At 38.7% G+C, this 142700-nt stretch overlaps 1 protein-coding gene across 1 annotated transcript; it reads right to left on the bottom strand.

Annotated features, from left to right (window-relative positions):
• Window positions 1-26386: 26386 nt before the first annotated feature.
• Window positions 26387-122743, bottom strand: SPHKAP (SPHK1 interactor, AKAP domain containing). The gene is made up of 11 exons (XM_019923411.3): window positions 122585-122743; window positions 103408-103515; window positions 67508-67567; window positions 65400-65534; window positions 61044-61299; window positions 55332-59100; window positions 40680-40865; window positions 38780-38866; window positions 36492-36544; window positions 36220-36404; window positions 26387-27315 (listed from the first exon to the last, which is right to left on the bottom strand). The coding sequence occupies exons 1-11, from the start codon at window positions 122741-122743 to the stop codon at window positions 27172-27174; spliced, it is 5142 nt and encodes a 1713-aa protein (XP_019778970.1). The 3' UTR covers window positions 26387-27171.
• Window positions 122744-142700: the final 19957 nt, after the last annotated feature.

The following is a 142700-nucleotide window of genomic DNA, read 5'->3' as shown; positions in this document are numbered from 1 at the left end:
GAAATTAGAAAAGCTCTCAAAAATTTTCTCATGAAAATTTATGGCTTGATGTTTCATGATTTTGGTTTGGTTACACGAGGGTAGTCTATGTTTGGGAATGCCACTTTTAGGATTTCCCTACTCTTTTAGGGTAAATCCAGTGGAATTTCACAGGCCTCTGAGGTCAAGTCATCATAACATCTGGAAGGCTCCACCAGGGAGCTGGTATAACTTTGAGTCTTTTACCCCTTTTTATTCCCCTCCCACACCTTCTTCTCCTTCCCTCTTAAACACCCTGGTTTTTATAAGAAATCCCCAGGATGGATACTGGCTTAGAACATGGAGGGGACATGATTAAGTTGTGTGTGTTTGTGTGTGCGTATGCATGTCGGGGGCTCCTTAAATTCTGCAAGGCAAGGCAAAACCATCAGTTTCTCTCTATTCCTAAATTTCCTCTGGAGTTTGGAGTTTTAGGCTGTATTACCTAGAACTGAAAAATGAGCTTATCTGCAGTATGCAAGAGATGGAAATCCTAGAAAAGTTATATGGAAGCTGTAAATACAATGAGGACAGACTTATCTATTCTACCTTTTAGGAAATGTTGGATGAATCTCTGAACAAAAGTTGCCTTTACTACTATTTTCTTGGGACTGTGAGATCTAATCAAGTAATCACCACAACAAGTCAGATGACCTTGTATTTTACTGAGAAATGAAGAACACACTTTCTACTGCTCTCACTAGTGAAAAGTAGGAAATGCTGAGTTTTAAAAGTGTATAAGCTTACACACTTGTATTCTCTTATCTCAGCAGGTGGCAGTGTTTATCTTTTGGCAAATAAGTTCTTTTAGCTGCAAATGAAGAGTGTAAAAAGTAAACTTTTTATTCTTTGTTCTTTACAGATCAGGTTACTTGGGGCTATGTAACAATGCTCAGAGTGTGGTGTGGCTTAAAGCTTAGGACCATGTTGGCATATCTGAGGCAAGTGACATGGCTCATCGATCCTGATGCAGCGTAGGGACAGTTTTCCATATATTTATGAGAACACCAACCAGTAATAATAAATAAAAGATAGTTCTATTTTTCTCTATAGATCCCTCTATTGGAAACCAAGTTATAATTATTTATTTTATAATGACACAATCTATCAAGGAATCCAACATTCAATTATGTCTTTTGATAGTAATACTTGATCTATTGTTTTAGGTTTGAATAAAGTTGATTGTAATTTCAGTGGGTTAAGAGGCTAAGGATTGTGAATACTTTGAATTTTATTATTTTAATGTAATTGTAAATCAAAAGGGTCAAACTGGTTTGGTAATCAAAGACAAAAAAGTCTGAGACTAAATTAACAGGCTAATTATTAATGACGGGAAACCATCTGCTGTCACTTTCATTTCAGAAGGAGTTCCAAGTTTCAAAGGAGAGTCAGTTTCACAGAGTAGAAAGATGAAATACTGAGATAGTCTCTGGTTGACAAGTGCTCCATTAAGGTGGCAGCTTTGGAAATGGGGTGACTGTCTAATTGGCCTTCAGGTATATCTGGCAGCCCTTGGTTAGCTGCAAAGGGGACAAGAAAGCGGTCTGGGGACATGTCCAAAGAAAGAAGGATTACTCAGTGTTGCGGGTGGAGGGTTTTCTGTGGTGGCCACTTCCTGGAAGATGTTGGGGGAGCAGGTGCTTTGTTGCCATTACACTGTCATAAAGGTTCTTATTTGGTGGGGTGAGTGGCTGCCATTAGAGCCAGTTTCTCATGAGTGACAGTATTTTGGTGATTAAAAACATAGACTGCAATCAAAATGCTTGTTTTAATATCCTGCTTAACTACTTGGATGTGGGACCTTGAGAATTCAAACGCTCCTTGACTCAGTTTTCTCATCTAGAAAATGGGACTAATAATAGTGTGTGGGGAGTTTGTGAGGATTAAATAAGTTAATAGACACATAAAGAACCTGATACCTCATGAACATGTAATTAATGGGTAGCTAACATTATCTGTAGACACTGCTTCAGTGACTTGGATTTAAAGGACTTAAGAAAGAATTTGCATATTCAAGGCAAATTTTCTCATAAATTTATTATGGTTTGGGGCATCTCTGCAATAGATATAAAAATCTTCCAATTTACCTTCTCCTAGGAAACTGATGGGGAGTAGAATAAATGCAGCAAATATTTTGAGTGTTCATCTCTCATAAATTCTTACGGATTCAGGAATGAGAATAAAGTTTTAGTTCAGCTTGATAAACATGTATTGGTCATGGCTCTGAATTAGCCCAGTTTTTCAGTATTTTTCCCTCTTTGCAAAGCTGTAAACTTCTAAGTGAAGTTTCATCCAGCATTCACAGCCATAGGAGTCACTGTTGAGGAGGAAGAAGAAGCAAATGCCATTAATTAAGTGGAATTTCTAAATTCTTCTTGAAACTCTCCTCTCAGTATTTGGGAAGATAAGATGTTTGTATTAGAAAAATTAGAGGAAATTTATTAAATACTTCTTTCTTAAAAATATCTTAAAAGTGGAAATATTCCCCCAGGGTGTTCGGACGTGCTTATTAAAATTTCAGTGATTCATACATATTGGAGGAGTTGACAGATGACCCTAAATTTGAATTTTAATTACTCATAGTGTCGATCAAAGAAGCCAGCGCCCCTTCATTAAAGGTGATCACAGACACACTTCCCACCGGCACCTCCAGTGCGTTGACCTGTAATATTTTGGGTGTGGGTTTATGCTGCACGTGCAATGATTCCCTTGGAATCTTTTGTGGTGTGGTTCCTGCTCTAGTACTTTTTTTCATCTTATACACCTTGTTATTTGCAAATATTTCTAGGACACACTCTCATCCTTAATTATGGAAATAGCAATTCAAGGGGGAATGCCTGAAGTTCTGTTCAGTGAAGATGTGGTTTTTTCCCTGTTTTCCCAGAGAAGTGCGTATTCCTGGAGTGGAGGAAGACACTGGGTGTTTTCCCCCAGGCAAGAGGAGACTTGTTTTCTAGGTGTGTCTGGAGCAAAAGAACATGTAAAAGAAGAAAATAACAATTCTTCCCTAGGCTAGAAAATCTCCAACATTAAGTAGAGTAGTGGTTATAGTTATTACCTCTTGGGTTATTACCATGAATAAACAATTAGTTTGAACCATATGAAATTTTGACAACTTTTGATTTACAAAAAGTAATTTCATATGGTTCAACCTAATAAATTGCTGTGTATGTGCAGGTTGAGAGATTTTTTTTTGTCCAGGTGTGTCTTCAAACAGATCCTTGAGAGTGGCGCACAACCATTATCGCATCCTGGGGTCCTCCTGCAGAGGGCAGGTGGTGGGCTTCAAACAAAGGCTGATGATACCTTAACCTACATGGTCGTGGTAGAGAAAACCCACTTAACATGGTGTGTGGCAAAGAGAGTGGACTTTGGAATAAGACAGTGTTCAACTTGTTATTCTCTTCTTATGAGCAAGTCATTTTACCTTTCTGAGTTTGTTTCCTCATCTATAAAATGGAAAGAAAATAATAGAATGAAATGAGATAATGCACATGGAGAAAAACTAGCCCAGGGCTTGTGGTATAGTTGGCAGTTAATAAGTGTCCTTGACCTTCCACTTCTCCTTTGAGAGATGGAATCAGTGCTGCCTTGTGTGATGGAAAAAGTGATCTTGCATGAGTTGTCCTTGGTGAGAGCAAGGGCAGCCTCTCTGCCTTTGTGAAGGCCCTTTGCCCACATTGCAGCACAGAGATTTCCCTTCTAAATGTGCTTCTCTCAGCCACTCACTCAGGTTTTACTGACTCCTTTGGGAAAGGCAGTTGGCCTATATTTAGAATAGCCTCAGCTGCTTTCTTAAGCATTTGAGCTAATGCTTACTTACAAGTATTAATCAAAAACATTTTTAAGCATTGGCTATACATCCACATTTTGTTTCAAACAATCTTTTAAATATCTCTAGGGTCTTTTTACATTTGGTTTGAAGGAGGAGGATATAAATAGAAGTATATGAATCTATATGTCTGAAAACAAGCCTCTTTATAGGGAATTCAGTTGCTACAAAATATACCTTATAATATATAGAAATAATTATTAGTAAATGAGTCATATTAGTGGGTTTCGCCTTCAACTTTGAACAGTCCAGTGAGGTAAGGATATCAGGTCAGGCATTCATATAGTTCACTGAGTAAAAATTGGAAGTTCCAATTTCTTGTTCTTATGTTCCAAGGCATCTGTGAGTTGGCCTTAACCTACATTTCTGGCCTTAATCTTCCCTGCTCCCCTATTCCCCAGGTGTTATGGGCTGTGTCCTCCCAAAATTTGTATGTTGAAGTCCTAATCCACTTCAGAATGTAATTGTATTTGGAGATAAAGCCTTTAAAGAGGTGATGAAGTTAAGGTTTTTAGGATTGTCCCTAATCCAATCTGACTGGTGTCCAAAGAGGAAATTTGGACACACAAAGAGATACCAGCGCAGCTCGTGCACAGAGAAAAGACCATGTGAGGACACAACAAGAAGATGGTTATATGCATGCTAATCTTGGACTTCCAGCCTCCAGAACTGTTGAGAAATAATTCTCTGTTGTTTAAAACACCCAGTCTGTGATGTTTTGTTGTGGTAGCCTGAGCAGACTGATACAGCGGATAACTAGACTACTCATCAGGTCTCATAGACGTGCCAGACTTTCCTTTCCCTGTGATTTTCCTTTCACCTACTGTCTTAGCCCATTTGGTCTGCTGTAAGAGAATGCCATAGATTAGGTGGCTTATAAACAACAGAAATTTATTTTTTTAACAGTTTTAGAGTCTGGGAAGTCCAAGTTCAAGGCTCAGCAGATAAGGTATCTGGTGAGAACCTGCTTCTTGGTTCACAGATGGCTGTTCTCTTGCTGTGTCCTCACAGGGCAGAAGGGGCAAGGGACCTCTGTGGGTTTGCTTTTATAGGGGCACTAATCTCATTAATAAGGGTTCTACCTTCATGATCTAATTACCTCTTGAAGGACTTACTTCCTAATACCAATCACATTGGGGGTTAGTTTTCAATACACGAATTTTGGGGAGACACAAACGTTCAACTTACAGAACCTACCTACCCTAAACTTCCTCTTCCTGTATCTCTAGCTTGGAAATCCTCCCTCCAATGCTTCATATATACCCCAGATATTTTCTTTTTTCTTGAATTATTCTTCCTACCCACCTTCACTCCTCCAAGGTAGAAAAGATCTTCCTCCCAATTCGATTCATGCATGTTTATTTTATAATTTTAAGTCATTATTCTTGAAAATAAAGACCAGAGTTTCCAGAACATGTGCTGGAGATGAAAAAGATGAAGGGGCCATGGGATCATTGGAGGTAACTGTGGCTTGCTTTTAGGATGAAGGAGGCTTATGCATGATTTTAGACTGGGGAAATGATTCTAGCGGAGAAAGAAAGGTTGAAAAATTAGAAGAAAATTTGCTGGAACCAGGTATCAAAGGAGACAGAAGAGGTGGTCAAAGAACAGACAGGGAAGTGTTGACAGTGAAAGGAGAACCAGCTCCTGTTCTGAGACTGGAGGAGAGGATGTGGGAAAGAGGATGGTTTTGCTAACTTTGTAGTTTGTCATTTCTAAAATCCTTGAGAGTATGAGCTCCTGAGCCGGACTCCTGAATTCCTCCTGAATTCCTTACCCATTATGCTGGATCTATGACCTGGATGGCTTTTAAATTTCATTCAGTCTTAGTGTTTTCATGTCTACAGTGGGTAAAATCATCAGTCATCAAAGAATTAAAGGGATCACACGTGTAAAGCACATGTTAGCACAGAAACTAACAAAAGTGATAATAACAGTAAATCTTATTACTGTTGTCAATGACAAAGACCAGCAAGGATATGCCTGTATTTGAACAATTTGGGGTGATTGTTCCTTGGAGAGAGAAGGCACTCCCGTGGGGAAACATGGAGTGTTTCAGGAAAAGAATGTTAGAAAGGATTTATTATAAAATTTGGCCTGTGTTAGGTTCTTTTGGGAAGTGTTAAGGGACTTTTCTCTAGATTGGATGCTGTCAGGAAGTGGGGTAATTCTATGATTGGATATCTTCATAAATTTTATGCAAGGCTAAAGTTGTAATTGGTAAAGGAGCAGCTGTCATTCACATAACCTAGGAGAAGGGGACATTTGGTTTTTACCACATTTTTGTGGGTTGAACAATGCTCATATTTTTTCTGTGTTCAGACAAAACAGAGTAGTTTTGTTTTTTTTCATGATCCACCCTGAACACAGAGTGGCCTTTTCCGATGTCGATGTTCTGTGAAGTTGTTTATGAGAACAACAAGGCCTGGCTGTGAGTGTCAGGCAGTAGCAACACAAAGACCTAGCTGATTAATGCCTAATGATCTTGGTTCCTGTAGGGCATCTGCTGAAAATGAGGTGCTTAGAGATGGATGTTGACAATTTTTTTTTTTTTTGGATAATCAATGAAGAGACTCACAAAGGGCTGGTGGGCAACACTGAAAGCCGAGGTCGGAGACGGTGGATTTGTTGTAACCATTTGCATTGTGATTGTGTGATTCTCACCCTTGGTGCTTGGCCACACAGCACAGGTATGCAGAAGGCACATCCTAAACTGGTCCTGGCCTGGGGTTTGCAGAGAGACCAGGACACAAGAACAGGAGTTCAAACTCAAGAATGCAAGCGAAAATAATTGTGTTGGTTTGCTGTGAGGTATGGGCAATGCAATGAATAAAGACAGACGATGAAGAAATTAACCACCAAGAGAAGAGAAAACTGAAAGTCTTTTAGAGGACTTTCTTAGTAGAAGACCTTCTGGGTAGTGAGAAGATCTTTGGCTGGAAAGAGTCCAGGGTGTTGGAAATGAAGGGGTTGGGAAAAAAAGCGGAAAGCCTGCACTTCAAAATAGACCAAGCAAAGTAGACTTTAAAGTCTCCTTGGGCCATTTTGGATTTGTCAGACTTTCTGCCTCTTTCAAGACAGGATGCAGGCAAGGTAACAAGTACTCCTGCCACCATGACCCTCACCTTTCTCTCATCTGATAGATGACATTCTCGTATATCCCATTTTTAGAATCTGTTCCACTTCACGTGAAGATGCTAATTCTCGTATATCCCATTTTTAGAATCTGTTCCACTTCACGTGAAGATGCTAACTTTTGGCACTGCCTCTGTGTTGCAGTTTGCAGCGTGGGCTATGAAGCAGCTTTGCCATTGCCCCAGTGTTTTAGATATTTCTGTGACGGAGCACTTTATTTTTGCCTCCTCTCCCCAGGGCTCTGGTACAAGTTCAAGGAGGAGAAAAATCTAGTAAGCACAGAGCCACAGTTTTTACAAAACTCTGTCTCTATCAGAGACAGATTGTTTTTGGAATAAACCTCAAAGTCCTTGGAAGGCTGCCTCTTAGGACCTTAGTCATGCCTGGAAAGATCTCAAGCTGTTTCCACCACCAGAAGACAGGTCTGTGTTCAACTCTGAGAATCTTGAGAGTTTCAAGGCAGGGCTTTGGGGTTGGTACATTCAAGGGGGTGGTAAGAGGAAAAATTGAGGGCTCCCTCATGGTTAAGTTTGTGCATCCAATTCAGTAGAATAATAGCCAGTAGCCCATGTTTGTTGAGCACATGCTAAAGGCCAAGCCCTGTTGAAAGCACTTTACATCCACTAATGCAGGAAGTAGGCGTGAACTGCCTTTTTGTATTTGCTTTAATTTCCCCTGAGTACACTTTACTGCTTGAAACTTGATTTTGTCTAGACTTTCCCTCTTTGGTCTTTTTTTCTTTTTAATTTACATTATGAACTTTGCTTTGTCTGCCAGTCCCTTAAATATCAATTTCTACCAAAGCGTGGTCTACCACTAATTCTAATTCTACTTATACTCCCTGGACAACCTCATCCAATATCATAACTTCGATTCTTAATCATACGATGGTATCTCTGTATCTCTAGACTGGAATTGCATTTAAAGCATAGGAAAAGAGGCAGAATGTCAACAACGATGCACTTGGCGAAAAAGGGCGTATGCGTTTTTTCCTGAATATATTCAGGAAAAAACGCATACGCCCTTTTTGGCCAACCAAGCAAGCTTGCAAAGGAAATCTGCACTGCTTCTCCAGAATGTGGTGTAGTAGAGTGCTCTAAACAGTTAATGACTGATTGATCATTGACTGATTAATAGAGTGAATGAAGACCGATATGGCCAATTACTTTAACACTGATTTTCAGATGATGTTTGTGGAACATTAGTCGTTCTTTAGAGGTTCCTTAAAGGCATCCATGCCAGTGAGCAAGGAGCTGGGCACACAAAACCCTGTCTTCCACATCTTTCTGTAACCAGTCTGTTTTTTCATTAAAAAACAGACTCACATAGAGAACAGACTTGTGGTTGCCAAGGGGGAAGTAGGTGGGGGAGGGATGGACGTGGAGTTTGGGATTAGCAGATGCAAACTGTTATATATAGGATGGCTAAACAACGAGGTCCTACTGTATAGCACAGGGAACTATATTTAATATCCTGTAATAAACCATAATGGAAAATAATTTTAAAAACCACTGTTTTTCTTCCTGATTTTAGCCTACAAGTAAAGTGCATTTGGAGAAAGGTTTTCTAATCTTTAAGGGAGAGAGAGAGATCATCAGCTGAAAGAATAAAGTTCTGCATTTAATCATGGAAATCTTGTCATGATCTATTTTTCAAAGCTCATGTTCATCTGTTGCTTACATGAATTCTTTGTCTAGTCCAGCTCATCCAATGTATCTGAATATGCCATTTCCAGTCTTTATACTTTTGCTGCCCCGATCTCCAACCTTCAAAATCAGCTCATTGCACATCTTCCCTGATCTCCATGGCGGGATGTTCCTGCTCGTTGGGCAGAATTCCACAGCCTTTATTATGCTTCATGGTCCACTCTTTATGTTGCCTGCTTTATTTCTCCAACCATATTGTTCATTCATTCAACAAGTGTTCATTGGTGCCTGTTATGCAGGCATAACATAATTGGCGAATCACCAATGCAGTTCCCTAGTCAGATAAATACCACTGGCCAGCCCTCTCCCGAGCAGGTCCCAGATCTGCATAGCCCTGAAGAATGGAGGCTACCTGGGAAAGGGAAGATAGCCCTGAGGTCAGGGCCTGTCTAGGATCTTACCAGTGACCTGCAAGCTTCTGCAGGTCTCAAACCCAGCTGTGTGAGGTGTCATTTAATAGTATGTTTTCCCTTCAAGATAAACTCTTTTTCCTTTGAAACTACCCATCCTATATGGAAATGCTCGTGCTGTAGATGTTTGTATACTCAACCGAGTATCTGTTATCAAACATTTTTCCTAAGCCTACATTAATAATTCCCATTATAAAAAAGCATTCTTCTTCATTAATTGAGGGCATTTTGAGAGGGTAACTTGAAAAATGTATTTTTCAGTATTTAAGGTGTATTCTAATTCTAATTCTATTTCCAGGGATGCCGGCCAAGCACCACATGTGGTATTGCAGACGTAAATTAAAGCACTATTGTTCTAGGAAGATTTGTTTTGTGAATTATGTTTTCACCAGTGATTATTAATAAATATGTCTGAACTGGTTAGAGTGGGAATATAGGAGAAAATTATATTCATATTTTGTCATTTGTGTCATCTCTAAACAATAAAACTTTTTGATCAATTATGAATTGATCAAAAAGAATCAGAGAATTACCTACTTTGAGGATATGGAAGGATTATCTTTTCCGTTGGTTATTAAATAAGAAAAAAAATTATTAGTTAATTATCCCAAGTCTGTTTATGTCAACGTTGGAATGGTGTGACCAAGTAAGTCACTGCTCCCAGCCTGGTGCATCAGTTTTCTAAAAATGGAGTGAAGAGAAGAAAGAGAACTTACATTTCCAATTGCTTTGAATTCTCATGCAATAGAGTTGTCGATTTTCTGAGCAACTCTTGTCCAAATATTCCAGATCGTCTATCATCACAATCCTAATTGGATTGTGATTGGGATTCAGCTATATTTTTAAGTTACTGGTAATAAGGGAAGGAAAAAAATAAAGATATTTAAAATTGTTATTAAATATCTAATATGTGGCAAGTAATTTGTAAAGGTTGTTGCTTTTAGTCTTTACAGACTCCCTGGAATTTATGAAGCTAAATAACTGGCCCAAAATGACCCTGCTAGTAATGACAGAACAGGGATTTGAACACAGAAAGGCCTGCTTGGGCTTCCCTGGTGGTGCAGTGGTTGAGAGTCCGCCTGCCGATGCAGGGGACACGGGTTCGTGCCCCGGTCCGGGAGGATCCCACATGCCGCGGAGGCCCGCGTACCGCCAAAAAAAAAAAAAAAAAAAAAAGGCTTTCTTAACAATCTTGTATACTTTCCATTACACCATACTACCCCCATTAGTTAAGAATTACCCCTCATTTTGAAATTTTATATATATGGCCTCTAGATGCTAAAAAAGGTTTCAGATAGATAGATATAGAAATAGAGATATCTCAAAAACCTCAGTGTTAATAGTAATTGCTCAAATTCCACTGCATTTTTAAAAATCTTATATAGAGCTTGCATTTATTATTTATTTATTTATTGGCCACACTGTGCAGCATGTGGGGTCTTATCTCCCCAACCAGGGATCGAACCCGCACCCCCTGCAGTGGAAGCGCGAAGTCTTAACGTCTGGACCGCCCGGGAAGTCCCTCCACTGCAGTTTTAATCTTCATTTGAATCTTGAGTGACCTCCATTTAAAAGTTATCCTAATTATTTCTAGGAGTCCCTGGAAGTGTTTCTTGCCAGCTGAATTTACTCATGGTGTTCTGTTCTGGACTGCCTTGAATATGTCCTTGAACTTGAGGGGAGCCATCCACTCCGCAAATCTGCCTACTTGGTACCAATTAGTGAGGACAGGTCACAGGTTGGTTTCCCAGAGCTTCCAAAGCTGCGAGGCCTGATAATGACAAATGGCCTTCTGCTTATATCCCCACGCCTCACATAGTTCCCTGTGGAAACAGTTCCTTCAACTTTAATCTGCAGACTCACCCTCCACAGGCTTCGACATCTGATTGTGGGGCTTAGTGTGCGGACAGATATCATACTACTCTCTGTTCTCTTTCTCAGACCAACTCATAAACCTCTTACTTCTTGCAGATCATTTTTACTGAAATCAGAGTACTGCTGAGAGGACTACTGCATCAGGTGCTGTTGAACATGCCCCAATTTCTCCAGTACCTGTATAGCTAATATATTATAAAGGAAAGGTTCAAATATGTTTGATTTTGGCAGCTTCTTGTTTAAAGAATACATTTGGAATGTTCAGTTATGAGTTTTAATCTTCCCAACTCCCACTCAATATTCCTATCCAGCTTTACGCATGTTATGTAACTTTTTTCTGTTCAAATTTTAGCATCTCCATCATCTGGAAACTTGTTAAAATGTAGAATTCTGGTCCTTACCCTAGGCCTACTGAACCAGAATCTGCATTCCTGTTGAAAATCCCACCACTTAACAGGGTACCAGATGAGTTGTATGTGTCTTAACGTTTGAGAATTCTGACCTCTCTTAGTCTACCATCCCCTGAATTTATGATTTAGGTAATGGTGAGCTGGGTAGTTTGAACAAAACCACCACTGAAATAAATAAAAAGAAATGGATAAGATACAAAGTGAACTTAAGGCAGGCTGGACTGAAAGACTTAGAAGTCTGACAGAGCAAGAAACAAATGCTTAGTGAACAAGCTAGAAAAATGGAAAAATAAAAGCAAATAAGCCCATTTATCCTGATACATCTAGAGTAGTTAGACCTTAATAGTCAATCAACCCTTGATTAACTGTCTAGGCTCAGTTGTATTTCAACCCCTAACTCAACCACTGGTGCCAATGAAATAGAAAGCAGTGATTGGTTTAGCCTAGGTCATATGCCAACCCCTGGAGGCTGGGCAGGTATTAGTTTCCCTTTAAACAAGCAGATACAAGGAAGGAAATTGGGAGTCAATGGCATGGGAAAAATAGAGGCTAGAAGATCCACTATCAAGAATTCATGATGGGAGAATGTATGTTCCAAACAGAGAAAACAGCTGGTGTAAGCTTCTCTAAGATCATGGATCACTTGTGGGGTAATGGAAAGGAACTGTTATGGCTGGAGTAAATAGTGTCTAAAAATTCGTGCCCACAAAACCACAGGAACCAGACCACAGCTGTGTCACACTGAAGGATGATTACATAACTGCTTCATTATCAACTTTCTTTCAAAATAAAACAGAAACCTGTATTTTCATGGAGCTGAGATATGAGACTTGGAAAATATAGGGAATAGGAGAGTATAAATGCAGAAATGTTACATAAAAGTTTTATTAAAAAAACTTGGAGACTTATGCTCTCCAAGATCTTAGCAACCGTACTTCAAGCTAAAGTTGACTACCCTCAATTACGGGTTCTATTCATGGGCCCATGGACTTGACAGTTGAAAGCTTCCCCTGAGAATCACCTGTCAAAGTATACTTTGCCCAGCTGAAAACTAGATTTATAAATACTTTAGCCTGTTTTAACTCTGTCTCAGCAGACTTCTATGTCATTTTCAAGCAGGCATCAATTGGTGCGACCTTTGCGAAATAGAATCAAGGATTCAGGAATTACATTGACACTGTACCTTGGATAGAGCCTTGCTGCTTACAAAGCGTGTTTGCGAGTGTTGTCAAATTGAATATTTACAACAACCTTGTGGTGAGTGTATATTGATGCTCATTTTATAGACAAATAAACTGAGGCTCAGAAAGGTTAGTGATTTTCCCAAAGATACACAGATGATCAGTGACAAATGAGTCTCAAGTCTAGACTCCCTTATTCCAAATCCAGCAGTCCTTCGGCTGTTGCCCTTTCCTATCATGAATAAAGCAGGCATTACCAGAAGCTTGTCATTTATTAAAGTATGACTTGAATCACAGAATCCATATCTTGCTTTAAGCAACTGGAATTTCAGCAATAATTTGCCTATAATCAGAATACTAGGATAATAGAAAATACAGGTAACCTACTTTCAGAACAAATGCACATAAAACACCACCTTGCTTCAATGGATCCTACATCTTAGTTGTACATTCAAGACCTTCCAACTTTTGGCTCCAACCACTTCCAAATCATAAGTACTCCATTCACCCATCTCTGTGTCCTATATTGTCTTGACTTTGAGACCCCATCCCATTGCCTACTCTCTTCCTTTTGCTTAAAATTATTTTCCCAACACCACTTCCATTTCTGCTTTTCCAAATCTGATCTGGGATTTAAGGCACAGGCCACATGGAACCTCAAAGTCATTATTCTCCAGCTGAACCCTCAAGCTATCTCACTGTAACTCTATGCCTATCCAATGCTATCTCTCTTTCTCAAAATGTGTGTGTCAGTGTGATGATAGAAAGGCAGATGGGAGCATCAAAGTTCTCTGAAGTTGTATTAGTCAGCTTGGGCTGTTGTAACAGAATACCATAGCCTGTGGGGCTTAAACAACAAATATTTGTTTCTCAAATTCTGGAGGCTGGAAGTCTGATATCAAGGCACCAGCAGGTCTGATGTCTGGTGAGGGGATGCTCCCTGGTTGGCAGATGGCCATCTTCTTGTTATATCTTCACATGGTTGAGTGCAGAGAGAGAGAGATTATCTCTCTCACGTCTCCATTATAGAGACACTAATCCCATTCATGAAGGATTCATCCTCATGATCCAATTAGCTACCAAAGGCCCTGCTTCCAAGTAGCATCACATTGGGGATTTAGGCTTCAACATATGAATTTTGGGAGGACAAATATTCAATCTGTAGCATTTTGCCTGTAGCGTCCCCAAATTTATGTCCTTTTCTCATGAAAAAAGATATCCATTCCATCCCAATAGACCCAGAAGTCTTAACTCATTTCAGCATCAACTTTAAAGTCAAAAGACTAATATCTCATCTAAATATCATCTAAATCAGATATGAATGAGACTTGAGGTAAGATTCATCCTGAGGCAAAATTCCTCTCCAGCTGTGAACCTGTGAGACCAGACAAGTTGTATGGTTCTAAAACACAACGTTGGGACCTGTATAGTATAGACATTTCTGTTCCGAAAGGGGGAAATAAAACAGAAGGAAGGCGTGATGGGTCCCAAGCAAGGTCAACACTTAACAAGGCAAACCCCATGAGATACTAAGGCTCAAGGATGGTCCTCTTTGGCCTAATGCTCTGGCTCTGGATGCACTGGATCATGTAACCTGGGCAGTCACACAGGCCTCACACTTAGAAAGGACTTGCACTTGGTTTAAGGCTCTGCTGTTGCAATCTTGAAATTTTTAACGATTTTTGAACAAGGTGCCCTGCATTTTCAGTTTGCACTGAGGCTTGCAAATTATGTAGCTCGTCCTGCTTCTTTGGTTTTAATTATTCCAACAAGTTGGTGGAAGGGAGGGAGAAGGAAAGGAACAGTCATCTCCTGCTTAACTGGCCAATTTTGAAATCCTGTCTCTAGAAATGAGAAAAATTGATCTCTAGAAATGAGAAGAACATGGCTTCAGAGCTGTATTCCTCAAGCCACTTCAGCTACCCCCGCTCTGTTCTTGGCTGCATGACTAATGGGTCATCAGCCTGTGCTTTTTTCGATGTCCCACTTGTGTGGGGGGGGGTATTTTTCCTTCCCTTTCCTTGAAATCACAGGAGGGGGCAGCAAGACTAACCAAGATCACCCTGTAAGGAAGGGATTCTGATTTACTTACTTTTGAATGGCTGCCTGTTTGGAAAGCTGATTAGATGATTTTACCCAAAGCACATCTGAATGAAGAAGAAAATTCCAGAAAAGATTCAGCTTAGATGAGAGAGGAAGAGGAACAGCTTCGGTGCAGATAAGGTTCTTACTGTTCGGCATGATGAGTTCGCCTAAGTTTATTGCAGACATAGTGGTAGGTGACTGTGCTTGAGCTGTTTTGATGGTACCCTACCCATGGGGTTGTCTATTGGGTAAGAGGTATTGGGAACCAAGAGCAAGAGGCTTTGATGGGGGCTGGGAAGAGAGAGGGAGAGGGAGAGAGAGAGAGAGAGAGAGAGACAGACCACATGGGGGAAGGCCACTGACTGCAGGGAGAAAAGGTAAAGCTGAAATTATAGTTGTGTCTTCTATTCAGAGGCATATTCACAGTGACCCCACAGGGCTCTCCAAAACACTCACATATGTATCCCATGGGGAGAGGAGATGTTTGTGTTCCTGCCCCAAAAAGGGTATTATCAATAGGGTGATATTAACTAGAGAAACAATCATAGTCAAAAGAGCGTTGCAGTTGAACTCCAGATAAAGAGAGAAACATTTGCCCTGCTTCCTTTCCATCCCCCAGTGCCCAGCATTGGCAAAGACAGAACCAGAAAAAGTAGGGGAGGAAGAACAAAAAAATAGCAGACACTGTCTGTTTTCTAAATTCAAGCTCCTCAGGCCAAAGCCTAGCTGGGGCTTAGCAGAAGGGAATAAGAGCTTTAAATCACACACAAGAGCCAGGCTACAAATTGGATTAGACTGGCTGGAGATTTTAGTAATGAAAGAGAACAGAGACTGTGGGATCTGCCCTAGATTTGTAATAGGATGGCAAAAAGATATTTGACAAAACACAGTTGGCCTAGTAGTTGAAGAAACTTAAAAATGCATCATGTTTTTGTTTGTCTCATGTAATTCAGATTGTTTAATAAACCATTCACATCAGCAAGTTGGCTGCCAGAAGCAGCCAGGGAAATGCTTTCCTGTTCAGTTTTTCTTGGGAGCTGGAGAAAGGTAGAGAGAGACAGAGAGAGAGAGAGAGAAAGAGAACCCTCTATACAATTGCTTCCCTTCAGTTTAGGCAATTTAGATCCCAGATCTACCCTTGAACTGATAAGGATTCTAATAAGGGAAGGCTGGCCCCAATGGACTGTCAGGCTTGCATTCATCCAAGCCCTGGGGTGGAATGTGGAGGAACATGAATTCCTGCATATGGTCAGGTAAGAAGGAGAGGAAGGCTGCTGACTAGGCCACCAAAACTCTCCACTACATTGGGGCCACCATATGTGATAATCATCTCCTTCCATTTGGCGATGACCCAGGTTGCCCTGGGCGGTGTGGACAAGTTTTCTCTGGGCTGCTGCATGCCAAGGATCTCCCCCATTCCTCACAGTCAGTGGAAGTTGCTCATGCCCAGATAAGGAAAGGACAGGTGTCACTTCCGGCATGTAATTGGTGACCAGTAGGACTGTATGCTGTGGTCACTCAATCATGCCTACCCTTCTCCTCACGGCCTGCGTTAAGAGAGGTTCCTCTAACCCCCAGACCCATCATGAGTCAGCCTTGGCATCTGTTTCTTTGAAAACACTCTTATTTTTTTTCTTGCCATCTTCTGGAGTCAAGCTCTAAAAACAGAATTAAAAATTCATCTCCCAGTGTGTCTCTGTGATGTTCATTCTATCCATGCTGAAAATGTGGCTGGCACGCAATTCCTCTGGGCTCCATTGAACAATTCTGCTCGTTAGCTCACTAACTTTTATTTTGAACAGATGAATCGTATGGCATTATTGGTTGAGAATGTTTAATATAACATTTTAAAAAGTTAGCTATAACATAACATTTAAAAAATGCTTCTGAAAGCGCTGTGAGAGAAGCCAAACACTTTTTGTTTTTCTTTTTGGTGGTTGAAGAGAAAATTTTATTGCCACTTTAAACTTTTGGAAAACATCTTATAACCTGGTGTTTATCCAGATTGAGGACATCTTTACATTTTGCAGTTACGTGACGTCTTTACCTGGAGGAAGCTTGTGTGAATGATCTAGAAGTACAGTCTCCTTGCATGGGGTACTCTAAATAGTTAACCCAGATTCTTGAATAGTCATCAACTCCACTTTCCCAGCCTTAATTTCTGTCAATGTCAAGTAAGTAACACGGAGTTTTGTTCGTTTGTTCTCTCTTTATTTGGGGGGCATAATGGTAGCTGAGAAAATATATGATTGAACCGACAAAGGATGACTAGTGGTTTGTGACTCTGCTTCTTTTTCCCTCTGCCTTGTCCGTCTTTTGACCTTTCTCACTTCTCATGCCTGCAATTTATGCCAATTTAAAACCTTGCAGCAGAAGTTGAGTGCAGGCTCTGGAGTTAATCTGACTGGGATGAATCCTGTTTCTAGTTCTGTGACATTAAACAAGCTAATTCTTCTTTCCATGTTCCAGATTCTTCAATAACGAAATGATAATAACAATACCTACTTCATACGGCTGTTGAGGAGCTTAAATAAGTTAATATACGTAGAGCACTTAATGTGTGTCTGGCACATGGAGCAAATGCTATTTTTCTTATTATTCTTTGATACCTTGATTAGGTCCCCTCACACCTCTGAATCTCAGTTTTCTCACCTGCAAAATTAGGGCCATAATTTTTTTCCATGCGCAAATGATTTACATGGACCTGAACAAGAAAGAGAGAGGGAGTAGTCATTAGTAAAATGTTGGTGAATTAGCACCGGGGAGCTTAATGCCAAGGCTGCCCTCTGTTTCGAGAATCATAAGTTGAGGCTCAGACTTCAGTCAGATGCTAGTGGACGTCTATCCTCCAACTTAAGCGCTTACCCAGACCTCCAATGTTGAGTCTGGAAAATTTATTTTCTCCCAAGGATAAATTCATTTATTTTTAAATGTTATATATTCATTAGTCAGGGAGTTCTGAGGATGACGGGATTGCCCTTGACATTCTAAAAGAGGAGGCTCCATGCCTCAGGCAACAGTGTGCTCATGAGTCATCCACCCATGGGCTCCTGAAGGGCAAGTAAATACAACATGCCGGGATGGGGGTGGGCGCAGCAAGAGCTGGACACAGGTCAGAAAACGCCAGGGTGGAATGTACTGAGATCTTAGTTGAAAGTGGAAAAATCGTAGTCTGAGAAACATGGGGGTGAGAGGAAAAACTCCCCAAAGAATAGGGATATATTGGCTCCTGTCAGACTTCTCCTCTTTTTCAGAAAAAAATTTTATTTTTAAAATTTTTGTTGAAATAGAGTTGATTTACCATGTGTTAGATTCAGGCATACAGCAAAGTGATTCAGTTATACATATATATGTATATATATATTCTTTTTAATTCTTCTTATTTTTTTAAATTTAATTTTATTAAAAAAATTTTTTTTTGGCTGTACCACCTGGCTGGTGGGATTTTAGTTCCCCAACCAGGGATCGAACCTGGGCCCTCAGCACTCAGCAGTGAGAACGCAGAGTCCTAACCACTGGACCTCCAGGGAATTCCCTATATATTCTTTTTCATTATAGGTTATTGCAAGATATTGAGGATAGTTCCCTGTGCTATACAGTAGATCCTTGTTGGTCATCTATTTTATATATGGTAGTGGTATATGTTAATCCCAAACTCCTAATTTATCTCTCCTCCCCTCTCACCACCATGCTATCCCCTTTGGTAACCATAAGTTTGTTTTCTGTGTCTGCGAGTCTGTTTCTGTTTTGTAAATAATTCTACTCTTTGGAGTAAAGTTAACTCTTCAACCCTGTTCTCACCGTCACCCAGTAGAGGCATTTGTCAACGTTGTGATGGTGACAGGTTAGCTCAGTATCTCTCAGTTGCTGAAGTGTAGACAACAGCTGACTTTGTCACAACCTCCTTACTTAGTACAAAAATTATGTGTTTATATTGACCAGTGAGTAAATAAATGGTGAGGAAACATTTCAAGTGATAATATTCAACTTCTTTAAAAACTTGCAAATTTACCTAAAGAGGAACTTGGAACCTCTGGGGTTAGGCATGCTCTAAACGGATACTTTCCATCACTCTTTAACTCTCACTCTGCTTTTTAATTATGTTTTTCTGGCACTTTTCACTGATGTTATATGCTCAATTAAATTTATTTTATATACTTATTTTTTTTAATTTTTTTCTTTTTCTTTTTTTTTTTTTGCGGTACGTGGGCCTCTCACTCTTGTGGCCTCTCCCGTTGTGGAGCACAGGCTCCGGATGCGCAGGCTCAGTGGCCATGGCTCCCGGGCCCAGCCGCTCCGCGGCATGTGGGATCTTCCCGGACCGGGGCACGAATCCGTGTCCCCTGCATTGGCAGGCGGACTCTCAACCACTGCGCCCCCAGGCAAGCCCTCTTTTTAAGAAAATTTTTGGCTGCTTTGGGTCTTTGTTGCTGTGTGCCGGCTTTCTCTAGTTGTGGCGAGCGGGAGCTACTCTTTGTTGCGGTGTGCGGGCTTCTGATTGCGGTGGCTTCTCTTGTTGCAGAGCACGGGCTCTAGGGCGCACGGGCTTCAGTAGCTGTGGTGCGTGAGGGCTCAGTAGTTGTGGCGCACAGGCTTAGTTGCTCCGCAGCATGTGGGATCTTCCCGTACCAGGGATCGAACCCGTGTCCCCTGCATTGACAGGGGGATCCTTAACCACTGCGCCACCAGGGAAGTCCCAATATATACTGTATTTTTATTATGGCTTGTCATCTGTAATCCTTGCTAGAATGGAAATTCTAAAATGCCAAGGAACTAGTCTTTCTCTGTTGCATTTCCTTGTGTCATGTCTAGTCCCAAATAAATATTCGTGGAATGAACACCTATCAGAATGCCAGACATTCTGCTGGATTTCTTTTTCTTGGCTTTCTTTTCTGTGAGTTGGATACTGGGCCTAGAAAGGCCTATGATGGAATGTCAAGAAATGCTTAGTTCGATACTAAGAGGCTGTTACGGGCATAAGAAGTTACAGCTTATTATTTTTTCAGAGCTATGAATAGGAGTTCTGTTGTAACTGATGCATTTTTTGAATGGTTTTTTTATTATGGTAAAAAATATTAAATTTACTATCTTAACAATTGTAATTGGTGCATTTTTAATGAAAAGTAATACATTACATCTGCTTTGAGTGGCAGGTGGTTAAAACTGTGATCACTGTTTTCAGCAAATCTACATGAAGGAAGAACAAATTCACATGATTTGATTAGGGGATTAACATCAGGCAATCATCCCGTAGGAGCCGAGGAGAAACTAGAAGCTCTTGGAGTTGAATGGACACCTCTTTAGGAGCCATGAATGGGGCCCAGGGTTTTCGCTGAAGCGTTAAACAGCCAGTGTGAACATTTATCTTGTTGTGTATTAGCCATGACATATGTTATGTGAACTCAACTCTGTACTTCTGCTGGATTTAGAATTTTACTACTTTAAAAGTAGTAGATTTCTTAAAGAGTTATATAGATTTTTAAATTCATTTTCTCTCCTTTCCTTCCCCTTCTTTTCCCCTTCCTTCTTCCTTCCTCCCTTCCTTCCTTCCCTCCCTTCCTCTTTTTCTTTCTTTCTTTCCTTAACGTGCACATATTCCATACAAAAAATGTCTTTAAATAACATTTTCTGAGGTTAGAATCTGAGTCTTTTATGGGTTTTTTCTCAAAATACATGAGTTCCTAGAGGATGGGGTTTCTTTAAATGAACGTGTATTAAGGATTGCTTAGACACCATGATAGATTAGGCACCAGAGGGAGGGTCTAGAAGCTGACAGCAAATGGAGAAGACATGAGCTCTACTTTCTAGACATGTGGAGTCTACAGCAGGATTATGAAAACTGCATCCCCCCAAACTGTACAGGTCGTTCATGCATTGTGTATGTACACTTTTCCTCAGATTTTCAGAGAAGCCTGTACCACAAAAATGTTAAGAATAGGGCTTCCCTGGTGGCGCAGTGGTTGAGAGTCCGCCTGCCGATGCAGGGGACACAGGTTCGTGCCCCGGTCTGGGAGGATCCCACATGCCGCGGAGCGGCTGGGCCCGTGAGCCATGGCCACTGAGCCTGCGCGTCCGGAGCCTGTGCTCCGCAGCGGGAGAGGCCACAACAGGGAGAGGCCTGTGTACCGCAAAAGAAAGAAAGAAAAAATTTTAAAAGGAGATGCTGATGTCAAAAATTAAGAAAGAAGGAAATAAGTGAACTAATTTGGTGAAGCTTTATTAGACATCTCTGTGGGTGTCACGAAAGGTCAATATGTGGTCTACTGCCTTTTTCACTAAAAATGTTGCTAGGTTTAAATTAATTGTCCCGTTGTTTGAAAGAGTAGGCGAGAGTAACCTTCACAAATGGCATACGTGACCATGGAGAAGAATCCAGTGCACTGAAAACTAGAGGCCCTCCTGGTACCATCCATCTTTATTCTATCTCAACAAATGGTGATTTGATTCATTCTGCTTTCCTCTGTAAGAAGGAAAACAGAATGTATGCTCCTACGTTATCTGTGCCACATGCTACTGTTTGTGATGTGACAGAGAAGGAAGGGTTGTGTGTGTATAAGGATTTGGGCCAGGGGTTCAGCTCAGACACAACACAATCTGCTGTGAAACAATCTTTGCACCTGGGTTTTGTGGCGCTCAGAGCATCATGGTAGAATCTGGAGTTCCTGCAGCATTCTGTACCAGAAACAGGCAGAGCAGGGAGTAAAGCAGAAAACGGGACAGAGTTCAACAAAGCAGTGGGAACCTTCCAAAGGCAAACAAATAATTGTTGATACATATTAAATGAAAAGCCATTCTGAAGGACAGAAGGGGAAGAAATAAGAAGGAGATATGAAAACTGAAAAGAAGTGAAACTGGGTATGAGGCTTTGAAGGGGCATTTCTGAGGGGATTATTTCAGAAAATGAAAAATTTAAGTGGTCAAAGGATTCTTGCAACAATAACAGTGGATTAGCACTTTTTTTTTGTTTGAGCACAGACAGTATTTCTTGATAGGAAGGGAGGTCCAAAGATTCTTCCTCCTGTGCATTTTGTTCAGATCTGTCTGCACTCAATTGGCCTTCAAGTCTTGCTGATAATGTCCTGGATATCACTTAAATTCATCCCCAAACCACAGAAGGAAAACATTCTCCTTTCTCTGATCAAATGTTCTAATGCAACTAAAATAAAAGGCAAGTATTTTTAGAAAGTTTCACTTGCATGAGTCCAAAAGTAATTTTATAAAAAGTCTTGAGACTCTTAATAAACCAGGTCTCTGGAAAACTAAGGAGAACATTAAAGTAAAATTGTATTTCTTGAACTAATGGTTGAACATCACTAGATGTAAACCAAAGCCTCAGTTACCCAAGGCCCATTAGCTTTATCAGTTCAATTAGACATCTGCCTTGGACAAGGCATTGTGATAGAGACTCTGACCAAATCCACAGGTGAGTTAAAGATGGCTCCATCCTCAAAGAGCATACAGTCATCTATGGAGACACAAGTATTCAGCTTACCATGCTAGAAGGCAGATGGCGATGTGCTAGTACAGGGAATGGTTAACCTGGGAGGCCTGGGTGCTCACACCCTGCACACCTCTTCCTAAAAGAGGTCTGTTTTCAGGTCTTGCCTTTGACTGGCTCCTAGGAGTTGAGCTCTGAGCCTTGGACTCATGGACGCCCCCTTTGTTCACAAAGACCCTCCAAATTTCCATTCTTTGTCTCATAAATGATTAGCTGAAATATTTGCACCCACTGGTCAACTAGAGCAAAACGCTTGTTAACCAAACTTTAGTTAAGTTTCTCCCCTTTCTCCAGGCTGCTGAAATTTAACCCATCCTCAGCTCGGTCCAGCATACAGCCTCTCCTTAAAGAGCCCCTTTGGGAATAGGCTGAGCCCAGGATAACATGTTCTCTGATCTACTGTCCCATCGTGCCCGCCACCTGCACTGGTTCACCTTGTTCATCTCACTTTCCACACCTGGTTCTCTCTAGTCCTTTACTCTGCTCTGTGAAAGAAAACCGCTTTTTTGCCAACCCCCGAGACACTCTTAGATCTCCCAGCTGGAGCTTATCTTTACAATAGACACCAGTCCTCCTTCCTTCCTGCTGCAACAGTCCCTTTCCCCTTCTTGTAATAATGCTTTCCAATAAAGTCTCTCCTTATTAATGTCCAGAGTTTGTTTATTTCTTTTTATTTATTATTATTTCTGGCTGTGCCAATGCGGCTTCCCCGACCAGGGATCAAACCACTGAACCACCAGGGAATTCCCAGAGTCTTATTTTTATTTGACATTGTCCTCTGGCTGACTGGAGAATCCTTTACCTAAGCATATCCAAGCCTTCGTATTAGTGAATAAAATAAAGTGCTCAGGAATCTCAATACTTTCTATAAAATCTAATACTTTTTGAGATTGAATATGTTTTTATTTATGTGGGCTGGTGTTTATAATGAGTGTTTCTGTTTGCAAGCATAATTATCCTATAGAAAAAAGAAAATATATTTGTTTTATTGTCTAAGTTTCTGAATATCAGTACACACACATGCTTATAGTCTCATACATAAATTAATCTCAATAAAATAATTTTGATTTTAAGAGATGCATTGTGATTTTTACCGGATATGACTTTGTACTTGGAAAACATCAGATTGTAATTAAAATATTGACACAATCGTTCAGCTATGTCTACGCTATCGTCCAGTTTTCATATAGATATTAGGAAAACAGACTCCACTTTTGCCACTCATTGTTTTAAGCATTGTAGGGATGATTTAGGTTCTCTGTATTTTAGTTCTCCCTTTTGGAAAATCACCATAAAAATGGCAATTAATGAAACTGTTAAGAATAGTAGATGTGTTATTATCCTTACTGTTAATTACCTGAATGATATTCCTTTTTTTCTTTTTTTGCTATACAATATATCCTTGTCGTAATAAATTCTATTGAGTTCAAAGAGCACTGGTCCATTTACTTCTAAGACTGAAAATTTACCTCTAGTTTACTTGCATCTAGATTGGTTTACCCCGGGTCTGTAGACTCCTTTTTGTCTTGTGACTCGTTCTCCTGTTGTTAAGACTTACTGTAAAGGCCACAGACCATCAGTCTTGGGAGGGTAGGGGGAGAATGCCTGGTTCTCATGTTCCTACTGGGGTTCTCCACACTAGGGGCTACAGAGACCTCGTCCTTTACCTTAACTCCTCCTAGAGCCTCAGGCTCTGCCTCTTCAAGGCATTATTTACACTAAAGGTCCTCAACCTGTGGTGATTTTGCCCCACAGGAAATGCTATATTAGGAGAATTTTAGAGACCCGTGAGGGGGAGTTACTAAACATCCTACAATGCTCAGGACAGATCCCCACAGCAAAGAATTATCCAGCCCCACATGCCAGTAGTGCTAAGATTGAGAAATGCTGATTTACATAAATATTACTGATCCTAACTAACTTGGTCAAAGAATATTTTCTTTTTTCATTTGTTAGTTCACTTTATTATTCATTCAACAAATATTTATTGAGTACTATGTGCCAAACACTCTTCCAAATGCTTGGGATACACGTTATTTACACAATGGACAAAATTAAATTTCTTCACCCACTATGCCTAGGTGGTAGCATGCCTCAATACAGTGGGGTGAAATATTCTGCTAAGTGGTGTTCCTGCTATCAGTTTTGCACAAGATAACCCAATGCCCACAGAGCAGAAAAAGTAAGTTTTAAAAGTCAAATTTAAAAAATATTAGTCCTTTGCTACCTTCAACTGTAACTTAGCCATCTACAAAGCTCCCAATAATTTGGCCCTTCTTAGCTCTTAGCCTTACTCTTTTTTTTTTTTAACATCTTTATTGGAGTATAATTGCTTTACAATGGTGTGTTACTTTCTGCTTTATAACAAAGTGAATCAGCTATACATATACATATATCCCCATATCTCCTCCCTCTTGCGTCTCCCTCCCACCCTCCCTATCCCACCCCTCTAGGTGGTCACAAAGCATGGAGCTGATCTTCCTGTGCTATGCAGCTGCTACCCACTAGCTATCTATTTTACATTTGGTAGTGTATATATGTCCATGCCACTGTCTCACTTTGTCCCAGCTTACCCTTCCCCCTCCCCATGTCCTCAAGTCCATTCTCTGCATCTGTGTCTTTATTCTTGTCCCGCCCCTAGGTTCTTCAGAACCATTTTTTTGTTTGTTTTAGATTCCATATATAGGTGTTAGCGTACGGTATTTGTTTTTCTCCTTCTGACTTACTTCACTCTGTATGACAGACTCTAGGTCCATCCACCTCACTACAAATGACTCAATTTCATTTATTTTTATGGCTGAGTAATATCCCATTGTATATATGTGCCACATCTTCTTTATCCATTCATCTGTCAATGGACACTTAGGTTGCTTCCATGTCCTGGCTATTGTAAATAGAGCCACAATGACGACTGTGGTACATGACTCTTTTTGAATTATGGTTTTCTCAACGTATATGCCTGATAGTGGGATTTCTGGGTTGTATGGTAGTTCTATTTTTAGTTTTTTAAGGAACCTCCATACTGTTCTCCATAGTGGCTGTATCAATTTACATTCCCACCAACAGTGCAAGAGGGTTCCCGTTTCTCCACACCCTCTCCAGCATTATTGTTTGTAGATTTTTTGATGATGGCCATTCAAAGAATATTTTCTTATTCAAAAATTGAAAGTGGAACTGTAACACTTGTCTAAGGGATAAATCTACCTTCACCCAATTTCACTGTGACTATTTTTTTCTCTGAGGCGCTTAAGCTCTTGGAGAAAAAATGATCAACCATTTGGCAACAAAAATTTATTGATTAGTTTGCAACTTTAGGTACAACAAATATAATTTCATCACATGATTACAATTCAGTATTTGTGCTTTGTAGGATAAGTAAACATTCATTTGAGCACAACAAAAATCTACACAGAATATTCTGGGGTTGTGTAAAAAATAAACATATCCTTTTCCATTTAATACCATGAAGAACTTTCAGTTTGAGATGGTGGATAAATGTTAAGATTTGACATTTGTTTAATGTGTCAAATTAAACATACAATCTAAATTTGGACTATTTTTAATAATAAATGCCTAAAGAGTCCTGGAAAGGATTCCTGGCGTGGGTGGTAGGGAGGAAATAGAGTTTCCAATGAAGCTTTCTTGACATTTCAAGAAATGTCAATTTCTTGTCAATGTGGATGACACACAAGGCCAGCATTGATGGGGTGGGGTCTTGTTCACATTTAAAATTACTTCACAATCTTAAAAATAGTGTAAGAGCATAGTATCTCAGGAAATCTTTAATAAACACTTTCTTTGATCAAGAAGATAAAAGCCAGTCTAGCTCATTTAGTTGAAGGGAAAGAAGACTTACTGGGGAGAAGTTAGATACCTTTATTTTTCAAAAGAGTAAATCCCTGTTTTTAAAATACTTAAATGTGATAATATTTTCTTTCTCTCAAATTAAATGCTAGTATCCTTAAATCAGGAAGTCTATGATCCTAACTGGTTATGTCGAATCCTGCATCCATCATTATAAATGTCATAAGACTAGCAAGTCTGCCATACGGGTACTTTTATAATGAAACCACAGAGCTCAAGAGTCAATATATGACTTAAGACAATAATCTCTTCATATTTTATGAACCTCTTAAGGTTAGCTCAATATATTATTTAAGATAACAATCTCTTCATAATTTACAATAAAAATAAAATGAAAGTTTAGATTTTATATAATTTAATATACAAGCAGATTTAATCTCAAAAGATGCTCTTTTGTAAGAAAGCTTCTTCCCTTTGGGTAAGAGTTCTGTAATCATTTTACTCATGTAATATATAGAAGGAAACAAGACAATCTTTGATCTTTCTCTCTCTCAGCTGAACACCAATCGTTTTCTGATTAGCTAGGAACCCAGATATTATTGGGAGATGTGGAATATTTATCAGTGGGCTGTAGTGGATAAATGAAATCACCTTGGTAGAGGACACTGATAATACTCTTGCATTTCTGTTAATAACCACTGATAATGGTCTGAAGCTGGAAAGCTTTTATATCAAAGTTTTGGAAATGTCTTGCCCATATCTTAAGTATTTACCTGGGCTGACAGACCCCTTAATCTGCTCAAAAGAGTAAAATAAACATTACAGCAGAGTTTATAAAATGATTTTGACCAGTGACTTTGTTTCCAGTCGATTCACATAATTGGAGACATTACATAACATTTTATATTATTAAAAATATGTAAGTGCAACTTTCCTGGAGTTTGGGCCTAGTTATAAGTTTTTCATTTGGGCCCATTAAAATTCTGTTTTTTTCCAGCCATTCTAATACAAGCTCCTTTGAACTCACCCACCGGTTGTATTGATTTGTACAGACTGGTATTTTGCTTTTCCTCAGATTTATTTGCTGTGCAGCAGACCTGAACAGCAGGTTTTTTCATAGCTCTGTTAATGTGATGTGATGTTTTGAGAAAATTTAGAGCAAACCACTGTGATCTAAGCTGGAATGAAGGAAGGGGTACCCTAAAGGCAGAGCCGCCTTATCCCAGTTCCAAGAGCCAGTCAAAGAGACTCGGGGTCCCATCCTTCTGCTCCTCACGCATTTTGTAGTACTGAACAACTGCATGAAAGATATCTCCCACTTTCCAGGCCTTCTGATGAACCAGCTGCACAACATCTAGAAACTAAAGTAAAGCACAGGGTTAGGCTCACATATCACAGAGGGTCCTCAAAGTTATATCGTTCAAACGCTCTTCCAAAGCCAGTGGCTCTCCAGGTTATTTTTTAATATCTCTAGTGACAGCACACTATATTCTAGGACAGTCTATTTTCTTTTTAGACAGTTCAGATAATTAGCGAGTTCTTTCAACTGAACTGAAGTGTTCCTCACAGCAGTTGCCATCTTTCGATTTTGGGAGACTACATGGAATTCTTCTTGCCACGGTCTATCTTTTAGATATTTGAAGAGTTTCCTCAGATCTGCTTTCCTCGGGGTTGGACTCTCTCTAACAGGACTGTAGAGCATGGTTCCCAGTCCCTTCTGTCGGTGTCACAGATAAGTTCTCATTGGATGTATACATTTAGGCCAAATAAACTGTGTTACACTTTTGGGTAGGGTTATTTACCGGTTCCTCAGTCCATCTTGAACATTGCCCTCCCTCTTCATCAAGTTTCGAGAGACACTGGCTTTCCATGGAACAGGAAAAGCACAGATTGAGGAAACATCTTAGATTCGTCACCTGGTGAATGGTACCAGCTTCAGCTGGCCACAACGTAGAAAGTTTATGACTACAGGTGCATTGTGAGTTGGGGGTGGGAAGGTGGGAAAAGCATTATAGATGGTTCCCTTCGTGAAACCGTGGGATGAAGCCCAGAATGAAGGCTTCTCAAACTCCTTAGTCAGATACGTATAAAGCAAACTAATGATTATAAGAGCCCAAACCTGCAGGAAGTATCTACTTTCATGCATGTTATCTCATTTAATTCGGTCAACAACCCTGTAAAGCAGGCATTTAAAGATGAAAAACTGTGGGTTTGTGAGATGAAAAGTTGGCAGTAGGATGCACAGTCTTCTAACACTCCAGCCCAAGCTCTTTCTACTATTGCACCACATGCATTTTGGTCGTAAGAGAATAAGCCATTGATATTTATTTGGAACACTGGGAGAAAGGATAAGCTGGGAATCCGGTATCGTTTAATGAGGAAGAAAAACCTATTTGTTAAAAAAGATGAGGGCTGTAGTTTAGTTACTATTTCTTCAATGTTTCCTTCTAGAATGTCTTTCCTCTGCTCATTTCGCATTTGTTCAGACTCTCAAGATCAGCCGGAAAGTGGAATGCTAACTTTTTTCTGGTCTTTTCCTCCCCGCTCTTCAGTTTGCATTTGCTAATTCATTTCCATTGCTGAGACGTTGTCTTATAGAGAGCTACTACTAAATTACGTGTCTTCTCCCAGCTGTGGCGGCACCAACTACTGCACAGTTACAGAAATCAGTGCTTTATTGTACTCACTCGCCTTGTGTTGGCTTAATCAGAACAAAGCAATTCTCTAGGCTGGAAAATAAAACGCTTAACTTTTAATACATGGAAACATAAACATCATCTAAAAGATGATGTAAAAAAGGAGACCAATGGGAAGCCGATGGCAACTGTATTACAGAGAGTAAATGTCCCAGGAAAGGACATCGTCTTAGCCACCTCTTTATGTCTAGTGTCTGCACCTAATAGGGGCTCAATAAATATTTGCAGAATGACAAAAGGGATGAACAACCAAATGTGAGTCAATTGCATCAAATGCATTCAAAAAGATCAAGAAGGCTATTTGAAATATGGAGTGACATCCAGAATCATTGAAGACGAACCTTGTCTAAATATTCATTCTTGAGTTTTATATAATGTATTTGCACATATATAGTTAAAAATTAGCATGCACATCTTGGGGCTTCTTACTCAATAATTTTCTACTGATAGGATGCTCCAAAAAGATGACTGGGGGGCCATGGATCTAGGCAAAGGCTGGGCAGAGCCTAGTCTGGTGCAATGGTAGTAGGCAAGGAGGAGAGTCAAAGCTGGTCATGCGACAGGTGTCTCATCACACTGTGCCTGGGAGTGGGCATGTATATTGTGGGGGTAAGGTGCCTAGGACCTCTCTTCACTGGTCACTGTGACAGCCATGGAAGGTTAGTGCCAATCAGCTCCATCAGTCTCAGTGATAGAATTTCAGAGACTATTAGTTGTCTGGTTTCCCTCAAAATTCTGCCTAGCTTTCTGTCTGTTAGATCTGAAATTTTAGACAGCTTAATCCTTTAGGTTAAGGCTTTGCTCAAAACACAAATACCCTCAGAAAGGGGAACATTACAGGTGATTACTAGTAATTTACGGAGAGGCGTAAAAATAATTTTGTGAGCTGTTACTTGTTTCTTGGTGTGTATGAAAGATCCCAGGCATGTTTTCTATTGGACAAAGTGGTAAAAACGTAAGTCCTCAGGGAAAGGGGAAGAAAGGCTAGGATGTCTTTGCATGATTTGGTTAATCAGACTTTCCCAGCTCTTACTGGAAGTCTAGAAATTAGATGCTCCTAGTGGAGAGGACTTGAACATCAAGTTTCTGAGGTCTCACTGAGAGAGGCTCATAATTCATTGGCTTCAAGATTTCCCTCCAGGGTCATAAGTGGTCTTAGGCTAGACTCATCCCTTGAGGGTATTTGCTCTTCCTTAACATGTCTTATAAAAGAAACAGTCAATATAAAGTAAACAGAAATAGAAAATTAGCCTTAGCTCTTTTCTTTTTTCTTTCTATACACACTGGTTCACTGGGCTACCATCTTATTCCCAACTTTTATCTCTCAGGTGTTGCTCTGAGAAAGAATCAAAATTCTAGAGCCGATGCCAATACTGGCTAAACCTTTCCCAGAAGGCTGTCTGCTTCAGACCTTTCTGGAAGCCCAAGATTAGCTACTTTCCATCTATTTGGGGCTTGCTGAAGCAGGGTCTCCCACTGTGGTGATGACCATAACATGTTGTTGACTGGCCAAAGTCGTCAAAGTGCCCCATCACCTAGGTCGAATGGTCACACGCTAGACTCTGTCTCATGATTTCTAAATCCAGGCCAATATCCCAATAAAGCAATTTTCAAAAATGATCTGGCCCCACTAAATATAGCATGCTTTTAGGCCGTGATGACTTCATCTCAGACATCGAGACCTTGAACCATCTGTGGGGCTGATGAGCAGGGAAGGTCTTACACTTTCTTTTCTTCCTTCATTTAAAAAAAATTCTAGACAAAAACGAAGCTAAGATTGTGAAGAAATCAGAAAAGGACATTTCCAGCTCATTACTACAGCCTTGAAAAACTGCATTCTATTTAGCAGCTGGTTCTAGATCTTTCACTGTATCTGTCCATGTTTTTGACTTGGGAATTTCCTAATCAGCTTTAGTGTGTCAGAGATCTGAGTTTTTCTTTCCAATTTCCAATTTTCATTTCCTGCTATTTCACAATCAATAATAATTATGTTCCCTTCCTGTGTATCATAGTTGGCATTCCCATGAACAAATGTTTCGTCTTAGGTAACTAGAAGAATTTGTATCCTGTGATGGTATATCACTGGTAGACTCATTTGAAGAAAAGTATCACATGGTAGATGCCTTGTATATTCTCAGGTGCATTTACTAAATTAGATTAATTGTTTACCAAATCATATGGTGGAATCTATGGGAGTTGTTGCAAGTCGTATGGATTTTTGAAAACATTCAACTTAGATTTCTGAAAGCAGACACCTTCTTTTGCTCCAAGGTGAATTCCACTTGATTAAGCACGAGTGAGCTGGTCTTTATATTGCTCCTGCAATTATGGCCTGTAGAGTCGTGATTCTCAGCCTTGGTTGTACCCTAGAACCCCCAGGGACCTCGAGAAAACCCCAAAGCCTGGGTTTCATCCTGAGAGGAGAGACTGATTTAATTGGCTCACCCGCTGGGGTCTATAAAAGCTCCCCAGGTGATTCTCGCACACACTGAATTTGAGAACAATGACAAAATATTCAGTTCAAGGCAGACAGTTTCTTACATTCACAAACGAAGAGACAATATCTGTTATGGACTGAATGTTTGTGTCCTCCCCCCTTCCCCACTCCCATTCATAGATTGAAGTCCTAAGACACAAATATGATGGCATTAAGAGGTGGGGGCCTTTGGGAGATAATTAGATTTAGATAAGGTCATGGGGATGGAGCTCCCATGGTGGGATTTATGCCCTTATAAGAAGAGGAAGAGATGCCAGAGCTCTCTCTCTGCCACATGAGGGCACAGAGAGGAGGAAGCCCATCACCAGGAAATGCATCTGCTGGCACCTTGATCTCAGACTTCCTAGCCTTCAGAACTGTGAGAAATAAAATGGCTGCTGTTCAAGCCACTCTCTATGGTGTTTTGTTAGAGCAGCCTGAGCTAAGACAGTATCTAATTCTTCCTTATTTTTCCTTCCTTTGTCATGTATTTTTTTTCAAAACTGAGACTTAAAGTGTAGTATTTTGGGGAAAGTTAGGTTAACAGTAAATGCCATCAATGTTTTCTCTCTCATTCTCTTCCCACTGCTTTGCATATGGAAAAGAATAAGAAATTAAAGGCGAGGCCACTCCTCTCCTGACTCCCACTTTCTTAGGAAGGTAAGTTTACATCTGTTTCCTCTTTGCACATTCTGTTCTATGCACTGCCTTCAAGAAAAGGAAGTAATTCTCAAAATGAGCTTAAAGATGAGAAAGGCACCTGATTTACTGCAAGGCCAGTCATCAGCCCATTCTAGCTCACAGAAGCTCATTGAATTTAAACAGAAGTAAAAGAGCTAGAGAAAATAATGCTTTGGCTTCAAAAGAGCAGAACAGGGCTTCCCTGGTGGCGCAGTGGTTGGGAGTCCGCCTGCCGATGCAGGGGACACGGGTTCGTGCCCCGGTCTGGGAAGATCCCACATGCCGCGGAGCGGCTGGGCCCGTGAGCCATGGCTGCTGAGCCTGCGCGTCCGGAGCTTGTGCTCCGCAACGGGAGAGGCCACAGCAGTGAGAGGCCCGCGTACCACACACACAAAAAAAAAGCAGAGCAATTAGCTAGTTGATATCTGTTTTTAAAAACAATTGCTCTCAAGATTCCCCCCATCCCTGCTTTGAATTAAGTAGATTAAATTTAATTGATGTCAAGGTCCTTGTGAATTAAATTCACAAACTGTTTTAGATTTCAAGGTGTTGGAATTCTCAGCAGTCTTTCCTCTGGAATTTAGCATACTTTAAAGCCTCCTCAAATTCTGCCACTCCTTCAAGATATTTCTTATGGAAGGGAGTCTCAAATTTAGGTGTTCATTAGCATCATTGTACTTGAGCAAAGTTGTTAAAAATGCATATCTCTGGGCCCCACTCTTAGAAAGTGAGTTCCAAGAAGGGGTCTAGGAATATGAATTGTAAATAAGGGTCCCAGGTGACTCTGTGCGTTTGGCTCATGGTCACAGGGTGAGAAGTACCGTTTCAGTGTGCTTCTCGTTTTCCTTGTCCAGAATAAGCTCCCATCACTTTCACATTTGGTCTTTACAACCTGAGCCTCTTGGTTTATGTTCTCCCTACCTTGGGTCCTTCCTAGACTGGAATGTGAACTCCAAAAGGGTAGGATATTTTGTCTCTCTTGTTCCCTGTGTCCCCAGAGCCTAGAACAGTGGCTGGAATATTGTACATATTCGATAAACTTTTCATGAATGTTCCGAATGTACGACATTCAAGTGGACTTGGAATTTTAATGATTAGACAGAACACTAAAAGAGAAAGCTTGAAAAGGTGTCATTTATTGGAGAGGAGTGACAGTACAGTGGGCACCCAGAATGTTTGGAATTTGCCTTTTGAATAGAAATAAGGCTGGAAGTAGTTATAAGCTGACATTAAGTGCCCTTCAACTCCAAGGCTAAGTTCACCGGCAGTGGTGGGAAGGATGAGCTGCTTCAGTATTCATTCATGATATCCTGTCATTTTAGTTCATGCTTGAGACCACCATCAAGGGAGGTGTGTTGGCTAAATCAGTTTATCCAAAAAATTCAGAATTTACACAGATAGGGACTCAGGGTATGTATCTGTGAACGGTGTTTCATACTCTAGTGACAGTGGGGGAATGTCATTGCTGAACTTAACAGAGACATTTCTTTAATCTTCTCCAAGCCAATGAGGAGCTAATGAGACACTGCTGCTCTCAAGTGACACAGCCTCCTCGGTAGGAAGCCACAATCTCTCTTCCACACCACTTGAAAATGGCCACTTAACTTCCTGGCTAATTTAAAAACAATCAGAATGAGGTCTTCAAATGCGTTATCAGTAAAAGAAAGGATGTCAAAATTTTACATAACGGTTTGCTTTGTTTCACCAGTTCTGTCATAGAACTGGGCACAGGCAAGTGCCCTTTTACGGAGAAGCCACTATGTGTAGAGAACCCTAACTGACTCAGAAAAAAACTGTTAGAAGATTCAGTCCATAAAATTACATTACTTGGAAATAACCTCCTTGAACTGATGCTAAACAGGAGTGAAACATCATTAATGTTTATCTTGATGACACTAGTGGAACATTTATATTCTCAGAAAAATAGTTATGAGCAAAGACAGGCATCCTCTTCGAGAACTGAAAATCAGTGGGGATAAATAAATATTGTGTCAAAACATCATGTACATAATTAAGGTGTTAATGACATACTCCTTGTCCTTTCATCTAAGGGGAATTTATGAGACATATATTCACATAGAGTGTTACGTTGTTTCTTCAAAATGGTGGATTGTATAAAAATCTACTCCATTAAGAGACCACCTGAAAATGCACCAGGTAATGCTTTTATTCAGCGAGAGGCTTGAGATGAATTTGGAAACCAAACTGCCTTTCATTTTTCCAGGAAACTGAGAATGTACTCTGGCTGAGAATGTTCTTGTTCTCCTCCCCATGGCAGAGGGTCTTGGGATTGTGTATGGCAGGAGGGAGGGGTCAAAAGTGAAGTGCTCTTTCACCGCATCCTTTGCACTAGGCAGGCTGGATGGTAAGGTGGAAGGAGAATTTATTAAATAGCAAACCACTCATCACCTTGCAAATAAAGGTATGCCAAGCATAGGATCGTATCTAGAACCAGAGAGCGTAGAGCTGTAGGCAGTTCTAGGCCTGAAGAGAAATATGAATTACTGGCTAGAGAGAGAGGCTGAAGTGGAAGAGGGCATGGAAAATAAACTAGGTCTCCTTCTCGATTTTTTTCAGTAGCCAATCCCATTGGCTGGGGATGCAGACATAGATACGCTGTTCTAATTACCATGTACCTGAGCAGAAGGGTAGAGGACCTTTAATTTCAGGCTGTAGGATTCTGGCAGTGAGGGTTAAAATGCAGTTACACATTTTAAAAATCTAGATTGTAACTCAAAGGCAATCTAACTTGAGAGAGACGCACTACTGACAGGTATCTGTGGAGAAAGTGGGGTTCTACCACTAAGCTCAAATATCACTATCTGAGGACTCTCTCATGGACTAGCTTTTGAGTACTGAGTTGCTCATCAGTAAAAAAGGGACAATAATATCCATTCTGCTCTTTTCACAGCGTTGTTGACAAACAAGTATAATGAGTATGTGGAAGTGACTATAAGACATTAAAAAAGGCACAGTGGCAGAGATAGGCAGTATCCTGAAGCAGCTTCCAAGATTTTCTGCCCTTATCCTCAGTACCATGAATAGAATGAGATAATTATGCCCTTATTATGTTATCTTAAATGGGAAAAGGGACTCTTCAGTTAATTTTGAGTCAATCAAAAGGGAGGCTATCTGGTGAACCTAATCTAAATGAATCCATTAAAAGCAGAGAGTTTTCTCTGGCTAGTGGCAGAAGAAGTAAGAGAGACTGACAGCATGAGAGCATGAAGGGACTGTGTGACAAGAAATTGGGCAGCTTCTAGAAGCTGAGAGTGGACCTCAGCCAATAGTCAGCAAGGAAATGGGGACTTAAGTCCTACAACCACAGGAACTCAGTTAGGACAACAACCCTAACAAACGCGGAAGCTCATTTCTCTCTACAGTTTCCAGATAAGTGCCCAGACAGGCTGACATGTTGATTTCTGCCTTGTAAGTCCCTCAGTAGAGAGCGTGGAAGTCGCCCAAACTTCTGACAACAGAGCTGGGTATTGTTGTTTTAAGTTAGTAAATTTGTGACAGTTTGTTACACAGAAATAGAAAACCAATATAGCAACATTATTATTAATTTGAATTTTTTAAAAACATACTTTTAAATTATGGAAAATTGAGCTTGAAGACATTGGTAGATGGATTCTTGCTTTAATCTTAATAACTGAGATTCTACAAGAGTAAAGGTCTGGTCTTAGAGAAAGGGAGTTAGAGTGAGAGTTGCTATTAATTTAGATGTTGGCTAGGGATCTATTTCTTAGCTTTATATTTCTAGGTGGAGAAAATAATGAGAAAGCCCATCCAATGCAAATCTGTCCCATAGGGAATTAAAAATGCCTTCTCTTTGACGCCATGCCATAGTTTAATTATCAGGATGGCCTCACATTGCTGATTATTGGCTGAGGTCCACTCTCAGCTTCTAGAAGCTGCCCAATTTCTTGTCATGCGGTCCCTTCATGCTCTCATGCTGTCAGTCTCTCTTACTTCTGCCACTAGCCAGAGAAAACTCTCTGCTTTTAATGGGTTCATTCAATTAGATTAGGTTCACCAGATAGCCTCCCTTTTGATTGACTTAAAATTAACTGAAGAATCCTTTTTGCCTTTCCTTCTCTACTTTTTATTTAAATGAATGTTATGAAGAGGTTGTTTCCAGAGTGAGGAAACACACACAAAAATAAGACTCTTAGAAAACTATCCTGTCTCCTCAATTTACTTTTTCATCATCACCAACTAGCTAAGACAAACTGACGGTCAAAGAATTATCATGATTATATTTATGCAGGTGGAAGGTTTCAAAGTTCTAATCACAATTTTAAGGTGAAAAGTCAAGGAAAAAATTTAAATGGATTAACTGGGCATTTACTGAGTTTTAAGCAGGGATAAAACACAAAGCCTTAATGATATACAAACGGGGAACACGGTACCTTTTCGATTCTGTTTTCTTGAGATTTCTTAAAGTAGATAGTGGGGATCCCGAGTTCAGAGGCAGCTATCCACTGCAGAGTGGCTCGAAGCTCAGTGTCAGGACATTCTGGCTCCAGGTCAAAGTTGATCACCAGCAGGCTCCCCTGGCGGCTGGCCTTTCCCACTGGCATTCCAGAGGCACGTTCTGAATACAGACACAACTGCCTTACTATACTTTCCATACGAAGATCACAGGCAAATTGTGTCTCAAAATTATGGGAACGTGGCTTACCCTCTATGTTTTCTGACTGTCCTTTAAGAATCTCGTTTTCTTCTACTAATTCACTTTGGGAGGAAACAACAATATATAGTTGGTAATGTTTAGGAAGAGCAAGCTGTAAGTGCTAGATGAGGTGATGGGTCTTATTGATCTAAAAGCTTCTGAAGTTTCATATATTTATTGTTTTTGTGGAATAAACTGAACCAATACTAGGGAAATACCAACGTGGCTATTACGTAGGACTACTGGGTCTGCAATGAATAACACTACCCCTAAAATAAAGGCTAGATAAACTGCATGGTTTTAGTTGGGATAATTGGTGTGGGAGACTCTGAGAGATGCAATCTTTTCTTCTTCTTGACCTCCTTTCCATAAACCTTCACAGGTTTGAACAGTCAAGGAAGGATTTTGTAGGTATCTAGATCAGATTTGAGGACTTATCCTTCTTCTGTATTTGCTTGTCATTTACAGAACCATATATTTCCATCTTGAGACAATGATATTTTTCTATACCATGATAGCAACATAAAATTGCATTTTCATTTAGGAAAATATTTTTCTACCTATACTTGGTTCTTTGACCTGAAATAAGGGAAAAGACAATCACAAACTTTAGAACTTAAGAAGGGTGACAAAATATCTCAATTAGTTGAAAATTTTCTTTTTCTTTCTTTTTACTGGGAAGATGTAGTAGGCTGGGGGTGGTTTAGAACTAGATACTCATAATGGAAGTGAGGATTTCATTAAATATAGTCATGTTCAACATCTGAAGTGCTTTCACATAGTGAGTACTTATTAGGGAGATTTGTAAATAGTGGGAGGACTCAGTTAATGCTTTTAAAATAAGAGTATATGACCCAACAGCTGAAAGGAAGTGACCATCTTGGGAAGCCCATGGTTGTTCTGTATTTTTGTCTGGTCTAGAAATTAAACTGCAGGTGCTCTTAAAAATGTGTCTCTATGCGAGAGGATTCTCCCTTATATTCTCTGTTACTGCTAAGATCTGGCTAATCCCATTGTATTCCTGATGTCGAGAGAAAGTGTAATTGTTCTTTCATGAACACCTAATTATTTGTAGAAGAATGGCCAATTTCCCAAGGGTCTAGATTTTCTGCTAGATCTCTATCCAAGTGACATAAGTGAAATGACATATGGTAGGTACAATTTCTACTACTATGGAGCTGCAGAATGCTGATATGCGTAGAGGTGGTCTTGGTTTTCTCTATCTGTAGTCTGTGGGGTCCTAGGCTCATACTGGGGAGAAAGATGGACAAAATACCTAAACAAATGTTTCCTGTAGGAGAAAAATAAATTTACCCCAAAGTGTTTTTGTTTGTTTTGCCTCCTTTAAAAAACAAATCAAACCCAAGATAATGTTTATGTTCATCTCTACCTGTGAATGATGGCTGTGTGGAACAATAAAGAATGCACTGCAACCTTTAATCACTGAGAAATATTCCCGCAGGCAGGATACCTGATTAAATAGTGAAATAAATATGATTTAGCTATAGATAATAATTGAAAAAATAGATCAGGGAGCAACTTTAGTCCTATACTTCATTTTCACTTTTCTGAAATTTCAGCAATCTCCAAATAATAAGTCATAATGGTCAAAAATAGGTTTCAATTCATTTAATTTTCCAGGACAATCACAAACTCTAGATATAGTCCTGACCTCATGTTGCCCTCCCTTTATGCACCATATTTTAGGACACACATATTGTACTTTTTTCCCTTGGTCTTTTAGAAGGTCCTCATATTGTGGGGAGCATATATAAAAATGACACGTTCCACCACGGTGCCATTTGGTATTAGACTCATTAGTGGCAATAATCCCAGGTGTCTACAAGTAAAGGAAAAGCCATTCACACTATATTCTATTGAACAATAGTCTTTGCTGGTTGGCATAGTACAATTTAAATGGATTTTTGTTTCTCTGTGACCAACTAGGTAAAATGACATTATATGGATATATGTCCATATAATGGACATATCTGATTATATGGATAAGCTTTATCCAAAATGATTATATTATATTATATATACGTTTATATATATATATATTAACGATTATATTATAGGAGGCAGAATTGAAATCCAGAAGGCAGGTGGTGGGAAGGGTGAGACTACTGCAGACCTGAGTTCTTACTCCAGTGACATGAAACCATACATGTCTGGGAACCTCAGCAGGACAGACATGATGAAACCAGTGGTCGGGAACAACTTGAATGATCAAAATGGATGGCCAGATGGAATCGGAGTAGTGGTCTCACAATCACTGCATCTCAGTGGCTACTTACTTAATCATGGGAGAAGATGGCATGCTTTCCTGATAAATGTCCAGGTCCATAATGCCAAGACTGCTAGTGGCACTACTGTTGCCATTGCTGACAAAGCAAAAGTTTACACATTAATGCCGGTGTCCACCACCTGGCCACACTGCTGACACTGCTGCTCCACCATTCTAAGAGGTTCTTCCTTTGGTCCCCAGAAGAATACTGCTTAGTGTCTAGGACTCCTGAATTGATCTTTATTTCTGACCAAATCAGGGGAAAACACAACAAAAGACATTTTTGGCTCAAGCCAATCATCATCATCATCATCATCATCATCAACGTTTCGTAATTTCTGCAGTGGTCATACCTGGTGGACCACACCTAGTGGGTGACAATCAGCATGACTCCTTTCTTCCCCATCCTAGTGACAGTAAGCATGTCTATCCATCAGCAAGAGACACCTTGAGTATACCTCCAGAGACTAAGATACTTCTGAGAATGCTGGCTGAGGGGGAAGATACGGGAATGCTTATCTGCCTGCTTCTTGGCTTTTGACAGAAACCAGCGATGCATGTTCTCTTTTCCCTTTGCCATTCGGGGGATTTTTGTCAGGGATATTCCATAGGACATGCATTTGTCTCATTTTTTTTCCTGAGGGACTACAGAATTTACAAGTACAAAGTTGGGCAATGCCAGAGTTTTATAACTCTATCTTAAAATCTTTGAGAAGTAGCAACACCTGATGCTTTGTGTGTTGTAGAGAAGGAGGGATCACATATTGCAACATTTTTGTAGGATGCACAGTCAACATATGGTCTAGTTACTAGCCTGGAATTTGTTTACTGAAACACAGAAGAGTTGAGCCCATTTTTAGGTTCTTGCAAAATGGAATGCATCCAATTTCACCAAACTCACTATATTTTCTCATACCTTCTCTATTTTCCAATGACGTCTCTTCAAGTAAGGTTTTCAAAGAGTGAGTGCTGGGATATCGTGTAATGGGACAGTCTTCCGTCAGGAGTTCCATGAATAAGCAACTAAATCCCCTCATTTCAAATTCCTGTCTTGGTTTTCGTGTGGGGTACTGAATGTCTTCACTGATTGAAATCTGATGACTCAAACATTGCTCTGGAGGTAATGAACTGTATAAACTTATGCTAAGTCCAGAGATTCAAATTCTCTTTGCTTTCTATCTCTATAGGATAACATTTCCCACCAGTTTTTGAAATTTTAGATAAATCGCTTAACATTGTGAAATTTTCCTAAGTCTAAACAGACTGAACTGTCAGAAGTAACATTTTCAAGGAGCCATACAGCCAGATGCATCGGAAACCCACTTTCCAACTGGCCTTTCTGGAAAGTCTGTGGACTTGTTGGCCCAGTATCAAATAAGATTTTGGGTAGAAACATGAAGATTCTTTTCATTCTCACCTCACAAAGGACTAGTTTTTAGTTTATGTCTCCTGATTGGCTCAGGTCCTCCCAAATCTGATCTCTCTTTAGCACCTCTCTAGCTTTTCTAGAGCAACAATACAGAGGGGAGGAACAGTCAGGTCAAACAACACAACACAGTATGGAAACGCCTCATGTAAACCCAGCCTGTCTTGCATCTGAAATACAAATGAACCAGAAAGAAAGTATCACACACACCAGGTGTAATAGCAGCTCTTCTTTAAAAACTCACAGTTGTCATCATTGAATGCACTAGCTGGAGCTTGCAGAGAAGGGAACACAGATGACTCTCAACCTTGGCCAAGCTAGTTGAAACCATAACTGGATATTAAGATAGCTCTCAGCACAAATTATGACGGGCAGTCTTTCCTTTTTGCTCTATTAGGGACCCTTTGCAGAGAATGCTTAAAATGCATTTCTGGAATCTGTGTTGAGACCTGTTTCCCTGGTAAGTCATTTAAAGAGCAGGTACCTCATGGATCGCTCACTGAGCTGCAGGAAGCTGCTGGTGTCATCTGGGTTTTCTTCCTCATTGGCGAGCTGGGACCAGCTGTCCGTGCTCTCTCCACTGCTGCCGGGAGGGCTGGAGAACTCATCGGGGGCTCTGCCTTCTGTTGAGACTTCAGCCTCTGGTACATCTCTGGCATCAGGGCTGTCACTGTAGAGGGTAAGATATTACTAAGAGTGCAGGCACAAGACTGACCCTTTCAGGGGAACCTCACTGCATGCTCTGTTGAGCATGGATCTCTGCCATAGTCAGCAGGATGTCCTAGGACATAGATGGAAACTTTCTTTTAGGCTAATCCTCTGCCGATGCCCTAGGTCCCACTTTGCCTTTTCAGGATTACTCTCTATCAGCTTTCTTATTTCTTCATTTGATCTCTTTCTACTGACTCCCTCCATTCATTTAAAAAACATGTTGAAGCAACCTGGCCTGCATACATAAGAATTATTGAAGGGCAGTGGTGTTTAAAATAAATATACCCAGAGCATCCTTCCCCTGAGATTACGATTCAGGGGTTCTGCAGGAAGGCCCAGAAACCTGCATTTTAACCAACCACCCCAGGTGATTCTAATGCAAGTTCCATATGGACGATGTTGGGAGAACAACACCCAGCCCAGTTCTAGTGGTTTACAAAACCATTTTGCCTGTAAATGCCTCTATACGTATTTTGTACTTGCAGCCGCCTTTTTTTTTTTTTTTTAAACCCCATCCTCTCCCTCTGAAACCTCTGATTTATGTCAGCATCACTTTTCTGGATGAGCACCTTTTTATATCAAGCATTTAACCTTTGATCTGACAAGCTTTTTTCTTTGAAACCTTTCCTTGTTGGCTTCCCATGAATTTCTGCCTTTCTGGACACTCCATGCCTGGAACCTGGTTCTCTCTTTGTCCTTTAAACATAGTATAGCCAGCTCTGATTGATTCACTGCCCTCCTTTCCAGTCTGTCCCTATGCAGTCTCATCTATTCTGCCTGTGAAAATAGCTTCCAAATCTGAGCTCCAGGCAGGGCCCCTCTTCCTGATTCTGGGGCTCTTTTCCTCAGTTGGTCTTCGGAACATCTCCAATCTGTCTCACTAACATCTCAGAATCGACCTATGTAAAACAAATTCTAATTGCCCTCCCATCCTCTTCCTGTATTTCTTATTTCATTGACTTTTCTGAGTGTCCGGGCTTAAAATCTTGCAGAAAACTTCTGATTTTTCCTTGACCTTTACATTCAATCATTTGCTATGTTTTCAGTCCCATCTCTAAAGTTTCTCTCACATACTTATCTCTGTCTCTGTGCTCAGGTAGTTATGTTAATTGAGGTCTTTCTAAATTTCTAGAATTTCGATTTGGAAGGAACCTCACAGATTTCCTGTAGATTAGGATGCCAAAGCCCAGTGAGGTGGAATGATTTACCTGAAGTTACAACAGGAGTTGGTACCAGACATCGGATCTCAAGTTTTGAGACTCCTGGGCACTGAACCTTGACTTCTTGCCTGGACTATATTGTGTCAGCCTCCTAACAGTTCAGCCATGACTATTCTTCCTCTTTCAAAACCTTCTTCACACATATGCCAGGTTAATGTTAATTAACGTTCTCAAGGCATATCTTTGGCCTTTCTTGTCAAAAACCTTCAAGAACTTCCTAAAGCTAAACTCTTTCCTTCACGGTCTTGCCTTGCCTATCCAGTTTTATCTGTCTGACTCTAGTTCATTACTGAGTAAAAGCAGACTCTCTGCTTCTCCTCAAATGTGCCATACATTTCCTGCCTCTTGACCTTTGCCCCGTTGCTTCCTCTGACCAAATGCTGGAGACCAGGGTGCTTTGAGCACTGTTCCTGCAGTCCAGTGCTGTAGCTTCCACTTCTACCACGTGTCGTCTATTCAACTTGGACAAGTTAATAAAACTTTCCAAGAAAAATAAGAATACTAACCTCATAATGGTTTTTGGAAGAAATAAGCTAGAAAATAAAATCATTTAATGCATTTATCTTAGTGCTTGGTATGTAAGTATATATTATTCTTTATTAGTAAATTATATAATTCATTAAGAATCATATGTCTAATAACATTCTTTCCTGATCCTTGTTTCTTACTATTCCTTAGCCAAGATGCTCTCACCTCCCTGAAGTCGTCCTTAATCTCTCTCACTAGGGCCATCTCTCTCTTGAATGATCAAAGCAATTAGTCTGTCTTTCTTTCTTTTTGGTAGCACTTAATGCTTCCTAGTTTGCAGTCTAGTGTATATACCATACATTATTAAGAGCTTTTTTACTTTTTTATGTATTTGGAGTAGGGCTGTGAACACATTAAATATTTTTTAGATGAATATGTTATTGTTAAAATTGCCTAGCTTCATAAGTACAACCATATTCAAATTTAGATAGCCCTACCTGTTAAGTCTTATGTGGAAAGATATGAGAAAGATCTTTCTTACACGCTAACGGCATTCTGAATAACTACGGTATTGAGGTGTGGCAGTTTCTATCACACTCTACTGCTAACATTTGGTGAAAGCAGGTTTTTAATAAGCTTGACTTTCCATTTGTTTGCTCTGGATTAGAGATCAGACCACTTCTTTTCTCACAGAGCAGCTTGCATTCATTCTCTGTGCCCCAATTCCTTACTGCACACTGCACCTGTAGTGAGGTTTGCACCACAGGAGAGGAACCTCAAAATTATCATGCCTGGACACATCTGCCTCTCTTTTTCTCCAGGGAGAGAAGGGAAAGAGAGAGACATGATGGAGGAGAGAGCACTTTGCTCTAGATTAGAAACACATTCAAATCTTTTCTGTGGAGAGGAGGAGATGTCACTACCCTGGAATATAATTAAACAGCTCCAGGGAAATGCATCACTGTATCTCTTTAGAAGCCTCTATCTTCAGGGTTAGTATTTGATCAACCTTCAGTCCAGGTGCCAGTGCTCTTTGCTCAGAAAGCCAAATGTACAGAAATGTGAACAGATTCATGGAGACTTTTCTCCATAAGCTCATCAAAAACTAATAGCATAAAGAGAAGGACATTAATGTTTGCAAACAAAAAGCAAGAGTGTATTTCTCAGTTGACAATGAAAAATATGGTAACTCGGTGAGTGGAGACTGGAATGCTTTTCTTGGCCCTTGTGCACTGGCTGTAGAAAGTAAGGGCAGCTGCCAGTCCACACTGAGAGCTGTCCTCAGATTGGGAATTGCCTTGCCAGGGTTATACCCTATCCCAGTGAGCACCCCAATGACCAGCTGACACAGAGATATAAAAGTCCACCCTTGCCTCAATTTGCACTAAACATGACAGACCATCCCAGCTTCAGGGTTTCCTATAGGATGCACTGTGCCCTCAGGTGCAAACATATTTGGGGGGGACCATCTCCCTCTGTCCACTCTTGTCTTTCCTTCCTTCTTACCCATGTATGTACACTTTTCTCTGGCGAGCACTCCTTAACAAATTATATATATTTGCCTGAACTCTCCTTCTCAAGGTCTGTTCCCAGGAAATACAACTTAAGACACTTGATCACTTTTATGCAAAACACTTGATCGGTTACAGAAAGATCTACATAATTTTCCTCAATCTTAGAATTAGTGCTGTTATCCTTTCTCCAAAAATGGTTGTACTTTTTACAATATTTGCTAAAATGAGTTCTAGTATAGAGTGTAGAGTTTCAAATGTATAATTTTTTTGGTATGATTAAATATCCCCTTGATATGTGAATGAATTACATAGGTAATAGCACACCAAATATTGTCCCTAAGATTCCTTCTCAAAGTATCTGTACAGGTGTCGTTTTGAGGTGTGGCTGTTTCTAGTGTGATCTGTTGCTAACATTTGGTGAAAAGAGATCCTTAATAAGCTTGATTTTTCTTTCAAAAATGTTGAGATTTTTCTAAATTGAGCAGATAGAAAGGGGAAGAATGGATGTAGCCAAAGGAACATTCACTGAATTTAACTAAATTCAAATGAAAGATAAGTTAGTTCACTGATGACAAATAGAAACAATATACATATTCCCCAAAGTGGAAATGAGGCAAATACTCAGCACAAAGGGGAGGGCTCCTAAACCATTTGTTTACTTGGTTAAAAAATAATTTCCTGGACTAATTCCTTACTGAATTAGGACCTTATGTTATTAAAAAAAATCATTATAGGATATTTCTTACTAAATCAAAGTTAAATCTCAGTGATTGACATTAAACATCCAGCTTAAAAATGAATCTGTCAGTATATTTTATTTTGTCTCAATTTCCCACTCTATTTACAGTAAATCTCATACAGCATGTCACATAACTAGGGATTCAGAATGAATAGTGATTATATCTAAAACACTAGTTTCCATTTTCTTCTGAGAGAAATTTATAGGTTTGCTCATTTTTCCCAGACTGAACCAGGAGGAAACAGAAAATAAAAACAGACCACTCACAAGCACTGAATTTGAGGCTGTGATTAAAAATCTTCCAACAAATAAAAGCCCAGGACCAGATGGCTTCACAGGAGAATTCTATCAAACATTTAGAGAAGAGCTAATACCTATCCTTCTCAAATTCTTCCAAAATATAGCAGAGGGAGGAATACTCCCAAACTCATTCTATGAGGCCAACATCACCCTGAATCCAAAACCAGACAAAGATGTCACAAAGAAAGAAAACTACAGGCCAATATCACTGATGAACATAGATGCAAAAATCCTCAACAAAATCCTAGCAAACAGAATCCAACAGCACATTAAAAGGATCATACACCATGATCAAGTGGGATTTATCACAGGAATGCAAGGATTCTTCAATATACGAAAATCAATCAATGTGATAAACCATATTAACAAATTGAAGGAGAAAAACCATATGATCATCTCAATAGATGCAGAAAAAGCTTTCCACAAAATTCAACACCCATTTATGATAAAAACCCTCCAGAAAGCAGGCATAGAGAGAACTTACCTCAACAAAATAAAGGCCATATATGAAAAAACCACAGCCAAGATTGTTCTCAATGGTGAAAAACTGAAACCATTTCCACTAAGATCAGGAACAAGACAAGGTTGTCCACTCTCACCACTATTATTCAACATAGCTTTGGAAATTTTAGCCACAACAATCAGAGAAGAAAAAGAAATAAAAGGAATCCAAATCAGAAAAGAAGTAAAGCTGTCCCTATTTTCAGATGACATGATGCTATACATAGAGAATCCTAAAGATGTTACTAGAAAACTAGTAGAGTTAATCAATGAACTTGGTAAAGTAGCAGGATACAAACTTAATGCACAGAAATCTCTTGAATTCCTATACACTAATGATGAAAAATCTGAAAGACAAATTAAGGAAACACTCTCATTTACCATTGTAACAGAAAGAATAAAATACCTAGGAAAAAACCTACCTAAGGAGACAGAAGACCTGTATGCAGAAAACTATAGACACTGATGAAAGAAATTAAAGACGGTACAAACAGATGGAGAGATATACCATGTTCTTGGATTGGAAGAATCAACATTGTGAAAATGACTATACTACCCAAAGCAATCAACAGATTCAATGCAATCCCTATCAAACTACCAATGGCATTTTTCACAGAACTAGAACAAAAAAATTCACAATTTGTATGGAAACACAAAAGACCCCAAATAGCCAAAGCAATTTTGAGAAAGAAAAATGGAGCTGGAGGAATCAGGCTCCCTGACTTCAACTATACTACAAAGCTGCAGTAATCAACACAGTAGAGTGCTGGCACAAAAACAGAAATATAGGTCAATGGAACAGTATAGAATGCCCAGAGATAAACCCACACACATATGGTCATCTTATCTTTGATTAAGGAGGCAAGAATATACAATGGAGAAAAGATAATCTCTTCAATAAGTGGTGATGGGAAAACTGGACTGCTACATGTAAAAGAATGAAATTAGAACACTCCCTAACACCATACAAAAAAATAAACTCAAAATGGATTAAAGACTTAATGTAAGGCCAAACACTATCAAACTCTTAGAGGAAAACATAGGCAGAACACTCTATGACATAAATCATAGCAAGATCCTTTTGACCCACCTCCTAGAACAATGGAAATAAAAACAAAAATAAACAAATGGGACCGAATGAAACTTAAAAGCTTTTGCACAGCAAAGGAAACCATAACAAGATGAAAAGACAACCCTCAGAATGGGAGAAAATATTTGCAAATGAAGCAACTGACAAAGGCTTAATCTCCAGAATTTACAAGCAGCTCATGCAGCTCAATATCAAAAAAACAAACAACCCAATACAAAAATGGGCAGAAGAACTAAATAGACATTTCTCCAAAGAAGATATAAGATTGCCAACAAGCACATGAAGGAATGCTCAACATCACTAATCATTAGAGAAATGCAAATCAAAACTACAATGAGGTGTCACCTCACACAGGTCAGAATGGCCATCATCAAAAAATTGACAAACAATAAATGCTGGAGAGGGTGTGCAGAAAAGGGAACCCTCTTACACTGTTGGTGGGAATGTAAATCGATACAGCCACTATGGAGAACAGTTTGGACGTTCCTTAAAAAACTAAAAATAGAACTACCATATGACCCAGCAATCCCACTACTGAGCATATACCCTGAGAAAACCATAATTCAAAGAGAGTCACGTTCCACAATGTTCATTGCAGCACTATTTACAATAGCCAGGACGTGGAAGCAACCTAAGTGTCCATAGACAGATGAATGGATAAAGAAGATGTGGCACATATATACAGTGGAATATTACTCAGCCTTAAAAATAAACGAAATTGACTTATTTGTAGTGAGGTGGATGGACCTAGAGTCTGTCATACACAATGAAGTAAGTCAGAAGAGAAAAACAAATATCGTACGCTAACACATATATATGGAATCTAAAAAAAAAAGTTCTGAAGAACGTAGAGACAGGACAGGAATAAAGTTACAGACATAGAAAATAGACTTGAGGACATGGAGAGGGGGAAGGATAAGCTGGGATGAAGTGAGAGAGTGGCATAAGCTTATGTATACTACCAAATGTAAAATAGATAGCTAGTGGGAAGCAGCCACATAGCACAGGGAGATCAGCTCAGTGCTTTGTGACCACCTCGAAGGAGGGTGGGAGGGAGATGCAAGAGGAAGGGGATATGGGGATATATGTATACATATAGCTGATTCACTTTGTTGTACAGCAGAAACTAACACACCCATTGTAAAGCAATGATACACCAATAAAGATGTTAAACAAATAAAAAATAATAAAAAATAAAGGTAAATTTCTTTCCTAAGCACTTTGGCTGTATACATAAATTTTTATATGGTATGTTTTCCTTTTCATTCAATTAAAAATTGATTTTAATTTCCCTTGTGACATTCTTTGACCAACTTATAATTTAGAAAATTTTCAAATTTTTTGGGTGTGTGGATTTCCCAGGCACCTTTTTGTTATTGATTTTTATTTTAATTCCATGTGGTCAGACAACATATTCTATATGAGTTTAATTCTTTTTAAATTTATTAAGACTTGTTTTATGGCCTAATGGTCCATCTTGGTGAATGTTTCAAGTGTACTTGAAAAAAAATGTATATTTTGCCATTTGGTGGCGTCCTTAATACATGTTAATTAGGTCAAGTTGATGGAGAATGTTACTCAAGTCTTGTAGTGTATCCTTATTGACTTTCTGTCTACTATTCTATCCGTTACTGAGAGAAGAGTGTGAAATTTCCAACTGTAACTGTGGATTTGTCTATTTCTCCTTCCAGCTCGATCAGATTTTGTTTCATGTAGTTTGGAGTTCTATTATTTAGGTGATTACATATATACATTTTCCATGTGTTCATGATGAATTGGCCCCTCTATCATTATAAAATATCCCTCTTTACTCCTGATAAAATTCCCCTGACAAAATTCCTTATCCTGAAGTTGATTCTATCTGATATTAATATAGCTACTCCATCATTCTTATGATATTTCTTTTTCCATTCATTTACTTTTAACCTATCGGTTATTTTATATTGGAAACACATTTCTTATAGATGGTTTATGGTAGGGTTTTGCCTTTTTATTCAGCCTGACAATCTCTGCTTCTTATTGGAGTGTTTTGATCATTAAAAAATTAATATAATTATCAATATACCTGGGTTTAAATTATTATCTATTGGTCCCATTTATTCTTTGTTACTTTTTCGCTCTTTTCCTGCATTTCTCTGGATTAACTAAGTAATTTCTACCATTCCATTTTATCTCCAGTATTGACTTATTGGCTTTTTGTTTTACTTTTTTAGTAGTTATCTCAGGGTTTACAGTATGCATCGTCAATTTGTTACAGTCAATTTTCAGATTACATTATACAAATTCACTTAGACAGGAAGACTTTTACACTTCCATTTCCTCTTCCTATCCTTTGTGCCATAATTGACATGTATTTCAGTCCCACATGTCATAAAGCAATATTTTTTGTTTTAAATAATTATCTCTTAAAGAAATTTTAAAACTAACAAAATATTTTGTATTTACTATTTGTGGGATTCTTTGTTTCTTTGTGTACATCCAAGTTCCAATCAGCATTATTTTCCTTCAGCCTAAGAACTTCCGCTAACACTTCTTATTGTGCAAATCTCCTATTGGCATATTCTCTAAAATTCTGTTGCATAAAAATTACTAGTTAGCTTTATGTTTTAAAATAGGCTTTATTTTTTTTCAAGCAGTTTTAGGTTAACAGTAAAGTTAAGCAGGAAGAACAGAGAGTTTCCATGTCCCCTGCCCACACGTGTACATAATAGCCTCCCCCACTATTAACATCCTGTACCAGGTGCATTTGTCACAACTCATAAACCGAAATCAATGCACCATTTTCACCCAAAGTCCACCATTTACATTAGGGTTCACTTTGGTGTTGTACCTTTTATGGATTTGGACAAATGTATAATGACACGTATCCACCATTATAGTATCATACAGAATAGATTCACTGCCTTAAAAATCCTCTGTGCTCTACCTATTCATCCTTTCCTCCCTCCTAAACCCCTCGCAGCCACTGATCTTTTCACTGGCTCCACAGTTTTGCCTTTTCCCAGAACATCATATAGTTGGAATCATATAGTAGGTAGCTTTTTCAGATTGGATTCTTTCACTTAATAATGTGTATTTAAGTTTCCCCTATGTCTTTTCATGGCTTAATAGCTTATTTATTTTTAGTGCTGGCTAACATTCCACTGTCTGGATGTTCCAGAGCTTATTCATCTATTGAACTACTCAAGGAGGTCTTGGTTGTTCCCAAGTTTTGGCAATTATGAATAAACCTGCTATGAAATCTTGTGTGCAGGTGTTTTGTGTGGGCATATGTTTTCAACTCATTTGGGTAAATACCAAGAATCATGATTGCTGGATCATATAGTAAGAGTATGTTTATTTTTGTAAGAAACAGCCAGGCTGTAATTCACAGTAGTGGTACCATTTTTGCATTCCCACCAGCAATGACTGTGAGTCCCTGTTACTTCACATACTCACCAGCATTTTGTGCTGTCAGCGTTTTGGATTTTGGCCATTCTCATAGATGTGTAGCTGTATCTTATTTTTGTTTTAATTTGCAATTGCCTAATGACATATGATATTGAGCATCTTTTCATATGCTTATTTGCCATCTGTATATCTTCTTTGATGGGGATTCTGTTCAAGTCTTGCCACTGTAAATTTTGGATGACAGTCCTTTGTCAGAGATGGTCTTGGGGAACATTTTCTCCCAGTCCACAGCTTGTCTTCTGGTCTCCTTGACAGTGTCTTTCACCGACAAGAAGTTTCTAATTTTAATGAAGTCCAGTTTATCAATTATTTCTATAGGTCATATCTTTGGCGTTGTATCTAAAAAGTCATTGCCAAAAGCAAGGTAACCTAAATTTTCTCTTACGTTCCTTTCTAGGAGTTGTATAGTTTTGCCTTTTACATGTAGGTCTATGATCTATTTTGAGTTAATTTTTGCTAATGGTGTTAGAGTTGTGTCTAGATTCATTCTTTGCATGTGGATGTCCAGTTGTTCCAGCACTGTTTGTTGAAAAAACTATCTATTTTCTGTTGTATTGCCTTTGATCTTTTATCAAAGATCGGTTGGCTATATTTGTGTGGGTCTATCTCTGAGCTCTGTATTCTGTTCCACTGACCTATTTATTTACCCTTTTACCAGTATCACAGTCTCGATTACTGTAAGCTTTGTAGTAAGTCTTGATGTCAGGTAGTGTCAGCCTGATTTTGTTTTTCTCCTTTAATATTCTGGTTATGCTGGGTCTTCTGCCTCTCTGCATAAACTTTAGAATCATTTTATCAACATCCACAAAATAAGTTGCTGGGATTTTGAAAGGGACTGCATTGAATCTATAGTTCAGATTAAAAAGAATTGGCATCTTGACAATATTGAGTCTTCCTATTCATGAATAGCCTTTATTTTTTACTAGGTAAAAAGCACTAGGTTGGGAGTTTTTTTTTTCCTTCAGCACAGTAAAAATGTCATTGTTTGTCTTTTAGTTTATATTTTTTGCGGTAGAAAGCTGCAACTTTTATTTTTGTTCTCCAGTATGTAAGGTTTCTTCTTCCTTAGGCTGCTTTTAAGACTATTCCTTTATCACTGGTTTTTAATAATTTGATTGTGATGTACACTGATGTGGTTTTCTTTTTGTCTGTTCTGCTTAGAGTTTGCTGTACTTCCTGATTTATAAGTTTATCATTTTCATCAACTTTCATAATCATGTGTACTTTAAAATTTGAAGCATATTTATAATAGTTATTTAAAGTCTTTGTTGGTTAATTTCATCATCTCTGTAATTTCTAGGTATATTTATATTGAATAATTATTGTCTCAGTTATGGATGACATTTTTCTGCTTCTTTGAATGTGTAAAATCTTTCAGCTTAACTGGACGTTAAGCTGAAAATTTATATTGTTGAGTGCTGAATTTTGTTGTCTTTCTTTAAAGACTATTGGACTCATTCTAGGTTAAATTAGCTTCAGTTCAGCCTGATTTTTCAATGTTTCTCTTCAAGTTTTGTTAAGGCAAGTTCAGATCAGTTTTTATTTTTCAGGGATAGTTTAGCCCTAATTCTACGGTATGATTTCTTTCAGGGTCTCTGCTAAATCCTGCATATGTTTAACATGGTTTCTCCACTGTGGCTGGTTGGAACTAAACTTTTCCTAGTCCTGTGTGAGCCTGTGGCATTGTTAGCTTACAGCTTTCTAGCTTCATGGGGTTTCACCTATACATGCATGGCTTAGGGTTCAGTAACAGACTCGAGGGGAGCCCTCTACAGACTTCTGGAGTTCTTTCTCTGATAGCGCCCTCCAATCTCTCAATCTTCAGCTGAGTGACCACTGAGTTCTGCTCAGATTTGTCCTCTTTGTACTTCTGTCTGAAAAGGGAATCCAGGGGCTTCCCTGGTGGCGCAGGGGTTGAGAGTCCGCCTGCCGATGCAGGGGACGTGGGTTCGTGCCCCGGTCTGGGAAGATCCCACATGCCGCGGAGCGGCTGCGCCTATGAGCCATGGCCGCTGAGCCTGCGCGTCCGGAGCCTGTGCTCCGCAACGGGAGAGGCCACAACAGTGAGAGGCCCGCGTACCGAAAAAAAAAAAAAAAAAAAAAAAAAAAAAGGGAATCCAGGCAGAAAGTTGGACTATTATAAAGCTCACCATGTTTGTTTTCCTTATCTCAGAATGCTGCTTGTTGTGAAATGTCTGACAACAGTTGTTTCATATATTTTGTCCACTTTTCTAGTTATTTACAGAGGGAGAACAAGTTCAGCTTCAATTACTCCATCATGGGTGGAAACAGTAGTCCTTTCACATTTATCTTTTGTTATAGTTTTCCCTGCAGATATGCCATTAAAGTTTTGATTCCAATAATCTAATTTTAAATAATTATGTTCATATCTAGCAATGTTTAATTTCAATGATTATACTTATCTCTTGTAGTAATTAACTGACTTTTAACTCTACCTCATTCTATTTTTTTTTTTTTTTTTTTTTTTTTTTGCGGTACACGGGCCTCTCACTGTTGTGGCCTCTCCCGTTGTGGAGCACAGGCTCCGGACGCGGAGGCTCAGCGGCCATGGCTCACGGGCCCAGCCGCTCCACGGCATGTGGGATCTTCCCGGACCGGGGCACAAAGCCGTGTCCCCTGCATCGGCAGGCGGACTCTCAACCACTGCGCCACCAGGGAAGCCCAACTCTACCTCATTCTATTTTGATTGCAGTTTTTCCCACTCCTGTTTTGTATACCTTAATTTTTCAAATATTTAAAATATGTTATATTCTGTATCTGAGCATCCCCACGTCTGCAATCTTTGCTAGCGATAATTCTACTTTGATATTTGTGAGTCTTTCTTATAGTGCCTTGATTCCTGTGTATCTTGACATTTGAAGTTCTGAGCCTATATTTGACAGGCATTATCTATCGAAATCCTTTGAGACTTGGGATTAAATATCAAGAGATTTATTTTTGCCTCTGCCAAGGTCTCACAGTGTTGTTAACCTAAGATTGCTTTAAGGTAATTTACCAGTTTGTGGTTTCCTATATCACACAGATGGTGCAAATTAGAACCCCAAACATGCATTAAGGCAAGCTGTGTTTATAAATGCTCGGGGGAATTTCTCTTCTACTCTGAGCTCTGCTCAGAAAGATATGTTTTCTTATCATGTCCTTTTTCTGGTGGGTGGACTAGTTTCTAGCTAGAACACCACAATGCTAGAGATACAAGTCCTTCAGTTCAATTCTTCATTTCGTTGGCACCCTTTGTCTCTTCCTTTAGGTGTCGTCTCAAATGCCAACATCCTGTCTTAAGTGGCCACTTCCCCCAAAAGGTAACTCTCTACCACATTACTCTTTTTATTCTCCTCTCATCACACACTTTTTCCAAAGGGTTTTTCCATGCATCTTGTCTGTCTCTCGCACTGGTGTGCAGGAGCCATGGAAACAGACACTAAATCTCTATTTTCTTCTGTGCTTGCAGCCCCAAGGGCAGTGCGTATCACAGGTGAGCATGCAAATATTTGTTGGATGAATAATTATTTTTCTTGAAGCAAATATAAATGAATACATGACATAAAATATATTTCTAAAAAAATTATGTTAGGTCTGTGAGTGCAACATGGGAATGCTCAAAATTCTCAGTCTGGTGTTTATTACCTTGTGGTCTCAAATTATCAAAAAGTTAGGTAAGTGCTTTTCAAAAATCTCAGAGAAGGTGGCTGAGTTAAGAACACATCGCTGCTCACCAGTAGGATAATATTTTCCCCCAAATCAAGAACTGGGTTATCCTAAATCACCCTTAAGCTCTTTATAATTGATATAATTTGGTACCTGGACAAATGTGCTAGCCTAAAATATAATAGGTATTTTTATTTGGGCCTGCCATGAGGAATTCTGAATTCTGTTTCAAATAACAAAAAAGTAAGAATGTGATTTTTATTTCATCATGTTGAGATTTTATGAAGTTTTTAGTAAGAATTATGAAAATGTCCCTCAGAGAATAGCCTAAAAATATCTTCAGGACATGACACCTCCCCACTTCCAAATAATCAAGAGTGCCTGTATCATTTCCCTCTCTCTTGTGTATAAGAGGGTACGAAGTCTTTCACAGGGAATTGAGTTCCATGTTTAGCTATATTGATGTGTCAAATCCCCTGATAACAACTCTGAGCTTAGAAAATGTGATCTAAATATAACTAATTTCCCCTTTTGCAAATCCTGAGAATTCTGTAGTTTTAATAAAATTCTCACGGCGTTCATAACAGGTTTCTCTTGGGAAAAAGATCTCCTGGAATAAAGGCAACCATATACCTTAACCCCAAACAACAACAACCATAAAGTAAACATTTATTGAGTGTTTATAATGGCCTAGGCACTGAGGTAAGGGCTTGTGTACATTTCTTTATTTAAACCTTAAGAATCTTCTTATGATGTAATTATTACTATTATTCCCCCCAACAGGTGAGTAAACTGAGGCAGAGATCAGCAAAATTACTTAGAGTGATGGTTTCAAGGTTATTTAGTGGAGATCATGTTTCATAACAATTCTTTATATTGCTCCACAAAGAAAAATATATTCAATACTTAGTCCTTATGTTTTGGAAAAAGATTCAGCTCTCAAATTTCTAAGGCTGATGATGTTGTTTTGCACTTATGCTACCATGGTATACCATGCATCTAAAGGGCCAGCACTCTGGGACATGGTGTCCTTGCAAAGACCTTTAGAATAAGACAAAAAAGAAAAACTTGAGAGACCCTGGAGAAAAATGATACCAAAATATTTAATGTCAGATTCCAATATTAAAATTTATTTACATTTAACTGTTTTTAAATGGACAAGTTGATGGAATTTTCTTATTTTGCTTGAAAACTGCCATGAATTAATTTCAGAAGGTAGCATTCTATGGGAGATTAATTGTAATGGGGAGAATGATACATTTCTTCTGTTATATATATAAATCAAATTTGTTTTAGAGATTATTTAAAAAACCTTCCATCTTTCTATTATAAGTGCATAGTAACCCAGGGAGGTCAATTACTATCTCAGAAATTCAGTTCTTGTGTCAGTAAGCCCCTAAGATTTAGAATAAATACTAATTAAGATGCAAACTCCAGTCCCATGCACCCTACCTCGTCTAAGAGGTCATTGACTCACCTAGGGTTTTGGCAGGAATTCACAGTAGTGTCTCCACCCCTCGCCACATGTGGGACCTTTTCTTCTTTCAAACACTCTTCTGCTTCCTCTAGGGGGCTGCGTTTGGAAAGGACGTGTTCAGGTTCTCCAACACATTCTTCTCTCTGATCTATTTCAATCTGAATTAAAGGCACTTCCCTTGAGCAAAGTGATCGCCTGGTGTGGCTTAGAAGGACAGCATCCTGGCACGAGGAAGTTTCCTTTCTAGAATCTAAACTGTTGTGATTTGCAAGAGGCGCAGCTTTGCTTGGAGACGACAGTGGGGGATGTTTGCTTTCAGTAATGGAGTTTTTCCTCGGGTAATCAACAGGTTCCCGAACAAGCAGAGCTGGCCCACTTTGCACTCTACTCGAAGCCAATCTGCTTGCACACTTCTCCACCTGCAAGGAAGAGTCACCGGAAGCAGGCTCAGCATCAGCTGCCCGGGCGTCGTCCACTATAATTTTGTTCTTCCGCATGAGGGCTTCGATTGAGTTTGCCCACGTCTCGTGAATTAACATGTCTGTGATCTGGTCGGCCCCACCTCTCCGATACAAGCAAGAGTCAGATTTGCAGAGACCCAATGAGGAAGAGCTACTGACCTGCTGTACGCTGAGGAAATCTTGCTGGCTGTTTTGAGCAAAGCCGTCTAAGGAGTTGGCTTTGATGGGCACGTTCACCGTCAGCCTGGCGCCCAGGGATCTGCTGTTGGGCATGGATGACTGTCTGTAACACACCGGGGATCGCAGAGAAGGCGACAGCAAGCCAGTCGTCCAGTCCTGGCTGCTTCGTCCGGAGGAGGCACCGTCTTTGTTCTCTCGTTCAATGTCCCTCAACATGTACCTGTAGAACTCCTCGGTGATGCTCTCGGTGCTGGACTGCTTTGAGGGACAGCTTGGCCTCACACTGAGGTGGTCATTTTTCCGGCAGGCCTGTTGCATAGCTGAGTTCAGGATACTGCTGGCATTCTTGCCTGCGTAGTAATCCAGCAGTAACTCAAACCCTCTTCCTTCATTTTCCATCTGGTTCACCATGAACCTGGAAAACTCATCGGTGATGCTCTCACAGCTCGACTGCTTGGAGACAGAGCTGGCCCTGCTAACCGGCTGGCTTAGGGTACTCATTAAACCCAGGCTATTCACATACGCCCCGGCGTTAGAGTCCTCCTCTGGAATGCTCTCACAGCTGGAGGCCTTCAGCCGGTTCCACCTGTCTCCACTGAGTAACCGACTCCGAGGATAGCTCTGGGCTTGCCAGACACCGTCCACCATACAGAACTCTGTGAGGTTCACGATCTTGGCTGCCACTTCGTCTGCAAAAGTGTTTACAGAATCTGGGACGTCCTCAAGGTTCATCGACTCGTCCACAACCCTGTTCATCAGCTTCTCTTTAAGTTCCGGGTACTCATCTGTTTTCCTCTTGATCTCGCTGAGTCGTGGTGGCTTGTGTTTCCTCACAGTGGCCCCACCGGCCTGGCTCTCTTTCTTCCTCTTCAAGGATCGGCAGGATACGTTGGGGGTAACCAGAAACTCATTCCCTCTTTTCCATGCACAGAACCAGGGTTGTTTTCCATTGGAGTTGTCAAGGCAAATCGCTGCTATTTCAGTTGCCATGGAAACAATGGTCTCTGCTAATTCTTCTGCAAAGTCTGCAATGCAGTATATGTCTGGGTGTTTTGCCGGTAGCAGGGATTGAGCAGGAAGCAGCAAATCGTTCCCTAACAAAGACAGGTTACCTTGAACTTCATTGTTTAGAGGTGAGGCACAACTGTACTTTTCTGGAGCATTTGGATTGATGCTGTCCTCAACGTCCTGGGAACTGATGTACTTGCTGACGCTCGGTGTCATTTCTCCCTCTGAAGGGGCTCTGCATTCATTCTCATTGTGACTGGATTGTTGATGAGGGATTTTTGTATCCTCTTCCACCACTCCCTTCAGATATATCTCCTTGGGGGATGTTTTAACAGACTCTCTGGGAATACAGGACAATTCAGGTTGCAGTGTGGGGTTCTGGAAGAGGCCTGGCTTCTCTGGGCTCTTGCTTTCTTGCTTTGGACGCTCATCATCTACAAGATCATTGATAACAAGACTGGTGCTCTGCAGGTTGCTAAGTGGATGGCTGCTGGCGTAGTCAGTGGCCTTTGTCCATGCTTGACAAGTGGCCTGATCAGTTGGCTGAGAGTCTAGTTCGGTTTCCCTCCCTCTGACGGTCTCCTTAGAAAGGATGGTGGGACATTCACCAAGCTGTACAAGGCGGCTCATCTTCTTGAAAGTGACGCATATCACATTGAAGAGCAGCTGATTTGTACTTTCCATTAAGGCGTCCAGGGTTTCAGATGAGTGCCTGCCATTGCTGGGGTCGATTATTTTATTCTTCTGGTGAACTTCATCAATGGAATGCTTCAGGATAACATTAGACAGGGTCTGTGCCAGTTCATTCCCAAGGACATTTTCTGAGCACAAGGTCTGAGGCTTTGAAACAGTTTCTGTGATTCTCCTATGCATTGATTGCATGAGGTCTCCAATGCTGCTGTAGGCATCAGGTCTTGTTAAGACCAGAGTGGCCTCCTTGAGCAATGCCTCTGCAATGGCTTCATTCCCCAGCTCTATGCTCTTCCCGGTCACTGAACCACAAAGTGGGGGGACTGCTGCAGACACCTCAGCTGCAGACAAGAAGCCACTTGAAGCCATAGGGCACTTCGCCTCTCCTGCTTCACCCAGGCCACAGACAGCAACAGCACTTACCACCTGAGTCATGCCACACAGAGCAGATGGGAAGGAATATTTGCTGATGGAGTGTTCCTTGAATACTTGAGATGACTGAGTTTGCACCGGTTCATTTCCTCCCAGTGGATGGTTTGAAACCAGGGATTCTTGCTCCATTTTGAATCTTTCTGTGGCCTGTGGACTGGAGATGGTTCCAATCACAGTGGCCGCACAAGCTAATGCTACTTCTAGAGCACTCTGGGGGTGTTTGCTGGAGTTCTCTCCAGAGAGGATGCCTGAAGTTTCAAGTGAGACTTGTGTCTTGGGCCCTGAGGAGATACCTGGCTCAGGGCCAGCAACGCTGCCTTCTGAACTCTGAACAATGACAATTTTGGGGAGTTCATTCCATGACCGAGGGACCACGATATCTTCTGTGGAGCAACCACTGGGGAGCAGTGCACTTCCTAGAGAAACACTGACTGCAGAGTCCTGGGGTAGCGCAGGCTGAGACTGAGATAATCGAATAAAAGCATCTTGCAGCACAGATTCTGCTAAATTCGTAGCATACTCGCCGGTTGTGGCTTCTCCATCTTTTATGGGAAGAATAGAGTTTGTCCCGTCTTCATGGTCTCCTGGGTCTAAACTGCTGTCATGCTCAGAGAAAGTACCACATGCAGAAGGTCCATCTCTCTTAACCATCCTTGAGAAATAAGCATTGCCTGGAATACATAGTGCCTGTGATTCTCCCTCTTGACCTTTAAAATTTTCTGAATAATAATCATTTGTGGTTGGCTTATCATTCCCCACAACTTCACCTTTCCACTCTGATGGCTTGGTTGAGGGATCTAGACTCTGCAAACTTGTATCTTCTGCCACTTTTCCCAGAGATCCTTCTGTTGTAATCAATGGTGTATGATATTTGCTAACATATTTATCTTCCAAAGCATGAAGTAACTTTTCCTTTTTGTAATTCCATTCCTCCTGAGTGGCTTCCTTTGGCTTTTTATTTTCCAAAGCATTGTCTGAGACATTTATATTTTCATAACCTAGTGAAGAGAAAATGAGGGCCACTATTACTTTTTATTTATTTTCTTTTTTAAGACTTCATTTTTTAAGAGCAGTTTTAGGTTAAAATTGAGGCAATATACAGAGATTTCTCATATATCGCCTGCCTCCACACGTGTGTAGATTTCTCTATTATGAGCTCCTCCCGCAAGAGTGGTACATTTGTTACAATTGAAAAACCCATAATAACACATCAGAATCACCCAGAGTCCACAGTTACCTTAGGGTTCATTCTTGCTGCTGTACATTCTATGGGTTTAGACATGTATAATGTCATATATCCATCATTACGGTGTTGTACTGGTTTCACTGGCCAAAAAATCCTCTGTGCTCCACCGATTCATCCCTTCGACTACCATCTGCACCCTTGCCAAACTCCTGGCAACCACTGATCTTTTTTACTGTATCCATAGTTTTGCTTTATCTAGAATACAGGCTTTTCAGATTGGCTTATTTCATTTACTAATATGCATTTAATTTTCCTTCCTATCTTTTCATGAATAGCTTGTTTCTTTTAAGTGCTGTATAATATACCTGCTATTACATTTTAGATAGCAGGTTTCCATGAGTCTAAAATAACATTTAATTCCTAAAGATGCTTTACAGAATCAGGTATCTTTATTTTTTTTTAAATAGCATTTTGAATGTTTCTTTAAGAAAAATGAATCCGAAAAGTCTTTTGAGTTTCATTGTGGACTGCCACTCAACAAAGTGGCTTTCAATGCGGGGTACAAATGCAAGTGCTACCTAGAGTGCGGGAGGGCATTTGGGAGCTGAGGGCTGGTCACCATGTTTCAGGGAGAAAGTAACACAGACAATTGTGTCTTGAAGCTTCCCAGTGGGTACAGGAGGAGAAGGGAGGACGTTCAGGTCACCTAAATCATGGCCTTGTTGAAAGAGTTATTCTAAAGTTGGCACAGGATTTGCCCCAAGGACAGTGGCAACAGCATATGGGGTATCTCTTCCTCTGTGGGAAGAGGAACCCATTGTTCACTGAGCTACAGACATAGACGTAGAGAATGGACCTGTGGACACGGAGGGGAAGGGGAGGGTAGGACGAATTGAGAGATTAGGATTGACATATTACACTACCATGTGTAAAATAGATAGCTAGTGGGAACATGCTATAAAGCACAGGGAGCTCAGCTTGGTGCTCTGTGACCACCTAAATGAGTGGGATGGGGTGGGTGGGAGGGAGGTCCAAAAAGGAGGGTACACGTGTATACATATAGCTGATTCATTTCATTGTACAGCAGAAACTAATACAACATTGTAAAGCAATTATACTCTAATTAAAAAAAAAGAATGAATAAATGAAAGCTAAGCACCTTCCTGGGTTATTTCCTTCTGTACTGACAACAATAATAGTTAAATATAATAAATATGTATGGTTAAATGATATATATATATATAACAAACATATGGTTAAATATAATAGTGCTAAGAGCACTGCTATACTCCCAAATTGTGGACAAGGAAACAGGGGCTCAAAAAGACTGGATAACTGGCCCCAGGTTTCACAGCCTCAAAGAGGCAGTGCTAGGATTCAGGTCAATCTAACTCAGTTTCAACTAATACATGGTTTTAATGGAAAATTTAGGGACGTTAACTTTCCTCCAAGTGATAGTCTCCATCTCTTGGCAGGCAGGAGGATTTTGTTTTAAAACACATAGATTTCCTTCAGCATCCCTAAGGCATCTTTAGGGAGAATGGGGCCATCTAACCATTAAATCTGTTAAAGTGCCTCTGTCAGCATCCCCACTAGTGTTTTCTTACTCTCTCTCCCTCTTTACACTCCTTAAGTGAAGGTTGTGATGTGTCAGCCAAACTGATGTGGCCTGAAACTTTTCTGAAATTTAACCCAGACATTTTTATAGGGTGACTAATTTCAGGATGCACATTCGTTTTATTGGAAATTTCTCACCGTTCCTATATTCTTCCACATCACTTTCCTCCTCCAAGTGCTCGGATGCGGTAAGAAAGTCTTCTTCAATTGAAGACAAGGAACAGTTTGTGTCATCCTCCACTTTTAAGATGTTTGTTTCCAGGTGGAGCTGCCGCTCCTGCACCAGTTCCAGACCAATCAAAAATTTGTTGATTTCAAAGATGATGCAATTGGTACTGTTTGGTCTGTTCCCTCTTGCACACTGGACCAAACAGATATCTGACAACCAAGGACACTGAAAGCAGAGAGAGAAAAAGGCATTTGTTAAAAGAGAAAATATAAAACCATTCCCTCTGACCTTTCTTCTTCTATCAGTCTCTCCTGTTAGAAGGAATGGGGACCTTTAAAATATTTGGAATATTTTCTGGGCTTTTATTGATGAACTGCTTGAAAAAAATTCAAGTGGTGCTTGGGGAACACAGGGTACCCAGGAGAAAGTTTGACTTAGTGGAAAATAGACTAATTATATCACATATTTTTGTTCTCTCCTGTCAAAGCAAAAATTGCCCTGGGCAACATTTACCAGGCACTGAAGACCTTACTCAAAGTTATTAAAATAGGAGAGAGAGGCCAGAACAGAGTTGGACCACAACTCCACTGAAACAAAAGGCAATTGGGTTTTTAAGAGCTGGCATAGGAAGATTGACATCCATCTGTGTTTGGTAAGGAAAAGTAAACTTTCTTGTATCTTCATGCTGAAAGTAGTCTTGCAAATTGGAGCAAAGTGCCCACAGAAGTCAGGCTCCCACCCTTCCACAGAGACAGGGACACTAGCTTTGCTGATGGTTACATTTCAAAGAGATGGGTCCTAGGTCCTTCAGAAAGACATTCTTGGGTTGTAAAACTGGCAAAAGGCTTTTAAAACAATTTACATCTCAATGGGGCAGAGAACTAATTTATAACGATGTTTTCTAAAGTAAATGTTCTGAGAAAAGGGAGGTTTAGGGCCTGGAGTCAGGAGGAAGGCTGTCTAAAGTTTAACCAAGCTGAGGGGAAAGTTCAGGCTGTCTTGGGCACCCCTCTTGATTAAATTGAATCCCAGGTTCTCAGATCAATATCTTTTTCTGCCTTGGTGATAGTCAATACAACTTCTGCCAGTATTTCAGACGGGTAGCAAGTATTTTCTCAATTACAGTTAAACTTTATAATTTGTATTGTTCATTTGAAGAAGTAGCCAAAATGAGATTTAAAGAAATCCCCTGGAAGTGAACGAATTCTGTCTAAAGGATGGGCATATGGGGACAGCAGTGAAGGAGGTCAAATCATTGGCTGGTGTCCCACCGAGACCTGTTAATTCTGTTCAGTTCCAGGGTTACAGACCCTCTCCCTATTCTCTGCGACACATTTTCACTCTTCATAGTGTTATTCATTAGAATAGCAGTAAAAAAAAGTTTCGATTGCCCACGCACAGATTACTAGTAAATCACAGACATGTCTTGTGCATTACAAAAATGAAAACATTCCTGTAAGAGGAACAATATGCTTATCTATAGTAATTTTTAAGAGAAAATTATCTGAATGGAAACAACAGTTAGTGGACAAAGGGAAGCGAAATAAACTTATCTCAAATGGAATTCAAAATGTTTGGAAATATTTTATGTCCTAAACGGGATTATTTAAAACATGCTGACTGTGGTTGGAGTTACTTAGGTCTCATCCTGGTTAACTTGACATTTTAGAATCCTTGAGTCTGAATGTGTGTGTGTGTGTGAGTGGTGAGGATGTGTATATGCAGAGGAACACATACACATAGACATTTATACTGTATTTCTGGAGTTTATCTTTTTCTGACATAAATATCATTTATCAATCTCTTTGATTGCATATTATAATTAGAGTAATTCTAGGACAGATGATTATAAAATGAAAAATTCAGTAATTCTGTAAGGGTCCAGGGATCCCTAGGGGGCTCAGAAATAGAACTTATCTCTGTGCTTATGTGCTTAGGTCTGTTCTCAAGGAAGGTGGTCCATAATCTTGCCTTTCAAAGTGTGGGTAGTGTACTAGCAGCCTCAGCATCACGTGGGAACTTGTTACAAATGTATAATCTCAGACTCCACCCCAGACCTACTAAATCAGAATCTGCATTTTCAAGGAATCTTTTGGTGATTCCAACATGCATTAACATTTGAGAAGTATTGGTCTATATCTTTTATGAAATTCACGAAGGATCTGTGCTCCCCTAAATGGTGAGGACCCACTGCTATAGAGTAATGAGAGCTGGCTTGATTAATTTTCTTTCCACTGAATTCAGACATAATATACTAAAGTGAAATTTGATAGATACTGTCTGAGTGCCTATTATATGCAAGGTATGCTGGGAGGTACAAACATGAATCAAATAATTACTCTAGGGGTTGGAGCATAACATACTCCCAGTAGATCAGACATGAATAAAAATAAAGTTGAACCGTAAGAAGTTGTCAGATTTGCAGGTCAAGATTATTGCATATTGTCATTTCCTATCATTTAGCCTAAATATAAATAACAAAGTGAAATGGGGTAGGAATCAAAAGAAATGTTAAGAAAGCAATATGAGCAGTTAAATAATACTTCAAGATAGGCTTAGGGAAAGGAGGTTGTTATTAAACATTCAATGTTACACCGCTGTGGTACCCTTAGGAAGAAAATGTATTTTCTTTACAATCTTCTTGAAAGTAAATAACCATCCTGAGAGTCTTAGGTAAATGATGGCAAACAATGGAGCCTGTAAAATAATGGCGGATATTATTATATAATTTTTATGATAGTCTACTAGGTGTCTGCATACCTTATGACCTTTAATGCGAACAATTTTCTATGAGGTGTCTGTTGCTACTGCTCTGTTACAGATGAGAAATCAGAAGCACAGAAAGGCTGACCGATCCTTTCAAAGTCACAGAAATATAACGTGGAAGAGCCAGCAATGCAATCCAGGTCTGCTGGACTCCAATTCCTGTGTTCTTTCCAACTCTCCTCACGGAGAGTTTAATTAGAAATCGTTACTGACAGGCCTGGTGCCGAAACCACTCTTAAAACTAAGCTTTGAAAATTGCTTTTGGTTATCATGGTTTTGCCTAGTACAAAGAGAGGATACTTAGAGCTGTTTATTCTCTTTTCCAACAATTCATTTTTCTCACTAAGGAAATGTGTCATTAGATTGACGAGGAAGAATTTTGTTCTAGGCTTGATGAGCAAATTGTAACAGGCTGTGTGTAGATTTTCATTAAGTATCTGGAGTACGGCAAGAAATAGTGGATGGACCTCTGAATTTTTTGATATTTTGAAGGATTAAAGAATAAAAGAAGATTTAAAAACGTTCCAGCAAAACTAAAACACAAGGAAGAGAAATTTGTTAGAGGAAAACACATGCTCATTATTTTAAACTGGAGCTATCACTATCAACATACCTTATTTGAGAAAATTTGCGATCTTTTATACAGTATGTCTTTAGAAATCTTTCATGTGTTTTTCTGTAAATTGGTTAACCAATTTAAAATTTTAAAGTTTTCTTCAGTGTTATAATGATATATCTAATAATGAACATTAGTAGATTGAGTGATAATAATAGTATTTTAAATTCTACTTTATTTTCAGTAATCTTCTTTTATTCTGGGAACTTCATTTCTGGGCCTAGGAAACTCCATTTCCATCTTTGGGGCTGCTATTTTTTTTTTTTTTTTTTTTTTTTTTGCGGTACGCGGGCCTCTCACTGTTGTGGCCTCTCCCGTTGCGGGGCACAGGCTCCGGACGCACAGGCTCAGCGGCCATGGCTCACGGGCCCAGCCGCTCCGCGGCATGTGGGATCCTCCCGGACAGGGGCATGAACCTGCATCCCCTGCATCGGCAGGCGGACTCTCAACCACTGCGCCACCAGGGAAGCCCTATCCTATATTTATTAGCTTGGCTGGTATGATATATCCTAAGAAATAAATAGTATCTGGAAAGAAGAAATTGTGCGATTCTAGGACCACAAGGTATGAATTAGAATTTGGCTATTGTTCCTGAAACAGAAGACAATTCTGTTTTTGATTATCCGGTAGATTTGTAGAAAACCAAGCTAACCAACCAATGCCTAGTGTGTCTGCTTTAGTTTAAGTGCAACTCAGCACCATAAACTTGAGAAGATAACACATGTCAGGAGTTGATGTAAGGAAAACTCTGTCAAGCTATGAGGGGCAATATTTAAGAGAAATACAAGTAAAGCCTATTCTTGAATACAAGGACATTTTTGATTCTTATGCTATGAGAGTCTATGTATAGCATCTATTTGGGCCTTGTACTGATTTGTGTCAAGAGCTGACCACAGATAACTTATTACTAGTGAATAGGTTATCAAGAGCTTATATTTCTTACCTGCGAAACTTCAAAATCTGCCTGGAGATTTCCAGATGTTAACCCACTTAGGAGGACAATTTCATTTTCTTTTGGCTTTTGGACGTTCATGGAGCTGATAAGTTTTGGAAGATCTGGTGAGACATTGACCAATTTCTGTAGAACAAGAATCTTTATTAGCTTAGATGTTTTATTTTCACTTCCAAAATACTACCCCAAAATTATTTTACTTGCAAAAATAATATACTCAGTAACAATGCATAATATAGATTACTTAATCTATTAAGATTATTACTAGAAGAGATTGTATAAAATTGAAGCATAAGGTTTAGACGGGAATAGAAAATTTCCTAAACATAAAGATTTAAACATTTTTACTTCTAAGTTTTCCGAAGTAAACACTTAATGATTATTGTGACACCACAGTTATACATGATAGTTTGGGAACTTTTTCCTTTAAATCCTTGAATAAGAAACCCGTTAACTAATAATGATGTGTTCTAATAAAGTCAACAATAATATTAATAATAAAATAATTACTAACATTGATTTTTCTGTATGTATTGATTACAAGGCACCATTAAGGACTGTACATATGTTACATTACTATCTTCAATCACTGCAACACCCCTATATGGATTGTACCACTATTACTTTCCTTTCACTCATAAGTAGCCTCAGATCCAGAGAAGATGAGATGAGTTCCTTGAACACCTTTATGTAGCTTATTCAGTTTATGTATACCCTTAGGCATAGCAGAAGGTGGTCTCAAATCACACCTAAGTGCGTTAAATACAATGTTCTTTTTATTTCTTTTTGCTTTAGTCTTTTATTGTGGTAGACATATATACTTAATTTTCTTTTACATATCAAACAAAAGAATATCAAAACCTGAGAACACAAGCAGGGAATACTAAGAGATTCATACACAGCACAGATTAATTAGAAATACACATCTACACATGCATTTTATAGATTCTAAAAATGTGATTTCCATAATATTACCAAATTTCCATTTCACATATATTTAAAAATTAATATCTGTAATCTATTTGCATATTTAAATACTGTAATAGCTGTCCCAAAGATCACTGCTGAAACAGTTTTGTTTTCATGAAGATCACATTAATCAGAGAAATGAGTAGGAAAAAATGTTGTTAAGTTATAATGCGTCTTTTCTATGTCATAAAGTTTGATGGAAACACAGTTCTTAAGATGTCAATTGCTTTGGTCCTTCCTGCTCTCTCTTTGATGTACTCTGCACCATAATTCCATCAAATGAAATTATATGTACAATTTCTTTTGACGATCTCTCCAGTACTACACTGATGAGTGCTATTTTGGAGCTCAGTGGAAGTCAATAATAAATAATCTGTATGGGCAATTGAGCTGGAGAACTTCAGGTGCAACATCATCAAGAAGAGAACATTGCGGGAGTAACTGAGTAACTGCAGGTCTACCATAGTGTGATAATCAAGTGGCAAATGGTGTGCTTTTATTCATTAAAGAGTGTTACACCAAATAGTGAAATCAAACCATCTTCATCTTTGGGAATGAATCCTTCCCACTGTAACCACAGGCTCTAGTTCCGAAGGATTGAGTGGGCCTTCAAGTTGTTGCATGCTGTCAAGGATTTACATCAGGATCTTACAACCTTGGATGAGCTTGGAACATTTAGCTGCTGCAGAGTGCAAAAAGTTTGAGTCCTAGATGAGTGTAGGGCTAGGAAACTGAGGTTAGATATAAAACATTTGATGAAAGCAGCAGGAAGGACAAAGCAGAGGGAAGAGCTAGCTGGTATCAAGCGGGTTTTGCAAAAACCTTGGAAAAGCCATCACAGACAGAGTGTTTGAGAGTGGAGAAGGGAAGAGTAGAAAAGCCACTCCTAGGCACTGGCAGGCAGGAGAAAGCATCTGTCTACTGGGGAAAGCAAGTTTCACAAATATAAGGAGGGCAAGCTGTGTAGGAAAGTGACAGGAAAGGGGTCAGGGAGATGGGCTGTGATGAAACCACCTAATTAAAGAGTCTCCTACAAAGTGAGCATCATTTAAGTGGAGTCATGTTAGTTCTCTCATCAGTACAGCCAGTCCTTGAAGTGAGTTCCCAGAGAGCCCAGTTCCCAGTGCTACCTGCTGCAGGTGCTCTGTACTGCATGCATCCTTGTTCACGTCCAGGTTCACAAAGCAGACCTGGGAAAGAGGGCAAATATTGTCAATTAAGTGAAAAACATGACAGTCATTTTTTTTTTTTAAAAGATGTTGGGGGTAGGAGTTTATTAATTAATTAATTAATTTTTGCTGTGCTGCATCTTCGTTTCTGTGTGAGAGCTCTCTCTAGTTGTGGCAAGCTGAGGCCGCTCTTCATCGCGGTGCGCGGGCCTCTCACTATGGCGGCCTCTCCTGTTGTGGAGCACAGGCTCCAGACGCGCAGGCTCAGTAGTTGTGGCTCACGAGCTTAGTTGCTCCGCAGCATGTGGGATCCTCCCAGACCAGAGCTCGAACCCGTGTCCCCTGCATTAGCAGGCAGATTCTCAACCACTGCGCCACCAGGGAAGCCCCATGACAGTCATTTTTGAAGAAAGCAGGAATTAGTTTGGGGCAAATGATTAGAGAGTCGTACATATCTTGTGTAGTTGATCTGGCCTAGAGACAGCCATCTTACCTTTGGGCGTCTGCACCCAATTCCTACTCATAGTTCCAACTGATCCCACCAAATGCCCTCCGTCTTTCATGGCCCGACAAACAAAACAAAGTCCCTTTGTATGGAACCAGTGTAACAGTCCCAAGAAAATCTTCAGGTTTATAAAGTGTTGTCAAATCTCATGAAATAGGAAAAAGATTTGTAATACTCTCAACCTCTGTTTATAATTGCAACAAACACTTCTTGCTGTTTCCCTCTTTCCTCTTATTTCCTGCTCCCTTTCTCCACCACTGTTCATATCATGTACGATCAATGGATTTCTCTGTCTCATTGTTTTAGTTAATTTTAATGTATTTCATCTTGTTGTAGAGTTTACCTCTTCTGTAGCTATCTTAAATAAGTGTTTGAATACGTAAGAGTATGAAAACAACAGCTACAAGATTAAATAATAATTCAGAGCAACAGTAAAAGAATTGTACAATTTAAACACATCACATAGATTAAACAAACCACCATGGGCATTCAGATGGGAACGGTGAGAAGAAAATTTTAAGAAAATTTGCAAAGAGACGAGATACGTTATTGAGAGATGAATAGGATTTTGGTGGGTAAGGAAAGAGGCTGACGTCCCTGGGAGGTCAGATAGTATGAGTAATATTTGGAGGTAGGAAAGAGCAATGCCCTGTAAAGAAGCAGGGAGGGAGTCTGGTTGCAGCAAAGTCCTGGATAAGAAAAGTGTTAGAAATAAGGTCTTGGAAGGTTCATGTTAAATGAGGTCATGCAAATGAAGTTTTAAAATATTTTACTAAAAATCATTCAAAGGTTTTTATTCCTAACATGTCGATTTGATCATACAAAACTGGATGAGAACATTAATTATCTGGGTATTTAGTCAGACGTTTGGACTTAAGTAGATGCCTGCAAGCATATGGGGGTTTCTGATTTCAGTTAGTCGTTTGAGGTCATGGTTTCTTAGAGTCCATTCTTTTTCTTTTTGAGGGAAAAAGAACTATAATTGAAAGATTTTGGGAAAGGCCTTAAAAACTAAAATGGTTATATACTGCTGAAGTGTAAAGATCTCTACTGTCTTTATCCCAAGTATTGGGAGATTTCTTCAAGTTTCCTGGGCTCAAAATATCTTCGCAGTGCATCCTACAGTATTTCTTCTTAAGAATAACTCAATGGGCATTTGGGGCAAGGAAGGGCATGAAATGCCACCCTCACTCTCATTCAGAGGTTCTCTTCTTTTGGGTTAATAAGATGGGTAAACAGGGAAGATTCAGGCCTGAGTCCTTTTGCAGACAATGCAAATGGAAGCATAAATAGTAGGTGATGCTTGGAAGGGGTTCATGATCTAGAGGAGTTTGAGAATATTCATATAATGATAGTTACTTTGCCCTTGGAAAACTGGTTCAATATCCATTAGTACTCAGGGACTTTTCTTCACATGCAGCTGGGATGACAGTTATTGAATTGATTAGACAATTTTCCATTCACCTTAAAGAAAGTTGCATTACCTGGCCCCTGGGCATCACAAAGCTCTATTATCTTATTTCCCAGTGGGAGAGGGCAAAGCAGAGAGACCAAAGAAAAGCATCTATAATAACCACTTATCTGCCCTCCAATATTGTCTTTAGTTTCTGAAGATGAACAATTTTTTCATTAATTTTCTGCTACAATGTGAAACTCTACCTATATTCGGAGGAAACCGTCCATACTTGCTAGCTGGGCCAAGACCAAAACAAAGCAAGACATAAACCAACCACTTGCTTTTATTTAGTTTGTATATATTTCTGCAGCTTGGTGGTAGGGGAGGTTTTTAGGGCCTGATGTACATCCAATTTTAGGAGACCTTCTTTTAGAAAAAGAATGATGAAATTCAAAATTCTAAATTAGATGTGAACGTGAATATTTATTTATTTAGAAGGAGAAAAGAAATCACAAAAAAATCTCAAATTTAAAAAGACTGACAATAGAAAGCCCAGAGATAAACCCACACACATATGGTCACCTTATCTTTGATAAAGGAGGCAAGAATATACAATGGAGAAAAGATAACCTCTTCAATAAGTGGTGCTGGGAAAACTGGACAGTTACATGTAAAAGAATGAAATTAGAACACTCCCTAACACCATACACAAAAATAAACTCAAAATGGATTAAAGACCTAAATGTAAGGCCAGACACTATCAAACTCTTAGAGGAAAACATAGGCAGAACACTCTATGACATAAATCACAGCAAGATCCTTTTGGATCCACCCCCTAAAGTAATGGAAACAAAAACAAAAATAAACAAATGGGACCTAATGAAACTTAAAAGTTTTGCGCAGCAAAGGAAACCATAAACAAGACCAAAAGACAACCCTCAAAATGGGAGAAAATATTTGACAATGAAGCAACTGACAAAGGCTTAATCTCCAAAATTTATAAGCAGCTCATGCAGCTCAATATCAAAAAAACAAACAACCCAATCCAAAAATGGGCAGAAGACCTAAATAGACATTTCTCCAAAGAAGATATACAGATTGCCAACAAACACATGAAAGGATGCTCAACATCATTAATCATGAGAGAAACGCAAATCAAAACTACAATGTGATGTCACCTCATACCTCACAGAATGGCCATCATCAAAAAATCTACAAACAATAAATGCTGGAGAGGGTGTGGAGAAAAGGGAACCCTCTTGCACTGTTGGTGGGAATGTAAATCGATACAGCCACTGTGGAGAACAGTTTGGAGGTTACTTAAAAAACTAAAAATAGAACTACCATATGACCCAGGAATCCCACTACTGGGCATATACCCTGAGAAAACCATAATTCAAAAAGAGTCATGTACCAAAATGTTCATTGCAGCTCTATTTACAATAGCCAGGACATGGAAGCAACCTAAGTGTCTATCGACGGATGAATGGATAAAGAAGATGTGGCACATATATACAATGGAATATTACTCAGCCATAAAAAGGAACGAAATTGAGTTATTTGTAGTGAGGTGGATGGACCTAGAGTCTGTCAAAAAGATTGAAGTAAGTCAGAAGGAGAAAAACAAATACCATATGCTAACACATATATATGGAATCTAAAAAAAAAAAAAAGTCACGAAGAACCTAGGGGCAAGACGGGAATAAACACGCAGACCTACTAGAAAATGGACTTGAGGACACAGGGAGAGGGAAGGGTAAGCTGGGACGAAGTGAGAGAGTGGCATGGACATATATACACTACCAGATGTAAAACAGCTAGTGGGAAGCAGTCGCATAGCACAGGGAGATCAGCTCGGTGCTTTGTGACCAGCTAGAGGGGTAGGATAGGGAGGGTGGGAGGGAGACGCAAGAGGGAAGAGATATACGGATATATGTATATGTATAACAGATTCATTTCAGTATAAAGTAGAAACTAACACACCATTGTAAAGCAATTATACTCCAATAAAAACGTTAAAAAAATTGTAAAGCAACTACACTCCAATAAAAATTTAATTAAAAAATAAAAATAGACTGACAAATACCACAAACATGAGAGCTTTCAGAAAAATGATATTTTAATTAGTAAACTGCCCAGTGCACCTCCATGATCCTTTTTCTCTACATTTTTGGCCCCATACTCTGATCATCTCTTCATATAAAAGCAGTTTTACGACATCATTTTCTCTAAAGAGAATCGAAAGATAATTTAGTCTTTAATACTGTTGATTTAAGTTTTTTCAACTTCGCAAACTTTTATTGATAATATCTTATACATTTTCCAGGTGTTGTCAAATTTAGTGAGAAACCACTACATAATTTCTTTCCTATATGGCTTGTTATATATTCATTCATTTTAATACCATTACAAGTTTGTGCTCTACAAACATAAAAATTTGGGTAAATTCTCTTTTGTTTGAGTCCTGTTAAAAAAGAAAAAAAAAGTTCATGGTTCATTTATAATTTTCAATGCTGTATTATCCAATTTCCCACCAGGAAAGGACTTCTGTGTTTTCTAGGCACCAAAGAGAACCCCGTCTCGTATTTATAATTTTACATGTTTGGTGACTGGAAGAGTTCTCCACAGACTAGCTTCTGGCACATAAACCTTCTTTTCTCTTCACTATTTTATGTTTCTGGTATTGGGGATGGTAGGACACCTCATACTGTGAAACTGTCTCTGATCTAAAATCTTCAAGCAGCAATGTCTGGCTGAGTCCATGATGGGGGCATTCAGGAAGCCATTCCTACATGTGGATGGCTAGCAGTCACTTAACTATACATGAAAGTGATCTCAAGCAACATAAATATATCTCATGTAAACACTAATCTACTCAATTTCCCTTAAGCTAGACCACACACATGTCTGTGGTCACTCTGATGACCCTCCACACGAGAAGAGATAAGATGTAGTGAGAGTCTGAATGGGAGGAGACAGTTGCAGTTAAAATATCTTCACTTTGAAAATCACACAAACATACAACCATGTGAGTACCTGGGAGTGGGTTCTATGCAACCAAGGAGTCCTAAATTTTAAGCTTTGATAGTTTTACAGTAAGTGCACTTCATGGTGAAATGTTCTCTGTGATGAGAATGCTCTTAGCTTATGCTCACCCTCTATGACCGTGGGCTGTTTACTTGAGATTTAGCCATCTTCCGTTGCTGAACTCCAAGTGGAGAGTATAAGACAAGACTCTGTCCAGAAGGGCTGGGGAATGGTGGGTATGGGGTAGCGGTTGTGTAGGTTGATGAGGGGACTACGTGCTCTACGTCTCCGAGGTTTATGGCTTGGTGTCAGGTGCTGAGAAGACAAACAAGTATTTTTCTTTCTCTCAGGGAGTTATGGTCTGCTGAAAGCAGAACACATCCCTAACACGATGAACATGAAGTGGTACAGAAGTGACAGGCCTGTGTGCTGGTAAAGGAAGTTGGGAAAAGGGGACCCATCACAATGGCATCTCAGAGAAGCTGGATTTGAAGTAAGCTTGGAAGGCAGGCAGGACACATTTAAAAGCAGAAGAGGGAAAATGACACAAACAGTGCATGGATGGTTTTCCCCTGATCAGCACCTGCTGGGTAATGCTAAGAGGCTCTGTTTTAAGCACAGGCTGAGTAGAGGGAGAAGACAGAGGCTGTGAAGTCCAAGGCGAGAGAAGCTTCCTTGAGAAACTCCAGAGTGTGATCAAAGTGGGTGGACAAAATGCCTTTCTTTCTGCACAATAAAAGACTCTGGTAATAATAGCAGACTTTTTAAAAAGAGTCAAATGAAAGAGGAAGTCATAATTTTGTGATACAGTTCCTGTGCAGTAAGAATTGAGGGAGACCTGTGGGTTAGAGTTAGGTATTTCCTTTCTTACAAACGAGGCCGCTTCCATGTTATTACAGGAGGATATAAGGAAACTTGGTAATGGGAAGTTAAAATTTCTAGAGGCTTAGGGTGAGTGTTATGTGTGATTAAAATATTAAAGCCTGGGACATTATTCATTACGGTTTAATGGGCTGAGTATTGAAAGGGGTCCCTCAGGGTCTGGAAAGAGCACCGTGGGCAGGGAGGTTGAGGCTGTATGTCTGAGACATCAGCCAATTAGGAATAAGACGTAACTACTCTGTGTTGACTCTGTCTCAATTTGGAGTGATGTTATTGAGTTAACTGTAAAATGCCTGAATGTGCAAATCCAAATATGTCAAATGATACAGGGAAAGATTTTTTTTTAAAGTAGGCATGTTTGTTTAATTACCTTTGCTTTTAAACACAGTTCATTTCCTTCAGCCTTGACTGGATTATTAGCTCATGAGGGCAGGTCCTGGTCATTACTGTATTCTTAGTGCTTAGCATAACTTGGCACTTGATAGGTGCTCAATAAATCCTTGCTGATAAATGTACATGCATGAATGAAGTGAAAGCACTGTCACAGGTGATAGGTGTAATAATTTTATTACATAAGTAATAAGTTATTTTAAATAAATATTTTCCTTATTTATTACATAGTTTTCTTCCAACAAGTATGCAAGGGATTAAATAGAGAAGTTATCGGATAATTAACTGGGCTAATATTAATCCAGCTATTGATATTGTTTAAAGTGCTTAGATTGGCTTCTTTATCCCGTGAATAAGGATTTGCTAAAAAAAATAGAAATAGGCAAAAAGTTGAGAACCATAATTGGTAATAAATACACATAAAAGATAGTAACGTTTTTCTTGGACTGAAAGTTCCTTTCTCTTCATATAAAGTACATTCCACTCTGTGTCTGCACACGACCTTGTTTAGAGCATCTGCAAACATATTCAGCCGTAGCAGATGAAAACACAACATCATCACCGAGAGAACACAAACATCTCTTTTCTTGCCTAAAGGCTAATTTTGTGGTTGTCCATAACTTTTAAATTCAAAGCCTCTCTTCTGTCATTATTATGGTTTTAAAATGAAATGTTATCGGAATAAGAATCACTGAGAAAATGATGCCACTTTATAATTTTGACTTTTAAATAATCTAATAAAATATTCTTCAAAGGTATTCATAAATAGTTAACATTTTAATGTTTGTAGGCAATACATTGTTTTCTCTGTTTAGTTTTTATAGATTATTTAGTCAAGGAATCTCAATTGTTTATTTTACCTATAAGTCTAGTTTCATAAATGGAGGACCACGTAGACCTGTTTAAAAATAAAATTTTACTATGACGGTTTATTAGTGATATTAGATATATTTTGGTAAAAAACTACTATGAGAAAGAGGTTAACCTTATTAAAATAAGAAACAATAATTTTAAGTGGATTGTAATTCATAACAACTTTTGTAAGTTAACTGTATTTAATGGTTTTATTTCAATACAAATTAAGTCAAACAAAAACAATACTATATGTAACGTAAAAAATTCATGTTTGACTCTTTGAATTGACCCACAGAAAAAGAACTGGTGATGATTGTCAGACTCAAACTTACATTGTATGTGGACAGTTTTATTTTATCATGTATTCATTTCAGTCAACATTTTGGATTGTTCAGAGAGTCAAATGCAACAGTCGAGAAATGCCATTGCATGATGCACTCACTAAAGGCAAATCCTGTGCAAAAGGATATATGACAATGGAGTTTTAGCCCAGGATGTGGGACCTTTGATTTTCTTTCCCAGGTATGTTTTCATCTCTCCTGAATTCAGCTAAAATCTATTAAGGAAATTATTCTTATGGAGATCCTGCTTAGAAAATGTTAAAAAACATGATGTCAAATTGCCTTTGGCATCTAGGCATTTGAATGTTTACTATGACCAATATATACATATGTATTATCTTAGAAGAAAACCAATTCCTTATTTCTGCAGCTTCTAACAATGCAACCATCTGGCCATGTGGCAATGATAAGATCTCTTAATTTGGTGGTATTAAAATGCTGATCCACAAATCTTTCAAAGTAAAAATTGCTTCCTTTCTTCCCCCAACCAAAAGTCTTCAGCTAGATCCAGGACCAAAAGCATCTTTTCAAGAATATGGCTTTTTCCCTATTAGTATTTTAGGCTGATGATAACTAAAATGACAATTTATACATCAATGTTGTTATGTCACAGAGCTGTCAGACATTTTGGGACAGACTTGACTATTTGGAATGATACTGCTTTGGTATCCAGTTATTATTGCTTTGAAATGATTGAAGTAATCACACAAAATGAAATATGAAGTTTTATTTACACTTGAGACAGTCAAACCTTTCTGCTTTTTTCACTGTCAATATTTTTTAAAAATAAATTTGAAATGCTGTTTGGGGGTAGCTATTCAAGCAGTTTGTGATAAGAGACACAGGAAAAGGCATAGAGATTTCTGAACAGTGACAGATATTTTAACTAGCCATACATCAAGCCAATTTTATTGCTAACCTAAAAAATTAAAAATAAGGATGCTACTCAAGATTAATTGTTTATTTTCCCACAATTTTTGTTGTTTTAAAAGACATTGCTTTTGGAGCAAGAGGATAAACTGATATGCAATATCTGATATACATTTACCAGATAAAGAACATATGGTATTTGTTTTAAATTTCCATTTTAAAGATACTCTTTATTGAGATAAAATTCATATACCATATGACTTACCCATTTAAAGTGTATGCTTCTATGTTTTTTTTTTAATTAATTAATTTATTTTTGGTTGTGTTGGGTCTTCGTTGCTGCACGTGGGCTTTCTCTAGTTGTGGCGAGAGGGGGCTACTCTTCGTTGCAGTGAACAGGCTTCTCATTGCAGTGGCTTCTCTTTGTTGTGGAGCATGTGCTTTAGACCCACGGGCTTCAGTAGTTGTGGCATGGGGGCTCCAGTAGTTGTGGCTCGTGGACTCTAGAGAGCAGGCTCAGTAGTTGTGGCGCACAGGCTTAGTCGCTCCGCGGCATGTGGGATCTTCCCAGACTAGGGATTGAACCCGTGTCCCCTGCATTGGCAGGCGGATTCTTAACCACTACCACCAGGGAAGTCCCACTTCTATAGTTTTTAATATATCAACAGAGTTGTGCAACCACCACCACAATAAATTTTAGAATATTTTTATCATCCACAAAAGAAAATGTATTATTAGCAGTCAATCTCTACTTCTCCCCAAATACCCTCTCTCTAGCCCTAGACAACCAGTCATCTACTTTCTATTTCTATATATTTGCCTGTTTTGGACATTTAGTGTAACAAGAATCATGTGTTTTAGAAACAAAATATATATTTGTTGGTGACTGATCAACATAATGTTTTTAAAGTCCATTCATGACATCGTATGTAAAAATAGTTTGCTTTTTATTGTTGGATAATATTCCATTGTGTGTATATATACATATATACACATATATATATTGCATTTTATTTATTCATTTATCAGTTTATGGATATTTGGGTTGTTTCCAAGGAAATATGAATTTTTCACAATCTCCCCTGGTAACTGAGGACTTGGGAATCATAAGATAAGATGATTTTTGACTGTAATTTTTTCATCTCTCATCTTGGCGATGAGAACTTTCTCCTGTCACGTCTTCCGAATAAAAAGGAGTGATCTTAAGGAAAAATGATGCCCAAAGATGGTGGGGGCAGGGATGAGTCAACTTTCCCTTAGAACAGGGTTTATCTGGAAGTTTTATCTTTTTTTATGTCAGATTGAAAGGACAAAGAATACATTAGACTTGGTTCCATCTTGCTTACTTCTTCTCTCACAGAGGTTATTTAGATTATTAATACACAAAGAGCTGAGATACATTCCTGAAGTCTCAGGAGTCATGCCCTGGGATAATGCAGGCAAAGAAGAGTCAAATGCTGATCAACTATCAAGTAGATGAATTATTATAGACATCTTGGTTGATGGTGGTGTATCTTCTACTCATCAGCACACTTTTGTTTTCTTTCTGACCAAGATGATTTCTCAAGTCTTCACTTTGCCTACCGTAATCAAGCCAAGTTTCGGAGAGTCACACAGCAATCACTAGCATGTTTAATAGGGAAAATCTTTTTTTCTGGGGTACATGGAGCATGTGTAGAGGAGGGGAGTAGTCAGAGGATTTATGTCTTCTGATAGATGAACAGCACCTCAGGAGGTGGGAGATGAGATCTGTTTGCTGATCCTAAAACATGACTAGAACATGAAATTCTTACCTGTAATCAAGTTAAATATGATGGTTCTACACATCTCACTCTTTGAAATTCATTGTGCTCAAACTGCTGTTTTTTTGTTTAATAAGTTCTTACCACTCTCTTGGATGCCTTCAGTTCAAAAGGTTAACTCTACTTAATCTGGATAAGCATCCTCTAAGCAAAAGAATGATTGAGGGAGCAGGACAGTTCCTGAATCATGGAAGCCAGGAATAAACCAGTTCCTCTAAGTCTATGAACAGCCATAATAAAAGAACTAACAACAAAGAACTGAAGAAATAAGTAAGCTATGCAGCAGAAAGCCACCTAATTTTCAAAGCTTTCAAAACAATCCTGTTTTCATGTAGAGGACACAGTCATTGTTCAGAATATTAAAATTTTATAGGTTTCACCAAATAACAATGGAGGAAATTCCAGACACAGTAAATGGACAATGTGCTCCCCATATCTGGCTGGACCATTCTCTCATCTTTGAGGCACAGTAGTGCAGAAATGACAGGAGGATGTGCTCTGCCTACAGACAAGCTTAGCTTCAAATCCTGGCTTCACCCCTTAACAGTTTGTAGTCTTAATAAGCCATAGAAAAAATGGGGATAATAAAATATATCTGATTTGCAGAATTTCTGTGAAGATTAGATGAAATACAAAATAAACAATATCGGAGCAAACTGGATGACACTTTATTGCTTTCTGTGTTATAGTCTGTAAGGGTGAACTATTTGAAATTGTTGCTCTTTAATTTTTTTCATACAAAAAAAATTTCATAAGGTCTAACCTAAATAATTTGAGGTAGAATACTTATAAAAAACAGCTATTTATGAGTGTGAAGCAATGAAAATTTGGTTCCTTGCGTGTAGCTACTTCCTCTGCTACCCAAATCTTATTTACTTGATATAAATGTTTGTTTTAGTTCGATTATGTAAACATTATTTATTGATGAAAAACATTAAATTATTTTTCTAAACCTTTATTTCTTACATTTGGAACCAAATATATACAAGTACAGTGTGTTACCTTATTTTTCAGGACTATAAAACATTTAATTAAGAAATGCCTTCATTCTTGTTCCCAGAGGTGTTTATGACTTAATTCATCTGAATACCTGCAACTGTTATGGTGATGTTGTTATCATGTGTCATAAAACCAGTAGATGATTGCAACAGACATGAAATAGGGAACCATTTCATGAATATGAAAGTAAAAAAAATTATAATTTACAGCAGAAATGTAGACATGTTAAAAACATTAACCACTGCTTAATCATCATCGCTTATTTAGTTCCTTAATAAGAATAGTGCTGTTTGAGAGAACTTATAGATCTAGAGAGAAAACAGCCTCTATTCTTAGAAATAAAGATCTTTAATGAGAATGAGTAAACACAAACTTTTACACATACAGATCAACCATTTGAAGCCAATGCATGATTTCAGTTTCTCAGTACAGCGAATAAAAGGATACATGGCTTAGCTTTATTTTAAAACATTTAAAAAGTCAGTTGAGAATGTGCTTTTCATCAGTATTGAAACGTTAATTAGTTAATTGACAAAAATCTTCCTCCAGGCATGATGAGACAGTTCAACTTTGACTATGGCATTAGAATGAAATGCTATAGATTTGATAAACTGAACATGAATTGTATACTGAAATATTGCATGGTTTTAAATTTTGTAGAATTTTATGTTTTAACTCTTCAACTAAACTTCCATAAAATTATTTCTCATTTTTCACCTTTAAAGTAATAAAGTTACCTTTTTCCTCTTCTTAAAGTCATACATATTTGCACAAAGAAAATGTAAAAAGTGTAGAAATTGATGTTTGTAGTCTTAGTAGCTCAATTATTTTAGAGTAGATGAAAGGCAATTTAAACACTTAAAATCACTGGGAATAAATGATAGTGAACCTAATTTTAAAATGCAAATAATTAAACCAAACTAATAAATAACTCCAAACTTTACCTCTCCAAGATACTTCAGGGATACTTTTTTTTTTTTTACATCTTTATTGGAGTATAATTGCTTTACAATGGTGTGTTAGTTTCTGTTTTATAATAAAGTGAATCAGTTATACATATACATATGTTCCCATATCTCTTCCCTCTTGTGTCTCCCTCCCTCCCACCCTCCCTATCTCACCCCTCCAGGCGGTCACAAAGCACCGAGCTGATCTCCCTGTGCTATGTGGCTGCTTCCCACTAGCTATCTATTTTACGTCTGGTAGTGTATATACGTCCATGCCACTCTCTCACTTTGTCACAGCTTACCCTTCCCCCTCCCCATATCCTCAAGTCCATTCTCTAGTAGGTCTGTGTCTTTATTCCTGTCTTACCCCTAGGTTCTTCATGACATTTTTTTTTTCCTTAAATTCCATATGTATGTGTTAGCCTACGGTATTTGTCTTTCTCTTTCTGACTTACTTCACTCTGTATGACAGACTCTAGGTCCAGGATTACTTGGTTGTCTGGTAAGTGTATATTTAACTTCTAAGAAGAGGCCAAACTGTTTTCCACAGTGACTATAACATATTTTATTCCTTGCTTATTCACTTCTGCAATTTTTTAATGTGACTGAAAAAATGATCTTCTCCAAGCATTTTCTAAACTGATTTATACAAGTGGCAAGACTGAACTGCCATCATGGTGTTGCAAAAGAAACTGCATGTGCTGGCTACGTATTCCAGCCAGTGAGTGCAAAGGCTGGGAGAGAAAAGAAAATTTTTTCTTGTGAAAAGCAGAATCTGAAACATGGGTTCATTATTAGCTACTTTATCCTCCAATTCTTGTTGTTAGATGAGATGAAACTTAAAATACAGCAAAGAACATTCATTCAGGTGCTACTATATGGACTGGATGGTAAATTTTATCTTATAGAAACTGAGCAGGAACCACCCACCCCCTTGTCCCCTGCATCCTGTGTATAGAAAACCTTTAGCCTTTTACAACTTCCCAGAGTTCCAAAGAGCAAATTTAATCAGAAAAGTGAGAAAATGCAGAAACAAAGGAAAACAGTCAAGCAAGACAAAATAATAACAGTTTAGTCATAAAACAAAGTCAAGGACCTTTAGTTCCTCCTCAAGTTCTATAGGTAATTTTCTGAGCATATCCTTGAGCTGTTTTGCAGATACTGAAACCCCACCAGGTAGAAGAAGTTAAATGCATGCTGACCACAGCCTACTGGCGTCAATGCTCTATACCACATTAACACACTGCAGAATAAAAATCATATGATCATCTCAAAAGATGTGGAAAAACTTTTGACATTATTTAATATCTACTTATGGTAAAAACTCTCAACAAAGTGGTTATAGAGGGAACATACCTCAACATAATAAAGACCGTATGTGGCAAACACACAGCCAACATTATACTCCATGAAGAAAAAAGCTGAGAGCACTTCCTTTAGGATCAGGAATGAGACAAGGATGCCCACTCCCACCACTTTAATTCAACATAGTATGAGACACTGGGATAAACTGCTCCCATCCAAGGTTTCTGTTTTCCTTTTTGATGATAAAAATAGTTCTTAGGAAGAAGGTGAATTAAATTTCTACAGAGCTTCAAACATTGATACTTAGACATAACTTAATTAGAAAAAGAGTTTTTTAAGCAATTTATACAGGTGTCCAGCTGAGACCTTCAGAGCTAATGCGGTAGCAGACACTTTCATTATGCAACTTCTCACGCAGACATTTCCATGGATAAAAGCTTAAGTCAATTAGCTTTATTATTGTGTTATTATTATTTATTAATATTAGTACTTCTAGTTGGAGTCTCAATTTTACCCTTGACCTGGTAAACAGAAGTTTACAATATGTGATCCAAACAAGGATTTTTGCTTGGCGATAGCTGTGATATTTGGGTCAAGGTATTTACATTCTGAATATCCAAGGCATGAATTTTTTGGAAAAGAGTATTAGCTGTGGCTTCTATAAAAAAGAAAAAGAAAAGAAAAAAAATATTTTCCTTGAAAAACTAATGGATCTCATAGTGACCAAATCTAGACTCTGGCCTTATTAGCCCTGGTATAATGAATGTCACCCAGTTCCGTTCACACGTTGCAAACTGGTACTTTCACTCCAGAATTAGACAATATAGCCAGGAAATGTGTTTAGTGTGCATTGGTAGTATTTTAAGTGAACTCAAAATAACACGAAACAATTGAGTGATTTCTCATAAAAACTCTGGATTTCCAACCTCTAGAGAATCTCTGGGACAAAAGCTTTCATTTCCATATGACAGTCTCCCCCAGATCCTTTTAAGTGTGGCGAGTCTTCCATCACTTCCTATTGTATCCTGAACAGTGAGGTAGCATGGTAAACGCCATGTCATTGGTTTTTGCATGGTAATTTTTTTAAGAGTAGAGAAAATTATCTCTGTACCCATGTCTTTATTAAAAGTGGGGAAATAAAAATGCCAAGACTGTGAGTTTTCAGAAAAATGGTAGAGAGCCCATTTCTTTGTGAAAGTTAGTGTCAGATCCATGTTTGATATGCAGAGTATATCCGTGTTTAAAAGAAACGAAACAAAATGATAAAATAATATTATGAAACATCCATCATAAAGAGCTACACAGGTATAAAAAAAGATGCGTGATGAAACAACTGGTGATCTGTTAAAACGCACTGAAATTTTTAAGGCATTTGCTTTGGATGTGAGTAAAATAACTGATGCTTCTGTGGAATTAGTTATGCATTAGGGGAAATAACTTGTCTGGGCAATTGCTTTTTACAGATGACAGGTTTATTAAATAGTCTATTGAGTGTAGCAGAAATCATGTGTTCTGAACAGAAACAAGTTTTACAAACAGAAGTCTAGCTGGAAATAATGTTGCTTGGCATGCTGAAGGACAGCTATTTTACTATATAATTTACATGGAAAAAGTTATTTGTGGCATCTGCTCAAAGCACAGATTGATTTCTATCTATCTATCTATCTGTCTATGTATCTATCTATCTGTCTATTTAGTACCAACCAGTTAATTCTATTTGTTCTCGGTATTGATCATTTTGATTTTACGGAGAACTTTTGGATATAGTTCTCCTGATGGCATAATACCAGGAAATGAGCTACTTTACTGAGAGAAGTTGAACAGCTTATTGTAGACTAGTCAAAACTGGTGAGACATTAGAAAACTAACATACCAGGTGGTAACGTTTTTCAAGAATGTAGAATTTTAGTTCATGTAGTACATTATGAACTAGTTTTTGTTTGTCTGTTTTGGTTAAGAAGTTAACACTAGATGACGTTATGAACATTGCAATTAACTCCATCAACTCAATAAGCTCCCATTGCTTGAGTCAAGATGAGATTTCTGAATGAACTGGATATGCAGTACTACATGGTTCTGATGGCTTCATATGACAAAGTGCTGAGAAGTTTAACTGTTCAAAACATCGACTTATTCATGGGTTCATGACTGTGTTAAAGATTTGGCCATTTAAGTTGCCAGTACAACTTTTCCAATCACTGGATAGCTACCAAAATGCACGATTTCACTGCTCCAGTAATCCTGAAAGTAGGTATTTGCAGATGCCATTTGGGAAGGAATAACCTGGCCCACTTTTTTTTTTTTTTGCGGTACGCGGGATTCTCACTGTCGTGGCCTCTCCCGTCGCGGAGCACAGGCTCCGGACGTGCAGGCTCAGCGGCCATGGCTCATGGGCCCAGCCGCTCCGCGGCATGTGGGATCTTCCCGGACCGGGTCACGAGCCCGTGTCCCCTGCATCGGCAGGCGGACTCTCAGCCACTGCGCCACCAGGGAAGCCCTGGCCCACTTTTATATGCTAAAATCAGTTTCCCAAATGAAACGGAACCACATTCTTCACACCATGGTTTTGAAGGCTGATGTTTAAAAAGATTTCTCTGGTTGATGTTAAGCTGCAAGTAAATTTAATTAATTTTGCTCAATTTCTCTTTCTTAATATTTCCAATTGTGAAGGAAGAATTGGATATTACTGAAATACAGAATCATAAAATCATAAGTACTGGAATCTAAAAATGATGACTTTGGGACACAGTAATTCTATCTTTCCAAGATGGAATTACCTAAAGTATAAGAAGCACAGGTGTATCCAGCCTTGGCAGTACCTGTGTTTGGGAACAGTTGTTTTCCATTATGGAAAGCAATAAAAGTAAATATCACACCCAGCTAGAGGAACCATGACTGAACTTGGTCTTGCACATTGTAAACTGAAATGTAAAGCCTGCCATTGACATCTTGTGTAGAAGAAAAAGTTTCAGATTTTTAGTTTCAGATCAAGTTCTAGTAACTTACGATATAAAAATGTAGTAATGCAATGTTTCTATTTTTAGAGTATATAGTTAAAAAATTTTGACTTTAAAGTTATTTTCAGTATCAATCCTGTTTGTATTAAGTATCTTTCTCTCTGTTCAGTAAAAATGAATGGCAGGTGATTCTATTTCTGGCAGATGCTGGCTTTCCTCCTGGTGTGTGTCACTCATTTACATTACCTGCCTCACCCCTGTAGGCATTTGAGTTTGTGTTCCCTGATACAGATGTTAATTAAAGCACGAAATCATGAAGAGGAAGAGTATGCAGAACAAGAAGAAAGGAGGGACCAACAGAGAACTCATTAAAATGCTCACATAGGGGGAGAGTAAGAGAACTGGGTCGCCTGAGAACCAGGAAAGTGTGGGGCTACAGAGCTTGACAGAAGACAGTGTTGGCAGAGGTGATCCACCATGAGCCCTGAGCATCCTTGTGCGCTCCTGCTGGCTACACCAAAAATGCAAGGCCCCGAATGCTCTTTCCCAGGGCCATTTCACAGTCTTGTGTTTGTAGAAAGCAATCTCAAAAGATGAAGTAATGTCTCCCTTCCCCACCAACAAAGAGTAAGCTTGCTTGCGGCTCACTATAAAATCAGCGGATTCTCCACGCTCAGCATACCTTGGTTGTGATGCAAACTCACTGTGTGCATGGCATATACCTGGGACCCACCTGTGTCGTCCCTGTGGTTCTTGGGAGGCAAGAAAAACTGACACAGGGCTTCCCTGGTGGCGCAGTGGTTGAGAGTCCGCCTGCTGATGCAGGGGACACGGGTTCGTGCCCCGGTCCGGGAAGATCCCACATGCTGTGGAGCGGCTGGGCCCGTGAGCCATGGCCGCTGAGCCTGCGCGTCCGGAGCCTGTGCTCCGCAACGGGAGAGGCCACAACAGTAAGAAGCCCGTGTACCGCAAAAAAAAGAAAGAAAGAAAAACTGACACAAACATAAACATACTGACTCTGGCTACTGCTGTGCTGTGAGTAATAAAGTACTTTTTCTCTGACCCAGAAATCTCATGTCTTTTCTAAGCAGTCATTTAACAGTAACAGTCAGCTTGAAAGTAGGACAAAATCTCAGCTTTCACAGTCCTTACAGACACTCATTCAAGAAAGGAGGTACCAGCATTGCCAAGAGTTCAAGAAAGGTAAATACTGAAAATGGTCTATTGGTCCTTGATAAACTTGGCAAAGAACATTATCCATGGAGTGCTGAGGGCTGAAGAGATGAGTCTAAACTATTTCAAAAGTTTGGCTACAAATGGGAGTACAGAGGTTAACTGCCAAAAGAAGAAATATGATCAAAGGAGAATTCTAATTTCTGGCAGTGATTTTTCAGTTATTTCATTTTGCCCCCCTCCCCTAATTTTGTTTGTGATTCCTGTTAAGACTGTTGATATGGTTGTTCAAGTGTGTCCTGTAGTATAATTCCAAGGGATACCATTTACTTTCTAGTTATAGCGTAATTGTAGGGTTATTTTTATTATTATTATTATTTTTTGCGGCACGTGGGCCTCTCACTGTTGTGGCCTCTCCCGTCGCGGAGCACAGGCTCCAGACGTGCAGGCTCAGCGGCCATGGCTCACGGGCCCAGCCGCTCCACGGCATGTGGGATCTTCCCGGACCGGGGCACGAACCCGTGTCCCCTGCATCGGCAGGCGGACTCTCAACCACTGCGCCACCAGGGAAGCCCAAGTAGGGTTATTATAATAGTTCTCCGGAGAGAGGCAGTATATTGATTTGAGGAAGGAATGCTCTTTGGATCTGTGGCAAAGCTGCCTCAGGGGACCCTCAGGAGGAATCTGTCCCTGAGTAAACCAACCCCAGACTATAGAGATGACTTCCTTACTTGCACTCAAAATTCTCACTGTGAGTCAACTAAGTACCAGGAATAGTACTGGGTGACGATACATGGGTGTAGAAGGTACAGTTGCAGACCTCAAAGTTCCAGAAGCCTTTCAGGGAGAGAGAGATAGACGCTGACTAAGCTGAGACATGAATAATGAAGAGCTTATTAGCCACCAAAGTAGGGGAGAGAGGGTTTGGAGAAGTGTGACTAGTTTGTGTAAAGACTTTTGAGTCAGAATGATACATGCTGGAGGGGCTCAGGAGCAGAGGCGTAAAGCTTCAGATAGCATCCTTTATCCCAGGAGGCCCCTGCTGCTTAGGTTGGAAGGGCATGATTCACAGCAGAAGTTAAATATGCCTTTAGAGGCTAAGAACAAAAAAAACCTGTAGTAGTACCAGAAAGAAGGAAAGAAGTAGGCTTAACTATTTTTTTCTAGTAATTAGGCAATTAAATAAAATCCAGAGAAGCTCCAAGTGGTTCTTTTTCATTTATCTCATGTTTTCCCTTGCATTTTGTCCCCAATTGATTTTCTAATGAAATATGGTTTAACCTCCAGCTGAAATATGCCTGTGTCCAGAAACTTCCAAGACTGTGATCCCAATGCTCACAGCTGACCTCGTCATCATGCAGAGGTTGCATCCTTTTTGCACCTTCCATTCTTGTCTCTCTCCCGTGGGTCTCACCTTGACACAAGGTAATTCATTTTCTAGAAAATGATCATTTGTGTCTCTTGGAAGTTTATCCTTTTTTAAAAAGGTTATCCAAGGGGACCCTCTGTCCCCTTAAAACCACAGTCGACCTGTTTGAATCTGTCCATGCAAAGTTCCCCTCCACCTTCCAGAGAAAATGCCTTCCAGGCCAGCTGGTGCCACCCTGAGTCCCACAGTGTGCGCGGGCAGCAGACTCAGATCCCAGGGCTGTGATGAGCACACCATTTCTAGTTTCTAGGTTGCACATTGCTCTGACAGAGACTAATCACACTCATTTCTGCACCCTTGCAAAAGAGAGCATGTTTCTCGGCTAGTAGGGCTGTCTGGAGCGACAGAATGATCCGTTCTGCCACGATGAATTCTCATGATAACACAAACCGACCAGAGAAGATAATTCTTAGCCACTCTGGGAGTGATTCTGATATATGTTACTTTAGCAGGTACTCCTACCATCATCTAAAATCTTTTTCTTTTTTTGCATAAAATTAATACCTTTGAATCTGAAGTTAACAGTGATGTGGTGTCATGGGAAAGACCAGAGGACCATTTCCAGTGACGTATAGTTAACTTAGGAGAGAACAGCTCTATGAAATAGTAGAGACAATGTTAAGAAAACTAGGGAAAAAAATCAAGGCAGACATCTTGTTCAGTTTGCAAAAATGACGCTACAGCTGGACAAAGATAAACTTCTGGAGATTAACCTTAAGGCTGAAATTTCTATAATGTGCCCCTATGACCTCAAGCCAAGCAACGGTCTGCACTGAGGCAGGTGGTATTTTTTGACCGTTTGAAAAGAGGTGTTAGCAATGCAAAAATTACTGTAAATACATGCTGTGATTAAAAAGTGTATTGAAATGTAAAAAATGTTCTATAATGGGGTAATTGATATAATCTCACATCCATTATCTATATTCTATGTTAATGTCCATGAGAAGTTAATCTTGAGTTATTGACGTCTTCAGAAGTAACCCCTATAGTATATGACTTTGCCTTCATTTTATTTGAGCCTGCCTGACTGCTTTATTTCCTTTCTCTCTCTCCCTCCCTCCCTCCCTTCCTTCCTTCTTTCCAACCCTCCTTCTTTCCTTCCTTCTCTTTCTCTCTTTCTCTTTCTTTCAACAAGTATTCCTGCCAGTCAGTTTCTGTTCAGCATGTTATAACACATGTTATCATAAAAAATGAGGCCATTCTATTCCAAGGCCAAGAAAATTTTGGATCCAGGAGGGCAGAGACTATGTCTATCTCAGTCACCACTGTGGTTCCAGGGAGTAGCACAACGCTCATTAAGGTAGGAAGCACGTAATTATGGAAGTAAATTCAAATTACAGAATATCATCAATAAAATGGATCTCAAAGGTGAAAAGGTTTCTATAACACCTGCATTTTTTCTCTTATGCCATGGATGTAGTAACCTTTTCGTACATTGTCTTTTGGTACACACAGATATGTCTGGTTTTCAAATTAATAATGACTTAGGTAGGGCTCAGGTGTGTATGCGTATGCCCCTGCTAACTTACTTCATGAAATCTGAGGCCCAGAAATAGGGAAATGTATCCTCTGATCACACCCTCTTTGAATTACCAAGGACTTGCTTTCCTTTTCTAAAGAGCTGACCAGTGTTTGTTCTTTTTTCTGAATTGCCCAGCACACATCAAATATTTCTCAAAGACCATGACCATGGCTTTTGTGACTGCTGGTAGGTTGTGATTAACAGGCTACAGTAAATGGGATGGTAAATTAATGTTTACAGAACTAAAAATACGATCAGTAACTACAGCTTTGAGAAAAACAAAAGCTAGATTTATGCAGGAAGCAATATTGTTCTCCTAAAAGATGCCAGATTACTCTTCAGAGGGAAAAGAAAAGGCAATATTTCTGTCTAATTCTCAAATGTAAGTCAGGAGAAAATGCTATGAAACATGTAATTTCTTAGGACACTTTGAGTAGTTAAGTTGGAAGCCACTAAGAGGTCAGGCACAAAAAGGCTACACTAAAGTGAAACAAGAATAAGCGAGTTTGTGGGAAACAGTCATGGAAATGTCATTTTGATAAAAATTTCAGAACATTTCATGGTTTTAAGTAATGGGAAGCAGAGATCAATGAATTAAAGTCTTGATGGTGAAAAGTAATATCCTTCAAATACTTGATGTATAACAGACCTGAGAGATTCCTCAGATAGAACAGAAATAGTCTTGTTTTTATCCGTACTAAACCAATAATGCAAAGCAGCAGTATTTATCTTGCAAAAGTCTTTGCTGCATTTCCTCACCTCTTCTGTGATGGTGGGGAAACAGCCATAGACAATACATAAAAGAATGGATGTGACCGTGTCTCAATAAAATTATTTACAAAAACAGACAGTGGGCCAGATTTGGCTTGAGGACTGTATTTTGTCAATTGCTTCTCTAGAAAATTAAGGATATGAAATCATAAGACTTTACTTTCCCAGTTAATTGTTGCTTGGCAAATGTAATTGGAAGACCTGATTTCAGGCAATAACTCCATCACTCTATGTTCCTGGACAAACATTTAACCTTTCGACACTCACACACCTCTCTTTACTTATAATACCTACTCTGGCTATTTCATAGGGTTTCTGTAAAAACTCAGTGAAATATTATTATTTGCCCTTTTCATCTTGCATGGGCAGCGTGTATTATTAATGGCTTCCTGGCATGGATAATTAGTATTAAAAATAAAAAAAATTTAAACAAGAGATGACGTTAATAATAGTAGGACTACAAATAAGAAGGCAAGTAAATGTCTGCACAGCTGATTTGAAAGGGGCTTAAAGCCTGCATGAATTTTTCTCGTAACCATCAACACACTAAGAAAATGTCAGTCTTTGACCTACGGGGTTGGGATAGGGAGGCTGGGAGGGAGGCTCAAGAGGGAGGGGATATGGGGACATGTGTATGCATATGGCTGATTTGCTTTGTTGTGCAAAAGGAACTAACATGGTATTGTGAAGCAATTATACTCCAGTAAAGATCTATTAAAAAATAAATAAAAGAAAAAAAGAAAACATCAGTCTGTTAGTATCACATTTTTAAAATATTCATACATAAATATTATTAATTATAAGCTACTCATATTTTTGGTTTTGTTTTCAAACAAATGATGTGATGTAAATTTTCATACACCACAGGAATTCATATTTTTGTGTCATCTGAAATGTCTTGTGGGGCTTCATTTTAGGGAGTTTCTAAAATGTTCACCATTGATTAGTTGTGAAAAGTGCTTTCATAAACTAAAAACCTAAGTGGACTTTGCCTAAGCAAATCAATTCTCCCTTCAGTTTCCAGGCACATGAACAGGGCTCAAGTCCAATTCTTTGCTTTCCCACTTTCGAATAAGTTCTCTGTAGATCAAAGAGATCTCTGCCCATATGAAGCGTGAGAAAGGGTTGTGATGGATAGAGGGAAGAGGGCATCTTTAAGACAAAGTTACTGAAGGAAAAAAAAATAGTAAAATTGAATTGTCATAAGAATAGCTCAAAGCCTGTGACACTGATTGATGAATTCCCTTTGCAGTTACTAACGTAAACCAAATATACATCCCTAGTTCTTTGCCTCTTAAGAAATTCAGCTGGAATGTGCTTTCACAGACTAAAACGTTAGAACAGCAACACTCTGCTGAGTTAATAGAACACCACACTGAAGGTCAGTGCAAAAAAGTAAAGGTAGGAAAACTATGCTGCTTTCACTAATCAAGCAAAATATCACTTTCTTCCAATACTGGACTGTCAAGAACAATGAATAAGCATTTGAAAAGAGGCTTCAAAATTGGAAGGAACCTTTGAGGTCACATAGGCAAGTCACTTGAGAATTTGTTGTGATAAGTAAAGTATGGCCCTTAATTTTAATATCAGTTTTTGTAGCCTGCACCAGCCTCATATTATTAATGTTATTAGATGAAAATTGCAGGGACCAGAGAATTTTCTTTGATATAGATATATCTATCCATGATAGAAAATACACAAAATTCTGGTGATTTCAAGGATACATGACTAAATTCTCTTGTAGGTTGATAATATAATTTATTGGAACAAATGAGTGACATAAATAGACAACTGGGTTTGCTATGCAGTCAGTACTAGAGAGAACGACTCAGTTTTAGCTATTTGACATTTATCATCCTTTGCCAGACCTCATTTAATGTCTAAGTAGCTTCCAGCCAACAACTATATTGTGAATCAATTCATGCAGTATCAACGGTAACATTTCACGGTCTATTTTGTGGGCTGCTGATGAAATTATATTCCTTAAAGTTGAAAAATCAATGCTATTTAACAAGCTTTTTTTTGTTTGTTTTGGTTTTTTTTGGTTTTTTGCTGTACGCGGGCCTCTCACTGTTGTGGCCTCTCCCGTCGCGGAGCACAGGCTCCGGACGCGCAGGCTCAGCGGCCATGGCTCACGGGCCCAGCCGCTCCGCGGCATGTGGGATCTTCCCGGACCGGGGCACGAACCCGTGTCCCCTGCATCGGCAGGCGGACTCTCAACCACTGCGCCACCAGGGAAGCCCTGGCTTTGCTATTAATTTAATCTGTGGCTTTAAGCAATCTTCCTCCTCATTGCTATTTTGTTTTCTCACCTGAAAAGTGAATGGAGTGAACAATATACCCTCTCAGGTTTATTCCAGCTCTTGGGCTCTGCAATTTCACCAATGGAACTTCAGTCACTTAGCTTGGCAGAATAGGAGAACTCTAGTACATTTTGTTTGTTTAACATGTGATGTAAATACACTCACCAAGAGCTATTTTATTTTGGTGCTACCGCTAGGCTCTGTCAAATCCATACTGTGATTGTGTTCCCAGTGTCAAATAGTACCAATGTCAAAGTGCTTCTTCATTGGCCTGTCATTTAGCATAGTACTTTAAAAACTAGGATAACAGTGGTGGATCATATTCATATTCCCTTGGAATTCATCTTTAATTCAATTAAAAATTAGAGTCATGGTCTTGAATTAGCTACTGAATTGACTCAGCAGTCCCTGGAGGAATTATATGACGCTGAGGGTGGTAGTAGGGGACTGGTAATGTAATTATTTGTACCACTGGAACCTTAAAGTAAGTCTAGACATTTGACGCTACAAAGGAATTCAGGAGAAAAAGATACCAAGTTGTCAGTGGACCTTTAAGGCTGCTAAGGACTTCTTTGTTTTTTTGATTTTTGCTTTCGTGTTTGCTTTAGATTTTTGCACATTAAATATTTAGAAGAAACATGTGGGGCATTAAACAATAGAATAGTGACAGTGGGGCTGAAAAGGCACAGCCAGAACTGAAAAATAAAAGCAACTTTTTTTTTTTTGTGGTACGCGGGCCTCTCACTGCTGTGGCCTCTCCCGCTGCGGAGCACAGGCTCCGGACGCGCAGGCTCAGCGGCCATGGCTCACGGGCCCAGCCGCTCCGCGGCATGTGGGATCTTTCCGGACCGGGGCACGAACCCGTGTCCCCTGCATCGGCAGGCAGACTCTCAACCACTGCGCCACCAGGGAAGCCCAAAAGCAACTTTTGATAACCAGTTAGAGATGAAGCGTGAGGGAGAAAAATAAGATGAGTGTGATTCGGAGGATTATAGCTTGGGAAAAGGTGTAGATTACAAACCCATCAATAGAAATTTTGGGAGGAGGAACATATTTTTGGATAATACCCAAGTTATGTTGACTATGGGTTATTTTTTAGATTTTCAGGTGGGTGTATCTAACAGGCACTTAGAAATAAGTCTGTAGTCCTCAGATGGTGGTCATTGGTATAAAAATGTGGCTGAAGCCATGAGGTAAGGATGAATGATCCAGTGAGAGGCTTTTGCAAAGACCTTTGGGAAAAGCCACATTTAAGTGCAAGGTTGTGGGGAGCAGAAGTCCAGGAATAGGACAAAGAAGAAATGATCCTAGAGGTAAGGAAATAATTAAAAGAGAGAATGATGTTCCTGAAGCCATGGAAAAAATAGCCAGTCTTCAGAAGCTGGGGGGGTATATGTTTAGTTAGTGTTCTGCTCAAACCTTAGGAACATAAGCAGTGACAACACGTTAGTGGATTTGCTGTCACAAATAAAAGCAATTTCAGCAGAAAGGTAAGATAGCCAGATAGTAGCCAGATAGTAGCCAGATACTAGCCAGGGACAATACACTTTTTGTTAGTTTTTAAGTCTGGTGGCCAAGAGAAGAAGGAACATAGGGTGAGTGGTTTCACAGGGAGCTAGGGTCAAAGGAAGTGTTTTGCTTGTTTTAATATTTGCTTTTTAAAGAGGATTTGGAGTAACATAAGTATTTTTAAGGAAGGAGGAGAAGTATATATGTAAATATATGTGTACACGTAAGAATGCTGTGGAGAAGAGTACTTTCATTAAGAATGATGACATTTGTTCTCTTTTAAGACAAAGCAATTTTGAAGGAATACAATATTGAAATAATTGACAAACTAACTGTCAGTTCCCAGTGAAGTCAGTAATGCAGGAAATTACAGTTAAGTCCCCCAGGAATTAATCTGAAAGACATAATGCAATATTTTTCCCCAAATTGTCCTGAATAAGTAATGATTAAAAGTTGACAAAAAATTTGAAATGACTGTTTTGTATAAACACAGATTGACTGACAAGTCTGTAAGAATTTTTGAGGCAGCAGGCTGGTTCCAGGGCAGCCTGGGGTACAGAAACAGAATGGGCAAAGGGACATAGGTGTTTGAAGAATGGCAAGTATTCTAATGAACCCAGGGAAAGGGTGGTGAGGGAAAGTGAGGGCTGACTGAGAGGCAAATTTGGAAAGGGCAGACGGTGGAGGACCTTGAATTGGATGTTTGGGTGCAAATGTACTTACAGGATTGATTTTTATCTTTTGGACCATTTTTTCTTTGTTAGGTCTTCATGAAGTCAATTGCTTACTTACCAGAACAACATTTCAACAGAAATATATATATATATATATATATATATATATATATATATATAATATATATAATGTGTATATAGTGTATATATGTAATGTGTATTTATATATATATTTCAATAGAATACACATTATATATTTATATACACATATAAATAAATTGGTATAATTCATGTCCACTGTCCTTTATATTCCAGGTTAGGTAAGACTGTATTTTCTAAATCATCCTCTGAGAATAAGGCCACAGAGGGTGGTATTGTCTGCTTGTGGAGAGTGGTAACATTTTGGATAAGCTAATTCAGGTAATGAGAAAGGAAGTTCTAGTAATGTACTTGGTCCTGGACTCATACAATTTTTGAGCTGGAAAGCACTTAAGAGATTGTTTAGTGACAGGGATCCTAAATTCAAATGCAAATAGAAGTTAGCAGGTAACAAGGATGAGGCCAGGTGGACACAAGGTGAAATGACAGATGTCAGAAACGAGTCCCACGAACTGATTCCATCTGATACGGGTGGTCTGTTTTGAAAGAAAATTTTATTGCTGGCCAACATTTAGAAATCAGATTTCCTGTAGAAAACTAGATTTCTGACTTATTTTGAAATATTAGAAGATCTTCAACACAAGACCTGTATTAGCATTTGAAATCAAGGTGAATTGACATGCCTGATCTTTTTAGCTTGTGGGGAAAAGTGTGGAAGGAAATAACCAGTGTCAAGAGTAGATCCTTTAACTAGTAGAGTTAGGGAGCTTTTCTTTCTTACTCCTCTCAAATGTTCTGTTTTGAAATTGCATTATATTTGATAAAAGAAAGAAAATAAGTTATAAGTAAAAATGATACATCCCAGTCTAAAAACTGGTTGCCTGGGACGTCCAAGTGGTACTGAATTCTGTTTTGTGGTAGAAGCTAGGGCTATAAACTAATTGATCTTGACCTACAGGCAGGTGTCCTGAAGCGGCTTTGACTGTCTCGTGAGCCTTTCACTTTCAGTCCTTCCTCCTAGTGCACATGGCCTTTGATGAGAGCTACAAGAGGACTGGGATCTTTTGGGGGAAGCAGAGGCTGTTTCCTTTCCATGTCTGTGCAAGAGTGAGGCGGCAGCTCAGTTTGAAACACATGAATAGGAGGTACCTTAGGGGAGACTAGAGATGAAAATTTCAGAAACTTGAGAGCAGCAGTTGCAACTGGGTGTGATGCTGCCCCTTGCCCACCTTCCCCAGCCAGGGGAAGTTGGTGATACCTGGAGACATTTTTGGTTGTTACAACTGGAGAGTAGGTGCTACTGGCATCTAGTGGGTAGAGGCCAGGGATGTTGCTAAATAGCCTATGATGAACAGGAAAGCCCCTGCGACAAAGAATTATCCAGCTTAATAGGGCAATGGTGCTGAAGGTTGAGAGACCCTCCCAGAAGAATTCATCCCTGGGTACTTAGCAAAACTATCCTACTCACTGCTGACAGACTGTCTGCTAAACACATTGTATACTATTAAAGCAAGCCTGAGGCATAACTTAGCAATGGGCTAAGTTTCCTTCACTCGTTTCAGCCAATTCAGATGCTTCTGGCAAGTACATTGAATGACTCCAGATAATCCAATTAAATTCCACCAACATCACAGATGCTATGGACCAGCGGACATGCCAGGTACTGTCTGGAATATACAGTGAGGGCTGTCTCTGGCCTTCAAAAGAGTGTAATATCCAAGGATGGAAGGGCAGGAATTCTGCTTGCAGCATTTTCTCATTTCCTAATAAAGGCTTAGGGTGAGCTTGTCTCATTGTTATAAAAGAGAGGAAATAGTACTCCAGAGGCTTGGAACTGAAAACAGACATCCTATGGTGGTCATTAGCCAGGCCCACTTTTGTATTTCTTCCTCTTATTTATTTGTTTTTAAACTTCAGTCTCTAAGTTATGAAAAAAAAAATTAACGCTATTACTTCTAACTAGTTTTCCTGGGACTTTGGAAAAATGGATTAAGAAAGACAAGTTAAACCAAACAATTCTGCTAAAAAGATATCTAAATTATGTAGTCAACATCCTTGAAGCTTAAAGGTACTTTAATGAGAAACACTGTTTATTGCTGTTGGTTTTTCTCGACTGATTGGCTTTCAACTCAAAGGAAATTTGCCGTAATTGCAGAAATTGTATGAAAATGGAAACTCAAACCAAATCTGAACTATTATAATAATGCATTCTTCTGTCAAAAGGAATTTAAAAAAATTTGAAAAATGGTTTGAACACCCAGGTTTAAAATTACACTCAGGTCTATTCATCTGTCTGTACTTTTAGTGGCAAAAATACCACTAAAATACTTCATTGTGTACTTGAAACTCGACTCACGCGCTTAACAAATAATCTCTTGCTTTTGAGGGGACCCTGAAAGATAGAGATCCCTGTATGTGCGCTTATCAGAACCCCAGCTCTCAGTTATAAGCTCCTTTCTTTTTTTTTTTTAAACATTTGAGATAGGAGATTGTTTTAATGCCAATTTTTGCAATATACTAGAAATCCTACCTCTTGCAAAAATAATCAAACATTTGATAAAATATTTATGTTAACTTGAAAATGTGCAAAGATATACATATATTTACTAAATATTTATTTATTTATTTAAATTAAAAAAAATTGAAGTATAATTTTTTTCTAATAATATATATATTTTTAACATCTTTATTGGAGTATAATTGTTTTACAATGGTGTGTTAGTTTCTGCTTTACAACAAAATGAATCAGTTATGTATATACATATGTTCCCATATCTCTTCCCTCTTGCGTCTCCCTCCCTCCCACCCTCCCTATCGCACCCCTCCAGGCGTTCACAAAGCACCGAAGCTCCTTTCTTCATCCACACATTCTTCCTGGTGTGACTGATCTTCTCTACTTTCTGAGGGTCACCCTGAAGACCCTCAAATCTCTTCTCCCTCCTCCTGATCTTGCCAAAAACTCCCACTTGTAATCCAACTACCAGGCTGGATTTCCACTTGAATGAGTGAGAGACACCCAGCATCACCCCCTCCTCCTACCTCCAACCAGTTCCCCCCCTCCTCAGTCTTCCCCATCACAGTAAATGAAACTTCCATCCACCTAGGAGCTTATGCCAAAATCGTAGGACTTATCCTTGACTTATCTTTCCTTCATTCAATCCATTAACATGTCCTGTTTTGTTTTGTTTTTCTAAACATCTTTATTGGAGTATAATTGCTTTCCAATGGTGTGTTAGTTTCTGCTGTACAACAAAGTGAATCAGCTATACATATACATATATCCCTATATCCCCTCCCTCTTGCATCTCCCTCCCACACTCCCTATCCCACCCCCCCATCCCACCCCTCTGGGTTGTCACAAAGCACCGAGCTGATCTCCCTGTGCTGTGCAGCTGCTTCCCACTAGCTACCTATTTTATATTTGGTGGTGTATATATGTCCATGCCACTCTCTCACTTCGTCCCAGATTACCCTTCCCCCTCCCCATGTCCTCAAGTCCATTCTCTATGTCTGTGTCTTTATTCTTGTCCTGCCCCTAGGTTCATTAGAACCGCTTTTTTTTTTTTTTTTTTTTTTTTAGATTCCATATGTATGTGCTAGCATACGGTATTTGTTTTTCTCTTTCTGAGTTACTTCACTCTGTATGACAGACTCTAGGTCCATCCACTTCACTACAAATGACTCAATTTTGTTTCTTTTTATGGCTGAGTAATATTCCATTGTATATATGTGCCACGTCTTCTTTATCCATTCATCTGTCGACGGACACTTAGGTTGCTTACTTCCATGTCCTGGCTGTTGTAAATAGAGCTGCAATGAACATTGCGGTACATGACTTTTTGAATTATGGTTTTCTCTGGGTATATACCCAGTAGTGGGATTGCTGGGTCATATGGTAGTGCTACTTTTAGTTTTTTAAGGAACCTTCATACTGCTCTCCATAGTAGCTGTATCAATTTACATTCCCACCAACAGTGAAAGAGTGTTCCCTTTCTCCCCACCTTCTCCAGCATTTATTGTTTCTAGATTTTTTCATGATGGCCATTCTGACTGGTGTGAGGTGATACCTCATTGTAGTTTTGATTTGCATTTCTCTAATGATTAGTGATGTTGAGCATCCTTTCATATGCCTCTTGGCAATCTGTATATCTTCTTTTGAGAAATGTCTGTTTAGGTCTACTGCCCATTTTTGGATTGGGTTTTTGTTTTTCGATATTGAGCTACATGAGCCACTTGTATATTTTGGAGATTAATCCTTTGTCAGTTGCTTTGTTTGCAAATATTTTCTCCCATTCTGAGGGTTGTCTTTGTCTTGTTTATGGTTTCCTTTGCTGTGCAAAAGCTTTTAAATTTCATTAGGTCCCATTTGTTTATTTTTGGTTTTATTTCCATTTTTCTAGGAGGTGGGTCAAAAAGGATCTTGCTGTGATTTATGTCATAGAGTGTTCTGCCTATGTTTTCCTCTAAGAACATGTCCTGTTTAATATACAATATGTACAGTTTTGAAGCATATTTTAAATTAATAATTACATTGTGAGCTTTCATTTCTATTATAAATTGTTGGAAGTCTCAATCCACTTACTTAATGCTTAGATATACGTTGTAATTCCTTGAGACAGTAAACAAAGTCAATGATCTTAATTTTTATTATGTAACATTTTACCTACAACTTATAAGATAGAATTTGGACTCAATTTTCAATCAAAATAAACTTATAAAATGTTTCTCTTTAATAGTTTCAGGATCTAAGACATTGATAAATGTTATGGACTAGGTCTAAGACCTACCTCCAAATTACTACTGTACTATTTGTCCACACACTTTAGGTTCAGCCCTCAAATTATTTATCAAAAGCTCCTTCTCAGTTTTATTGATCACTTTTCTAGGTTTTGGTTTCTTCCATATGGCTTTCGTGGATATAGAGCCACCTAGTTTCTTTGGTGGCAGACTCTTTGCTCTACCATCCCTCTGTGTCATGCTTCCCAATAAAGTGTCCTTTCTAATTTATTGGCTTCTAGAAGCTTGGGAAGGTTCAGTGGAACTCTCATTTGACTGAGACTCAAAAGTTTTCTCTGGAACTCTTGGATTTTTAAAATGTGTCCAGAGCTACTGCCCAGGGTGAGATGAGGTCACATGGACCAGCTCTACTGCCTCAGTGCAGACTTGCTTTGTCTGTTTTATCTAGAGCTTCTGTTTTGTTCAATCTGGCTGACTCTGCCACCATTGTTTGATTTTTCACTTTTATGCAGGCAGCATTTAGCTTCTCTTTGAAAATTGTTGAATAAATATTTAAAGAATATTGCTTAGATCTACATTGTAGTTCCTTGAGGCAGTAAACAAAGTCAATGAACTGAATTAGTAGCCTAAACAAGGGTTTCTGCAACTCTGGGCTCAACCTGAGTTTAAAATATTTACATTTCACATTGAAGTATGTAGAGATAAAGGGGTATCATGTCATTCTCAAAAGTTTTAGAGAGGAATTATATATGTGTGTTTACACACAGATGTATCAATGAATGCATGCACAAAGGAGAGGGTAAAGCTAATGCAGTAATATTTGAGCATTTAGGGAATCTGGGAATTCTTTGCCCTCTTCATGCAATTTTTCTGTAAGTCTAAAGAATTAAAAAATAAGTAGAAAAGTTGATTTTTTAAGGAAAAAAACTTTAAAAGTTGTTTGAAAACTTGGTAAATATCTGGACTAGATAATGTAAATGTCTCTTCACAGTTCTATAATTATATATTTCCTTAATCATGTAAATCTAAATTTTTCCATAGACCAGCTTATCAAGTGGGGTGTTTGTCTCTTCTTTAACTTTTCTATTAAGTTTCAGAATAGACTAGGTCCCACTGAACAGCTGTCAAATATCTTCATAGTTTTACAATATCATGTATGGAATGTTGAAGGCTGCTTGAGAATCTGATTCATTTACTTACAAATTTATGGTAAATGTAACACATTTTCAAATGCCATGATTCATCGATTAAAATGCAGTCTAGAGGCTATAATTTACTTGTGGGGTGATGATAGCCAAAAGTCTTAAAATGATCAGTAAGGAAAGAGTCTGACTGTAACTATGAATAGTAACTATACCCCAATTTTAAAAAAAAGAAAACTATATGTTCAATTTCTTTTTAAAATATGTCTGTTCAAATTAAAAAAAAAAAAAAGAAAGAATGTGAATTGTCAAGGTAATTTTAATGAAGCATTAAACCAAAAGATGGTTCTTGAAATATAAAAAATTAAATTCTAGTAAAGAGCAATAGGGGCTTAAAAAGTAATTATATTAGTTTTTTTTTTTTTTTTTTTTTTTTTTTTTTGCGGTATACACGTCTCTCTCTGTTGTGGCTTCTCCCGTTGCGGAGCACAGGCTCCGGACGCGCAGGCTCAGCGGGCATGGCTCACGGGCCCGGCCACTCCGCGTCATGTGGGATCTTCCCGGACTGGGGCACGAACCCATATCCCCTGCATCGGCAGGCGGATTCTCAACCGCTGCACCACCACGGAAGCCCTAAATTAGTTTTTAATTTAAAAAAGTCAAGGGTCCTGAAAAGTCCAAATCCTACCACTCATGTTAAGGACCTCTACTAAGATAATGCTTCTGCTGTTGGGTTTGAACAATGGCTTCCAATTTCATTATCCTCCTCCACATTTCCCTTTTAAATAATTAGGTTAAAAAAAGAACACGGTGAAGGTTGGTATATGATTTTTTTCTCAGAATGACAAATCAGAAATAAAATTGTATAGTTTGATTGGAGAACTCTATTTACAAAAACAAAACCACAGTTTTCATATTTGATATCTTTTGAAAAAAATTTAAGGGTAAATTTCAGGGGCCTTCTAAGTCAGACTTCATGTTTGGCTGGCCTATAGCATTTCTTTTTTAAAAATTTTATTATTTTAAAAAATTTTTCATAGGAGTATAGTTGATTAAAAATGTTGTGTTAGGGCTTCCCTGGTGACGCAGTGGTTGAGAGTCCGCCTGCCGATGCAGGGGACACGGGTTCGTGCCCCGGTCTGGGAGGATCCTACATGCCGTGGAGTGGCTGGGCCCGTGAGCCATGGCCGCTGAGCCTGCGCGTCCGGAGCCTGTGCTCCGCAGCGGGAGAGGCCACAGCAGTGAGGGGCCCGCGTAAAAATGTTGTGTTAGTTTCTGCTGTACAGCAAAGTGAATCAGTTATCCATATACATATATCCACGCTTTTTTAGATTCTTTCCCATACAGGCCATTACAGAGTGCCCATTTCTGACAGCTTCAAACTGCTCTTCACTAAGACACCTCATTTTACCTGTGAAATGAAAGCAGTTCTTTATTGAGATAATGACCAAAAGTTATTTTTGAAGCTTGTTTGATGCTTGAGAACAAACAGCTGTACTGACCCATGCCCATAACACCCTGAAGGGTTTCTATGCCTGAGATTGTCCCTCAATAAAAATTCTAAATGAACATCTTGAATTCAGAAAACATTGGTCCTTGGAGGCACTTATTTCTAAGAAACTGCAAATCCAGATACTTGGAGTTCAGCATGATGGATACCAAGCCAATCAAAATTGGATATAAAAAAGTTGGCTACTAAGTTTGATCAGGAAGAAATGAGTTAAAGAAGCAACAATGAACATAGAGTGGGGTACCCCAAAGTTATGAATAGAGTATAAAGCAATAAAATATGGGAAAGCTTTGCTACAGTTTCCTCAGAATCTGTTGTGATTTTTTGTTAATAGATTTAGATTTGGGATTATTTCCTAAGACTAATTTTTTAAATTAAACTTTAATGAAGATATTATTTTAAAATACAGTTCTATTTTTTTTAATTTAAATTACAACTTCATTGTTATCCTTTTGCGGATAATTTGTTTTGAAAAGGAATTAAGCACTTTTTCCCTGACCATTTTAGTGACTCCTTCCTCGTGTATGGCTATTTTGATCAAGAGATCCTTGTCCTGTCAAGCATTGCTGTTGATCAACTCTGTTTTCCTCTAGATAATAGCTTCCCCTCAGCAATGTCCAGCTCTGGATTCTGTTTCTTCTCCTCACCCTAGAAATCTGTGCCCAGTAAGAAAGAGAGAAAGGACTCAGAAACTAAGAAAAAGTAACTACAAGATACTTTTTGAGAGATTGGTGTTCATTTTTCATAGGAATTCTGAAATTTTTTTAGTTTAGAGTCATAGACAATTTTTAACATTTGTGTCAGTTTCATTTATTATAAACTCTTGCAGGAAAACTAACCTTCCAGTATGCCTTTTACTTGTGTTTAGATTTTTCCCCTTTGGGGAAGTATAGAAAGAACCATAAGGGCAGTATGAATCCGCTAGCTCAAGCTCACTGATGTCATCTGAAACTATAAAGGGACAAAGAATTAAGGAAGAAAGTCATACAGTTTTAAGTTCAAATTTGAGTTCATTGGGATTGGGGGCGTGTGAGTAGAGTTTTCTTATACTTAGGAAAATCCAATGGTAATCTTAAATTTGGCTATAAATTTACCATTTCTAATTGTAGATCTGCAATATAGATTCCAAAAATAAAAAGTTTAGAAAAGACCTCTTTGCCCTTTATTATACCATTTTTTGTGCCCCAACTTTGGTGCCTTCTCCAAACGGCAGACTCCTTAATACAGGAGCCACTTTGATGACAACTTTGACTAGAGTGTAGATGCTGATAGCTTTTACTCTCCATTTCTCTTCCTTTTACAATTCAAAGCTGTGTAATTAGAGATCCATATCAGCAAATGCCTGAATTTTCCACCTCGTCTCAGAATTGAATTTGCAAAGAAGGTATTGCTGTTAAATTACTTGCCACCTAAATCCTTTTTCGTTTTTCGCCAAAGATTTTTAAGCATCAACTGGTTTTCTGGACAAGGGATTGAAAAGTCCCCAAAATAGCAGGATCAAAATCATTTTGCCTAAACAAAGAGATTGAATTAAGTCTGTTGAATGGACTCTGCTTTCCTTGTGCTATGAGACTGCAGTGTGAAATGTTATACATCCTCTGTCTGCCAGTTCTGGTTCTGCTCATTATATATAAAAAGCTCCTCCATCGCATTTTCAGCTTCCTTTTTTCTCTTTTTCTTTTTCTTTTTCTTTTTTTTTTTGTGGTACGCGGGCCTCTCACTGTTGTGGCCTCTCCCGTTGCGGAGCACAGGCTCCGGACGCGCATGCTCAGCGGCCATGGCTCACGGGCCCAGCCGCTCGGCTGCATGTGGGATCCTCCCGGACCGGGGCACGAACCTGTGTCCCCTGCATCGGCAGGCGGACTCTCAACCACTGCGCCACCAGGGAAGCCCCCCTTTTTTTTCTTTTAACAGAAATGCTGGCATGCAACTTACTCCAGGAATAGCTCAGAGCTGATGCTCTCAACTTAGTCATGAGAATTACATTTCTCTCCTCTTTGGAAATATTCTCCCCCAGTCTCTGTAATCATGACCCCATAAGAGCTAGGCGACTGAAGTTAAAATGAAACATATAGTTTTGTAGAACATATAGGAAGCAGACTACTTCATATAGGAAGGAGAAATCACGTTGTTGATTTCTCATATCAACAATACACCCTTACATTCTAAGCCACAAGAAATATTTATCTATAAGGACGTCTCTTCCCTTGAAAAGGAGGGTTTTATACGTAAAGCTCAGATCCAGTATATAACATTAAAAAGCATGCCTGTATATTTCTTATGTTGAAAATGTTTTCAAATAATGACTATAACTTATAAGAATGGTAGAACATTTTTACACAGTTTTCATGTTGAAAAATACCTACTAGTAGGAGTTATAAAATATATTGAAAAGAATCCAAGAGCGCTCTTGAATAGGCTTTTATTTCTCATCATATGATGCTATTTCTGAATCTTTTACACAGTCAGTTTTGAAAATGAAAACATCGTTTTTCCTTTTCAGAGAAATGATAAGATTAATTTACCTGTTGAAATGAGCAAAACAGAAGAATCATGAGCGTCTGCCTGTTATTTTGTTAACACTGTATAAACCAGTTATGTATTTTCAAAAGGATGCTTTCCAAATCTTGTACTTAATGATTACGTCCTTGGTAGGAGTACATATGCCCGACTCCCCACTTTCTCAGCCCGCATCCCCAGAGTTGTGTTTACTTACAGAAGCGCAGTTTTCAGACTTGTCTTCCACAAAACCAATTTGACAGGGCGTCCTCTGATTCTGCAGCCAGTAGTCTGTAGATTCCAGCAGGCTGTTGCTGCGGAGAACCTGAGGGAACCAAGACAAACTTCTCAGTGTTATTGGCAAGATTTTCTATTTAAACGAGGAACTCTTGTCTGAAGAATCTGTAAGTGTTTTGTTTGCCTCAGAGCATCTGGATATTAGAAAAAACTTCCAGGATAACAGCACCTCTAGAAGGTGTAAAATATTCAACCAGGAATCCAGTTTAGAGGGATACATTGAAGTGAATACTGTTGTTTCTTCTCTCATCTAATTCAGCATCTGGAAACTTCAGTGTACCTGTGACTTTTGCATAATTTGCAGTCAAGTGATTTTTTTGGGGTATGGTTCAATTGGCAATAGGGAATCAAACTTCATTTAAGTGTTGGAACTCTTTTACATTCTACAATATGAACATTTTCGATTAAAAAATGTATTTTCTCCATTTGGTGCAATACTGTTACCGAAATTATGATTCTTTAGTTCTTCAGCTTTGATAATATATCTGTGAAATAGGGCACAGTTCTTCTAGAACACTTAGGATACTATATTAAATTTTAAAATGATTAGGAATAAGTAAGTATCTTACAACAACCCTTTCCCTTGTAGAAGCAGTATGGTAAAGCAAAATCAATTTCAATACATAAATGAACAACACCGACTGTGATTTACAAATGCCTTGTTTCTGGGCTTTGATTTTAAAGCAATGAAGAAAAATTGCATTTCTGAGCCAAAACATTCTGAAGATTCGATCTCATAAACAAACAAATGACTCAACTTCTGATGTGCCTTAACTCTATTCAAATATTGTATAGGATTTTTCTCATCTTATATAAGATCTCCAATGCTCTCCTGGTACCCTCTGCTTTATTAAGGTACATGTCCGCTACTATTTGACAACTACCTTCACTTAATTAATATAACACATTTAATCAGTTTGGTTAATGCCACAAAAATAGAATGACACTTCAATTACATTTCATTTGCACAGTGAAGGATTGTCTTCTTTTGTTCTATAAAGATAAAAGTACATTAACTTTTGTCTCTGCATGTTGAGTTAACCAAATATGTCTGACACATTTTTCTATAACATTTTTGTTTCAGCTAAGTGATATTATTACTTTTAAAATATTTTTCCCACTCAATGTTTATTATTCCTGGAGATGACAAATTTTCATCATTCTTTTCCAGAACAGTACAAAGAGACACTTTGATGAGAAGGTAATTGAATGACGAACTTCAGTTATCACTGCAGACTCAAGTTGGCATGCCAAGATTTTATCTAAACTGTGGTTCTTAAAGTGTGAGCTGGGACCCCCTAGGGGTCACTGAGATCTTTCAGAGAGTCCAGAAGTCAAACTATGCTTGTTATAATACTAAGATTTTATTCACCCTTTTCATTCGAATTATCTCACGAGTACTCAGTGGAGTTCTCCAGGGTCCACACGAGGTGTGATGGTGTAACAGGCTGACTGCAGAAGCAAATAGGAGAGTCTAGCTGTCTTCTTTTAAGTCAGATATTAAGAAGATTTGCTAAAAATGTAAGATGAAATTACTCTTCTCATTAAAGTGTTTTGTTTTGGAAAACATAGATATTTTCCATAAAAATATGTATGTTAACATGTAATGTGTTTGTTATTATTTTAAAATAATTTTAAAATAATAAATATTGTTATTTAAATTGTTACTGTTATTTTAAAATTACACATATTTAGAATTTTCTTAGCTTTTTTCTATGAATTATAACTTTATATAGCTTCTTTAAGTTTCAGTATTTTCATTTCTTTCTATGTGGCTTCAGACTTCATCAAAATATGCTGAAAATACAATTTAGTATATAGCAAAAGCTGTTTTTTATAATTTTTATTTTATATTGACGTATAGTTGATTAACAATGTTGTGTTAGTTTCAGGTGTACAAAAAAGTGATTCAGTTTACATGTATCTATTCTTTTTCAACTTATTTTCCCATTTATGTTATTACAGAGTATTGATATGTCAACCCCAAACTCCCAATTTATCCTTCCCTGCCACCTTTCCCCTTTGGTAACCATAAGTTTGTTCTCTAAGTCTGTTTCTATTTTGCAAATAAGTTTATTTGTATCATTTTTTTTTTTGATTCTGCAAGTAAGTCAGACAAAGACAAATATCATATGATATCGCTTACGTGTGGAAATTTTCTTAGCTTTAGTTTATAATATGGAAAATATCAATAAGTATAAACCCTACAATCAGAAGCTTCATGAGGTCCCCCAACATTTTTAGAGTGCAAAGGAATTTTGACTCCAAAAAAATAAAATTAAGAACCATTGATCTAGACTAACTTTATTTAAAGAAGAAAAAGCTTCTCAGTCCACCTCCTCCACTGCCATTCACTTTTACTTTCAGCATATTTAGAGTAGAATTTAAGACTGGACATTAGTGATCTAACTGCATTGAAATCTAAACCTGGTCATTAGTAGCAGGAAGACCTTAGGTGGTTGCCTAAAATCTTGAGTCTAGGTTTCTACACCCGTGAATGGAGAGAGTAACACCCACCTGGTGGTGGGATCATTGGGGTATTCAGTGAGATGACAAGTGTCAAACGCTTCAGCATGCAAGATGACAAGTCATCCTCTCAATACATGGTTCTCATTGTTACTATTTGATACGAACTTCAAAGGAAAATAGAAAATTGGAAGCCTTTGCCTGAAATTAGTGGATTGAAAGCATTTCAGATGGATGAAGACAAATTTTCTTCAGCAAATATTCTGACCTAAGGTGTAACTTCAGTTCAACATTTTGTAGTATTACTGGTTGCAGCTACTATTTTTTGCATGCTTAGAATGTGCTGGGAAATGTGTTAAATTTTTCATATATTTATTTATTACTTTTAAATTTAGTCCTTAGTGCAGTACTATAAGGTAGGAATTAAAGAGAAGGATCTTCATGGCAATCGTCATTTTGCAGATGAAGACCTTGAGGTTCAGAGAGATTTGAGTTCCTGCCCCAAGCTGCTTAGAGCTGGACTTTGAATTCGGTTTTGAAGGTACCAAGTCTGTGAGTGAAATCATTTAACAATGTTGCCTTGCATAACCGCTACAGATGGGTGTGATTTGGGGTACGTTTCTGAAGCGTTATGTGCCTCTAATTTTTGTAAACATAACTACATTTACTCTGCATCATAATAATGTTAGAGATTTTAAATGGAAGCACCAAATGAACATACCAGTTAAGAATACTTTGCAATGCAGTTTAATAACTCCTCTGACTAAAAATCCCTTCTTGGCCATTTCAAAGCTCACTCCACAGAAATTAGGCCCTGGACCTTTTCTGTATTCTAACGTATTCAAGGCACATGTAGCATGGTTGCAACAAACTGTGTGTCAACAGGAGAAAACAACTGCCCCTGATCGGAGCTTATGAATTATTCCTGTCTTAAGTCAGCCCCAAGGGGGGGCAGAGTTCAGACACAATTCACTTAGGTCTTCCAGAAAAGTGGTGGGCTGGACTGGCATATTTTCCAGGTGAAACGCAGAGAGTCAGAGATGCAAATGCCGAAAGGCATCACCCTGACACTTCCACACTGCAAGATTCCCAAGGCCATGAAAAAGACTGTCTCATGGTGAGGCTGACTGAGAGAACTGTCAGCTACCTAACAGATTTCTCCCGTGTTGAACTTCTCTGATATAGGGAAATAGCACAGAAGGATTAATATGTTGAGTCTTCTACTATAAGGGCATTTTTTGCACCTATTTTAAACATAAATAATAACTAAACATATACAAAGATCTTGTTCTGCCCTATCCTAAGAGGGGGGAAAAGTCGACAGCTTTATGGACCTGCTTACTCAGTGGAAAATGCTAGAAAGACTTCCCACTTGGCTATTCCATATCCTTTGGATCCTGAGTGTCTTCTCAAAGGTCCATCTTTGCTTTAGAGGAAACAGAAATGTCAGAGCGAGGAAGTGAAATTTAAAGTGCCACCTAAATCTTTCAATTGCTTAAGAACAAATGTTTTGAGGAGAACATCTTTCGTGAGAATATTCATTCACGGTGTAATTTTAAAATGTGAATTTTATTCATCATAATTTAAAAAATAGTTTATTTGATCTTATCAATAATTAAAATACATTTCATTGATATTTAGAGATTATTAATTATTTAATACTTATATTCATTCATGATTGACCAAAAAATAATACATTTAATTGAGAACTCTCTGGGCTAAGGCCCTAATAGATGTTATCTGAATTAAACTTCTAGACTTACGAGGTAGAATTTGAGGGCTGCTATGTGAAATGCGCTTAAAACAGTGCTTGGCATATAGCAAGTGTTCAATAAACATTTGCTATTATAAAAATTATTATTCTGTTTGCCCAGACTTAGAGGGGTCAATAATTTTCTTGTTCCTGGAGAGCTAGCATTTGAGCCAGGCCCTCTGGTCCCAAAGCCCCCATTAGGCATGGTTCCATTGCAAGCTGGTAAAATCACATAATTTCTCATCCTTGGATTCTACCAAACATGTCTATGCATTTATCCACCTCCCCCTCACGGGCCTGGACTGGGTGGTCAGGAGCTTTGAGCTCCAGCCTGACCCTACTGTCTGTGTGGTCAGGCTACCCAGCAGCTCCCAGCCTCCGTTTGTCCTTTGTATACAATTAAATCCTGTGATCTGAAGGGCCATATTCTACATGGAACTTCAGTAATTCTCTGCCTTCATACTCCTTTCATTCCTTCTGCTGTTCCAACTCCCAAATACATTAAGAGCCAAATAAGCAAAGAAAATAAAAATGCAGGTTTCAATAAACCACTTAGAATCATACGTTAAGCAATTTTAACCCGTGAAAAGCTTTCGGTGTAATGGTTTAGCCAAGCCATTAGAAAAAGAGGAATGCTTGAAAGAAGAATATGTGCTTGAGAATTTAACGATTTTGAAGCTTTATGAATATTATCTCCCTGCTGAGACAGTCACTTTCTGATGGCGGGGAGGGAAAGAGAAAAACTCACCAGGCTCTCAATGGCTCATTCATTTATCTGCTATTTTTAGCTGCAGGTTCAATTATTTCAGATGAAGAGCTAATAACCAACAAGCTGTGCATTCAATAGTTTGAAATAACAAGGGCACATTTTCTCTTAAAATTTCATGAGTGTCCTAAGCGATGGAGAAAGAGTGTTCTGCTCTCTTCTACAGTGACTTTCCTCTTTTATCTAGAGAAGCAAGTTGTAGGAATTTAGTATTGATATGGCATGGGGAGGGGAAAATGGACTCCTGGTAACCTGGACACAGCTCTAAACATTGCTGGGCAGAAAAAAATAATAGTAATTAGATTGGAGAAGACAGTAATTTAAGGTTAGTCACAGAGGTTTGGAGGCAGAGCTGATATTCTCTTCCATCTCATCACTTACTGAGTGATCTTGGGCAAGTCATTTAGCTTCTGCAGGACTTAGTTTTTGCATTTATTACAGGAGGATGATTACAGGCACTTCAAAAAGTTATTCCCAGTCTCAAATAAGAGAAGGTTCATGAAGGATCTACCCTCTTACCCGAGTAGGCAATTGATAGGGGATGGCTTTTATTATGAGAATGCAATAAAGTTTAGAAAACACATTTTCCATCTTAGCATTTTCTTGATCTCCGCACAGCACCTGGCGGTTTCTCTTCATTTGTATTTGTGGGGCTGCATTCGTATTTTACCCCTCTCGCTTCTCTCATCTCCTCCTTCACTCAATATTCGGTCAACAGAGGTTCATTGAACTCTTTTGATGTTTGGCACTGGGAATATTAAGATGAACGAAATGACTGCTGTGCCTTGGGAATTAAACTCTAAGAGGGGAGAACAAGCGCTGACTGGCCCGTGATAGAGAAAGCAGGTGCTATGATCAGGACGATCCGTGTCAGAGATCACCCAGGATGGAGTAGCCAGTTCAACCTGTGGAAGGTTGAGACTGTGCACTTGACCCTCATGTCAAGTTGAAAGATGCGTCTGAGTTGTCTGGGGATGTTGGAGAAGGTTGGGAGAACATATCTCTCTTTCTAACTAGCTTTCCTCTCTGATGCCCTAAAAGGGAGTATCCCCTCTGCATAGGGCCTCAGCGTGTTGCTCGTTCCACCCCTCACAACCCTTTTCCTCGGAGATCTTATTGACTCTCTGGGTACTAATTCCCGCCTGGGGGGATGACTCACTGGTCTACGACTTCATCTTTGACCTTTCTCTAGAGCTTGGCTTTTCACAGTTCTAGCTGTTAGTTATTTTTCTTGGATCTCCTGCTGTCACCTTGGACTCTTTGTGTCTAAACCCCAATTCCAGCCCTTAAAAGAAACCTGACTCCCTGACTTCTGTATTTGCAGTTAATGGAAGAACAATTCTCTCCTACCCTGGCTTGAAACGTCTGTGCCATCTGGAACGCCTCTTTATCTGTTTCTAGTCTTATATTTTGCTCTAATTTTTTCTTTAATTCACTTAACATTTAAGTACATGCTATAGACTAGTCTCTGGGTAATACAATAGTGAATAATGCAGACCCGATCTCCACATTTATGGAACTTAAAATCTGGCATGGAAACCCAGCAGTAAATAAAGGAGCACTGAAATACACTTCATACACTTTTAATTATAAATCGTGGTAGGTAGTATAAAGAAATTCAACATGGTGCAGCGATAGAGAATAAAAGAGATGGGATGATACTTGGGAAGGGCAATTAGGGAAGGCTGGACACCCACAGGGTCCTTAACAATTACAATTGTTAACGTTATAATGGTCTGTCTCTTCTATCTCCTTCACCCCTTGCCTCTCAAATCCATCTAGCTTACTGAAACCAGAATCAGAGATAAGTTCTAGGCTTTGAAGACAAACCTGGTTTCAAATTCCGGTTTTTCCATTAATTAACTGTGCAACCTAAGGCGGTCACTTAACCTCTTTGAGACTCAGTTTTTCCACCTACAAAATGAGGTCGGTGTTGCACTCACAATGAGGAATTTTTTTAGTAGACATTAAAAATACGAAACAGGGCTTCCCTGGTGGCGCAGTGGTTAAGAGTCCGCCTGCTGATGCAGGGGACACGGGTTCGTGCCCCGGTCCGAGAAGATCCCACATGCCGCGGAGTGGCTGGGCCCGTGAGCCATGGCCGCTGAGCCTGCGCGTCTGGAGCCTGTGCTCCGCGACGGGAGAGGCCACAGCAGTGAGAGGCCCGCGTACCGCAAAAAAAAAAAAAAAAAAAAAAAAAAAATACGAAACACACACAGTATCTGACTACTTTAGGTGTTCACAAACAGTGAATAGTGAATAATAAATAGCTATTATTATCACAAATATGATTACTGATGTTATGTAATTCTCTCCCAAGCCCTTAACCTCAATTGATTAATTGACCCAATAAACATTAGCATTGTACCATCTATTCCTACTGGAAACCAAACCAGGCCCTGGGGAACAAGGAAGGACATATTTGCTCAGTGAGCCCCAAATTTTATGGGCTTATTGTCAAACTATGGCCTAGTATTCAAGACAGAACCTAATTCAGCTCCCACCTGTTAGTCATTTCATGAATAGGTATTAAGCTCCAATGCTCAGGATACTGAACTATGCCCAGTTTAGGTGTTTTCCCGGCTTTGTCGCCAATACTTTCTCTGCACACACCCTCTGCTAGAATCTCCCACTTACTAAAAGAGCTCCAACTTCTAGACTTTATAATGCACATGCTTTTCCTCATATCTTTCCACCAGCTCCCTGAACTTTTTCCCAGAAGTTCCTTCCCAGCTATCAAGATATAATTGAAACCAACCCCTTTTCCCTATCAAATGTTTCTTCTTCATGATGAAAACAATTTTTTATCTCAGAATTTTGGAATGTGCATGCATGTCTTGTCCTTCCCATTAGATGATATGAGTATTATTTCTGCAAGGCTTTTGTTTTCCTCAGAGATTTTATGGAAAGGTTACAAAGAATTTTTATGTTGAGCAAATTCCCATTTTCTACTTCTGTACTATCAAATATTGTCAGATTTTATTTTCTGATAATTGTAAGTATAACGATGTTAAGAAGCATCAAAGCCCTTAAAGAGAAAAATTTCAAACACAAAATGCTACATTTGCCTAATGTATGTATCATGATTAATGATGGAATGGTGCTTAAAATTAATTGAATAATGTCATCAGAACAATGAACTCATTCTTCAAAAGCAGAAATTTTTTGTTCCCCCAACCCCAAACAGGTAGACTCAGAGAAGTTAAGATGTGTTGGGATTTTGAGACATTGACTCTCTCAGCTGTCTGGAGGCTGGAGAGAACCTGGGTTGTCCATTCCAGGGCAAGCGCCTCTGGCCATCTGCTTATTCAAGAGTTCCAAACAAATATTATTTTTAAAAATACGCATAATAATGTGGAAAAGATTTGGAAACACCGTCTAAAGAAATCATCCTTTCAAATGTTGCAGTTCATTTTCATGAATGTGTGCTGGAGATGAGGAAGGAAAAAGCAAGAGGAGCGATAAAATGAAGGAAGCCAGAAAAGTGCATTAATAGAGTTCTGAGCAACCCTCAGAGAAGAATCTCCAGGCCCCTATTGCTGTTCTAGCCGTTTTCTAGGAAACTCAATTAAATTTTTCTTACACAAAGAGATTGTAATGTGAGCAGGGCAATTAGATTTGCATAGTGAGTGGTAAAGATGGCAGAGAGTTGATAAGAATGATGTTAGGGAAGAACGAAGGCAGCTATTCATCAGACATTATTACCTATTTGCTCTGCAATAAACAGTGGCATCTCTACTGCTGGTAACATTTTCTTCATAGAGATATCACATCCCTATAAAATTCACCCTTTTATCAATTACAGGAAAAAATCTGTAAAAAATACAAACACATGGAGGCTAAATAATACGCTACTAAATAACCAAGAGATCACTGAAGAAATCAAAGAGGAAATCAGAAAATACCTAGACACAAATGACAATGAAAATACGATGACTCAAAATCTATGGGATGCAGCAAAGCAGTTCTGAGAAGGAAGTTTATAGCAATACAATCCTACCTCAAGAAACAAGAAATATCTCAAATAAACAACCTAACCTTACATGTAAAGCAATCAGAGAAAGAAGAACAAAAAAACCCCCAAAGTTAGCAGAAGGAAAGAAATCATAAAAATCAGATCAGAAATAAATGAAAAAAAATGAAAGAAACAATAACAAAGATCAATAAAACTAAAAGCTGGTTCTTTGAGAAGGTAAACAAAATTGACAAACCATTAGCCAGACTCATCAAGAAAAAAAGGGAGAAAACTCAAATCAACAGAATTAGAAATGAAAAAGTAACTTTTCATTTCGTTTTCAAAAGTAACAATGGACACTGCAGAAATACAAAGGATCATTTTGTGTAATTTTACACACTTATTTTATGTTGAGTTAATCTGTGCCTTAGCGAACTTTTTGGAGAACTCTGTAATCTTTTGTTTTCCACTCTGGGATATGATACCTTTTCACTACCTCACAGCGAAACTCTATTGCTTATTTAAAGCAAACTGAACTCCTAAAAAGAGACAAGGAAACAAACTGGAAATTAAATTATTGTGTGGAGGGAAAAAAGTGGCATAGAAAACTCAGTGGTTTCGTCTCAGTTTCTCAGAAGGTTGAATTAAATGTTAAGATAACATTTTCCTTTTAATGATGATTCTTCTGGCTGACTGCCTGACGTTTTACGTATTTAGCCTCCTCTGACAAAAGGGGGAAACTGTTTCCAAAGTATGAATAATCATGTTTGATTATTCATAGGACATATTCTGCAATGATCATCTGGTTGGATGTGAAACATTCTTGCATTACACGAATGACACCCAGTACAGTTTGGAAATCTTGTAATTGATTATTACAAAAGTATTGGAAAACAATGGAGTTCTTTTAAGGCCTTGGAACTAGCAATTCTCCACTGTCAAGGAGCAGATCAAAGGCATAGGTGGTTTGGAAGTTTGGGAAGGAAATGCTTAGCAGCGGATCTGCAATTCTTTCTCTCTTTACTGTGGAGAATGGTGGGAGGGAATACCCCCAGAGAAGAAAGAAGGTGACATTCTCATATCTCGTTATAAACATACTAACCTCAAGATAAACTGTACTCTTATAGCGAGAGAGTCCTTATCTATGGGATGCTTTTAGCAATCCTGGTCGAACTAAGCTTGCCTCTGGGAAATAAATATGAAATATACTGATTTATAAATATTTCTGACAAATGTCACACATGCAAGTAACTGAGTATAAAATGGAAATGTTTCACGAACAAAAGGGCTCTCTTCTTTGAAATTAATGTCCCCATGTATGTAATCTGAAGACTTTGTATATTAACCAGGCACAGAGTTTATCCTAATGTGGCAAGAAATGAACTAGGTAGACAGTTTCAGATCTCTCCCTGCTTTTCTTGTGCCACACAATTACTCTGTCCTGGAAGCTACATTGTATATCAATGCAATCACAAGAAAGGTATAAGAGCACAGAGGGCAATTCAGCAGTATCGAGCCATGCTTGTTTACTTCTGCCACATCACACTTCAGCCAGTTGGCTGGCTGAAGAATGCTTTGAAAGTTGATCAGCGCTTTCTCCACATGAAAAGGAAAACCAAGTTTGAGTCTCAAGTATAAAATACAAGAGTTTCAAACACAGATATACTCAGGAAATGCTATTATAGTATAATTTATGAATGGTCTGATTTAAAGAGAGTCAAATTAGACATACATGGAGGACAGCTGATTAATTGCTATTTAATTGCTATTTAGATGCAGTATAATGCTGTCACGTTGATATGACCAGTGATGGAAATGTGATTTTTAATGTTAGGAGAAGCAAAAGATAAGAAAAAACGCACGTATAGGAAAACACATGATGTGTATCTAGACCTACCATTGACTTTGTATGATTTTTCTGCAAAGTGTAAGTAGCGCGGATTTTGCTGTTCATCAAAGGGACAGCGGATTTGGCCACCTATCCCTTGAGTACTGATGTGTACCTTTGGCCTTTGGCAATTATAAGAAAGTGACATTTCTCATGTCTTTACTCTTCCTTGGAAGAAGCTGCTGGGAACAACTACCTTCTAAGATGTCAGCATGTGGACACATGATTTGCTAAGGTTCACACCTGCTTCTTGGATAGTCCTCATTCTGGAGCGTGTGAGCCCTCATCTGGACCTTTTAGGGCAGGTCTCCTTCTCAACATGTAGAGATAAGCCTGGTAAATGTGGGCATGCACATGACAGGGCTCGTTTTCAGAGATTCATGAGCCAGAAGGCCCCTATGGAGGACTCTTCAAGTTTATCTGAGCCAAGTCTTTCCGTCCCATTCTGGCAGAATTGAAAAGTGGGCACTTTTATCAGAAGGGTGAGCCTGGCCAGATACAGGGAAGGTGGATGCTGTTAGGACTGGTGGGGAACATGGTGCTTACTGCCGGCTACAAGGCTGAGAGGGTTGCTTACATGGAGGATGGAAGGGAAAGAGATGAGAACCTTAAGGCTAGTGACGGGGAACCCTGGGATGGTAAGATATTCTAAAGGCCCACAGAGAGAAAAGAGAGTTTTGAATGCCAGATTAGATATTTAAAAAAATTGAGACCCCCTCTCAGTTTTGGATAGAGATATTGAATACCTAATATAAAGGTTTGGTGTAATTGCAATAATTCAGGAAAAAAGATCACTTGCCTAGTTTCAATAGTGCAACATCACTCTCAATTCCACAAAATGTTTTCAGCTATTCTGGGTTTTCAGAGTCCTACTTTTTGGTTAAAAAAAAAAAAAAAGAAAGAAAAGGAAAGGCACTGCAAAATCCTTCCAGGAGTTCTTCACACACAGCAAAAAGGACGCTCAAGGAACGGAGCTGTAGAGAACAGAATAAGACTAGCATATTGGAGTCTCAAGTACTCTATATAGCAATTGTTGGCAGGAAAGAGAGGTGGTGTGGAGTCCTGAATAGAAGTCTTGACTTTTGAAGTAAGAAGCTGAATCATATTCAAACTGCAAAGTGAGCCATAATTGCTGGTTTTCAATAAAGTTTCCCACGTAAGATTACTGAATTGACATTTTCCAAAGAATAAACTCGCCATGTAGCACATATAGCCCCACCTCTCTAAAGTTCAGTGTGGACCAGCCTGCTTTAAAGGCAAGAGAAGACATTCATCATTTCAACCTGCTTTTGGTGAAGGCAGAGGAAATTAGTCCCCACCAGGGCCCGCATCATCTTTGTTCTGGCCTCAGTGCAACCTTGAAGCCTCCGGGATGTCAGTGTGGCTCAGCACATGAGGAAGTTTCCTTAGGCAGTCAGCGAAATGGCCCCCAGAGGGAATTCTGTGGCTGGCTCTTTAGATGCAGCTTGGCTGAATCTGAACCTGTGAACTCGCTACCTTGTCTCTTAGCTCTTCTTCCTAATGACCTCAATGACACCACCACTCATGGACGTCTTGGTTCAAATAGTCAGAGTTCGTGGTTCTGTTCAACTCTCAATGTCATGGAGACCTATTGACCTTGACTTCCAAATGTGTCTCATCAGAGTTCGTTTTTCCCTCCTCCCACTGCCTGTATACAGATTCTGCCTCTCTGTTCCCTGCTTCCCTATCCACTTCAGCTATGCTTCCCCTGGCATCCCAGACTCCACTCTCCCTTTGCTCTAAGGAAGTATCTTTGGAACTACTATATTAACCATCTTCAAATATCACTTTTAGTAAGACAACTATTTCTTTTTTTTTTTAGGTCGTTTTATTGCTGGACAATGCACACTTTTCTTTCTAAAAAACGTATATATATGTATTATATATACATATTATATAATAGATACATATTTTTTTTCCCCAGCACCACGTGGCATGTGGGATCCCAGTTCCATGACCAGGGATCGAACCCACGACCCCTGAATTGGAAGTGCAGAGTCTTAACCACTGGACCTCCAGGGAAGTCCATACTGTCTAATTCTTTTCTTAAAAATCTCCCTGTTTATTCAATGCCCCTGATTACTCCTGCAGGAGGGCAATAAAACAAGACACCTAGCAGTTTAACAATATTTGGATAGGCCATTCTCTGGTATCAAAATCTGAGCCTGGGGCTTCCCTGGTGGCGGAGTGGTTGAGAGTCCGCCTGCCGATGCAGGGGACGCGGTTTCGTGCCCGGGTCCGGGAGGATCCCACATGCCGCGGAGCGGCTGGGACCGTGAGCCATGGCCGCTGAGCCTGCGCGTCCAGAGCCTGTGCTCCGCAGCGGGAGAGGCCACAGCAGTGAGAGGCAGGCCCACGTACAGCAAAAAAAAAAAAAACAAAAACAAAACAAAACAAACAAACAAAAAAATCTGAGCCTGAAAATCACTACCAGGTTGCTTGATCAGAAGAGAGTATTTATAGAGCTCTGAGTAATTTACATTTCAGAGGGAAAAGCCTTGTGTCTTCCTTCTATAGAAAGGTGGCTATGGCTCAATTATGCTGGCTTTGTATTAAATTTTATTTATTTAGTTATGTATTTTTAAAAGCCCTTCCTTCCTTTAAAGAAACAGTTTCTAGGGCTTCCCTGGTGGCGCAGTGGTTGAGTCCGCCTGCCGATGCAGGGGACACGGGTTCGTGCCCCGGTCCGGGAAGATCCCACATGCCGCGGAGCAGCTGGACCCGTGAGCCATGGCCGCTGAGCCTGCGCGTCTGGAGCCTGTGCTCTGCAACGGGAGAGGCCACAACAGTGAGGCCCGCGTACCGCAAAAAAAAAAAAAAAAAAAAGAAACAGTTTCTACAAATACAGAATATTATAGCTATTTTCCATCATGTACTTCCTAGAATTAATACTGAGCCTTTTGGCCAAGAGCAGTATAATTCTGACTAGTAAAAATGTCTTTAGAGATATGGATCAGATTCTGAAAAAGCTTCTCAGTTTGTATGCCCATGCCTGCACACATTAATTGAATTGCTTTTGTTAATTACATGTCATCAAAATGATATGGGCTTAGATGAAAATGTATATTACAGAGTAGGATGAAACATCAAGGAGCTTCCATTCTGTTCTTCAGATGTATCTGTGCCACTGTTGACAGCAAATTTTTTTTTTTTTTTTTTTTTTTTTTTTTTTTGGTACGCAGGCCTCTCACTGCTGTGGCCTCTCCCGTTGCGGAGCACAGGCTCCGGACGCGCAGGCTCAGCAGCCATGGCTCACGGGCCCAGCCGCTCCACGGCATGTGGGATCTTCCCGGACCGGGGCACGAACCCGTGTCCCCTGCATCGGCAGGCGGACTCTCAACCACTGCGCCACCAGGGAAGCCCGACAGCAAATTTAAGTCAGTTTAAAGGAGGTCAGTCACACCAAAGAATGCTCTTGAAACTTCAGAGAGCTGATCAGATGTCATATTAAGATCAAACTTTGCCTCTGGGAAACTGAAATGTTATCAGCCTGCTGCCTTTGATAAGTCAAAGTTTAAGGTGGATTTAATTAACATGACATAAAAAGAGAAGGCTTTTGAGGTATTGATTCTTCTCCAACAATTCTTTCCTCACATGAATCCTATTCAGAGACTTGGTTCCACTATAGCCCAAGTTACAAATCTTCAGCCCATCAAGTAAAGCATGCATTGAAAATGTCAGCTATTGTGGAAATACGGCATTGACTATAATGCTTTCAAACTAGAGGAAAGTCTAACAGATACTCAACACAATGAAGGCACAATGCATGCTACGTTCAGATTCGTTTTTAAATTTTACTTACATAAATTTTGCCCTTGTATAAAGATTATTTACTTGGAACTAGTAATTATTGAGCACCAACTATGTGCCAAGGACTTACACAAAACTTTCTGTATATAAACGTCACACCAACCCTAAGACATCTGACTCAGAGAAGTTACATCACTGGCCTAAGATCACACAGTAAAAAGAGAAACCTGGAATTTAACTCAGGACTTTGGATTCCAAGTCCAGCTTTGTTACACAACATTTCACTACCTCCTTTTAGATGACAGATTTTGATTTATTATAGAGACAATATAGGGACCTTTCACTTAGTGTTTAACAGACATAAAAGGATAACATTTATAATAATTTAGCTCATTTAATGGAAAGTCCCTATGATTCAGTTTCACAAAGGTGGTTGCATTTGTCTTGTAAGGAAGAATTGTCCTATGAGAGGAGGAAACATCAGGGAATGTCCGTGTGAGATACAATTTTAAGAGATGCCACGGAGAGCTCCAGTATTCCCTCTCCACCAGCAGCTCTTTCTTTCTCTCAATTTTTTTCTGGCAATATTTGGAATACTATCATTTAAATGCATTATTTTACATATATTAAAACTTCCCCTGGGTCTTGGTGCTCATTAAATTAGGGTGACATAGGGGTTAGCTTACATCCCAACTTGGATGGATTGATGCTTTGTGATGAATGGAATTCTGAAATCATGTCCAGGCTCAATGAGCTCAGTTGTCAATGTCAGTTAAGGGAGGGGGCAATCGAACTAGTTTAGCAGTAGTAGTAGTTAAATAAAAATAGATTTTATTTTTGCAGTCACTATTTTATTGTGATTGCAATTTTTTTGCTTTATTTTAAGCAATCACTAACACCTCAGTGTGAATTTATCTGATAACTTTCTTAGCGCTTAGAGGAAGGGGAGAAGGAAGAGAAAGAATAATTCTGAAGCTAGAGCTGGGATAATGGTATAACATTGTGCATACCAGGGAACTTTTGAGAGCAAAAGGGGAGTCTATCCACAAAATTCCAGGAGAGTATATATAGACTGTGACTAGATGATATGGTAATCTTAGCTCTGGGGAAAGACTTACTGATAAAAACATATATTAAGGAGTTAATAAGTCCTTCAAATAAGACCACCAAAGTCTTTTTCCTGATGATATGGCTTTTTCACTGCTATGGTGTCCAGTGACCATTTTTCCCTAACAAGAAAATTGCACCTGGGTAGGATTCCCAAAAACCTTAGAGATTCACTGTGAAGCACACGGCACATGAAATACATTCGGTCAATTTGCAATTTTTCAGAGGCTGATTATTCAACTAATGCATTATCTTCTGGAGCCTTGTTTCATTTCTTCCACTGATTAATTTAACAATATATCAGTTCTGATAAGAAGGTTTGATGGGGAAGAAGATGAAGCTATTACATGAAATGAGTTTGGGGAATTACCAATAGACTTCAATTATCCATATTACTCTTATAGAAGGTTGACTGACTGTGAAGAGTGGTGATTCAGCTGGACAGCCTTGCTACTTCTAAGACAGAGCTGCCCTTATTCTTTTTGTCACTTTTGTATAGTGCATTTGTGAACATATAGATCCTCACTTCCCCAATCCCATTATCTGTGATTAATGCAATTAAAAATATAATCATGATCACTTAAATCAGCTTGCAGTAATATATAATAGTAAAATAAAGGAATTAAGTCTCAATATTCATGCCTTTCACTGAGGGCCCATGTTCCTGATACAAAGAAGAGAAGAAACACAGGTGAGCTACTTTTTTGAAGGCAAGGAAAACAGCTATAGCCCACATGGTGTATGACACGTGGCATATATGGCTACTAAATTGTCTTAAAATGCAATTAGTATGTAAGCTTAAGAGAATATTTAAAATGAAAGGAATGTGCTATGAATATTAGAAAAATATTGCCAGTACTCAAAAGTATTGACTTCTGCATTAATTTGTAACAATCCTTCCTAAATTTAGTTGGATAATGTCTTTACTCATTCAAATCTTAATCATACCTCAAAGTCCAAATTAAGATGCACTCGTCTATCTTGAGATATGCCTGTGTAGTTACCTCACATAATTATTTAACTTATTAATTACTGTTTGACTTTTCACATGAGAAACCAGTATTATCTCCCACACTAGACTGTAAATTCTTCCAGACCGGGGGCCATTTGTGATCTTGTATCTTTCCTCAGGATGTAGCAAAGTTTTAAAAGTATTTGGCTTGGACTGTATGGAATTACCCATATTTGATTTTTTTTTTTCTTTGTGGTACGCGGGCCTCTCACTGTTGTGGCCTCTTCTGTTGTGGAGCACAGGCTCCGGACGCACAGGCTCAGCGGCCATGGCTCACGGGCCCAGCCGCTCCACGGCATGTGGGATCTTCCCGGACCGGGGCACGAACCCGTGTCCCCTGCATCGGCAGGCGGACTCTCAACCACTGTGCCACCAGGGAAGCCCCCATTTGATCATTTTTGATCCATAAAAAAGTCAGTTTCATATGGTTCAACCTAATACTAGTTGTTCTAGAAATAATTGTGGAATGAGTAGAATTATATTTAAAACTTTAAATTCATATATATATATATATATATATATATATATATGAAATCATTTAGAATAGATGACTGAATTTTTATTTTACTTTTTCTAGTAGCTGTCCAATCCCAAACAGTTCTATTAGTTCATTAACTTCCAGACAAGATTTTTAAAAAATGAATATGACTACCTATTTTCTAGGGAAATAAGCATAATTGAGATAACAGATAATAAAGTACTAACTCTCTCAGCACAGTAATGCCAATATTGAATTTTTTTTCTGGCACTGCTTACTTGTTGATAAAATCATTCTTTAGAATAATATTAGTTGTAGGTAATCATTATTTTGAGTGCTTACAATATGCCAGGCACTGTTCTAAACATTTCACATCTATAAACTCATTGAATCTGCACCTCAACTCTGTGAAGTGGGTAATATTATCTTTTTTCAGATGAGCAAATTGAGTCATGAAGAGGTAATTTGCTTGAAATCACACAACTAGTAATTATAGAACTGGGAGTCAAATTCAGGCAGTCTGGCTTCAATCTTTCTTTTAAATGCCGCTGGAATTCTAATCAATAGAAATAGAGTTATTTAAAAATTAGAATAAATTAAAAATCATTTAGCCTTATGAAAGACATAGCATCCAGTGAAGACTTTATAATTTAGAGTTACAGAGTTGAATAGACCATACCTAGGGCTTGAAAACCTGCTGCTTTAGTTCTTTCATAAGTAATTCAAAGTCATTTTGAATTGTAGTGCCTCAGTTTTCTACATTAAAAACTGGAATTCATAGTACGGAATCCTCTATAAGAATTTTATGAGGATCATATAACACATGATAATAAGAATCCTTAATTAATCAGGCAGGTATATTTTTATATTTGGTTATGAATATATGCATAAAAATATTTTGTAAAATTATGTTTAATGCTACATTTTTTATAATCAATATATGTTTTCTAATGAAGATATTTGTTTTCTTTGGTACTTAAAAACTATACAAAATCACACAAGCAGAGAATACATAAGGCTGCTTAACTGGGTACAGTAATCAATAAATTGAAATATATATACATATATAATGCACATTATGTATACGTAATTATATCTACTTATACCATATGATTAGTAAAAGAATTTATCTTAATTTATAGCTATAAGTACTTTTTATAATTGAACTTTGTTTTAACAATAAATGAACTAATCCAGTGTAATTTCCTCTAAGTTTTCACGAAAAGGAACACACTTTTTTCTGGAATTCAGCATCAAATAGTGATAAAAGCATTAGATGAGGAAGTGGGCATTTGGCTTTAAATTTCTGGGCCTGAAGTTGGATTGGCTGGAAAAATCGGACAATTAAATTAGATGATTTTATGTTGTTCAAATGACAACTTTCTGCAAGTGTCTTAAAGCAAGACTTGTTTATCAGTTCTAAAATCTATACACCAGGAAATGCAATTCTGTTCCTAATAAAATAATCAGGCATACCCTTCCCTTTAAGAAAATAGCAAAAAGAGAGGAGCCATGAATTTTTCTTAGATATAGACTTAGGAGCTTAATATAATAAGTTGGGCCATTCAAAACCTGTGAAGATTTTTCTACAAGGAGATCCAAGAAGCCGTCAATCATGGCTATGTTTGGAAAGAGTTACTAGAAAAAGTTGGAGGTGTGGTGAAGCACTGGAGGCTTAGAATTTTTAAATCAGACGTTTCTGAAATGCTTGAGTTTTCCGATCATTTCCATGAATTAGATTTTTGAATGTCATCAGGGGGTTGTCCTGGGGAGCAAATTGTGGGTGATTTTGTGGTGTGTTTTTGTTGCTGTTCCTGCTTTAGAAGAAGTGCTTGAAAAGTCAAACTAAAGTAGTGTTCAAGTTCAATCGGTGAGAGGAGAGTGGTGTTAAGCAGTGTTACCTTCTTACACGCAGTGATGGAGCTACCCAAGCTACTTCCCGAGCTGCCGCTGGCGCTGCCCTGCTGCAGTTCCGGAACCTCATACATCAGGGGTGACTCCAACTCGCTGTTTGTGCCCCAAAACACAAAAGAGAACACATTCTGGTGAATCATCTCCATATTCAGAAAGAAAGAAGCATGATGTGGTTTTATGGAAAATCATCTTTTCAGATTGTGCTGAACACTGCGAACCCTCCTGCTGACATTGATGTTTGCCTCTTCGTTGGTTCCACTTTTGTAATTGGTGGAAGCACTATGACCTATTCCATTGTGAATATAAAATTGCGACCCATCACCTTCCAGTGTAGGTGGATGGACACAGTGCATCTGCATGACTTCTAGCAGGGTTGACATCTTTTCTTAAGCAAGCAGTTTTAAAACCCAAGTAATATCCTTTCAATTTTCACATTAATTCTGCTCGGCCAAAATGGACACATAAAAATTACTTATTTTGGGCTTCCCTGGTGGCGCAGCGGTTGAGAGTCCGCCTGCCGATGCAGGGGACACGGGTTCGTGCCCCGGTCCGGGAAGATCCCACATGCCGTGGAGCGGCTGGGCCCGTGAGCCATGGCCGCTGAGCCTGCGCGTCCGGAGCCTGTGCTCCGCAAGGGGAGAGGCCACAACAGTGAGAGGCCCGCGCACCGCAAAAAAACCAAAACCAAAACAAACAAAACAAAACAAAACAAAAAACAAACCCAACTCATTTTATTTTTTAAAATGAGGGAAAAACATAATTTTAACTGGGAGGTAGGGTAGTACTATGAAACGAACATGAGCTTTAGAAAACACAGGTCATCTCTTTATAATATCTGTGGCTGGGGATGGTATCTTAACTTCTCTGTCTCCATTATTCTAGACTTATATCCTTTTCCCCTATTTCTGTCGAATCTTGGTGGGCTTGACTATATACGGGGCTGTATAAATATTTTAAAAGATTTGAAATTATTTCTGCAGCCTCAAGATGTGATATAAATTGAAATTATTTTTAGAAAATATTTTTAGAATATTTATAAATATTAAGATTCAGAGGGTTGTTTTGTATTTAAATTAGGCTAAATATTTTTCTTCTGAAAATATGCAAATTTGGGTTTTTAAAAAAATGTTATCTCACTTCTACACATTTTATTTTCATGGTTGTTTGCCACATAGAATATATACAATTCATTGCAATACATTTTTTGGAATACTGTCTAATGATTCTTTATGCAATTATCAACCCAAAATATAGAATTTTTTTCTTAAGAGAAGCACAATAGAAAATCAGTTAAATAAACAATGTATTTCTGAATAACATATAACCCTCATGCTTTAAGTTCTGAATTAGTCAACTTTCACTGCATTGCAATTAACCGTAAGTCAAATATTGCATGTATGTAGTCTGTTTGTATTTCTATTATTAATTATAACATTTTTACATGACTGCTGATGGTGCTATGTAACAGATCAGAAATTTGGGTAAAAATTTCAAAGAATAATTCAAGTAAGATCTGCTTTATTTTAAACTTTAGTTATTATTTTCTGAGAAATTGCCACCTTGAGGAATAGAATGAGTATAATTTAAATGAAAAGATAGCACCCATGTTATTTTTGTTGAACTGGTGAAAGGTTGCAAAAGGAAGGAAGGAAGGAAGGAAGGAAAGGAAGGAAGGTGAGGGGAGGGAGGGAGGGGGAAAGGATGCAAAAGCTAACTGGCTCCCGATACTGGCTATAACTTCTTAGCCAGGATACTGCCTAGCTTTTCAGGGTCTGTCTCTTCTTTTATAGATGACATGTTTAGAGTAAAGTCTGTGGTCCCTGCTAGCTATGGACATCACTTTCAAAATATCATAGAGAGTCTGAGTTTTCAGCCGTATTTTTACAGGCTTCCCATACGTGAGGTTATAGCTTTTTACGCTATTAAGTGTGATTCTCCCTCAAACGCAACTGCAGATGTCCCTCTGAATGCTTTCTTGGCCACAGGAAAGTTTGGCTTTTACACAAACACCAAACAGGTGAGGTTCCAAATCATTTTCACGTGGAAGACAGGACCACAGACCAAGCTAACTTTGGGCTGTAATAACTTGGCCCATAAGTCAGAGAAATTGTATTTCTTCTAGGAGCCAAAGCTCCATGTGCAGGAGTTCAGGCTGAAGAATCTACAAAGCTACATGTCCTGTTTGCTACTGTGTCCCTTAGGCAACTCTGGTGAGCTGGTGGATCACTTCCATCCAGGCCACCAAAGGACTTAGGTTCACTGTTAGGACACCTCCCATGTCTCTTTGTAGGGTTATCGGTCCTGAGAGTGGGAAGTAGGCAGACTGAGAAGTAAGGTGGAGACAAGCCTGATATAAAACAGAGTAGAAACAGAGCTTCAACAATCTGTGATCGTTCTAAAGGGGGATCACATCTAACTTAGGGAGAGTAGCTCCAAAATCAGGGAGTAATGGGAACATCGGGAAAAGTGAAAGATCACCCATGGAAGTTCCTTGTTTTCCCATGAAGCACAATGTATATGACTGCAAGTAGCCGCGGGTGCTATAGTAATTACTATGTACATAAAAGTTTAACTGCTGAGCTAGTCTAATGGGAAGAAGAAATGACAAGTCTACCCACATGTATCCTGAAAGCCCTTCTGCCTTTAAGATGATTGTGAGATCCTGGCCTGAGATGAAGGTGAAGAAGGGAATTTGAAACTGTTGCTTGCCTGTAGGGTTCACTCCATTTGTTCTAAGGCTAAGCATGTATAGCATTAAAATATATATATATATATATATATTTGTTTATTGTTATAAGAATTAAATGAGGCAATAGAGTCACATAGTGGGACTAAAATCTGTGCATTACTTCACAATAACTGTGAGGCAACTCCTTGCACCAAAGCCAATGCATCTTTCACTCTCCTGAAACACATTATGAATCAATTTATTGACACCTATATCCAAAATATATCTAGAGAGGCATATCTTTTAAATCATGTGACATGGATGTAAATTTCCAGTAGGTGGCTACAACACAGCCCAATCTGTTCCCATGTCTTTGGAATGGAAATGGAATTTTTAGAGTATTTGCAAAAATGTTGTCTCTAGAGAAGCAGAACATTTGCTGCTACAGGATGAGACAGAGATGGCAAGAACATGAAACTCATGCAGTTATTAAAATGAGTTCAAACTGACATTAAAAGAACTGCTATCAAGATACAGTACAGCCTTATACCTTGCTCCTAATGGGTATGGCTGCAAATACTTTCCTGGGACATTTTCATTTGATTTTGACAAGTGTTGACAGTATTTATTAAGCACATCCTTTCAGACTGGTTTCGTGCTGAAACTGCTAAATACATTTCAGTGAGGAGGAAGACGAAGGTAGGAAAGAAGGTACAAAAGCAGAATTTAAAGTAGTGACTTTAAAAATATTATAGGAAGAGAAGCAGACTCCTTTGTAGAGCAATGTTATATATGAATTGCCCGAGTCCTGAGCTGTCACCACACTGCAATCATTAATGATTCATGCAGTGTGAATAAGTAGGTCACATCAGAAAATAGCTTAAGGAGAATATTCAGTTATTTCACCAGAGTGAAGTGTCCAGTTACTGGAAACTGAGTTGTTTATATGCTGCTACTCAAAGTTTGGTCTATGAACCAGCAGCATTGATATCTCTTGGAAGCTTGTTAGATACCCAGGAGCTCAGGTCCTGCCCTAGAACTTCTGAATAAGATCTGTATCTTGACATTAAACTCAGGTGATTCGTATTCTCATTAAAGCTTGAGAAGCATTTATCTAATGTATTAAGTTAAATATACATTCTTTTTTGCCCTTGAGCCATTGCATATGATATTACTTCTTTTAGAAACACTCTTCTCAGTCCCCTTTCTTCTTCCTGGATAATTCCTTCTCTATCATTTGAGTCTCAGTCTATAAATCACTTCTTGCACTTTCTCCCTTCCCTCTTTCTGCCAAAGAGGCCACTACTCCTCTCCAACCTCCATTGTCCAATGCACAAACACAAACATACACTCTCACCTCTTCCCACCCTCTTCCCAACACTCAACCCAACCCAAGAAATGAGATCGATACTCTTCTTGTGTGTCCCAACAGCACCCTGAACATTATCCTGTTTTAGCCTTTGTCAAAATGATATATAATTATGTAATGTTTGTCTGTATCCCCCTTTAGGCTGTAAATACTGAAGGATTAGGGACCCCTTACAACCTAGGATGGTGCAAATGTCTTGCATTTCTAACAAGTGTCTGGTGCAGTGATGGGTGCTCAATTAGTATTTATTAATGTTGTTTTTTCTTATCTTTCTGAGCATCCTGTTTGACCTCAAAAGATTATGCACAAAAGAGTGTTTGAATTCAATGCTTAATTTTCTGCAGTGGTGACATATGGTGAGATAAGCCACACCTGAGAAGATAACCTAAAGTATTTCCCAGGATAATTCTAACGAAAAGGGGTCCTGCTGCTATTGTTGCGAGAGTCTAGTAAACACAGTGAAAGTTAGACAATTGTAAGATTCTAAAAGGTAAGATTTCTTATCTTCTTCCCCAGTTAAAGAATGCTTTCAGTGAAATATAGTAATTGGTTTGACTGTCTCAGTTCTGTTAAGGATATCCACTCTTGAGCTTTAATACTAAATCCTCTAATTGCGACACTCGGAAAAAAAATAAAAGCTCACATCTGTCAGAAGGAATTTTGAGCAAAGAATCAAGTTGCTCTTGTTAAAGCCAGTTTAACAATGTGTCACAACCTAGAATTTAGAGGATTTTAAAATACACATTTGTGTGGTTCAAAATGAAAATTTGCTAAAGTGAATGTCCTTCTTTTACCCTCAGCTAAAGGGATTAACTTGTTAGATGAAGCTCAGGGGTTTAGGTTAGTCTTTCAAAAACTGATTTGTTTTTGGAAACATAAAAGAACTCTGAAAACCCACAAGAATCTTGAGAAAGAAGAACAAAGCTGGAGGCATCACACTCCCTGATTTCAAACTATATTACAAACCTACAAAATCGTGTGATACTGGCATAAAAACAGACACATAGATCATTGGAATAGAATAGAGTCAGAAATAAATGCACACATATAGGGTCAATTAATTTATGACAAAGGAGCCAAGAATATACAATGGGGAAAAGACAGTCTCTTCAGTAAATGGTGTTGGGAAAATTGAGCAGCCACATGCCAAAGAATGAAACTGGACCACAACCTTACACCATACACAAAATTAACTCAAAATAGATTAAAGGCTTGAACATAAGACCTGAAACCATAAAACTCCTAGAAGAAAACATAGGCAGTAAGCTCACAGATAATTTTAAAACTCTGACACCGAAAACAAAAGCAAAAAAAGCAAAAACAAACAAATGGGACTGCGTCAAACTAAAATGATTCTGCACAGCAAAGGAAACCATCAACAGAATGGAAAGACAAACTACTGAATGCGAGAAAATATTTTCAAATCATGTATCTGATAAGGGGCTAATATCCTAAGTATGCAAAGAACCCATACAACTCAATAGTAAGAAACTGAACAGCCCAATTAAAAAGTGGGCAGAAGATCTGAATACTGATGGCCAATGAAAAGATGGTACATGAAAAGATGCGCTACATCATTAATCATCAGGGAAATGCAAATCAAAACAATGATGAGCTATAACCACATGCTTGTTAGAATGACTATTAGTAAAAAGACAAAATAACAAGTGTTGGAGAGGATGTGGAGAAAAGGGAACACTTGTGCACTGTTGGTGGGAATGTAAATTAGTACAGTCACTATGGAAAACAGTTTAGTGGCTCCTCAAAAATTAAAAATACAACTATCATACAATCCAGCGATTCCACTTCTGGGTATTTCTCCAAAGAAACCAAAACCACTCGTTTGAAAAGATATGTGCACCTCATGTTCATTGCAGCATTATTTACAATAGCTAAGATATAGAAACATCCTAAATGTCCATCAATGGATGGGTGGATACGCACACTCACACACCCACACACACTGGAATATTATTCAGCCATAGAAATGAATGAAATCTTGCCATTTGCAACAACATGGCTGGACCTTGAGCGCATTATGCTAAGTGAAATAAGTGAGACAAAGAAAGACAAATACTGTACAATCTCTCTTATATGTGGAATCTAAAAACATATACATATGTGCGTGTATATCTATATATATATCTATATTTATATCTTTATCTATAAAACAAGAGGGAGAGGTAGGTGGGAGAAATAGGTGAACTGTTTTTGTTTTTTAAATTTTAAATAAATTTAATTAAAAAATGATTTGTATTAAAAATCACATGTTAGTTTCTTTTACCTTCATCTTCTGACCAATCTATTGACAAACACTCCCTCCTTGACCAAACTCTAGTCAAGTTCCTCTGAACCATCTTTTCAACTAGATTTTGACCTTAGTCTGCTGAGCCCAGTTTTAGCAAAGAATCCTGCTAAGTCAGTTTAGTAAAATTCTCCCCCCTTGATATCTACTTAAGTTCCTCATCCTTCACCCTTAATATCTACTTAAGTTCCTCATCCTTCACCCTCAATATCTAAGTCCTTGGTCAGACTCTAGCAAGAATCCTGGCAGGCCATTTTAGCAAGGATCCCCCTCCCCTTGATATCTCCTCTTAGTAATTTTCTATCCAATGAACCCCCACTCTGCCCAATGGTTATAAATCCCCAATTGTCCCCATTGTATTTGGAGCTGAGCTCAGTTCTATAAAGAGTTATCTCTCTCCCCTACTGCAGTAGCTCAAATAAAATGTCTTGCATTTCTAACAAGTGTCTGGTGCAAGGTTTTTCTTCTACGCCGTGTAACCTTCTGTTCCATCTCTGGTAAGAAATTCACATGTTTTTCCTTCTGTACTCATGTTTTTCTTTTCTGGGTTGGAGACATCAGAGCATGGCTTTCTCATCATGTCATCCATGAGAATTAAATATGTCACCAGCTTATCAGTGACTAGCAGACCTACAAACTCCTCATTAATTTTGTAGGATTTTACTAAAAGTATTACAGGAAATGACTATTCAACCCTGAAAATATTTTAAAACCACCATTATGCCCTGTTTTAATTTTTAAAGGTGACCAAAGAACTGTAGAATGGTGAATTCCAGACTTTTTTGATCTCCTGGACCAGTAAAATAACAACAACAACAACAATAATATTATAAAGCAACCAAGCTTTTATTTTCCCAAATAAGGACCTTTAAAGAAAATCCTTTACTACCTCTCTTTCACATTCATTCTTCAAAGAAGGGACATTTAAACAATGTAACGATACTATGATACATTATCTAAGAATGAAGAATATTTCTTTTTAAGAAAAGATGGTTGACAAACTTCACTATAATTTTTTTGTCCTCAGATCAGTGAAAATGTGGCAGACCTGAGTTTGTGTACTTTTTGTGAGGTACTATTAAAAAATGACAATAAAAAGAGTATAAACAGATCATTTATTATTAATCATAAAACAAGGGGCTCAACTGAACAATATTCTGTGGGTCAGAATACTGTGCTTTGCAAATTCATATATTATCTCTGGGTAAATAGGTGACAACAAATAATGGCCTCAAGAATTTTTTTTTTTTTTTGCGGTATGCGGGCCTCTCACTGTTGTGGCCTCTCCCGTTGCGGAGCACAGGCTCCGGGTGCGCAGGCTCAGCGGCCATGGCTCACGGGCCCCGATCCCGATGCTCCGCGGCATGTGGACCGGGGCACGAACCCGTGTCCCCTGCATCTGCAGGCGGACTCTCAACCACTGCGCCACCAGGGAAGCCCTGGCCTCAAGAATTTAATCACTACCTTAGGAGCTTATTTTTGTACCTTAAAAGGTGGTTTCACAATCTCAGCCTTCACCAAGACGCCCAAGAAATAATTTTGAAATATAACTCCTTGTTCAGAAAAGAGGATCAAGCCAAGTGAAAGAACAAGATAGCTTAGCTTTTTTCCCCCCTTCTGTTAATGAGGGCTAGGGGGAGACTTTTGAAAACATATGCCCTACAAATGGTGTGTGCAAAAATATTATTTTAATGTCAGACAAAAAGTGTTGCTAAGTTAGTGTTGCATGAACATGCATTTATACATGAAGACCATTAGACGCTTACTATTGATATATTTATCCCAAAGTGCTTTATTTCTAAAAAAATGATTTAGGTGATATTTGTTTGGAGGGTCAAAACACATCATATATGTCACTGCAGTCTGCTGCATCTAGAGTTTAGTTCAGATACTTAATAATATATGTTACAGTAACCACCTCCACTCCCAGCTAATTTCTGTTCTTCCACCAAACCACCTGGGCAAGTGCCTCATTCTGTTATGCAATCTTCTCTATGTTACTTCTGAACACATTACCATCATTTAATGTAGCAGGGGCTTAGCATCTATGGAGTGTTTTACACAGTCTTTTAATTATATCTGTTTTATAGATGGGAAATCAAGGATTAGAGGTAAATGTAATCCAAGTTTATTTCACTGGTAAATAAGTGATCTGAGACTTGCCCTTCTTCTCTTATCTCTACACCATGCTTTTTCCATTGTAACTTCTAATTTTCCTTCCAATCCTTTGCTTCTATGACCATGACCTCTAAATGAGTCCCAAAGTAGCCAAATTCTAGTGCTTTAGTATTCGAGAAACATAGGTTCAAGTTTCTATTTTTTACCACTTGTTAGCTGGATGAAATTAGACATGTGACTTAAACCTCTCTGAGCATTCGTTTCCTCATCTGTAAGATGCAGATTATAATGCAAGCTGTGTCATGGAACTGTTCTGGTAGTTAAATGGGGTTCTTCTTGTAAAGCAGTAGCATAGTGTTGGCATAGGGAAAGCACTCACTATTAAATTGGGAAATGATACCGTGCTAAGCCCTGTACATTTACTTACTCTTAAGAGTCTCCTTATTAGATTTTAAGTACATTTTGATAGTAAGTTAAACATAATACATGCAGGCCTTTTGAATAAATGCATAAATACTTGTTATAGTGACATTTCTCTGTTCTCAGTTCTGAGTTTCGAAAATATATATATACTTATGCTGACTCTTGACTATTACCATGAGGTTATAAAATAAAGAATGATGAAACTTTTTTAAATCCAAGAGAACATAAAATTCGTTCAATTAGTCTAAGGCTGTACAAATATATGGCCTGTTCAGACACACAGTCTTATGTTTGTCAACATGGGGAAATATTCAGATCATTGAAGCAAAGCCCCAAAGCTTACAGAGGACTAGTCTGACTTCAGTGAAAATTTGAATTGAAAGTGTTTCCTGAGGAAAGAAGTTGTATTGCTTAAATGCTACTTTAATTGAAAAAATGTAATAAGACTAATAAATACATAAGAATGATTTTTCTAAAGCGTTTAATATATATTTTCCTCTGTGTTTCTGTTTGCCCCCTTCATTTGCTTGGCAAACCCTTTCTTCTGAGATGCTGGGAGTTAGGCTTCTGTGAAGCCTCTGCTTCAGGTATCATCAAAAATCACATTGAGGAACTGATGTAAGAAATGTTAAGAGAGGGAGGAAAAGGGATGTATTCTGGCTTGAGCCATGCATGTTGGTCATTTACATTCAAAGTCAGTTATATGAGAGTGGGTTAATGAAGAAAAAAGGAGTGAAAGAAGAAAGATAAGAAATGTAGCTGTGTGTGAAAAGTATGGGCCTGTGTCATTCTGATGTGTCTAGTGATTGTTGTACAGTATAGATTTTAAGAAGTCTTTGTTGATAAATAAGTGAGTTTTGTTGGTCTCCTAAGTTAGGAAAACTCGCGTACTATTCTGTCAATCAAGATAATATGTCATATTTTACATGTTGCTTCTGAGGGTATAAATGTACGTGGCTTTTTTGAAAAACAATCTGGACATATGTTTCACAACTCTTATTCATACATGTTACTCAGTACCGCCCCTTATAAGAATGTATTCTAAAGAACAGGCACTGAGATAAAGACTCACGTACCGGATGTTCAACTCAATATCATAAGTAGAGAAAAACTGAAAATAAATAATACATTCACTAATAGGTACATTGGTGGAATTAGTATGCAGATATTAAGATGATGCCTCTTCCCCATAAATACAAAATGACTTGGGAAAATGCTCCCTGTTGAATGAATACAGTTGAACACAAAATGTTATACAATATGACTCCTGACATAGGTGGCATCCTTTTAAAATGTAAGATTAATCCGGTCATTTCTATGCTTAAAACCTTGCCATAGGTTTGCATTTCACTTCGAGTACAATTGTAAGTCGTTGCCACGGACTACAAGGCTCTATATGCTTGAAATCCCATGACCTCTGAGACCTTGTGCCCTTCACACTTCCTGCCTCTCTCCACTCTGGCTACACTGGCCTTCTTGCTAGTCCTAGAACAGGACAGGCACACTGCTGCCCCTCTGCTCTTTGTCTGCAAAATCCCTTCGTATTACCTCCTTCAGGTCTTTCCCAAATGCCCCTTCTCACTGCGGCTTTTACTGATCATCCTGTTGTCACCCAGGCCCCCCATCCCTGGCGTTTCCATCTCTCCTACCCTGCCTTATTTTTCTCATTATCAACATCATCTTCTAACATTCTATAGGATGTATTTATTTACTATGTTTATTATTTATTGTGGGTCTCTCCTCCCTGCGCTCCCCTGCAGGTTTATTACCTGCTGGGTATAAACTCCAAAAATGTGGGGATCTTTTTCAGTTTTTCATGAGGCATTCTCAGGCCAAACATAATACCTGGCATATAGTAGGAGCTCAGTAAATGTTTGTTAAATCAATGAGCTAATTAAAACAAATGTATACATAGTTTCATATGCATAGAAACATATGAAAATGTTAACAGAACTTATCTTTGGGTAAAGGGATTACTTGTGACATTTTCTTTCTTGTTCTTTTCTACATTTTCTAAATTCTTTACATTCTTCACACGTGTGTGTGTGTGTGTGTGTGTGTGTGTGTGTGTGACTCAAAATAATTCTTTATTTTAAAATGTGTGATCTCTGTAAACTCTGAAAATCTAGCGCTTATGAAAAAAATTAGAAATGCAAAATCTATTATACTTACAGTCATAAGGAATTTCCCCGATTATTAAATAATTCTTTTCCTTCAAAATCAAATGAAATTTGCCACCTTAACATATAGGTTATCATTTTAGTGATGAGTTCTCATGGGACCCAACAAAGCTACTACAGTGAAAATGGATTAATGTGACTGTTAGAAGTAATAAAACAACAAAACAAGCAAATGCTGCCTTTAACCAAAGGTAACCTCCATGGCAAAGCTTTTATGCTGAAGAGTCCTTTGTCATGGTCTGCTGTATATGAGCCTACATCTGGTTTTCCTTATATCTCTGGGGGATAAGGCTGTTGAACGGCTTCATAGTTGGCTGTATAAGTAACTGGCCAAATGAAATTAAACTTGAACAGTCCTATGGAGCAAGTGCTGATTCTGGATAATGAGATTTTACTTAGATCAGGAGCAGAAGATCCTGGAAGCTGCTGGATGGCACGACCTGCACAGTTTAAAATAGCATCATCACGCCAACATACCGATCACCTCAAAAGGAGTAGCTCCTGCTCTCCTAATGCGTAAGGACAGCCAATGCTAATGGCTTCATCTTTCTGAAACTATCTTAATAGTTTAAAGAATTTTTATTGAGGTCTTTTTTGGGTATATTAGATTATCTTTTAAAATATCCAAAGCCTGTAGGAAGCATCTCATGTGTTAGAATGAGGTTGAATAACATTCCTTTCAAAGGGGCAGGGGGGATAACACTTCCCGGAACATTCCTGCTCTCGGACATGTGGTAAGCACAATAGGATTTATACATCTAAGTCACTATGGAACCCTACAAAATACTTAGCACCATGTCTGCCAATTAGTCAGCACTCAATAATATGACAGGATCAATAAACGCACCCCCAAAATTTTGGTGATTTATCCCCAATTGTCAGATAAAGGTGAACATGATCTTTTAATTCTATCTCTATGCTTTTGTCTGTGAGAGTCTATAGTCCTGAAATACAAATGTTAGTAAAACTAACATTTAGCTAGAAATAATGGATATACACCATAAGTGGAACTGTCATATTTTTATCAAGAAAAAATTCATGTAAATTATAATTGCAATATTTGAAACCAAGAGAATGAAGAAACATATAAGAACATCCACACACTAAACAATACGCTATATGAGAAGATTTGTGATTAATATAAATATATATGTCAAAATTAAAAAAAATATCCTTATGACATGTGAGGTAGTGAAAATACTACTATGTGCTGGAAGTTGGAAAACTTGAATTTGGGTCTCAACTGTCACTTTACTAGCTTTATCTTGGGAAAGTTACTTAATCTCTCTGAGCCTCAGTTTTCTCATCTGTTAAATGGGACTAATATTATTTACTTTACTGTACAAGGTTTGCTATTAATGAAAGGAGAAAATCTCAGTCAATATTAATAGGTACACTTGTCTGAGCACCCATTCTATCCCAGTTGTTGTGACAGGACCTTTACATTTGTCACTTCATATCTTCAGAGTAGGGGAAGTGTTATTACCCTATTGTATTCATAAGAAGACTGAGACAAAGAGGTTCGGAGTTTGCTCAGAGTAACAGAGTTAAGTGGCATAATTTGGGATCCAAGCCTAGATGAACCTGACCCCAGTCTGTGCTCTTTCCCCGAGGCCTGATGTCTTCACATGGTGCCGCTTGCTTTGGTCACATGCTAACTTCCTTGAGAACTGTGTTTTTTCAGGGTGCTCTCATTTCATGGGGACCCTGGGGTCCAGAGAAGAGCAATGCGGACAGGGGTGAGGGTTTGCAGGAGGAGATGTGCTGCTGCACCAGACTGGATGGATGGTCCTCTTGAGGGAAGAGGGGGACTTGAATCATAGAGAACATCACCAAACACACTACCAGGCCTAGACCTCCCTGAAAATGAAATAGAAAAACATCCCCCTTTTGTGAGTGGAGGGATGAGGAAAACTGTCCAACTGAAAATATCCACCACCTGTCTAATCTTGATGATGGAATCCCTACTAATGACTTGGAGTCAGTCATTTAAACTAGAAGAGCATAGCAAGAACCCAAAGGGATGGGGCACAGAAAGGGTGAAATTTGATGTTAAAAAAGAGGTCAGGTGCACAGCACAATTTGCAGTTTGGCACCATGGACCAGGAAGCCTGCAAAGTACTGGTCAAAATCTGAGGGTTGGGAGCCCAGGGGGCGGATGGAATGCTGGCATGAAAGAAGAGGCCCCGGTCATGACTTGGCTGTATGTCCTCCTGGACACCACCCCCCACAACCAACCTGGATTCCTGGGAGTGTCTCCTGGCAGACAAGGCAGCAGAGAGGTAGGTGGGTGAGTTTGGTTCAACTACCCACATGGCTGATGGAGAGGACCACACCCACAATAAAGGAGTTACAAACAGGAGCAGATTTGGAGAGGAAGCAGGAGAGGAGAAGGGTGGGGGGGGGAAAAAGAAGCCAGTTTTAGTATCATTGAAGGGGAAAGACACAGCAGAGCAAGCTGTCTTTAAAAAGAACAAAAATAGCTAGATGATGAAGTTGTAATAATTTTTAGAAACTCAGAAAAGGGTTCAAAGGTTGCATGCATATTTTCAGGTAGTGTCTGTCCTGGGTAATACCCTGGATGTGTGTCTGAGATTGGGCTCCACATCTTGGATGAATCAAAAGGTAAATTAATCTTGTAGATAAGACTTTCAGAGACTTCCAACCTGGTTTATGGGTATCTATAGGTGAGGAGCTCAGTTTGTGCTACTCAAACTTATTATTTTAATATTAAGAGAATAGTGGGGCAACAGATTTTTATGGACATTGGTTACAGCTTCATTGAAAGCCTTGTAATTAATTTTCTGTACAATGCTTACCTGTAGGCATGCTCTAGCTCTTTGTTTTTCAGTCAAAATGAATAGTATATTACCTCAAATCTCAAAGGCTATAAAGCCATTATAACTATGAAAAAACCAATAATATCACTATATGTTGGAGCACAAAATAAACCAGAAGGAGTCGGTGAAATTATCGTCACATCTCCATTGCTGGTAGTTACTGGTACATGATTAGAATTCAAGGAAATTTTCCTGTGTGGATGAGGATGCCAGAGAACAAAGGCGGTAAAACATCAAAGATATCACAGCAGGAGACACCTGATTTGGGGGCATGGGGTAAAAGACGTGAATGAGTTACGCCCTCCCTCTTGGACGCCCCCATCCCGCTTTTAATGTAACTGCTTGATATATTTAAAATGCACTACAATTTTCCTTTTAGTGAGAAATAGCATTACCAGTTTTTGTCTGTAAGAAAATATTTGTATTTATTCTTGCAGGATATTTTCACTGAATATAGAATTCTAAACTGGCCATTATTTTCCTTTATATATCAAAGCTATCACTTCATTATCTTGGGAATCCCAGTTATGCTTTTGTGAAGTCAGCTGTCAATCTAATTGTCAATTTCATTTAAAGGCATTGTATCTTCTTTTCTGCCTGCTTTTAAGATTTTCTGTCTATCTTTGATGGCCTGTTGATATTTAGCTAATAATTTATTAAGTTATCTACTCTTCAATTCTTTAATAAATTTTAAAGCGATTTTAGTCATTTTAAGTAAGAGCAATGATGAATAATTTAAAAAATATCACTGGAGTTAAAACTGATAGGCCTTGGGCTTCCCAGGTGGCGCAGTGGTTGAGAGTCCGCCTGCCGATGCAGGGTACACGGGTTCGTGCCCCGGTCCGGGAAGATCCCACATGCCGCGGAGCGGCTGGGCCCGTGGGCCCGTGGGCCGTGGCCGCTGAGCCTGTGCTCCGCAACGACAGTGAGAGGCCCGCGTACCGCAAAAAAAAAAAAAAAACTGATAGGCCTTGAAAATTATCTCATGGTGTTGGGAAAGACACAGAGAAAGAAAAGTATTACCAAGAGATTTCAAGGTTGAGAAACATGAGAGTGGGACAAGAGAGATCTAATAATGTTTGTGAGCAGACGAGAAGATCAAATTAGGAAAAACTGACCTATCTCCTGAAAAGCTTTTCATAAAGAATTAGAAGCAGTTGGATGGAGAAGGAAGTAGATAATTAAGTGACCCAAATGTACCTACTTACTCAGTTAAACATTTCACGCGATAGCAACAAGCTGTAGCAATAAAAATAACAACAATGGTAATAATTATTACCACGGATAATTAATATATAATACTATAATTAGGTAATAATAATTATATGTTCCCCTCAGAAGTTAAATAAAACCATCTTCATTTTAAAATAAAGTTGTGTATAGCTAAAATGACTTCCGTTTTTCAAGATGGACCTGATTTCAAATCATTTGCTGAACTGTACTTCAAAACCACATACTTGGTAGAGTAGGTGTCTTGATTCTTAGTTTGAAAAACATGGTACTTATATATAGTTATGAATAGCACACAATCTCTTTCTTGGAAAGCAAGCATACTTTAGAGGTTTACTTCTACACGATATATCAAACTGCTCAGGCAGAGAAAACACAATATGTGAATTTATTAATAATCTTATTAAATCTTATTTTTTTGTGTTATAAATTCATTATAACAATACCTTGTCATTGTGTTTGTAGATTTCTTTTTGCAGAAAAACCTTAATAAAGTGACTCACATACAAAATTCAAGTAGCATGCATGAGGCCTCCCCGCCAGATCTGAATTGCTTTCCCCACAAAAACGTTTTTACCCGAATGCAAGCTGAGTAGCACAGCCCAGCATATTAGAGGTGGCTCTTCACTCTAGTTCAGTTTAAAAAAGCAACTTCAAAATCATCAGGTTTTAGAATGAGATGTAAAAATGGAGGAAATAATCAAACATCTATTTTCTCTTTTCTCATGGGTTCATTCAACTAAAATAATAGTGAATGAAATAATATAAACAGAAAAATGAAGCTCATTATATTAGGTCCCAAGCTATAATGCTTAAATACATTGAGCTTTCAAGAGAAAAAAATATGTCTACATTTTCCACTTCATGAAAAATAGTATGTGAGCCAAGCGACATGTAAACCATTCTCAATGTGCAAAGAATATTAGGGAGATTTTGATAGTATACCTCTAAGCTTTTATATTTAAGAGGAAATTTTTAGTTAAAGTTTTAATTTAAGCAACACTTCAGAAATTGTAATAACAGATATTACTGGCTAAATTATATCTTTGCACAATTTATAGATAAAATTTGAAGCCAATTATACCAGCATCTCTGTTTGAAGGTTAGCAGTGAATACTCTTCTCAGTCATTCAGCGGTAGCTATTTCTGAGATAAAACTTGATAAGAGTAAAATTTTTTGCTTTCTAAAAGTAGATGATGAGAATAAAGCAGTTGGAACACAAATTATTAAATAGCTATAACCTATATGCAACTATTATTAATGAGAACCTCAAATATTAGGCCACATATGAATTATAGCAGCATAAAAAGGTTGTTCACTAAAAAGACCATAAAATATGATATATATACAAATATGCATTTCAGATTTTATAACTCTGTAGATGCTCAAATAACCAAGATTCAAGAAAGTGTGGCTTGTTCTTAGAAATCACATTTCACCCTTTCTAGGGGAAGTGGAGCACAGAATTCTAGTGAAGCTGAGCAGATGAACAAGTTTCCTCATTATTAGGACAATATAGCCATTGGCACAGTAGATTTATACTATTGCTTCGTTAGATGCCACTGAGAAAAGTGAGCTGAGAGCAGACAGTGAGCAAATCCAGCTAGAGAGGTTATGTAAAGAGACGTCCAGGCTGCTTAGGGGCTTAAAACAATTAGTCCCTATTTCTAAAGTGTTCAAGAGTGCTATAAACATATTTCTGAGCGAAATCCTGTAAATTTAATATTCATAGCAAATTCTAGTTGCAGACAGGAAATAGGACTTCTATGTGGTACACGCAAAGAGGGCGAAGCAAAGGCTCAAAGTTTAGGAGCACTTGTTCATTGTAGCTCAGGGAGGGAACTCAGCAAGCCATCCAGTTCATCAGTCAGTTTCCTGACAGAGCAGAACTGAGCGTGTCCTATATAGAAGATCACCACGGCGAGGAATGTCTTCCCTTGTGAAAGAATTAAGCTAAGATATGCCAACTAAGAGAATAAGACTTCTTTTTCCCCCTCAAGACCTACTTTGAAATAAGATTACTCTCTTTTATCTGTACTGTCATAGAGTCTACAGTATGATTTCCCAAAGGATCTGACATGCATGTCTCAAATGTAGCTACATGTCGATTGTGAGAGAACTGCAAATGGGAATTATGAAGACGCTTTACTCATATTGGTATTCCTGATATATTCTTCTCCACTGCACATGGACTTAAGCTTATCCCACCAACCAAAATTACAAGCGCAAGAGCTAATTAACATCAATAAACACTTACAGTTATCTATTCCAGACCTTCTGGTCATTGACTCAGATTTACTTCGGAAGTTCTCATTTTCTAAGGTAAGATCTTCTAGAAACACACAAACATTTAATTTCTTCTGAAATTCAATCAAAATGAGATTTTCTTTCTAATGATATGTTAACAGTTCCATTAGCCACTTTGTAAGCAGAAAAAGCAGAAGGAACATATTCATTCTGAACAATTAAAAAACTAAGTACAAATCTGCATTCGCTTGTTTTTATTCTTTCAACAAATAGCTGCTGAGCACCAAGAATTGTGAGAAGTGCTCAAGATACAGCAGTGAATAAAACATACAAGACTCCTCACCACCTTGGGGTTTATGCTGTATTGGAGGAGAAAGACAAAAAAAAAATAGCAATATATAGAAGTAAAAATATGTAAGAGACTGAAAAAGTCACACTTGAATATTACTTTTATATAGTGAATATTTTCACACAGCTTGCCTAGTTTTTTTTTTTTTTTCTGCACACAAATAATGAGAAGTGATTCAGGAAACATTAATACACAAGTTCAGGATAGTTAAACAATTTTGCCGAAGTCACACAGTATATCAAAGAATATGCTCTTAACTCCAAGTCTTCCAATTCCACACCTTGGGATTTTTCCATTATGAAGCATTGTCTACACAGCAACAACAACAAAAAAGTAAATTAAATGTTCACAAAGAGTTGTGTACTGAATATCATGGAAAGAGAATAGCCAAATGAACTGAACAATTGAATATATATCTGAATATTTCAGGGCTCTCCACTCACTGTCTCAAAGAAAGCTGGACAATGAGAAAAGAATAAAGCAGCTGGATAACTTGCAATAAAACACCTGTTATCCTCTTTTCACATTTTTTTTAATGGAAATTGCTTTCAGAGGATTTCTGAGTTTATTTGCCTCATTGCATGTGCTTCTATTACATAGGCCTATTAATATGGGGGATAAGGAGGTATTATTTGGGGGGAAGGCAATGGAAGAAATCTCAGGAGGAGTATATGTATGTAAGGACAGGGATAGCCAACAGAGACCCCTGGAATTTGGGTGAGTTTGGTTGTTTTACAATTGCTAGGACAGCTTCATTGGGTAGACTTGGAAATAAACACATAGGCTGAAACATTTTCACAGACTATTTAGATGGTCACAGATGGGCAGTAGTTGTTTTGTCTAGGTTGAATAGTTATGATTCTTGAAAGGAAAGTAAAATTGCCAAGAAAAACGAGAAACCAAATTTTAAATAGAGCTGCTTTTTATTAAGACATAGTTATTAATCTGCTGCAAAATGCACAAGACTGATGTGGAAATGCCAAGGGCACAACAAAATGCCAAGCTTACTGAAACTAATTATGACTGATGTGCTTGCAAAAGGTCAGGAGTTATGCGATAGGATGGACAACACACCCACGGATTTGTCTGTGACTGCACAAAGGCAAAGCAACAGGGAGACTGTTCATCAGTGCTAATGTTCAGTGTTGATTAGCCAGGCAACTTCCTATTTATTGTCCAGATTGTCCACTAACTACATTCTTCACCTACTTTCTTCTTTTTCAGACCTCAGAAGGCTATGTGGAAATGAAATATGCACAAGTAAGATCATTGTGATTGTATTTTACTTCCTTCTTTTCCAGCATAATCTGTATTATTTTACCCCTTAAAATAGGACCAAGAGATCAAACACAGTCAGTCCCGGTCTGGAGGTGGTGAGAGTAGCCAGGAGTGGGAAGAACCAGAGGCCAATTTAAGGTATGTCCTAAGTAACGTGAAAAGTCAAAGTCCAAGAGACTGAATTCTATTGCCATTTCTATAGAGTGAAACTGGGACCCACCAGGAAAATTAAAGTATATATATTTAACAAGATATTAAAAATTCAGGAGGATGAGAATTGGGAGTGAGAAAAGGAGAGCTATTCTTACCTAACCAATTCACCCAAGAGATCTCATGCCTCTGATACATTGGTCTAGATTCATTCTCTCACTCCAGACTTCTCCTCGAGCTTCAGATTTGAATACTCAGCAGCCTGTGGGATATCTCCATCGATATGTTCTGCACCTATCTCAAGGTCAACTTATTTCTACCTGATCTGCCTTTCCCCATGAATTTTCAGCTCAGCTTTTTCTGTTACAATCAACCCCAAATTTCCAAGCTAAAACAACCTGGAATTTATCTCTGAATCCTTTTCCTCTCACCCCTCATATCTAATCGATTATCAAATCCTTCCAATTTTACTCTCTAGATACATCTTGCATCCTATCCCCTTCTTTCCAGTCTTATTATCTCTGAAAGAATTCAATGCCTTCTCGTGTGTCATAGATGAAGAAACAGACTGAGGGGTGAAGTAATTTACAAATGAGAAGTGGAAGAGTCAGAATTCTAGTCTAGGTTGTAGGACCGCCAAGTCTGAGCTCTCCACCACTGTCCTACTAACAACTTAGACATAATCAAGATTCCTAAGCATAATCTCAAAGCAAATTTGTACAAAAGTTAAACAGGTAAGAAAGACTTTATTCAAGGTGATTACAATAGGGGAGAGAGACCAGAATTCAGTGTGAACTCAATTCCATTGAAACAAAGAGTGGAGATTTTTTAAGAACAGGGATGGTGGTGGTTGGTGGGGGGAGCATAGGCCATCATTTTTGTTAATCATCCTTACCCAAAGGAAAAAGAAACTCTCATATCTCTGTGACATGGGATAGTTTTATA

Source organism: Tursiops truncatus, chromosome 7 (assembly GCF_011762595.2).
Source record: "Tursiops truncatus isolate mTurTru1 chromosome 7, mTurTru1.mat.Y, whole genome shotgun sequence".
NCBI classification, from domain to species: domain Eukaryota; kingdom Metazoa; phylum Chordata; class Mammalia; order Artiodactyla; family Delphinidae; genus Tursiops; species Tursiops truncatus.
The sequence above is the reverse complement of the archived record's forward strand: the minus strand, read 5'-3'. Positions and strand labels throughout refer to the sequence as shown.

Excerpts from the sequence above, each read along its gene's own strand:
- SPHKAP (XM_019923411.3), bottom strand. The coding sequence starts at position 122,743 with ATGGAGATGATTCACCAGAATGTGTTCTCTTTTGTGTTTTGGGGCACA. Across the intron at positions 36,545-38,779 it reads CCATCTTCTCCCATGATTAA|TGAATTAGTAGAAGAAAACG; the intron begins GTAAGTAGCCAC and ends TTCCTCCCAAAG. Across the intron at positions 27,316-36,219 it reads AAGAAAACAGAATCGAAAAG|TTTCTAGATGTTGTGCAGCT; the intron begins GTACCGTGTTCC and ends GCTTTACTTTAG.